The 144,179-nt window shown below is 38.5% G+C and overlaps 1 protein-coding gene across 5 annotated transcripts; it reads right to left on the bottom strand.

The window, feature by feature from the left end:
* Positions 1–24,124: 24,124 nt before the first annotated feature.
* RBPJ (recombination signal binding protein for immunoglobulin kappa J region) lies at positions 24,125–125,045 on the bottom strand. 5 transcript variants are annotated; one of them, XM_074274491.1, is made up of 12 exons: positions 124,911–124,999; positions 90,927–91,107; positions 65,874–65,912; positions 53,846–53,941; positions 40,398–40,563; positions 34,830–35,004; positions 34,218–34,355; positions 33,964–34,076; positions 30,035–30,175; positions 28,947–29,102; positions 28,647–28,750; positions 24,125–28,497 (listed from the first exon to the last, which is right to left on the bottom strand). In XM_074274491.1, the coding sequence occupies exons 2-12, from the start codon at positions 90,941–90,943 to the stop codon at positions 28,182–28,184; spliced, it is 1,461 nt and encodes a 486-aa protein (XP_074130592.1). In that variant the 5' UTR covers positions 90,944–91,107; positions 124,911–124,999; the 3' UTR covers positions 24,125–28,181. The 5 variants fall into 5 exon arrangements, with proteins under 5 accessions (XP_074130592.1, XP_074130593.1, XP_074130591.1 ...); XM_074274492.1 differs by lacking the exon at positions 124,911–124,999 and adding an exon at positions 103,376–103,534; XM_074274490.1 differs by lacking the exon at positions 90,927–91,107 and having other exon boundaries at positions 124,911–125,045.
* Between the last annotated feature and the right edge of the window lie 19,134 nt (positions 125,046–144,179).

Genomic DNA, 144,179 nt, shown 5'->3' with positions numbered 1-144,179 from the left:
ATCTGAATTCAAATGTAGCCCCAGACACTTACTAGCTGTGTGACCCTGGACAAGTAACTTACAACTGTTTGCCTCAGTTCCCTTATCTATAAAATAAGCTGAAGAAGGAAATAATCCACTCAAGTATCTTTGCCAAAAACCCCCCCAAAAAAAATGCAAATGGGATCATAGAAAGTAAGATGTGACTGAAACAACTCAACAACAGCCACATCTGGCCCCGGATGTAGAATCGGGTAGAGTATGATAAAGGACAGAGAGCTATTTGAAAATGTCTTGGACTGTCCTCAGAAGTGGTTGGTTTCCCCTTCTCTGCAGGTTTTCAAGCAGAGGTAGATGGTCCCTTGACGGCTGGGTTTTAGTAAGAATCCTTCTCAAGATAGTCCATGGGAGCCACAAATGTCTCAGATTTAGAATGTGCAGGAAGCACAAGGTACCCTGGGTTTATTTCTCTTTGTGGCTTTAGCATGATATGGCCCCTAAGGCAACTTTTTATTTGCTCATTGTTAACTATAGCCTCAAAATATTTATACACACATATATCCCACTACAGGATACAGTTAGGTCTCCCCCATTTTTTACTTTTGAAATTAAAAAAAAACCTCATAAAAGTAGAACGTTTCCTTTCTCTCCGATAGGTTTTTATTTGGTGAAATTGGCCAAGCCTTTGAGACTGTCAGGAAACTTTGGATTATTGATTGTGTCATGTTCGGCATGAGCTCTACTCCTCAGCCTGGTATCATCTGCAAATTTTATAAACAGGTTTCATCTGTCTTCATTTATATCAATGAGGGAAGAGAGGACCCAGGGTAGAAAGCCAGGCAAAGCTACCGGGAGGGCTCGGAGATCCCTCCCCCGCCACGGAGCCCTAGGACGCCATTAATCAGCCTTATTTGGCCATATTGGATCACTGGCTTCCAGAGCCTTCTAATCATGCTATTATCCAGCCCACATTTCACCAACTTATCTATATAAGTATCTTGAAAGAGTATATCAGATGCTTGGCTGTAATTAAGATATATTTATAAGGTCTAGATCATTTCCTCCGTCTGCCACACCGGCAAACCTAGCTAAAGGACAAAAGGAAAAGGAGAATAGAGGGAGTCAGGGCCTTTTTTTCTACCTTTTCTGGCTTATTCCATTTCAGGTCTCATCTCCAGGTCAGTTCACAGAATTTCCCTCTTCTCTCCCATCTCCCTCTGGAACGCCTCCTTCCCTTTCATCTACAAATGTACTCAGGTCTCACCTGCCCTTTAAATCACCAACCAACCAGCCCTCCATTAATCTCTCCGCACCCTGGAGGTTTTGTTCTTTTACTGCCTTCCCTCCCTTCTACAATTCTGGGAAGAGTTATTTGTCCTTCCTTCTCCAAGAGGATCAGGGAGGTGACGCCATGACATAAAAGAGAATTGGATTTAAAGAAGGAGGATTGTGCAAGGTCACCTGTGTTACTTTCCCCTCCAGAGCCAAAGGGTCCAGGGGCCAGACATAGATCAGGAGGATGGAGATTGTCCCGGGGGCACCGGGAGACAGGCCTTCCTAAGCTTATGTTCACTGACGGCAGTTGTCCCTTGGCATTGTGACTTTCCCCATCGCCATTTCTTTACATCATGGATAAGCATAAGAAATTAAATGGGAATTTGGGGGGAGTGTTACAGAAGCTGCAGATAATACGTGAAGCCATCAGCTGACACCGAAGAAGTTTAGAAACTCAGAAATGTATAATAAAATATATTATATATATATATGTGTGTGTGTGTGTATGTGTATGTGTGTGTATATATATATATATAGAGAGAGAGAGAGACATGTATGTATGTAGAATATTGCATAATAGCAACATGAATTTTCCAATTTGAGACTGTAAATATCCCATAAAAGAAAAAGGAAAAAAAAAAAAACAGATTTCTTTTCTGTTACAAAGGGATGACCCACAAAGCATATACAGATTTTCCAGATCTCGGGGGGCGTAGCCCCCCTAACCCCCACAAAGGGATAACTGTACTCCCTCCCCATACAATCATTCCTCAACTCTTTGCAATCTGGATTCCATCCAGAGACACAACTCCCATGAGGAAACTCTCCCCAAAGGCAGATTCCCTTTTGCTCTGAAAGTTTTCATCTTCTCCAGTGGATGTAGGACTGAGAGGGACCTAACTTCAGAACGGGCTGAGATGCAGCTCTTTATACACTAGAGTTGCCTTAAAATGGGAAGCCAGAGGATGACCAGCTTCCTGTACTCAGGTGCCATCCCTCCACCCCCAGGATGACTTTCTCCTCAGTCTGGTTTAACTCTGGTCCCTTCCTCCCACTGGAGGCACCCCAGACACTCTTGGGGAGACGGCCGCCAGTAGGGGAAGGAGACAAAGCTGGAATAGACTAAGGACCAATATTCTGGGATCTTAGCCTCTCCAGCCCCCTAAAGGCAGCATTCTATGTCCATTATATCTTTTGTCCTCCTCTTGCAAGTTGAATTTCTCTTAAAAATTTGATTTGAGAGCACGTCTTATACTGCTTGCCTCCAAAGCTGAAACTGCCATTTGTGGCTCTGGCTGGAAGTTAGCCACTGTTTGTTTGTTGTCAGAGAAACGATAAGAAGAAGAGTTTGTCTATAACAGTGAAATGCTGTTATTAAGGGAAAATTAAGCTATTTTGCTTCTTACACATCATTTCTATCTTGTCTACAACTCAAGTTGTTGAAGTTTTAAAAGTTTAAAGTTTTAAAATAAAATAAAATAAAGGGCTTTATGAAAACCTTATCTCCTGGGGAGTTTAAAGATTCTATTTCCCCTTTTGTTAAGTAGTGGATTAAAAAAAAAAAAAAATCAAGTCTTAGAATCACAAAGAACGGGATTCAGATTCTGAATTTGAGATATACTTCCTCCCAGGAAGGAAACAAACATTTGTTAAATGCTGGCCAAGCACTTAAAAATATTAAATGATGTTTTCCTTACCTCAACTTACTACTTCAACCTATAATATTATTATCCCCATTTTGTTATTGAGAAATCGGAGGCAGAGAGATTACATGAATTTCTGGGGAATTCACTGAGTCAGTAATTGTCTAATGCCACACTTGAATTAAGACCTTCCCGACTCTGAGTTTAGCCATCTAACCCCCGGACCACGTAGAGTGGCCCAGGTAACTTTCTGAGACAAGAAAGTTGTGGAACAGGTCTCAATCCACATTATCAACCAATTTCCTCCTGAGAGACTTCTCTAGTCCAAGGAAATAACAAGTCAGGAAAAAAGATTGCCATTTCCCCCTGGATTTCTTGGGGGCCCCAAGTGTGGGGGGCAGGCAGGGAGCATTTGCCCTCTGCTGGGTGATATTGCCATGAGCACGACTGAAGATGCTTCTTGCAGAGTAACTTCAGACTTGCTTCCACCTAATGGTCAACATTTAACAGTGCAAGACTTCAGGCTGGAGCTCAAATTACAGTCACACAAGGAACTTAAAACATTAAAGCCCCAGAAAATCTAAAGGGACGTTTAAGCAGGTTTTAATAACTTCCCTTCATTGGGAAATATATGTGTATATAGAGATATAGATATATACATGTAGCTATAGAAACAGAGATATCTATCTGGACGGCCGGACATCTATCTAGACGGACGGCCGGACATCTATCTAGACGGACGGCCGGACATCTATCTAGACGGACGGCCGGACATCTATCTAGACGGACGGACGGACATCTATCTAGACGGACGGACGGACATCTATCTAGACGGACGGACGGACATCTATCTAGACGGACGGACATCTATCTAGACGGACGGACATCTATCTAGACAGACGGACATCTATCTAGACGGACGGACATCTAGACGGACGGACATCTATCTAGACGGACGGATGGATAGATAGTACTATAATTATGTGATTAACAGGTCTTCTGAAAGTCTTTTCATACACACACACACATACAAATACACACACATTGTAGCTTGATGAAATTTCACATTTAAATCCCTCTATGTCTACAAATTATTCAACCAATCTTTTGTTTGATGGATACTAAAATGGCTCTTCCTCACAATACTTAAAATAAAGCAAATATTTAATAAGCACCTACAGAGTAACAAGAAGAGAGGACTGTTAGGCTAGAGAGAGAGTAAATTTGGAAAAGATACAGCTCCTGCCCTCAAAAAGCTTGCAGTCACTTGGATGAAAAGACATGGGCAAGGAAGGGGGGAGGAGGAAAGAGAGGCAGACAAACAGACAGACAGAGAGACACACAGGAAGAGACAGAGATAGTGAGAGAGACACAGAGACAAAGATAGTGAGACAGAAAAGAGATACAGACACACAGAAAGACAGAGGCAGAGAGACAGAGAGAGATAAAAACAGAGAAAGAAAAAGTAGGAGAAAGAAGAGAGGGGGAGAGAGGGGAAAATGGAAAGGATCGACATATAATATGCACTTAAATATCATAAGACCAGTAGAAATTTAAAAACCAATCTCCCAAACCACCCAATCAGATTTGGCTGATGAGCTGATTCATTTTGCTGGGCTGATTTATTTCTCATTCTTTTTTTTTTTTCCCCCTTTGTTCTAAGTGATGGTTCTGCAAGTAGAAGAAGAAGGAATAAACTGGGAAAAGGGAACATAAAAACAAAAGGAACCAGTGAAAAATTGGGGGGTTTTCTCAGAGGTGTTCAGACAGTCCCTAAAGAGGCAAGTCATCCTTGGGGAGTATGGGGAAGTGTGCTAGATCCGGCTGGGTTCAAATCCCAACTTCCACTTACTAGCTGAGTGACTGAGCAAGACACCCAACTTTAGATTCGAACTCGGGTCCTCCTGACTTCAGGGCTGGTGCTCTATCCACTGTGCCACCTAGCGGCCCCCAATTGAATATATTTTAAAGTACTATATAAGCACCCATTTTTGTAGTTTTACCTACTTGATTGGGATCTTTAGAAGTCTTTGAAGCTAACTCAGTTCTTCAGCCAAATAAGCTCATCCAAGCAATCTTGGAGCGTGTTAAGAGGTACACTGTGCGGGGTGGGGGTGGGGGGGCAATAAGCTTTGCCCTGATCTGCCCACATTGAGTTTTGGATTCGAAAGAACGTTGATAAGTGAAAGGCATCCAGGGAAGAACATTCCCAAACCATATCGGTTGAAGGAACTGGGGAATTTTTTAGCCAAAAGAAGACAGAGTTGGGGGGGAGTCACAATTGCTCCCTTTTAAGAGCTGTCATAACCAAGGGAAGGCCTTAAGGTTTGATGTCTTGGTCACAGAGGACAGAGCTGTGAGCAGTGAGTAGCTCCATCTCTCTACCTCCCAAGGACAAAACACAAGGTATCTCTTTAAAACCTAATTTCTGCTTTGTAGTCCTGCCCAGAAGTTCTTCCTGCAGTACTGGAGCGATCTTCCAATGTCTCATTGTTCCGTGGAGGCGGACCTGGCTCCTCGACGCCCTGGCAGGTCCCCCACAAGCTGGAAAGGCAAGCCTCGACTTTCAGGTTCCTCCTGCCCAGAAGCTGGCTCATCACCATGAGCTTGGTAGCCAGCCCATTTCTCAGTCCAACAACTCATGAAGACTGATTTCCTAAGTCTAGAAGTACCTTGGTGGAGCAAAAAAGTTCAAACCCCACCTTAGATATTTAATGGCTATGTAAAGTCCCTTAACCTGCCTCAGTTTCCTCATCTGTAAAATGAGTCAGAGAATGGACTCATGAATCTCTAAGGTCCCTTCCACTTCTAAATCTCTGATCTGTGAAGGGTTAAAGTTAAATATCAAGCTAGACTAAATAGCCAAGGGGAAAAGGTGTCATATAGTGAATGGCTCGCTTCTGAAGAGGCAAGAAGAGGAGCCAGATTATACGCAGTGGGTGAGAGCATTTCCCTCATTGACATATGCAGTGGATGAAGCCTCCGGTCCACAGCCTTGCCTTTCCTTAATAGGAGCAGCAGAAATGGGCGACTCGAGGGAACTCGGATCTATTGCAAGATGGTTAGAGAACAGAAAACTCCACCTTTGAGGAGACAGTTGAAGGTGGCTGCTCGCCAGTTGGGAAAGAGCTGAACTAGTCATGGTACATGAATACAGTGGAATATTATCGCTCTTTAAGAAATGATCGGCAGGATGGTCTCGGAGAAGCCTGGAGAGATTTACATGAGAACCAGAAAAACAGCCAGATTATGCGATGATCAGCTGTGATAGACTTAGCAATGATCCAAGACAATTCCAACAGGTTTGGGATGGAAAAGGTCATCCACGAACGGGGAGAGAACTATGGAGAGTGAAGAGGGATTAAAACAACACTATTTTCATTTTTTTGCTGTTTACTTTTTCTTTCTTATGATTCTTTCCTTTTTCTGATCTTTTTTTCACAACATATATGGAATACGGAAATGGGATTTTTCACAACAGATATGGAAATATGTATCAATGTATAATCCATGGCAGAGCGCTTGCTGTCTTGGACAAGGGGGAAGAGAGGGAGGGAGAAAACATTTGGAACTTAAAAACTTACAAAAATGAATGTTGAAAACTATGTTTACATGAAACTGGAAAAAAATTTTGAATACAATCGAAAAAACCAGTGTCCATTCTGTTCCTTGGGTTTAAGATCATGGATTTTCATGTTCCTTTGGTTTAAGGCGGTTTTGTTAGCTCCATTAGAGAACTGAGCCAGCCCCTAGCACCAGGATCTTTGATCCTTTCTGGGTTGAGGCCCCTTTGGCAGTCTGTTAAGCCCATGGAGACCCTTCTCAGAGGAATGTTTTCAAGTGATATGTGTATGTATATATATATATATATATATATATATATATATATATCTATATATATATGTATATGTTTACATATATATATACACACACACACACATACAGAGGAGTCATTATTTGTCTGCATATATGTGTTTTTGCATGTGTACACACATAAAAATACATACATATATATGTGCATAGTGTGTATATGTATAATGTGTGTATATTGCACATATATGTATATGTGAAGTCACAAAGGAGATTAATTATATCCAAATGAAGTTAGCAAAATATATATATATATATACATATATATATATATATATTTTTTTTTTTTTTTCTCTTGAGGCTGGGGTTAAGTGACTTGCCCAGGGTCACACAGCTAGGAAGTGTTAAGTGTCTGAGACCAGATTTGAACTCCGGTCCTCCTGAATTCAAGGCTGGTGCTCTATCCACTGCGCCACCTAGCTGCCCCCAAAAAATATACTTTCAAAGAGTTAAAAACTCTCGGTCGAGTTTTCCAGATTCATTCTGGTTCATATTGTACATATTCTATTGAACACAGCAAAGATAATAGAGCTGGTCACATGGTGAAGATCCAACCAATACCAGTGATTGGCTAGCAAGAAATCCCAATGACCTTCCATTACAAAATGGAAAAGAGTTCCTCCATGGCCTGGGACTTGTCTAGCTTTTGTGACCAGAGAACCAATTTTGGTTTTCCACTGGATGGAGTATGGAAATGGTAGATAAAAGCACAGGTAGCAAGGAGCAGCATCTCCTGGGAGCCACAGAGGTGGATCCTTGAGGAAATCCAAGGAGAAGAGGGGAAAAAAAATAATTTTCTATGACTTGTCTTCAAAGGCCCCCCCTCCACTGTTCCACCAAAGGCTTCCTCGGACCGTTGTGGCCCTTCTTGGTGTCCCCTGCTTGCATTCCCGATCCCTACGTTGCAGGGTTCATACAATGATGGCAGGGAGAGAGACTGTATTTGTCCCAGTCAGTCTAGCTCCAGGATGAGCAGTTTCTTTGGTTTGGGAACTCCCTCCACCAGCACTGAATGCAGCCCTTTTCTAATTGAGGGATAAGTCTCAGGGAGTTGTCTGATGCTCAGAGAGCCCAGGGTCATAGGCCAGTAGGTAGCAAAACCTGTCTTGCCATCTTCCTGCCTCAAGTCCAGCACTAACCAGTGGACCTCTGCTTCTTCCTGTCTGGGATTTAGTTCTCCTCTAAACTGGCCCATAGAGCCAGAGCTAAGGGGACCCTGGAAATCCTGTTACTCAATTCTTTGATTTTACCAATGGGAAAAGTAGTGCAGACAAGTATAATGACTCCTCAGAGGTAACAGACCCAATAAGTCCAGGGCTGGGACTAGAACTGGCCCCTCGATTTTGCAAATGTCAGCTTCCTTTCCTCTGCTGAATGATAAGCTTTGGGGGCTGAAGTGGGGAAGAAACATGTACAAAGAGAGGAGAAGCATTTATTAAGCACTTACTATATACCCAGCACTGTGATAAGTGCTTTACAAATATCTTGTTCAGTAATCACAACTCTAGGATCAGGAGATATTGGTATTATCTTCACTTTAAAGTTGAAGAAACAAAAAGCTATGTGTGTTTTGAAAGTAAAGAGCTTTATAAAAAACAATGGGGAAACTGAGGCACACTTGTCCAGGGCCACATAGCTCCTAAGTATCTGAGGCCAAATTTGTACTCAGGTTGACCTCAGATCACTACGCTCCCTTCTCTGACAACAGCTGACAGTGATAGCACACAGTCGATCAATGCTTCTTCAGATATTTATCCCTTTATCTATTCAGAAAGCACACTTGATCAGACTTAGATTTGCAAGGGATCTTGGGGATCTGAGTGTCTTTGGCGGTGGGGGAACAGTCCAAGCCCCATGGCTTACTTATTTCTCTTCCCCACTGGAAAGAGAGCTCCTCCTGTTCTTTGGTTTCAAGGAGGGAGTCTCCCTGTAGCCTCCCAGCCTTCTAAACCAGAGAAATAGTTCACCTGCTGCCCCCACGTTCAGTTGAATTAGCAAGATTAACAAATCTCTTTAGACAAGGAGGTTTAAGATAGGAGGGGTAAAAATAGTAAACGTAAAACAAACCTGAAATCTTCCCCATCTCGGTTTCCAGTGGAAGGATGTCCTTAGGCAATAATTCTCAGAATGGTTCTCCAGAACATCTCCTTTTTACCCTTTTGGATACAGCAATAGTACAGCCAAGCATGGAATCCATGTTTAGATTCAAGTTGGCCTTTGCCCCCAAACTTCTGGTGGCTGGACATCATGTAATTGAAGGCATTGGGTGGTATCTCTGGCGAGGAAAAAAACCAGACCTAGATACAGCACTATGTGGATCATTTTTCTTTCTTTCCTTTCCCTCTGTCTCTGTCTCTCTACTTCTGTCTTCTTATCTGTCTCTGTTTCTCTATTTCTTCTCCTCTCTGTCTCTCTATTTCTTCTCCTCTCTGTCTCTCAATTTCTTCTCCTCTCTGTCTCTCAATTTCTTCTCCTCTCTGTCTCTCAATTTCTTCTCCTCTCTGTCTCTCAATTTCTTCTCCTCTCTGTCTCTCAATTTCTTCTCCTCTCTGTCTCTCAATTTCTTCTCCTCTCTGTCTCTCTATTTCTTCTCCTCTCTGTCTCTCTATTTCTTCTCCTCTCTGTCTCTCTATTTCTTCTCCTCTCTGCCGCCCTGTTTTTCGCTTTCTTTTTTATACTAACCCGGCATTTTCTGGGGAAATCAGTCAGAGCTGGATGGCAGCTGTGTATTCTACAAATTTAGGATTAATAGATGTGGCTGCAGGTGTTTCTTCTCCCTTAATTAGACTTTGAGTCCGGGGGCTGGAAGGAAAGGAAAGCTCCAAGCAAAGTTACCCCCTCCCCGAGCAGGAATGTGAGCTGGGGCAATGGGGGAAGAAGGGGTGAAGAGGGAGTCTGAATCTAAAAAAAAGTCAAACACTGGCCAGTTCAGTGACCTCTGCCTGGATGAGGGTCCCTACTTTCCCTGTTCCTCACACAGAGTCCCAAGATTTGCAAAAGATAGCTAATTGGGCTTCAGGTTACTTTGAATGCAATTAATTTTAAATGCTTATTTACAACATCCATTAACCCTTTTGTTGGCTGGCTTACTCACCGGAGCCCTCCCAGTTCCCACAGCCCATTCTGGTGTATTTATGGATTGGATGCTGTGGTAGAGACAATAGACTCTCTTGCATATAAATGCAATTATCTCACTCATCAGTTTCCAGAACCTTTCGAAGCAACAATGGCATGGGGCATAGGGATGGAACGATTGTCTTTAAAGATTAGTTTCACCCTCTCCTCTCATACACTAATCGATTGTATTGATCCACTGAAAAAAGTCAAAATATTACTACATCCTCAACTCCTGAGTTTCATTTCAGCAAGTACTGATTCAGCCACTGCTAAAATCGAAGCCCTGGGGCCAGCCAGAGGGGGCACAGAGACAGAATAAAACCTTACTGTCCACCAGTGGGATCCATGTTGCTAATATTTGCATATATTGGCAATGGGGGCTATAGCAAGCCAACACTGAGCTAAGGGAAGCTAATTAATCTACTAATCTTTCAGATTAATTTAATGTGTTATTAATCTACCAGAATATTTTTTCCTATTGGGAACTTAAACATGTGAGTGTTGGCAAACAGCACTAGAATTAGAGGCTTTTCTGAAAATGAGAGAATCAACTCCACTGTTGAAAGGAAGTACTTGGCAACAAATCAGGCCCAAGAACTGAGTCAAACTGGTGGAGAGTGATAAAAAGTGAACTATGTTCCCAAAAGCTTGTCCTGCTGGGGTCAGGAGGGGGAGAGAGAGGGCACTACTCATAGTCGGGAGCATCCAGCTGTGTCCGATTGGCGCTGCTCGAGCCAAGCTTGCAAGCACAAACAGTGTATGCTCAGTTGTCTTGATTAGTGGCCAGAGATGCAAGCTGCCCAGGGGAGGGAGAATTAGGAAGGAGAGTCCCAGAATGCATTGGTGCAGAAAGCAAATAGAGAATGCAATCTCTGACAAAACCCCAAGCTCTTATTCAACTCTTGGGAAAGCAAGCGGGGTGGGAATCCCCATCCCCGCAGAAGCAGGATACCACTGCCACCTCTTAGGCTCCCTTCCTAATGTGACTGCCAGATGTCAGTCTCCCCAGAGGCAGCAAGGTTTCTCCTGGGGGGTACTTACAGCCCAAAGGCAGAACTAACTCCATGGCAGGATGGGTTGGGAGGGGGCTGGGTGGGAGGAAGGGAACTCTGAATTTTCTAACTGTATCCAGCCTCCAACCACCAGCAATTCCCAGAATGCTTCTTGATAATGATTTTGAAAAGATTTCTCCTCTTTTTCTCCCATATAGAAAAAGCAATAGGCCAATCCAACACGTCCCCAAACCTTGGGGAGGATGGATATTATATCAGTGAGAGTCCTGTGGTAACCCGAGAGTAGAAATAAACCAGACCCAGTGGCAGCCCAGCATATATTATTTTATTTTTTACAGCTGGCATTTCCTGGGGAAATCAGTCAGTTTGCTTGGCAGCTGTGTATTAGCCAAGCCTGGGATAAACAAATGTAGCTGCCAGTGTTTCTCCCTTAATTAGGTATTGAGTTTGGGAGCTGGAACATAGTAAGGGCTTTGGAAATGCTTGTTGAGTGACTGATTAATTTCTTTTGTAGCTCTCTTAGAAATATTTTTAGAGATCCTGGCATAAATAAGCACTATGCAAGTATTAGTTCTTCTTTCTTCTTGTTCTTTTCTCATTTTTTCTTTCATTCTTCTTTCCTCTCTCCTTCTCCTTCCCCTCCTTCTTCTTCAATGTCATTCAGATGGCAAGGATTTGAGGCAGGATCTGGACTCTAGTGCTTTAACCATTGTTCTACCTAGCTGGCAAGGTTTTTAGTCTCTCTGAGCTCAAATTTCCTCACCTACAAAATGAGATTTACAAAAAGAGACACTCAAAGTATGAACAGACAATTTTCAGATGAAGAAATTAGAACCATTTTTAGTCCTATGAAAGAAATGCTCTAAATCACTATTGATCAGAGAAATGCAAATTAAGACAGCTCTGAGATACCACTACACCCCTGTCAGATTGGCCAAGATGACAGGAACAAATAATGATGAATGTGGGAGGGGATGTGGGAAAATTGGGACACCGATGCATTGTTGGTGGAGTTGTGAAAGAATCCAGCCATTCTGGAGAGTGATTTGGAACTATGCTCAAAAAGTTATCCAACTGTGCCTACCCTTTGACCCAGCAGTGTTACTACTGGGCTTATATCCCAAAGAGATCTTAAAAGAGGGAAAGAGACAAAAATGTTTGTGGCAGCCCTTTTTGTAGTGTCCAGAAACTGGAAACTGAGTGGAAGCCCATTCATTGGAGAATAAATTATAGTACATGAATATTATGGAACATTATTGTTCTGTAAGAAATGATCCGCAGGATGATTTCAGAGAGGCCTGGAGGGACTGACAGGAACTGATGCTGAGGGAAGTGAGCAGAACCAGGAGATCCTTGTACATGGCAATGACAAGACTATATGATGCTCAATTCTGGTGGACCTGGCTCTTCTCAAAAATGAGGTGATTCAAACCAGTCCCATGTGTTTAGTGATGAAAGAGCCATCTGCACCCAGAGAGAAACTGTGGGGACCGAGGGTGGATCACAGCATAATGTTTTCACTCTTTTTGTTGTTGTTTGCTGGCATTTTGTTTTCTTTCTCACTTTTTTCCCCTTCTTGATCTAATTTTTCTTGTGCAGCAAGATAATTGTATAACTATGTAAGCATACATTGGATTTAACATATACTTTAACATATTTAACATGTATTGGACTACCTGCCATCTGGCGGAGGGAGTGGGGGAGGGGGAGAGGAGGGACTGATTTGGAAGACAAGGCTATATAAGGGCCAATGTTGAAAAATTATCCTTGCATATGTTTTGAAAATAAAAAAATTAATTAAAAAAAAAAAGAGAAGTATGCTACTGTAGAAGAGCGGTCAATCTATTGTACTGTTTGGTGGTCAATGAGGCGAGGTTAAAATTACCTCTTAGGGTTAATATTATCTCAAAATCAGAGCATTTCGGAGAAAGGAGAAACCACAAACCATACTAACTTACCTGTACCCAGAAAACAAACAAACAAACAAACAAACAAACACCTTGTCTTCAACATACAACACAAGAAGTCATTCAGGATTTGACCTAAGAACTATTCTAACACCTTATGAACGACCTATTTCAAGGCCGCCATTCTTATCGTCCATCTTTTTTTTTAATTTTTAATTGACAGGAAATTTTTATTCACGGGATCTCTTTTCATCTTTCCTCTGGCCTGGCAGGCTTTGTCGCATTCTGTAATAAATCTCGGGCAACCGTGTGGGCAAGATGCACTGGCTCTTCCAGCCTGGTGATTGCCGGTCAATCTGACAGGAACTTCATAAAGACGCATTGACCTGTCCTGGAAAAAATAAAAGGCGACAGCGGGCCTCCTCCAGGGCTAAATCCCCGACTGGTCAGTGTGAGGCCGTGGAAGAGTCTTGGCTCTTTGCTCTCCTGAAAGTTGGCGCCCTGGGCAGGGCTTTCCTCTCTGCCAAGAGCTCTTCGCCTTGTAGGGGAGACCCCAAACAGGGCCTCCCTCAAGGGGCTAGGAGATTTCTCTCGGGACTGGGCCCGAGGACGGCGGGACCACCGGACGGGAGCCACTGCTAGTGATCCAGAATAAACAAATGGAGTGGACACTCGATAGTGTCCGAGAGCATTACTGGGGCAGCTAGGGGGCGCAGTGGATGGAGCACCAGCCGGAAGTCAGGAGGACCCGAGTTCAAATGCGGCCTCAGACACTTAACCCTTCCTGGCTGTGTGACCCTGGGCAACCCCAGCCTCAGGGGGAAAAGAGCATTAGGAGGCCGGAGGCGGAGTCTGGAGGCCGGAGGGGCCACTAAGAAGGACGTTCTGGTTGGTGTCCGCCCGCATTCGCGGACAGTACAATCCGTGAGTCACTGGCGAGGGGGACACGAAATAACTTCAGTAATAATAAAACCCAGCACTTATATAAAACTTGGAGTTCATGACGAACTTGCCAGATATTATTTCACTCGCTCCTCACCAGGGAACGTGGAAGGCGGATTTATTACGCAGGTTTTTACAGATGAAGACACTGAGTCCGGTTAAGTGACCCGCCCAGAGCCCCACTGCCAGAGGGATCTGAGGCAGACTTCGCACTCGGGGCCTCCGGTCCCCTTCCTGGGACAGGCAGGAAGGGTCTTGTTGCTCCCCAGACGGAGGACGGACGGCTGGGGATTTCGCCGGATCGGACCCCCGCAAGGGCCTCTGGGAAATCCTGCCTCAGTTGGGCTTCCTGCAGCGCAGCGGCCCCGAGTCCTTGCCCAGGCCCGCCCGCCTGCCCCGCCACCTGTCTCTGGACCGCTAAAAGCTGATAAATGCGCTTTTCGGGAGGAAGGAATTGGAGGAGAATCACATTTCCCGCCCCCCCCCCCAGGCCGGCTCCAGCCCCAGACGCGCCACTTTCTCTTTCTGTCAGATCGTCGGCTGCAGGGGGGGGAAGGGGGCGCCTCAGGAGACTGCGGGGGAGGGGGAAGAGGGGGCGCTTAGACTCGGCCTGTCTGCTCCGGCCCGCCCGGCTCGCGACCTCCGGCTAACCGGCCCAGACAGGCCAGGCCCCGGCTGAAAAATGAGCGAAAACCAGCCTGGAGGCAATTGGATAATCAACTCGTGACTCAATTATCTCGGAAGTAATGGGCGATCGATGAAGAGAAGCTCCTCTTCCCTCCCCCCGGACTAGTGAAGCGGCTCGCGCCGGGCAGTCAGTCCTAAGGAGTCCCGTCCGCGCGGCTCGGAACTCCCGGCGTCGGGCTCCGCGGCTTCGGCTCCGTGTGGGGGAAGTGCGGGGATGGGGGCGGGGGGCTGTGAGACTGCGCACCCGGGGGACCAGCCTCGAGCTCCGGGAGAGGAGGCGGGGAGAAGCGACCAGCTGAGTCCAGGGCCCGGCCGGGGGCCCCCAGCGCTAGGGCACCCCAGTCACCTCTGGCGCCCCTTCCACACCCCCCCGCAGTTCGGATCCCAGTGACAGACTCCTCCCGCTATTAAACCTCAGGGGCCGCCGCCCCCAAAGGGCCGGCCCAAGCTGTCTGCGAAGCGAACCAGAGCCCCGTACCCCGGCACTCGCTCTCCGGGTGCCGCGAGTCGCCCCCTAGAGGTTCTCAGTGAATCCCTGGAAATGCGTTCAGTCTGGCTGGAATTTCAGCTTTCGCTCCAGTAGCTTCATCTGAGCTGGGGAATCTTTAGGAGGAAGAGGAGGAGGGGTGGAAGGAGAGGGTGAGAAGGGAGACCAGAGAAGGGAGAGAAGGAGGAAGAGGAGGAAAGAGGGAATGAGAAGGGAGACAAGAGAAGGGAGAGAAGGAGGAAGAAGAGGAAAGAGGGAATGAGAAGGGAGACAAGAGAAGGGAGAGAAGGAGGAAGAAGAGGAAAGAGGGAATGAGAAGGGAGACAAGAGAAGGGAGAGAAGGAGGAAGAAGAGGAAAGAGGGAATGAGAAGGGAGACAAGAGAAGGGAGAGAAGGAGGAAGAAGAGGAAAGAGGGAATGAGAAGGGAGACAAGAGAAGGAAGAGAAGGAGGAAGAAGAGGAAAGAGGGAATGAGAAGGGAGACAAGAGAAGAGGAGGATGGATGGAAAGAGGGAGGAGGAGGAGGGGTGGAAGGAGAGGATAATAAAGGAGAGGAGAAGGGAGAGAAGGAAGAGGATGAGAAGGGAGAAGAGGATGGGGGGAGGAGGAGGAAGAAGAAGAAGAAGGGGAGAAGATAAGGAAGGAGGAGGAAGAGAAAAGGAGAAGGAAGAATGATGAAAGAATGGGGCCGCTCTATGTGCCAGGTACTGCCCCAAGTTCCTTATCATATCATTTGATCCTCCTGAGAATCGTAAGAGGAAGGATTATTATCCTATTTTACATCTGAGGAAACCGAGGCAGACAAGTGAATGACCTGATCAGAATGTCCGAGGTCACATTGGAGTCCTGACCCAGCGCTCTATCCCCTGGGCCACCTAACAGCCTCCTCTAAGGCTTCAACTTGCAGAACAGCTGCCAGTCTACGCGGGTAGAGAGAGCTTTCCCGCAGGGAATTAATTCCCTGAACCAGAGAAATCTCCGAGTAGTCCTCCGCCTCCCCGGGGGCTGGCCTCTCCCGCCCCCGGAGAAGGCTGGCCTCTCCCGCCCCCGGAGAAGGCTGGCCTCTCCCGCCCCCGGAGAAGGCTGGCCTCTCCCGCCCCCGGAGAAGGCTGGTCTCTCCCGCCCCGTGGGCTTCTGGGATGGTGATCGCAGGTGGGGCTCTCCATCCTCATCTCTCAGGTGCCCGGTGCCGTGGGAATAATGAAGCCATGCGGGTCACACGCCCGTTTGGGCCGGGCTGGGCCCTCACCAACTTGGAGTCTGGGCAAGTCCCCGAACCAACGTGGGCCGGCTCTGGCTCAGCCGTGGCTGGCCTAGCACTCGGAGGTCTATCTCATGTCTGTGGGCCGGCTCCGGCTGGGCCCCCGGGGGTCTATCCCGGAGCGAGCAGGTGGAAAGAGACATTTTTTAAATTGGAAAATCGAGGGAAATGGCTTGTGGTTATTAAGAGAAACCACAAATGACCCCCCAAGGTTTGAAAGCATTGAGGGATCCGCTCTGCCTCCTGTGACCACCCACTGCTTAATAAGTGATACTAAACGGGAAGTCACTGTCCTAGGCACGGGGGAGAAGCTAAATCGATCTCTTACAGAACTTACAGCCCAAAAGGAAAACGGTGTCCCGGGACTTCTCTGATGCCGTAGTGAACGGCGTGCTGGCTCATGGGAAGGAAGCCCTGATTTCAAATCCTGCGACCTGTTTCTTCACCTCCAAAATGGGATAATAAAAGCACCACCTCCCAGAAATGGAAGGATGGGAGGAAATAACATCTGCATCAAGCGCTCAGTAAGTGCTTAATTAATGCGTATTTCCTTCCTTGATTTCTCCTGTCTAGAGTGCAATAGAAAGGAAAGCATTATGGACTCTGTCCATGTAACCCAAGACTCTAGAGCTCAGTTTGGAGTTAATGCTGAGTCTTTACAACAGAAGAGTCATCACCTCCACCAGGAGGATGAAAAACTTTCTGAAAAGTAGCCAGGAGGATGGCGTCCAGGATCTCCGAGGCTGAACATTTCCATAAGCAAGGACATGGCGCTGCAGAAGAACATGGCAAGTGGTCCCGAAAGTGGAGTGGCCAGCTCAAGAGGATGGGCTAGAACGCCAAGCACCCGGTGTGTAACTTGGAAGCATGTTTTCTCTCTGAAGAAAACAGTGAATTAGAACGAGGAAGAGAAAACCCATTTCACCAGAGCAGTTTTCAGCTGTCAAATTACTCGTTTTCAATAAGCTGGAGATTTCCGATTCCTGTTTCATTTTCAGTGCAGGATGACCTTTGATCTTGTATATAAGTATCACACACACGCACACACACATTTGTGTTGGCCAACGGCTTAAACCATTAAGTACAGTAGACTCTTACAAAAACCATTTCTGCATCATGGTTACAAAATTGATCTAAACCAGGTGAAATTATGTGGTCATCTTTTTATGGTCCGCTTGCTGGTTCATTTGGACCACCCACACCAACTCTATTTTCCATCTCCTCATTTTGGAAGTGATCAAATAAATCACCATTGCTTCTGGTAAGGGCCTATCAATTGACGGCTGTGGTACTACTGTGACTTCCCAGACGAAAACATGCTGTGATTATCACAGTATCTGGCACATAATCAATACCTTCTCATTCATTCATTCATCTGTCCTTGGAAGATATGAACTGTTACTCAACTCCCTCCTTCTTTGGCAAGGAAACCTTGTTTAGAATGAGTTTCTCAATATTCTCGGAATTGATGACTGGTTATCTAGGAATTGAGGAAGACTAGGGAGGGGAGAAAGAAGCAAAAGAAAATAATGAAGCTGCTGCTAAGAGATAAAGAGAAATTGGAATCTGGAGGGGGAAAGAATGACTGCAAAATGCACCCAAATCCTAAGAGTTATTTCATCTGGGCTCCATCTTGATGGCAAATGTAGAGACAACACAGGGAGGGGCTGGATGAAATAATGTCTTTTATGACTCTGATGGAAGGAGGCTCTAAGTTTGGGAATTTGAAGTGGGACATAAATTATCCCTTAACCTCATGATTACCATGTGGGGCAACAAAACTTCTTAGATTCACTTTAGAAAGCCTCCTTTGTGTGACCCTTCTTATGGAAGATGACAGAAGGAGATTATATGTGAAACTGAGGCAGGGCAGGGGGAGGGGTGCTAACAAGAAAGAAAAGCTGTGTATTTTCAGAATAACAACTAGACCAGCTTCTGGTCAAATGAATCCTAACCAAAGATGTCTACAAGCCTGAAACAATTTTTTGGTTGTCATTTTTAAAATAACCAAATAAGGAAAGAAATTGAAAAAGTTCATTTCATTCTGAGCCCAAAGGCAATCTTTAGTACCATCTCCCTGGACCCTTGGTCATATAGCCTTGCAGTGCTCAATAAGTACAGATGGATCATCATCCAGATAACTGAAGTTTGTGGATCAACATCTATTGAAGATGTCAGAAAAGTACATTGATAAATACCTTGACAAAATTCTTCAAACCAAATCCAACGTATGCCTTATTAATCAAAGACTTCAGTATGAAGATTGGTGCAGAAAACAATGGTAGGAAATATATGGGAAATATGGTCTAAAATAATATGAAAGATGTAAAGGCTTTTAGCCTACTTAAGTCTCATACATTTTCTTCAAGAACAAAGAAAAAATAAAAAGAAACTGACCCTATCTTTAAAAAGAAATAGATTATATCCTGAAAGAAATTCATTATATCTTAAAAGACAAGAAATGAAGGTTAGCAATAGTCATTCCAGAATCAGCTGTTTGGTGCTGTCATACAAGTGATTAGCTAAAGCAATCAATAGGTATTCATTAAGCCTTTTTCTATGTGTCAGTTTCTAGGGCTGAATGCTAGTCTCTCTCTGCCTCTCCGTCTCTCTCTCTCTCTGTCTCTCTCTCTCTCTGTCTCTCCCTCTCTCTCTCTCTCTCTCTCTCTCTCTCTCTCTGTCTCTCTATCTCTCTCTCTCTCACACACACACACACACAGTCTCTGAATTTTATTAATTGGAGAGGGGAAGTGACATGATCAGGACTGCACTTCAAGAAAATCTCTTTCATTGTACATGAATAAAGAGTAAATTTAATTGCTTGTAAATTTATCTAGACCTACAGTAGGGTTTTGGGTTGTTTAATTATTATTATATTCCATTTTCTGTACTGGTAAGCATGATTTTATATTTTTCTAAATGATATTTTCTTTAAACTTTATTTTGCTAACATGCAGTTGAATACAGTAAATTTAATAATTAAAAAAAATTCCTCTTCATTCATTGTGAATTTCCCTATTTTTCTTTTGATTTTGTCTCAAAAAATTAAATTAGGTATTGATTTATCAATATTATTACTCCCTCTCCCTCACCAGATCTAATTGATTATTTTTATCAGTTCAATAAGATTGTTTATTTGGCTATATTTTCAATTCCAGCCATCTCTTCTTTGATTTAGGATTTCTAAATTTTTGCTTCATTGGGTATTGTTAATTTGTTGATTTTCTAAGTTATTTTTAGCTTCCTGTTCAATTCACTGGTTTTCTCCCTCTCTTTCCCTCTAACTTCTTGTTTGTTTTTCAATAAGAGAAGCAGTGTAGCACTGTGTAATGGAGTGAGCTAAATTCAGAAGCAAGAAGGTCTGGATCCAAAAATCATCTATAAGAGAACTTACCTGCTTTTTTTTTTTTTTTTTCAGATCAATGTATAAATCAGTTTGCAAACCTATAAATGCTGGTGGATACGTCTATTACACAATCTTCAATACAACTATCTGCCAATCAGATTATAATAATATTAATTTAGAATTTTATGGTTAGCAAAGCATTTTCCTTACAAACCTCTGTATTATTAGGAAGAGCTGGAACAGAACTCTTCATTTAATATAGTAAGAAAGGAAGGAACATGGGGGGAGGGGGAAGTTTCTCCAAGGAAAGCCAGAATCAAACGTAGTCCAAGACTATACATATTCTTTACCTCTCTCAGTCAAGTGTATGACAAAAGACAGGGAAATTAGATTTGAAATACTGCCTGCTACTTCCTCCCATTTCTCTCAAAGGACTGAGTTCAATTCAACAAGCATATATTAGTATATGGTCAAATAGAGTCTCATCTCTGGCACATCTTGTCTGTGTGACTCTAGACCAGTCATTTAACCTTGAAGAGCTCCAGATTATTGTCTAAAACCCCAACTTGTAGAGAAACTGCTGAGACAGAATGCAGGAATCAGAAATTTTCTATAAGTAGCTCCCACTGCAAGGAAATAAATTCCAGCCTGGCCTCTACTCTTATATATACAAGGCTGGTTTGCCACATAGACATTGCATAGGCCATTCAATTTAACCTGTACTCACAAATGAATGACCGTTAAAAGAAAATGATGGCCATTCACTCTTTATCTGAAAACCTCTAGTCGGAGGAAACTTACAGCCTTCCATAGCAGCCAGTTTGCTTTTTAGATGGCTCAGATTGCTTGGAAATTTTTCCTCTCCTATAACTTAAATCTCTCTCTGCAATTGCCACCAATTGTGTCCTTCCGAGCCGAGCAGCACAAGTCAAATCTTTCCTTGTACTCCAATCACTTGATGGAATTCATTCTACTTCCACTAAGTCCTTCTTAAACCTTCCTCGTTCTTTGACCGTTATTCACATAGCAGCGTTTGAAACCCTTCATCTTGGCTGCTTTTCTCTAGATGCTCACCAGGTTATCATCGTCCTTCCCAAAAAGCTGAATGGATACTAAGCATGGTCTGTTTGGGGGAAGAATGTAACAGGACCATTACCACTCTAGTTCTGGCAATATACCTCTCAATTAAGTTTATATTATACACCAATCAAATGTGAATATATAGTTGAATACAAAATAAATTGAAAAGAAAAACAGAAATGGGGGCCAGGAAAGACCATAGGAATTGACATTTGAGTTAAACCTTAAAAAGAGGGAAGGATTCTAAGAAAAGGAGCAGAGTATTTATTCACAGCCTTTACAAAGGGATGGAAACAGGAGAAAGGAAAACCTCAATTTGTACACAGATTGTTCTTCAAGATTTTATGAAGAAAACAGGCTGGGGGCTTTTTGGTCATTCAGAAAAATACTACTCGTGATCTTTTGTTTACACATGACATTTGTGTTCTTATACTAAGTCCTATGATGCTACATACATGTCTCTTGATGATCATAGGAACACAGATTTGAAATGGAAATCAAAGAATCCAAAGCCCTCATTTCACAGATAAGGAAACTGAACCTGAGAGGTTAAATGATCTACCTAGAGTCACAGAGCTAAGTATCTAAGGCAGGATTTAAGCTTAAGTTTTTAACTTCAAGTTGAATCCTATTCACTAGAGTTCTAATCATTGGGGCAGCCCCTGGAAAACCTGAGAACCCAGACTATTAATTAGCCTAGCAATCCCTATAAGCAAAACCATGTAAATGAATAAAGTCTGCTACCCAGAAGATGACCTGTGGGCAGTCTACTTATTTCATCAGTACGTTTTATCTTAGCCATAAGGTGAGTCTAGAATTGATTAAAATGCTAGATTGCATTTGAGAAACTATAAAGAACCTTCAACAATCCCAAGCTGCCACAAGAATACACCTCCATAGCATCAGCTTTTTCCTTTTCGAGCTATTTTGCTTTGAAATGTATATCATGACCTCAGAAAAATGCAGGAGATTCTGAGATAAGAAGGCATATGGGCAGTTTAAACAGGCTGCAGTATAACTATCTGTAACTCCCATCCAAGAGAGATCTGAAAGACATCCTCAAGGATGAAATGAGGTAGCTAACTCATGTATTCAGAGTAAGGGATAAAAGACAAAGTGAATGTTGCATTATTTTTAAAATGTTAAAAGAACCAGGGGGTGGGGGGAAGAGTCCCTCCAGCACATTAAATGCGTCCTCTAGGATTGGAGGGGATTCTTATTGGAAGTTGATATGCAATAATCAATTTGTGCCAGATTGTCTCTAGTTATTATTGTATAATCTCCAGCTTCATCTGGACCAGATTATAAAGGAATTAATTCTAAAATCAGAATACAGCAGAGTGCTTCATGGTGAACAAACTGCAGACTATTTCAGCTTTTTCTTATGATGTATTCCTGAAAATACCATCAAAGACTAGATTGCATCTTCCCTTATGAACAATATTATAATTAGTTATGTTATGGACCAAAGAATATCATCCATGTAGCAGATGTGTAACAAATGCTTATTGAATTGAATTGTCATTTTGAAGAGATTAGATGTAATTAGATTGGCTGCAGAAGAGCCTCAAGATGTTTTTATCTTAGAGGTAAAATTTGGTTTCACACGAGAACTTCTCAATTCAAGGAATTTGTGAGTCAGGTTGGGAATGACTAGATGAACTTTCAACCCTGAGCTTTTAGGATTCTATCCTATTTAGAATTCATGCTGTAATGTCCCGGATAGCAGGACATGTAAAACGTTTCATCTTCATAAAATGACTATTACGTGTGTAAGAGTTTCCAGGCAACAGAAGTCTACTCCTTAGTGATTTCAATGTTTTAAAACTTGAATCAAGAGATTCTTTTAGTTCATACCAAGTACAATATGTAGGAGACGGTTTTTATTCTGAGAAAGGAGAAAAACTGGTGATCTAGCTTTATTTGTATACCAAAATATCTGGAAATGATATTTCCTATGATTATGAATGGCTAACAGTCTGACAGTTATCATTCTTCCTGAAACAGTTCCTACTTACTTAGAACCAAACAATTTAAGAAATGGAAGGGGCCTCTGGAATCTCTTAGTTTGACCTTTTGCTCTTCTGCTTCAAGAGCACTGAAAGATGAAGTGGATTTCCTATGGTTCCATAAGCCATTAGTGAAAGTGCCAGGACCAGAATCCAGGTCTTCTCATTCCCAGACCACCATTCTTCAAGTACATCCCTTGGTAATTTATTCCCTATCCTCACAGGCATGATCACCTTCAGCTCTGTCTCTTTCTTCATTCACTTGGCAATACCCTTTCTCCAAGAGGAATTATTTACCCACCACACCAACTTTCTTCTCTCAGTTGTTATTAGCTTGACTTCTCAGATTGACAATGTGCTATCATTTTATTTTTTTAGTTCATTCTCACTAGACACCACCTGCCACTAGGGATCCAGTTTTGCCATTTAAGATTGTTACCCCCCAACAACAAATTAATACGTTGTTCAGCAATTTTAAGTTTTTTCAAAATTTTTGAGTTTTTTTCCCCCTAAACTAATAAGAGGTATTCCTTTAGAAAAAAAAAAAATCTTCTAATGCCTTTGTGATTTCCTTTCTAATCTATAAGTTAAACTACTCACAAATAAATCAAGGCATTTCGTCCACTTATTTTTTTCTTACCTTCACTGTATTTTTATGTCCCAAGTTGGAGCCTTCATGTTTCTCAGGTATTTTAGTAGTTAAACACAAAGGTCAGACAGCAATTTTCCATCACCATAATGGTTTATATTCATCTACCAATCAGTATTTTTAAATTCTGAATTTCTTCGAATCTTTTCTCTTGGATTTGAACTTTGAAAAGAAAATAAATTGTCTTTCTATATTAATTTGAAACCGACCCAACTAAAAGATAATCGCAGGGCTATTTCTTAATCTTTCCCCTATGCAAGCATGGAAAGCTTAACCATTACTTTAAACTTGTCAAATGCGAATATCTCTATTTGCCTAAATAAGAAAAACACACTCAAACACTAATATACTAATAATGTCTTATTAATGAAATTTTCAATCCATGCTGATCCTACTTTAAACAAACATTGCTAATTTCATGTGCATCCTTTCATATTAAATCAGAGAATCCCATTCTACTCCAAAGAATAAAATAGGCCGATCAATAAATCGGAAATGATAAACCTTTACAATATCTTTCTGCCCAATATAAACTTACTTACTCTTTGATCCATCTGAAAACAAACTACATTTCCACCCTCCGCCCACAGAGTTATTTTGAGTTGGGAAACAAAGGGACACTACATAACTCACATCTGGCTTCGTGGAATTCACTTAAATGGAGGAGTCTATTTATTTCTCTGTTCTCAAGGACAAGAAAATTAGGAGGTTACTCATATTGGGACCACTGTGATATGCTTCCAACACAAAGGTAAGTTTGCAAACCGACATGAGTAATAACGTGGTATTTAAATCTGACCTTTAAAAAGGATGTGAAAACAAGAATATAAACGTAGCAAGCAACATCTGACAAAAGACATTTACATGTTTTACATTTCACTTTTATTTATTCTTTGAAACTGCCCATATTGCAGGGATTTTTTTTTGGGGGGGGTGGGGGAGGAGAAAAATGGAACTGAGCAGATTCATTTTTTTCTACAAAATTATGGTAAAAACTTGCTCAATTTTCTACCTTATTGCTAATAAACCTTACAGGTGCACAGTTTGTAGATTATAACCCCTTAAGGACTGAATGCAGATAGCATGCTGCAAGGTACAAGAAATAAGCTAAAAATGAGCACGTAACTTACATCTGGACCACGACAGTACTAAATGCTGGCGAATGTTTATTACAACATTGAAATGAATGAAGAGAGAAATAGTTCAGTCCTGCAAGGGTTAAATATAAACCCTAATATATTACTGTTTTCTAACAAAGCTGCCACTCAATCCCACATTACAGTGCTTGAAAACAAAGTAGAGAGTCTGGTACAGAAAATTACACACATTTTGTTCAGTACTCATCAGAAACAGCTGCTTTTGAAAGAAAAAGTAAATACCTCAGTTAATAATTGGATATTTTGTTTCATGAAAGACCACCTCTCCCCAGGGGCCCCCGCTCTTCCTGCCATTATTTGGTTTTAAATGGTTAGCTGGTTTCCTCCGTCAAGACTTAAGATGAGAAATCCTCTATGTTGAGAACAGATGATACCAGGTTCATTTAAAAAACAAACAAACCAACCAACTGTCGGTTCTCAAATGATCCTGTGCAGTCAAAGTGAAATAACTAATCACTTATTTAACGAGACTTCAGATGCCAAGGATTAAGACGTTAGCAGCGGTGCGTTAACACAACATCATCCTAGTGTTCAATTTTGAGACTATTTAGAATAATAGCTCTTTTATGAGCATTGTTCTAGTTTTCTTAGTTTTTGTGCCAAGTTCGATGTTTACTACCGACCTATTAGCGACTTTTTTGGAACATGGGCTCAAATTTCTATGTCTATTTTGGGAAACTGCACAAAAGTATATACAATAGTGCTGAAAAATACATATTTGAATATACCATTTATGCCTGTCAAAGGCATTTACCATTCTAGTGACAGAGGCCTTATCCTAAAAAGGACCAACTCTCCAGAGCAACAACAGGAAGAAGCAAAAATTAACATTTAAGTCCTATTAGTAACTGAAAGTTATGTTTAAAAGGGGTACTGAATATATGTTGGAATATATATTTCATAAGAATAGAAAACCGAGGGCCACAAGTTCATGGAATAATTCGTTTTTGTTTTTTTAAATAAAGAAAATATTAATGGAATATATGTTTCATAAGACTAGAAAACCAAGGGCCACAAGTTCATGGAATAGTTTTTTGTTTTTTTAAATAAAGAAAATATTAAAAAGAAAAAAAAGTCTTGACAAAAGAGAAGCTATGACAAACTCCCATATCTCCCTATCTTTCTTTTCCCTCATTCCCCCCAGCACATAATTTAAAGGCTGAGAAAGACAAGTGGGGGAAAAAAAAGCACATTTTTGTTACAACACGTTTTTTAGAATTTTTTAAAAGTCCAGGAATATTGTATATAATATGCTAATGAACAAAGCTGCTGAGGGAAAAAAAAAAGGCATTTAAAACAAATTCAAAAAGTGTAATTTAACACAAGGCAAAAGATGAAAAGTTTTGTATTGTCTAAGGGGGAAAAAATCCCCCAAAATTTCAAAAGTATTATTTTCAAGGAAAAAGCTGTGGTTTCATATACAACATTTATCTGTTGTTATTGGCATCAGAGTAAATCCAACATAATTACATAATTGAATACCAAACCTATTAAGTGAAGGAAATTCGTGGACAATTATAAGTAAAATAGTCCTGAAAATACTTACATGCTTCAAACAAAAACACTGTGTAATGACTGTAGCCACAAGAGAAAAAAAATTAAGGAGGGCAAAGACAAGTAAACAGTTTGCAAGTGAATGCCAGTAAACAGTTTAAAACAAAGAAAGATAAGGCCACAAAGAGTTCCGCCCTTGGTCACAGAAACAGAGAGCCGGTGAGTGAGGCAGTATTCGCTAGTACGAGGAGCTCGCATTTATAATATTGTAGCAAAGAAGGATAGATGTAGTATAAAAAAAGCCTATGAATAATGAGGCAGGCCTATAGGAGAAAAAAAAAACAACACAGTGGTACTGAATTAACAATCAAATTAATTTTTTCCCTTGAAAATGGAAGACAAAATCATTAACCTAGGTAAAAACAACATTTACAGAGGGACAGCCCAAGCAAAACAGGGAAGAAGGAAGACTGAGAAAGAGAAAATGTCCTTAAGATCAGCTTCCTCTGGTCCTTTTGGCAAATGGCCGAGGGAGCCCGTGGCCAACACTGAGGGGATTGTGAGCTTGCACTCCGAAGGGGATGTGGTTCTTGTGTAATGGGACAGTCACAATGCAGAGGTAGTTTTTGATCTAAGAGAGGATGACTGCATTGATAAACAATCTCCTGCCACCCTGTACGGGCACTTCTGGTACTCACACACTCCGATGGTCCTGCCGGCACCTCTGAGAAAGAACACGCGGGCAGTCGGAGCGCAGGAACGGGGACAATGTGAAAATGGCAAGCTCAGAGTGCAAAGCTACAAAACCCACTGAATGCAACCAAATTCTAACAGAAGGGAAAGGAAAGAAAAGGCTTTGGGGGATGGATGCCATCAGGAGGGAGACGATGGGTATCTCAGAGAGGGGTAAAGCAGAAGGGGGTGAGAAAATAGAAGAAGGGATGGGTTACACTTGTATCTTACAACTATCCATTTCTAAGTAATGTATTCCAGCTATTTCAGTGGATCATCTAACAAAAGCATCTTATTATTTTAGGATTACACCAATGTTTAGCCTATGCTACTTAAAAAAAAAAAATAAAAGATGTAAAGGGAATAAAAACATGCTTTTGTAGAGATTTTTCTCATTATACAATAAGGGTCACCACCTACCAGTCCTACTGGTAGCAAATACTTTGCATGATACTTTTGTCACCAGCCAAGAAGGCAAAAACACGCTGCCAAATGAAGCCATTGGGAACATTCCACATTCAAAATAAAATGTTTAACTTACACATAATACAAGTTATGTACAAGATTAGGCGTGAATAAAAATCTGAAAAGATCCTGGAACAGATGGTTGCATTTGTGATTTGAAAGAAAAAATATAAAACCCTTCAAAAACCAATATTTTCTGTCACATGAACAAGTCATTAACATGACTAGATGGTCACATAGAAGTTCTTGTAAATGTTAGAACTTCTTGAGTTACCACTATAAATACATTTTTTTAAAAAAAAGGAAAACACAAAAAAACTACTGACAATGACAGGAAAACAGCACTAAGTTAACATACATTGCATGTATTGCAGGCAAGGAGAGGCATTTTTTTTTTAAAGCTTTTGCACAGACTTCATATAATCTTAAAAAAAATATGCTGGCCTTTACAAGGTTCAACTTGCTGAAATCAAAACAATTTCAGTTCATTAAAAGTCACAAGACTTCAGTTTAAAAAAGGAACAGTTCCAGCCACAGACCAAAAATATATATATTTTTTTAAACTGGAAGAGTATGGTAATTAGATTATAAAAGTACGGTCAGGTATGAAACCTGATTATACTTCAGAGCAAAAGCTCAGAGAAAAAAAAATAAACTATTTGGTAACAAAAGTGTACTATATGTTGTGATACAAAAAAGGTATGGTGAAAATGTACCTTTTACTAAAGCTTATACAAGTTCCTTGGTCCATAAAAACTATGTGATGTTCATCGTTTTCTAAACTTTGTCCCAGCCACATTTCTATTTCTTGCCCTTAAAAAAAAAAACAAAACCAAAACAAAACAAAAAACCAAAAAACCCAGCTGAAAAATAGATTCCCAATAAAGTTTTCATATTTTGACTTTTTTTTTTTTTATTGTGGCTTCTGCTTTTCCAAATCAGTACTTGTAGGTAACAGGGCTCAAAGAGGATTGGTCAGAATGGACACTTTTCCCAGCAGCCACAGAAGCTTGTTCAGTTTTCTCGTATGCGAGCACTGCAGAGTCAGGTCCTAGGTCCCAGCGGTAGTTAGGATACCACCGTGGCTGCGGATGACGTGACGTTGGATGGGTTTGTGCTGACGCTTGTGTAACCTCCCTCGCTGTTTGTGTTTGGTTCGTTAGCGGCCATCAGGCTCGAATTGGCTCGAAGGATCGCTCCGGCCGCGCTGCAGTGTGGCCGTGGCCCTGGTTCCGGCGTATATGTAAAGGTCAGGCTGGTGGAATAGATTATCCCATCATTACGAACCAAAGTTACTGGGACCTGCACTGGCTGACGAACCCACCTCCAGCCTTCTCGGAATGCAGAAATGTCTGGGACGACACACAGCATGCTCTCTGCACATCTGCCGGAGGAAAAACCAGTAAACGTTTTTAGAAACTCCTCGAAATTAATAAAAAGCAACTGGACCCAATGGATGACAATCTCACTTTTCATGATCAAACATGGGCCCAATGAAGTAAAGGAATAAAGAATGATAAAGAGCTATTGTACCTGTACATAGTTTCAGCTTCAACATCCCCAAACCAGACACGTAAATTTGGAGTGAAATTCTGTCCTGTGAGTTCTAGCATTGCTACATCTCCACCACCATTTAACTGTAACACAATCAGAAAACCATTACGAAAGGGCATTTTTTGTAAGTACCAGAAGGAATATTAGACAAAAATCCTTAATATTTCAGTACTCCCACCAACACTATAACAAATTAATAACAAACACCCAAATTGATTTGGTAAATAAAACAAGTTGTGCATGAAAGCAAAGAGCTGAAGTAATTAAATACTTGCTCACCTGAAGACTTTCTACAACAGGCACAGGTGTTACTGGAGCATGGACAGGTCCCATACCCTCATAGAATGTATATTCCGCCTTATCTGTACTAATGATTGTCCAGGAAGCTCCATCATTTATCATCTCTTTATTTGGTTCTTTGGGGCATGGAGTGGCCTGATTTAAAAAAAAAAAAAAAGAATGAGCTGATTTTCTTATTGAAAGATGAATGCCACGTTGATAAAATATACAGAATTCAGAGGGGAAAACCAACACAACTCTCTCTTTCTCCTCCGTCCCTCCTACTCCCCAAATGTGGCTCTCTTGAGGCAGACAACAGCTGGCACCCTTGCTGCAGTGGAGCTGCTGGCCTCCCTGGTAGCTCATGGCCACTCGGCTGACACATTTCAAAGAATACCAACGACTGACAGCCTATCTATTTAATGAATAAAACGACAACACTGTAGCATGGCTAGATGAATGTTTCTAGCAGCCAGATGAGCGTCCATGTTTGGCTGATTGTATTTCACAACAAAGTGGAAGAGAATAAGATTATTCTGGAATACCAAAATGAGGAACTAGTATCACAATGAATATTAGGGTCCTTAGGAACAAGGGCCTGCCACATCTCCACAATGATCAGCATGTACCTCACGTGATGCTCAGAATGAGAATGTAAGATAGCAGTGTCAACATCATCCCCATTTTACAGATGACTTCAGTGACTTGCCCAGGCTACACTGTGGAAGAGGAGCTTCGGAGGGCAGACCTCCTGAAGTCTGGCTCGCTGCTCTTTTCTGTACCCTCATTGTCCCTGAGCTAGCTAGTGTTGAAGGATGGACTAATAGACAACAACACAGAGAGATCTATAAGAACCTCTCAACTGAGGAACCACAAATTTCCCACATTAAAAAGGTTCAATTTCCTCACGACAGCTTCATTGTTATATTTAATTATACTAGAACTATAACATTACAAAAGCTTTGGAAATGGTATTTGTAAAAAATCAAGTGTGACCACAGGGGAAAATCACCTGAATTTGACTTTATCCAAATGCACAGACTTAAAAGAAATGATCATGTTCTACATTTTTCCCATAAATAACTCACTTGAAATTGGATTATTCTCTCTTGGGAAAGGCACAAATACATTCTTTCTGTATCCTTAAGATAAAATGCACATTTATGTAGCTGGGACACTGGATCATCTGCATCTAGTAATGCGGTCTGTTTATCAACTTTTCGAATTATCTATTTCAACAAAAACAAAAGAAAACTCATACATACACAGAAAAATTTACATTTTTAAACTTCTATTAGCTAATAGCAAAAAAAAAAAAACATATACTGTATACACTGTAAGTTCAGTTTATACCTACAGCTCTGAAAATATTTTCAAATATTGGTTAAGGGCAGAAAAATGGAAACAATTCTTGTTCTTAGAGGTATCAAACAGTAGTATCTATTACTTCCTCCCCAGAGATTTTATATAGCAGGATTAGTCAACTATCTCTTCCTCTAGATGACCACTTGAGAATGACTCAACTGTTCTTCTAAAACATAATGATGACAGATACAGAATCTAATAATATTAAGTGCAATAATATAAAATCTAAAGCCATACTACTTCTAAAAAATAAAAAAAAAAAAAACCTGGTAATGACAACTCTAGCCCCCTCCCCCAATAATTCATTAACTGGCAAAGAATAGTTAGTTTATACTTTAGCTTATCATAAAAACAAATTATTAGAATACTATTTCTTAGGTCTGAATGCCATCTGCTTGAGAAAAGATGGACTAAAATATGTAGCAGATACTAAAAAAAAAGTGAATTTGTAATTTAAAAATAAAAGAAACTTCATTCTAGGACCCTATATATATTAAATGTTCTCTACACAGGTGGAGGAGTGTAGAGACTTGCCCTCAATTACGACTTTAATCAGTGGATATTCCCCCAGTGGAAATTCCTTATTTGCATCTCCAAATTCTTAATTTAGCCACTTAGAGGTAAAATACTTGCTATTATAGACAGCTATATACAGGTACATAGACAGGTGATACTTTAGGATATAGAGTGGTAATTAAACTTTGACCAACTATAGCTCCCAGGATATTCTACAAAGCTAACTTATCTCAGACTGTTTAAGTTTAGTTTTCAAGTCTTAATGATATAGATAATGATCTAAGAGGAGGAAGTGACATCTTCGAATCACGGATGATTATAGCTGGCAGTTATTATAAATATTTCCTTTGGCCAAATCTCCATACTGTATCATCGGTCAAATCTTAGCCATATCCTAAATTCAGTGAGATGAGGCAATTTCTAAATATTAAGGTCAACGATAAAGATGATATAGATGATAGTATTTTAAAATACTGCATTTATTTTTAAGCCATTCCACATGAGTATTCTACCTCATAAAAACTTCAACCATGTGCTTGGCTAATCCTATTTCAAAAAGACATCAAGATTACCTTGGAACTTTGGGAGACACCGGGATATCAGGGATTGTGAGTTCCAAAAAAATTGCTGTGAAACCTTAACAAGTAGGTTTACTGGAAAATCTGGTTGTAAGAGCGCTGTAAAAGTACTCTATGAAATCAATAAATTCCAATTTGGTCACATATTCCAAAAATATACTAAACCTTACTGCTGGGGGAACTAATCTTTAAATCCTTCAAGACACAAAGTTCTACAAAATTAAAAAGCCACATGTCCCTATATCCTGATATGCCAGATGACAGAGTGAAGAAATTATCCCAGGATTCAGCAAATGTTTCCTGGAATCTTTAACTGATTACAGCAAGGAGTCACATATGGATTAATTCACCTTTTTGAGGTGAGGTCATCAAGGCATACACAATTACTGTATACTGACAGCCCTTATAAAGGACAATCTTATAAAGACCTCAGTCCCCCTTTCCCCTCAACATTTAAATACCCTCCTCAGAATAGATTCAGCTGTCAACAATAATAACAACAATACACTTGAAGTGAGTCAGAAACAAATGTTTCTTTAAATACATCAGCAATTAATATTTCAAAAACTGTACCAACTAATATCCAAATTCGTCTTGTTTCCTCCTCTCATTTTAGGTCCGGCAGAATCTAATGTGTAACATAACTTTTGGAAATTCCAGATCTCATATTTACCAGTTATGTCACTGCAGGCAAGTCCTGTGACTTCTCTGGACCTCAATTTCTTTATTTGTAAAACAGTAAGGTTGGAGTCGTTTGCCTCGAAAGTATTTTCTAAATCTATCATCTCACAATTTATGGTGTCTCAGCAGCCACTTAATGTAAAAATAATGACAGAACCTAGAACAATGATTCGGATCAAGGAGAAAAAAAATGGGAAACTGTCCAGGTAATTGCTGTATTTGGTTTCTTTGTTGGTTTTTTCATTTTACTATTAGCTCCAGTTTTGCAAAGTTTCATAAAATTATTTAGGCTTTATCTTCATGAGGACATAGTAATGAAATAGCAAATAAAAGCACTTTGCAAAATCATGAGACACAGTAAAAGAAACAGCCAAATAAAAAACCAAACAGAGTTTACCCGACCTGTTTCACGCCAGCTGCTTTTCCCAGCAGAGCTCTGGGGTAGCGACAAACTAGCGCACTGTCTGCTGGGATGCTTGAGAGTGGGAATCAATGGACTATTTCAGGGAATTATGGAACTGTAGTTCAAAAAGAAAGCAATTGTTTAAATGCATAATTATTTTATGCCCTTTTCATTTCTTTAAACAAATGGTCACTTTTAAATCACTTAAATAGTATACTGTGCTGTAGAAAAAGGAAATTATATATTTATATATGTATAGATGTGCCTATGTATATGTGTGTCTGTGTGTATTTGGCCCCAGATGTGAAAACATCTGGAAAGCAATTTTTTTTTTTTGCCTAAGAAATGTAATTTCTCTAATTTAAAGTTTTCCTTCCTAATGAAGCCTTTTACTAATGAAACAAATTACTACTTGACTTCTCAATTGGAATTATGACTTAGCTAGGGCTAGTAATAGTAATAATGCCTATTTCAATATTTCAAGGACCTATGACTTCCTTCCTCCACAATCCCCACTGCAATCACCCAGGCCTTGGAGAATAGTACCAATGAGTTGGACACTGGCCCTATTGAACCCCTTGGCATCCAATTTGCTGCTAGCCAGCCTATCCAACTCCATCTTTCTATAGCTGATGATCATGTGCAGACAGGCCTCCAAGCCAAGCTTGTTCAGCCTAGCCTGCTAAGACTCGCCAGAACTTAGGTTTCCACATGCTGGGCTTCAAGGACTCCATACTATAATGAGGTACTGGGAGAGATAAGGGACAAAGAAGTAGGGGCAAAATGCTTTAATCTCACTAATCAGTACATCATAAGATTTGAAAATGAAGTTAACCTCATGTCCACTGCTTCAACAAGCATTGATTAAAAACACATAAGGAGCTAAGTGCTGGGCACAGAGGCTACAATAAGGGGCTCTTGAGAGGTGTCAGAGTATCAGGTTTGCCATCATTTCCTCTAGAACCATCAGTATGTTTTTAAAAGCACAGGCAAATGTTTCCTGATTTGAATTGGTTGAATTGAATATTGTTAGCAGAAAAGTAAATTTTATTTTAAAACAATCTATTTCCTGAGGGTGGCCTGGTAAAATATGTTTTCAGACCTAACTGGAATTCCTATATTTTTGCATATCTGGAATACCAATCCTCAAAGAAAATATTTAGGCTCAAAATACAGGGTAGAATGAAGCATTTACAGTTAAGCTGGGGCTTTCTAAATGCAATTTATAGTGCCCTCTGCTGAACGATTTAGCCATTCACTCACAATAAAACAGAAAAAAGTTATCTATGAAAAAATACCATATGTATCCATTACAAAGTCCATAAAAATCACTTCTATGATTATTTTACAACTGTATTCTTATCAAAGCATGTAACTAATATATTCCATGTGGCAACACAATTGTAATTTGGTCATTTGTTTGCTGCAAAAATGACTTAGTTTATATATTACTAAAGTAAAAGTGGAACTCTACCAATCTTGGGAGTGCCATGCCTGTAACTGAACACACAAGTTTGACAGTCTGTCCATAATGGATATAGCCGTCTCTCACTGTGAATTCTTCTCCTTCTGATTCATCATCATCCACTGTAGAAAACAAATCAAATTCTGCCATGTTAGAATGCATCAAATGCTTATGAAGATTATACTCAGTGTTTGATTTTAATATTTTTTAAAAGGAATTACAATGTTCAAAATGAAAAATACTGAAAAGATGTTTATACTTACAGAGATGAATATAAAATGCTCCCCACTGTTGTGAACTGGCATGGAAATTCCCTCCTTCTACATGTAAATATCTGGTGCTGACTGTCTGTGATCGAAGCCGATTAAATAATGCCACTTTTGTTCCTGAAGCTATGCACACTGAGAGAAAACATTTTCTATTATTATGTCTTGTTGGCATTTATATTCTATATATTTATCCTATACATTTAAGATATACCCTATATATTTAAGTCTTTTGTTATTTATGAGTATTTATTTATGAGTAAATGGTTTCTGTACAAATGTTCAGAAAGTGAAATGATTTTCTAGTTTTTATGATTCTTGAAAATAGGTTTTATGGAAATCTATCAATCCAAAATGAAAAACTCATCAGTCATTTACAGAACAAGAACATCTGATGTTGACATTAAAAAAGGAGCTAGATGTAGCTCCTAAATTTCACTTAAAAATTGAAAGCAATTCAATAATTGCTTATTATATACAAGGTATTTCTTCCTCATTTAATGGAAAATAAGATCATAAACATGAGAATAAGCTTCCTTCTTTCATCTTCAATGTGAATATTATGCCTAATTACCAGTAAAGTAAATTGTCAAATTCAATAGTACTTACAGTCAGCATTTTTCAACGATTGCTTCTTTTTAGAAGGTTTGGAGATGACTTTGATCCGTTTACTGAGGAACACACCAATGTCGTCACTGTTGCCATAGAACATTTTTACAGATAACATGAAATGTTTTCGCTTGTCTGAGTCAGATATATACAGTGTTTTGGCTGTGCAATAATTCTGTGGAAAGAAATATTTAATTGCACCAAAACTATAACAATGTGCTATCAACAATTTAGAATGGCCATTGCTAGGCTGAGTAATGTTTTAAGATTTGTGATAGTTCACTGAGTATCATCTTATAAACATTAGTGTCCAAATAAAAAAAGTTAAGTTTCAAACTGAAATTGCCTCCTAGAAAATTGGCAAAAACTCTTCACTACTAAGTCTTAAGTTTTGTATTGATTTCCCTTTTTAGCTTTAATATTCAAAAAAGTTAGCCTTGCCTTGCTGATAATACCACTAAATCTTTTAAAATGGCTTTAAAAATGGCTATAGTAGTTCAGTCAGAAGACATTTAAACTTAAAAGTCCATGATGGTCTTTTTACAAAAGAAAAAGGGAAAACTACTTTTATAATAAGATTTTAGTAGTGGTCTTTTTAAAAAGTAGTATATAAAATGTACTTTGATGTGTATTTGCTTTATTTTTCTTTATAAGTAAATATCAAATAAGTTTATGGAAAGGACACTTCACTAATTGTGTCATTAAATTATATAGTTTTTAAAAGGTTTTAAGTATATATATAGAGAGAGACTATATCCACTGAAAATAATGGAGAACCACGACTAATAGGAAACTAACCTTGTTTCACTGAGAATAATAAATGTCAAATGCTTCGAAAACCTTGAAGTTCTATATAAAGGTTGCCTAGTCTATCACCAGAGAAAGGGGCATTTAATGAACCTGAACTGCAACGTGGCACTTATTTTGATATGCTGGGTTGAAAAATCATTCAACCTACTACAATACTATTGTATATAATTGTCTACCAAATTACCAAAAAGCTAACAACTAAAAAGGAACTCCGAACTGGCATAATATCTAGCATTTTATAAAAAATTTTATTTGTTGCTATTTTAAGACCTCACTGAATTTTCATTTTTACAATTTTAGATGTGCAACTTCTTTAGGAACTAAGGAGAAAGACAAATCATTCATTACCTCTTAACTTTTAAATGGGGAAACATAAACATAAAGGGGTTATATGAAAGAAAGAAACTGTTATATCTTCTTGATTTTTTTCTTGGTAAAATCCTCAAATGTGAAAAAAAGTTTTATGTAACAATGTCGCATTTCTTAAATAGGTATATTTTAATTTGGCTTACTTTGATTTCATCACATTTATTTTATTTTATTCTAAGATTAAATCTAAGGTCGAGTTGATGTGATTTTATCCAATTTGTTTGTTTTGGTAACAGAATAATTTAGGAAGTGGATGGTAAACCTCAAATTTTTTTTGTCTGTTTTAATTCACTTTGCTAACTAGATGTACTGCCTTAGTAGCAGAACAAAAATATTGCAGGTTTATCTCAAGATTTTTCAGTAGCAGAAATATTTAAAAATAGAGGTTTGGTTGCCATCTTGAATTTCTTTTTTATATATGATGAGGTTTTTTAGGATTCAAAAGAGCCTTAAAAGCTTGGTGAAGATTTGCTCTGCAGACAGCAAATTTAAGATGAAGCTAATAGTAATAAAAATAAACAAACAAACAAAAAAAAAATAGTACTTTGCACTCACATAGCGCCTTTCATCCAAGGATCTCCAAGCGCTCAAAGATGGCATCTGTAAGCTGTTGTGGCAGGAGCCATGGGTCCGCCATACTTTTAAAGTGACAGCATAGTAGGTCAAATTAGCCTAAACTATGGAATTGTTCTGCAACATAAGACGAGGTCTATGAAAATGAAAATTAATGTACTAAAAGTGTACATATACTAATGCAGGGAGCAAACACTAAGTGTAGCTAAATTAAGGCAGTTACATTCTAATAGGAATAGCTTAATTTGGGATGGAGAGGATAGTTGTATACAATCTAAACAGGAAAGGAGGAAGTAGGGAAGTTTAGCATCATATATTAAGGACAAGTTAAGATGTCATGATAAAACATTGGTTAGCAAACACAAAAGGAAAAAAGTATATGGGATATCTGATCATAAGAACTAGAGGCAAACAAGAGATTTTGTCTTATAAATATAATCAAAGCATCCAAAGGTCATTCTCATGGAAAATTTGAAATTTAATTGTTTCAATCCATCAAGACAGACTTTTAGAAATTTTACTAGAACTACAATACTTACTGCTAGCAAAGGGTTGGTTAAAAGCTATAAGTAATTGGGATATAATGAATGCAAACTTCTCAAATTCCCATAAGAGAAAAACCCCAAAAAGTTACTTTAACCATAAAAATGTTGTCTTTGTAAAAGCTGGAAACTAAGAAGCATATTTATTTCAGCGTAAGATGTTGCTTAATTTAGCTGAAGTAGCTCTAAAACAAAAATACTGCAGGTGACAATTTCCCTAAAAGAGAAGTGTAAAAATATTTAGTTCATTTCCAAAAAGGATATTAAAAGACAATGAAGGAAAGAAAAAGTTGCCAAGGCAAAAAAGGAGGAGAAACAACTCATCTGAATAAAACTATAAATATAAAAATTGATTTTTTTCTGGGTAAAGGACCTAAGATAATACTAGCAAAGGAAATATAGAAAATAAAGTACAAAACAGATGAAAATAAGAATACTAATAATTTAGATATGAAATTCATGAATTAGCTTATTCTAAATTCATTTATATAAGAAACAATTGGGGAAAAGTATTTTGACAATACGTAAATGGTATTGCCCTTAATGTGGGAAGAAACAAAATGCCATTACAAAGAACTAATTCTTTCACTGTTGAACATTCTACTATTCGTACCTTGCTTGTCTCATTTTGTTTGATAAAGTTCAGATGCAAACAATCTTTAGATAAGTCACTATGCTTCTGTTAATCTTTTTATATTAAAAACTTCAAAAGAAGTGGCTTTGTAAAATAGTCTCCACATAAACAAAGAAATAAGAAAAGTGGTGGTGATTCTAAAGATGGTAGGGTTGAAGAGTTTATTATACAAAGATCAATTCATGCTGACCAACCATTTCTTTACATCACGAAGCACAAGAAAATGCATAATATCTCTTTCTTTGAAAAACTGCCTTCTCTTCGGGTGGCATATAAAAAGTTCTACTTGACTTTCCTATGAAGTATAGGTTTCTGTAAACCTTGTATCCAGAAAACCATTAACTATAACATATAACACTTTGTCAGTATTAACATATAATGAATTCTTTAGAACAGCCTGCTGTTTTAAATATTAAGTATTACTATCCATATTTACAGAACATGGAAGTCAGGTTTAGCAGTCACACAGCTAAATCAAAATTTGAAACTAGATCTAAGCAGTGTTCTTTCCACCTTCCCACAGTATCTTACATCGTACCTTTCAAAGTCAATTAAAAACACAAAACTATGATCTAAAAGTTAGTTCTTTATAAATTTGTGATTAATTACACCTTTTGGTACACAAAATATAAGTATATATTCAAAGTATGACTATGGATGGAGCAATGGTAAATATTATTTTCTCTGAATCTTTTTTTACTGTCAGAATCAAATGTTTGCTTTATTTTAATTTCTTTTCCTAAATAAATGTTAGTCACGTTTTTTCCTTGCTCTTCATTAACCTCCTGTCACTTCATTTATCACTTATAATGAACAACAGGGAATGTAGCTATCTCAGGAACTGCTAAGCAACAAACCGTTTCATCATACTTTCCAATGCCATGTTATCAGTTATTAAATATTCTCCTAGGATGATTTTTATTCAAATAATGGTTGTAAAGAAGTAATCTGGATAATCGTTTCACAAATAACATTTCGTGTGGGTCAGAGTATGCTGAGCACCTAGACCAGGACACACAGAGCTTCTACCTCTTGTTTCTGTTCTACTGTGAAAGACTGAGAGCTTTGGGAGGACGTGCTGTGGGAAACTGCACAAGGACCAGGGATTCACTCATATCGAAGTCTCAGGGAAGAAAGCATAAGAACCTCCCTGTCTCCTTCTGGGGCAAAGCAAGTGCCAGAGAGCAGCTCTGGAAGGTGAGGGTCCCCAAGATGGATAATGGTGTTAATTGGTCAGCCAGCCCGGGAATGACCGAGGAGCTGGAGTTCTTGGCTCCCAGCCATTTGTGTCACTTAGCTGTTTCACTATCTCTAAGGGTGGTTTCTAATTGCACCACTCAAACACATCTTGAGCAGCTATAGGTAAATCAAACAAAAAAATTAATCCACTCTAAGACACATACTTTTAAAAGTATTTACTTTGCTAAATTAGTAAAAACTTTTCACAGTAAATTAAAATTACATTTCTCTACATAAAAAAAAAATCAAATCTTAGAAATACATTGGAGACATTGAATTGGTTGGGAATACAAAGGAAAGTGTGTACAGTGCCAAGAGAACTCACTGATGTGGGATTTAACTTGGACTTGATTTAAAACTATATAGTCAAAGTCAGGTAGATACACATTCTAAGGCTCATTGAGGAGAGAAAAAAAAAAAAAAGGATGGTTAACTTGCAATGTGTTCAATTTTCATTGTGAGATTTAGTAGATTTTTTTTTCTTTAACATCTGTTTGATGTCGTTAAGTTGCATTTGGTTATATACTATCTAATTTAAAATGAACTATTTTAAAAGGAGTTCAGAGTAGTTAAAAAAATGAAAAGCAAAAGCTTAAGCAGCAATACAAGTAAAACTTCTATTACATTTAAAGCTAAATGGGAGAAATTAACATTTGAATAGCTAATAAAAAAATGAACCAAAAAAAACTATTAAGATTGTTAGAAGTAAAGAGTTAGTTATTTCCTGAATATAAAAGAAGAAAGAATTAAGTTAGACATTAACACAATGTGTTTGAAAGTAAGGTCAACTAGCTAATGGAATAATTTGCTAAAGAAAGAAATTTAACTATTATCACAAAAAAGTTTTGAAATAAAGCTTTTCAAAAACAGTTTTTGAACAAAGTTTTTCTCCTATGCCTAGCATTATTTTGTTCTATATATAAGACAAACACTTTTTTTCTAATATGTTTAGCTTAGAAATGTGAATCGTTCAGAATTTATTGGAGAGTTTTTCCTGCAAAGAGATTAGTATTTGTTTCTATAAATTATGATTATGCTCCAAAAAAGCTGATGGAAAATTAACAATTAAACTAAACATTCTACAATTGCTAACTCATAATACATTGTTAATGGCTTTAATCAGAAATCACAAATTCCCTGACCCAGTGAGTTCTGTCACCTTCCTGATAACCTCAGCGTATGTCCAACATATATGTCCAGTATAAGCCAACAGAGACCTCAAGACTTAGCCCCTTATATATACACTAGTAGCTTAACACAGACCATTCAAATTCTGACAAGTATTTGGTTAATTTTTCTAGTACAGAAAGAATTCTGATACCTATAATTGTCATCCTCCAAGTTAAATGAATTGATGCCATAATGCCCCTCATACAAATATATGTACATGTCTTACTATACCTTTCCTTCCAAGTTCAACTGCTGCATTTCTTGGTCGCTATTTCCTATTCCAATAAATGCACATGGCTGAGATTCTTGTTCAGAAGAACCATCACGTTCCATTTGCTCTTTTTTTTTCTTCCATCCACTGCCCATAAGATATACACAAGGAGGAGGACAGAAAAACCTGAAGACAAAAACCAAAAGTGAGCTATATGAAAACATTTAAATTTAAAATTGTCAATAAATGAGACATAACTGAACCTCATGAAAAGGAATCTTCACATACTCAAACTGACGTGCTTTCATCTATCTCTTGGGTTTGTAAAAAGTGAAGTAAACATGTATGTTTGAGTTAGGTATCATTCAAACAATCTATAGATTCTTTAGGACAAGACAATTTGATTATACATACTTGCACACAGAGTACACTGGTAAAGCTAATCAAATATAATTTGGCTTTATTTATTGGGACCTAACACATCAGTTGATGTATTTTAGTCTTCATCTAAACAGTCTTTGCTGCAAGAAGATTTTATTATAAGAAATTAGCTACATAACACATTCATGGAGTGTACCCACAATATAATATTATAATCAATCTTCTGGTATACATCTATTTTTGAGGTTTATTGATAAGATTTCACTACATGACACTACAATACTCCCTTCAGAGTGTAGAAGTGATCCTGGGCCTTAAACACATAATGGGAGCCCGAGCGCTGGGCAGAGCCAATTCCACAAAGCACAAGATTTGTATTCCAAAGTGTATACAAAGCACAGTAGAAAGAGGAGGCTGACATAAGATTGATCAGGTTGGAGACTTTTCTCAATAGACACCAAACAGGTACGCTGGCAGGGATGTTCTCATGAAATACTTAAGAATATGGTCCTAAGACAGAAACCGTCTTTGCTAACATCAAGAAGGAATAAAAGGGTAAATTTGACAGAAGCTCAAAAAAAGCTTCCAATGAGTGATAGCTGCCTTCTTTTATCTGCTACAGAAAGGAGTGACTTAAAAAAAAAGTCAATCAGCAATTATTTATAATGTGCTTACTATATGCCAGACTGAAAAATAATGTACTATAAAAAGTGCTATAACTCTGACTACTTAATTTGGTGTCATCAAGAACTGATCATGTGAATGGCAGGGCTGTTTGACAATTTTTAGGGTCTTAATAAAGAAATTATGTATATTATATATATGAATATGATAGTGTTTTGTCATAATTACATTAACATCTACTATAGTTTTCTTTTTATTTTAAAACATTTCATTAAGCTTGGTACTTGATTAAGTTGGTCAACTTAATACCTTTCTAACTAAAGGTAACTATCTCTACTTCAATGGTGTGGAATATTTCTTTTCATATTTATGTTATGATTACTAACTTATTAAATAAATAATAGAAAATAGCTATTTAATAATCTCATGATTTTAACCTCTGTTGTATTTTTTTGGGGGGGGTTGGAGGGGGGAATCCTTTTCATGCAATATCCTATTTATAAAATGATGTGACTCAGCCTATCCAAAGGTGAGGATTAAAGCAGATTTAATACATTAAAACAAACACAGGTGATTCCAACTTGAATTTTCTAATAGCAAATAGCCTAATTATAATTTCAATTAAAATATTGTTTTTAAATTACTGGAAGGCATTTGAGCATGACTATCATAGTTGATAATTCTACAAATATCACACTGCATGTACTCCATATATGAGGTTTTTTGTTCAATATAATACAAATTGATATACCATTAGGAGAAATGAAATATAAAAAATGATATTCTTCAGATAAAAAGAACAAGACAACAACGTTTGGTTATCCCTTTTTGCAGAGTTCATGAGGACCATGCGTGAAAAGATCACTGTAGAACTGTTTTAGAAAAGGAGGAGAAGGTAAAAAGTTATAAGAATTTTCCCTAGATTTTCCAAACCAAGTCAATATATATTTTGATTCTCAGCAACTTCAAAGCAAACAAACATAGGAGAGAGATGAAAAATAACAGTACATATGGCTCAGAACTGGAATGCATTAAAGGGTAAATACTAACAGACTATTTAAAAGCCTCATGCCCACGGATTAAGAAGCACAGAGTCTGAGAGCCATAAGGGAATTTGGGAGTCATTGAGTTCCACTCATACATGAGTTCTACTCATATATATCCCAAGAAGTGATTGTTTAGAACCTGTCTGAAAACCTCCAAAGATTTCTTGGGAAAGGACATTCTACTTTTGGACAGCTCTACAGTAAATAAGTACTTCTAAGCCCAAGGTGAAATTTGTTTCTTTTCAATCCCTATAATTTGTTCTGGATTCTGCTCTCCAGAATGAGATATATAGAAACAATTAGAAAACTGAATAGTAAAAATGCAATAATATTTGTTAAAAAAAAAAAAAAAAGAAAAAGAAAAGAAAAGAAAACCACATACTGCCTCTCACACAGTAGAGAATTACTAAATACTTGTTCCCTCCCTACTTGTCCAAAGTGAAAATCAGTATCAAATTTGAAAAAAAATATTATCTTTAGATGAGAATCAACCTCTGTAAGCATTTGTAACACTAGTTTGACTCACTGATAATGAAAAAGGGAAAGGAAAAAAACAAAAAACACCTCTGATTATCAGTATTTCCTAATAAAGTTCAACTGACTGCAACAAAGTGGGCCCAAAAAAGAAGGAAATTGTCTTAGTCAGCTAATACTCAATCCCTTTGCCAGGTGCAGAGACAGAGCAGCCAAGATTAATAACAGCTTAAAATACAAATTCGTATGTAAAACACTGTAGGTGAAGAAGGCAGAAAGTTAGAGACAGTATAATCAATTTAAGATAGCAAAAAGCAATGAAATGAAAAAAGGTCTAGAGTTCATCAATTGATAAATCGTTAAAGGATATGAAAAGACAATTTTCAGCTGAAGACATTAAAGCTATTTCTAGTCATATGAAAAAAAAAAATGCTCTAACTCACTACTGATTAGAGAATTGCAAATTAAGACAACTTTTACCGAAAAAACCAACCCCAATACATTTGATAGAATAAAATATATCCAGATACAAAAATGTAGATACCCTTAGTCTCTAAAATTTACCAAACAACAATTTTATTATTGATTCATTTAACAACTATTACCAATTATCAAATACTTAGTCAATCCCCAGGGCCAGCTTGAAAGCCAATCAGGATATAAACATAAATATTAATCACCTAATAATCATTAAAATTTTGAAAATAAAATTTTTTCCAATGTACATTGACTATAAAAAGTAATTTAACAAATGGGGGAGGAGGGTTCCCTAACCTACTTTTCATTCAGGATAAAAGTCGAGGCTAGGATAGAAACAATCTCAGGTCATTTCAGATTTGGACAAATGCCTCATAGGTTTGAGTTGGGTTGGGAATGATTCCAAATATTTCAATCATTAAGTCAGTTTTAGTTTACAGCTCTAAGAGGTATCCTGAGCCTGCTATAGAAGAAATTCAACAGCAAGATGGGCTTTTTCAGTTCTAGTATCAAGGGGTTTAAAGATTAAGGGCAAAGTCATCAATCATCTAGAGATAGTGTTGTTGTTTTTTTTAATCAATCAGTAATGTTACAGATCTGCAAATTATAAGTGTAAAATAAGAGTAACACTTCAATATGTCAACAGATCCAACACTAAAAGAAATCATTCAAATACAACTAATCATTTTAATAAGCAAATTTACTTAATTGTATGAATATCTGGAAAAAAGGTGCAATGATAACTCTAAAAGACTAAGATAAAGAGTATGAAAATAGAAAGTTTGATAGATCCCAATAAGTTGAATGGAAATCCTGCTGCTTTTAATACCATAATTACTTATAACTTTGTACCAGATTTTATGTGAAATTGTTCTATAAACCTTAAAATAAATGAAAGCAGAATAAACATACCAATTAAAAAAAAATGCTTTCCCCCCACAACAATCCTATGGGGTAAGTAATGCAAGTATTACTAGTCCACTAAGGAAACTGTGGCTTAAAAAAGCCTTGCTGTACAGCTTGAAAAGGATTTCAGCTGGGATCTGAATTCAAGTCTATTCACACTAAATTTGCTAGACTTTTGACCACTATATCATAACGTCCCTCAAAAAATCTGTGTAATAAAGTGCCATATATATTTCAGCTAAAACTACTGATAATCTAATATGTCTTTAATAAAGACATGAAGTTATGAAGTTGCAAAATACAAATCGAGAGATTTGAAGACACAAATAATTTTGCTTTTATTTAGCTGTCAAACTATTAAAAACCAGTGCTACTTTTCCACTAGGTGGCGATAAACACACAATTTAGATTTAATTTATAGCAGACAATTTTAGCAATTCCTTTATTTCTAAAGAATTAATTTTTTAAAAACCTAAAATATTGAAATGGATTACAATTTAGGTTCAGAAAGACACATGGTGTCAAGAAATGCTCTTTGACTAAACAGTATCACAAAGGGTAGGCACAGGGTAGTAATTATATTTGCACAATTCTGTGTTTTCCATAAAAGTCATACTTAATCACAAGTGCACTAACCAAAAAATAGTGTTACTATCTTCCCATAATTCCTGGACAACTGTCACTTTTGCCAATTTGCTGGATGTGAAGCAAAAGTTTTGATTTGCATTTCTATTTATGAGTATTGGTCTGGCACATTCTTTTATATGGTTATTAATATGTAACTCATTTTAAACAACTTTATAACATTTTATTATCATCTGTTGAGTTAAGGTATCTGTATGTCTCCCTTATTTCTAAAAGTAATAATTTGTCGTAAAATTTATAAAAGCATTTTGTATGCTTTTCTAGATTATATATTAATGGTACCACTATAGTTTTTATTTGCTTTATCCTTCTTTGGTTGAGGTATAAAAATTATATTCATGTTATCTTGGAAATTTAACAGAGATCTCTGCTTCACTCAATTTGACTCGGTTTAGTTTGTCTTGCAATTCTTATTCAGAGACGTCTGGATTCCATTAGATATCTTGGAGATCGTCTTCCCTTCTATCAAGAATATGTTCCCTGCTGATCTATTTGCCTGGACTCAAGGATTCCAATTCAATTTTCTCCTCCTGAGATCTCTGGTAATTTCCTCATAAAATCCTATTAGTTATTTTTACTTTCCCCTTTGATGGCCAATTAACCAAAGATAGACTTCCCACATAGTCTATTAGCTTTTATTAGTTAATAACTTTCAGTTACTGTTAACTTTTTGCCAGATTCGACTCCTGGTCCAACCTGGGGGGAAACTAAAATAGATACCAGTCCCCTCTCCTTTGGACCCCCATGGTGACCCCAGCCCTGTCTCTTTATCGAGTGTTCCTGCATCGGGCAAACTCTGCTAAGGGAGCCTTCATTCTCACCTTTCTTTCATTCCACCTAATAGTGGTATTGTTTGCTGGCACAAAATAGGGAGGAAGGCATATGGTCACAGGGGGAGCATTAAGACACTGAAGAAGATAAGTCCAGAGGACGAGCTAAAGAGCTGATCTGCAAAGCTATAGCAGGGCATGGGCAGTGATGGAGCAGGAGGTGCCGTGCAAGCTTGTACAGGGCTCACACTAACAGACAACTGCCCTGCTTTACATGTTGCACAAGATTCTAACGTCACAGAGCACTGAGGAGTCCTGGGAAGGAGAACAAGTACCTAAGACTATAACTTGACCCAGAGGTCTTTCAACAAAGTCAACATGCCCAGGAGTGAGAAGCCATTTTCAGTTATGTTTTCAAGTTTCAGGAGCCGCAGGCGGCCGGTTAGAACCATTTTGAAACTGAATCAGCTGGGAAGAAGGATATTTTGGAGAAAATTCAGGATCTTTTCTCCTCCTCTTGGGTATTCTAAAGATAGTCTACACAGAGGTCACTGAATTTTCTTCCAGAAACTAGTGAAACAGGCATTTTCTCATATCCTGGGGGTGAATATAGTAATTACTCTCACTAATTCTTCCATAGACTATATCTTCAATGAAATCCCCTTGAGTACCTTCTACAAGTGCTCCTAATTCCGGGTAGAGAAGTACTGTGTGTGAGCAGTAGCAAGAACTGCTGGGATTTACTGTAACAGAGGAGGGGGCAGTCTTAGCATCAGACAATCTGGCAGGTGAGTGTAGGAAGGACAGGACTGGAGAGATCAGAGACAAGGAAACAGTGACTGTGATAGTCGAGGCCTTTGCCAGAGTGGAGGAGCATCAGAAGAGACAGAAATCCACAGGCCTGCACTGGACGGGGGAGAGCAGAGAGCCAGCTTGTCAGCCTGGGTGACCGAGAGCACAATGGTGCTCTCATCACTAACATGGAACTTCAGAAGGGAAGACAACTTTGGGGGGGAGGGGAGCAAGGTGAGGGTAGTTAATGAATTCAGTTTTAAACTTAGTGAGTTTGTTACCTATGGGATATGTAACTTGAGGTGTGTAAAAGGCAGTTGGAGATGTGAGGAAAGAGATATGGACTGGACAAAAATGTCTGACAATTATCTGCAGAGATGATCCTGTAAGCTTTTAGATCTTGAACCACAAGTTCATGAAGCAAAACAGAACGGGGCCCATGAAAGGGCCTTGGAGGAATACCCAGAGATACCAGGAAAAATCAATGTAACAAAAAGCTAGAAAGAGAAGAAACAATGTGGAAATGCGTGACAGTGTCGGAATCTGCAGAAGGGTCAAGAAGGGCCAAAAAGAGTCACCAGACTCGCTAATAAGAATGACTAACTTTGGGAAAGCAGTTTCAGTGGAACAAGGTTAGAAGCCAGATGATCGAGTTAGGAGGAGAGAGAGTTAAGGATGTAAAAGTTCCAAATATACATGATCTTCTTAAGGATGATAACCACAAAACGGGGGGTAAATAGCCCTTTTAGCTAGTAAGGCCAGCCACATGGCTCAAGTGAGGAGTGTCTCTGGTGGTTGTTTTATTTTTAAATAATGGGGGAGACATGAATGTGACTGTTATCAACAAGGAAGAAACCAACAGAAAGAGACTGAGGATTAAGTGAGAAAGTAGGGATGACAGAAGGAACATTTTGCCAAAGACAATAGTATATAGAAAGATTTGCCTTGATACAGAGAAGGGATACTTTGTAAGTACGACAAGGATGAAGGAAATGATTGTAGAACGCTTATGAGATGAGAAGGAAAGGAAAAGAGAGAACTTTGCAAGAGCTGCTTCAATCAAAAAAATAAATAAATAAATAGAATGACAACCTTCTCAGTGGAGAGAGTGGGGGGAAAGGAAGCTGTGGGAGGGATGAGGAGGGATGAAAAGGCATGGAAAATGGCTTTGCTAGTGGGAGAGTGAATAATTGAGGATTAAAGGGATCCCCTTGTCCCAATGGAGGCCCATTTGGAAGGAACCTAAGGAACCATATTTCATTCCATATTTTATACATACAGAAATTAGAACCCAACAATTCTCCTTTTCAATCCTGAAATACTTTCTCTTTCTCTTCTTTTCCATAGTTCATGTAGTTCCGTACTTGCATGTTTCAGTTCTTTTCATATCATGGGATGTAATTCAAATAGGTTGGATAATTTGAATTCAAGGACAACAAAGTGTTTTCTTCCTATTAACTTAATTTACCTGGATATAAAAATTCCCTATTACTCATTTTCATTTTACCTTTTCTAGTCCAAACATCATTTTCCTTGGAAAACACAAAATAATGAGTTGAACTATTAATGAATCCCATGGGATCCAGCACAAACTAACCAGAGGAAAAATAATATCTTTAAATGCTTACATCAATAAAATGAAGAAAGAACAAATCAATGAATTGGGTAAGCAATTAAAAAAACAAAACAAAACAAAAACCTAGAAAAAAGAGCAAATTAAAAATCCCCAATTAAACAGCAAATTGGAAATTAAAGGTGAGATAAATAAAACTGAATAAGAAAATCATTGAGTTAATAAAATTAAAAGTTAATTTTTATGAGATAAATTGTTGGTTAACATAAAGAGAAGAAAACCAAATTACAAATATCAAAAGTGAAGAGTGAATATATCACTAATGAAGATGAAATCAAAACATTAATAGGCATTATAATGACCAGTTATATGCCAATAAATTTAACAAATTACGTGAAATGGGTCTACAAAAATATAATCTGCTTGAATGAACATAAGATAAATTAAGGAAAAAAGGAAATAAAATATCTTAAAAATTATATATTTTAGAAAAGAAATCAACCAGACCATAAATGAGCTTCCTAAGAAAAAAACTTAGGAGCAGATGGATTTACAAACGAAACCTACCAAATATTTAAAGATCAATTAATTCCAACTGTTAACTAAGTAATTTAGATTAATAAACAAAGAAGTTCTATCAAATTCACTTTGTGAAACAAATATGGTACCAATACTTAAACTAGGAAACAAAAACAGAAAAAGAAAATTAAAGAATAACTTAATTGATGAATGGGGATACAAAATGAAAATACTAGCCAGGAGACTGCAACAATGTACAACAAAGATATACATGGTGACAAAGTGGGATTTATACCAGGAATGCAGGGATGATTTAAAATACAAAAAAACTATTAACATAAATGATTATATCAATACTAAAAATCTACTAAAAACCATATGATTATTTCAATAGATGCAGAAAAGGCTTTTTTTTTGACAAAAACACATTTGTTTTTGTGAAAAACACTTGAAAGCATAGGGTTAAATGGATTTTTTTCCTTAAAATGAAAAGAAGCATTTACCTAAAACCATTAGCAAGCATTATCTGTAATGGGGATAAACTAGAAGACAACTTCCCAATAAGATCAAGAGTAAAACAAGAATAAGCATTGCTATCAGTATTGTTTAATGTTGTATTACAAGTTGTATTACAAGCAATAGCAATAAAAGAAGAAAAATAAATTGAAGCAATCAGAATAGGCAAGGAGGCAACAAAACTATATTGCAGATAACATTATGATATACTTAGAAAATTCTAGAGTTCAAGTACAAAATTAGTTGAAACAACTAATGATTTTAACAGAGTAATAGGACATAAAATAAAGCCACCTAAATCATTAGCATTTCTATATATCATCAACTAAACCTTGCAAGAAGAGATAGTAAAAGATACCCCACTTAAAATGCTGTAGATTGTACAAAATATTACTTGCTAAGACAAATTCAGGGACTGTATGAATATAATTATAAGACATTTTTTATACAAATAGATCTAAATAATTGGAGAAACATTGTTTATGGTTGGGAAACATAGCCAATATTTTTTAAAAATGATAATTCTATTTAGACTAATCTATTCAAGGCCATTCAAATTAAATTACTTAAAAATTACTTTATTGAACTAGAATAAAATTTATTTGGAAGAGCAAAAGGTCAAGAACAGTGGTCCTCAAACTTTTTAAATAGGGGGCCAGTTCACTGTCCCTCAGACTGTGGGAGGGCCGGACCATAGTAAAAACAAAAACTCACACAAAAACTTTCAGCCCATTTACCATAACCTAGTGGGCTGCATTTGGCCCGCGGGCCATAGTGTGAGAAACCCTAGTCAAGAATATCAAAGGAATTAATGAAAAAAAAATGTAAAAGAAGGAAATTTAATAATGCCAGATTTTAAACTGTATTATAAAGCAATAATTACCCAAACTATCTGATATTGGCCAAGAAACAGAAAGTGGATCAATGGAACTGAGTAGATACACAACTTGCTGTACTGAAAGATTATAATAACTCTATATTTGATAAATGCAAAAAACTTAAGCTTTTATAGTAAGAGTACGCAATTTGGTTAAAATTGTTGGTAAAACTGGAAAGCAATCTGGCAGAAACAGGGTATATTCTGGTATCTTATACCATTCACCAAGATAAAGTCAAAATCAATAAATGACCTAGCTATAAAGATCTCATAAGAAAATCAGAAGAACATAAAATACATTATCTATCAAACTAATGGACAGGAAAAGAATTTATAAATAAACAAGAGAGATATTATTATGAGATGTAAAACGGATGATTTTGATTACATTAAATATAAAAGTTTTTGTATGAATAAAACCAATGTAGCCAAAATTAGAAGGAAAACAAAAAATTGGGGGAAATTCTTTATAGATCAGTTAAAGGTCTTATCTCAAATGCATAGAGAAATTTTGTCAAATTTATAAGAATATGAGTCATTGCCCAATTGATAAATAATCATTTTTTTTTTGATGAACAGGCAATTTCTTGATGAAGAAATCAAAACTATATATAATCATATAGAATAATGATCTAAATCATTATTGATTAGAGAAATGCAAATTAAATCAACTTTGATATAATTTCTCATACCTATCAGACTGGCCAAAATGACAGAAGGAGAAAATGACAAATGTTGATGGGGATATGGAAAAACTAGGACATTAATACACCTGCTGAAACTGTGAACTGATCCAACCATTTTAGAGCAATCTGGAATTATGCCCAGAGTTGTAAAATTGTGTATGCCCTCTAACCCAGCAATACTTAGTGTTAAGTTTGTTTCCCAAAGAGATCATAAAAATGGAAAAAGGAAAATGTTTATAACACCTTTTTGTGATGGCAAAGAACTAGAAAGTGGGGAGAGTCCTTCAACTGGGGAACAGCTTTACAAGTTGTGATGTGTTTGTGATGAATACTACATGCTATAAGAATGATGAGCTAGTAAAGCATACAAAGATCTGAAATGAAACCAAAACAAGCAGAAGCAAGAGAATGTTGTATATAGAAATACCAATACTGTTAAAAAATAATTGATAACAACCAAGTTACTCTATCATAAGCACCCAAATTAACTACAAAGAATCCATGAAGCAAGAAAAGAACTGAAAAAGTATGCATAGTTTGGTTTTGCATGTATTCATAAGTCTATGCCAAATGGTGGCCTTCTCTAGTGTGGGGTAGGGAGGGAGACAATTTGGAACTTAAAATGTAATGAAAAATTTAATTGTATTAAAAAAGGTAGTACAGCTTACTTATTCTGTTTTGTTGTTTATTTAACCCTAATCTTTTCCCCCTAAGCAGTATGTCTTCCCTGATTCTCCTTTTCCCCTCAAATAATTGCTTGAAAAGGAATCTTTTCCTATCTTTAGCTTTTCTTGTCAGATTCAACTCATTCTGAGCTTTAGAGTGTGGTATAGTGGAAAATGAGTGCTAGTTTCTGAATTTTAGATTTGAATCCTTAGTCGTTTACATTATGAGACAGGGCCAATTACTTAATTGTCTCTGGGTCCCACTTTCCTCATCTATAAAAAGATTAGAAGGTAGACTCCAAAATATTTGATACTGTTTACAGTACTTTTAATGGAATTTCTCTATCTCTTGCTGATGGGCTTTGTTAGGTATATACAGAAATGCTGGTGGTTTTATGTTATGTCCTGCAACTTTGTTAATTATTTCAAGTAGTTTTTTTAGTTGATTCTCAAAGCATACCATTATATCATCTGCAAAGAATGAAATTTTTGTTTTCTCACTGTTGTTTTAATTCTTTCAATTTTTTTTTTCTTCTCTTATTAAAGCCAAAATTTCTAGTGCAATATTGAATGATAATAAAGATGACACTGGGCACCCTTGTTTCACCCTGGATCTTACTGGGAATGTTTCTAGCTTATCTCCACTACATAAAATAGTTGCTGATGGTTTTAAATAGATGCTGCTTATCAGTTTAAGGAAAACTCCATTTATTCCTATGTTTTCTAGTGTTTTTAACAAAAATGGGTGCTGTATTTTGTCAAAATATTTCTGTGCATCTACTAAGATAATCTTATGATTTGTTAGTTTTGTTGTTGATGTAGTCAACTATGCTGATATTTCATAAAGGAGAGAAAGGGACGACCCACCACATATGCAAAAGTATCTGTGGCAGCCCTTTTTTTAGGGGCAAGAAACTGGAAATTGAGTGGCTGCTCATCAATTGGAGAATGGCTGAATAAGTTATGGTATATGAATATTATGGAATATTAATATTCCATATGTTAAGAAACGATCAGTAGGATGACTTCAGAGAGGCCTGGAGAGACTCAAATGAACTGATGCTGAGTGAAACGAGCAGAACCAGGAGATCATTGTACACAACAACAAAAACATACAATGATCAATTCTGATGGTCAACAATAAGATGATTCTGGCAAGATCCAATAATCTTATGATGAAGAGAGTCACTTGCACCCAGAGAGAGGACTGTGGGAACCCTGTTGACCACAACATTGTATTTTCACTTTTGTTGTTGTTGTTGTTTGCTTGCATTTTGTTTTCTTTCTCATTTTTTTTCCCTTTTTGATCTGATATTTATTGTGCAGCATGAAAATTGTGGAACTATGTATAGAAGAATTATATATGTTTAACATACATTGAATAACTCGCCATCTAGGGGAGGGGATGGGGAGAAGGAAGGGAAAAAATTTGGAACACAAAGTTTTGCAAGGGTGAATGTTGAAAATTATTCATGCACGTGTTTTGAAAATAAAAAGCTTTAACCCCCCCCCCAAAAAAAAGTTTACAAAAAACAAACAAACAAAACCATGCTGATAGTTTTCCTATTACTGAACCATCCTGGCATTCTTGGCATAAATCCCCCCCCCCCCCCCCCAGGCATAGCGTATTATCCTGGTGATAAATTGCTGTAATTTCTTTGCTAAAATTGTATTTAAAATGTTTGCATCAATATTTATTAGGGAAACTGGTGTATAATTTTCTTTCTTTAGTTTGGCTATTACTCGTTTAAAGTATCATTACCATATATGGGTCATAAAAAGAATTGGATAGGACTTCTCCTTTGCCTATTTTTCCAAATACTTTATATAGCATTGGAATTAACTGCTCTTTAAATGTTTAATTAAAGTACTTAATTATACTAGTAAATCCATCTGGCCCTAGAGATTTCTTCTTAGGGAGTTCATTGATGGCTTGTTCAATTTCTTTTTCTAAAATGGGGTTAGGCTTGTCCAATTTCTTTTTCTAAAACGGGATTATTTAAGTATTTTATTTTCTGATCATATGGAAAGACAATTTATAGTTTTTAAATGTTCAAACCATTTCACTTAAGATTATCAGACTTAATGGCATACAGGTAAGCGAAGAAGCTCCAAGTTACTGTTTTAATTTCCTCTTCATCAGTGATGAATTTATTCCTTTCATTTTTGATACTGATACAGATCAAAATGCAAATGAGAAAATATTTAACAAAATACAATTAAAATGCAATGAAAGAGTGTTAGGTTAAAAATGTGGCTTTCTAAGTCAGTATATGGCTCACAAGGATCCTTATGTGGTCCTTATTTCTAGTTGAGCTTAATTTCACTGCTATAGAGAATCCTCTCAGTGGTTCCTGAATGAGGTGAAGAATGCAATCATTTAAATAAGTCAAATAATTATCAGTAGGTCTGGCTTTAGCAGAAAAGCAAGATATATATACATCACTGAAATAAATGGCATAGAGGGGAAAAAATATTTTCCACTTAACAGAAATTTTAAAAAAATTATTATCCTACCTTTTTTCATTTCCATAAGACTTCTGTGCAACTTTTGCATGGAGGATTAGTACGGTTTGATCACCTCGCTCCTTTAGATAGTTTCTCATTGCTTCCCTAGAAAATCATATTTGAAAATAATTAGAAGAAAAAATTTCAAAAGGATCTTTTGCTTTCATATAACAGTAAAATGAATAATACCAAGAATTGCAAACACTCACTTTCTAAAAAAGATTAAAATTCAGGAAAATTTCAATTTTTGTATACTTTAACAAATTTTTTAAATTAAAAAATAGCATGTTGGCTTAAGTCTAATTTTTATCTAGACATACTTAAATATTAGAAAGGTTTGCAAAGAAACTAAAAGGTAGGTTATAATTTCTAAATATTATAAATAGTTCTGTTTATGAATTCGTATTTTTATTAAGTTCATATAAAATTATTTTTAAATGCTTTTCAACTTGATAACCTTGTTTTTTCCAAGAACTTATTTATTTTCTAACCTCAAGAACTCACTGTGATTTAACTGATTTTATTCCAACTAATATTCCAACTTCCAGTTCGAGAATATCTATTGTCATTATATACAATGTTAAAATTATTACAACTTTTATAAACCAAATAAAAATGCTGTTGAAACTTCATGCTTTTAGTTATGCCTTTTCCCAGATTCCCTGAATTGTCTTCCCTAAATATATTTTGTTTTCCCTAAATATAAACTTCTTGTATAATGAAAATGAAATAGAAATTTTATCAATTAAAAAAAAAGGACCATTCTATGGAGTATTATGTAATACAAAGATCCATGTTTTATCAATCAGTATTCTATCTTCTGACATACATCTAATCACATTTTCCCATAAATGCACCAGAATGATATTGCAGAAACATCTCAGAAGTCCAAAACTTAACTTGTTTCATTCCCTGCTCAATCTCTCTCTCTTCCCTAACTTTCCTGTTACATTCAGGCAAACAGGCAAACAACTCAGAGGCAATCTCTACTTTTCAAACTTTGCCCATCCCATACACATACAATCTGTTGATTTTCCCTTTTTATCATCTCTCCTACTGGCCCCTTTCCTCCTCTGACACTGCCCTGGTCCTCATTACCTTGTGCCTGGACAACTACAATCCCCTTCGGCTCGGCCCGCATTCTGGGCCTGCCTCTCTTACCTGTCAGACTACATTTCTTCACGTCTGACCACATCATCTCCATATTCAATAAATTCCAGCGACTCCTTATCACTGTCAGGACCAAATACCAAATCCCTTGTGACTTTTAAAGCCTTTTCTGAACTAGCCCCGCACAACTCAGCCTGTCCTCCCCTTCTTCCTCCCTCCCTCTCCCCTTCTTCTTCTTCTCCTTCCTCTCCTTTCTTTCCTTCCTTCCATCCTTTTCTCCCCACCTCTCTCTACCTCTCCCCTTCCCTCCCTGCCTCCTTTTCTTTCCCTCTTCTCCCTCCCCTTCTCTCTCTCCCTCTCCCCACTCCCCTATCAACACTCTGTAGCACCCTGACAACAGCTATTCCTTGCACAATAGTTACGTGCCATCTCCTGCTCTACGGCTGGGGCCTCAGCTTGGATCTCTCCTTTCCTCATCTCCAGCTGTGATCTTCCCTTCTTTGAGAAACCGCCGTCCCTCCTTCTTCATTCCAGTCCTTTCAGCCTACTGATGACCATGACTCTGCATGTTTTATGATGGCCCCCTCAGCAGACAGTAAGCTCCTTGAAGGCAGACCCTCTTTTGCCTCTTTTCTGTATCCCCAACATTTCTCACCTAGGGGCTTCCCAAGGGCCTGTTTATGGCCCCAGGGGCCTCTCTCCTTTTAGGAGGTGCAATGTGTGACTTGGACTGGGGCTGGCTCCCATAGCTCAGCCTCCCTCTACCCCCTCCCCTCTGTGTGTCTCCCTGCAGTGCGCACACAGTGAATGCAAATCCATCACTTGGAGACATATTGTGGGTGCTTATTTCTACTATGTGTCTTACTATTGCCCTTTGGGTCATTTCCATTTTTCCAAAACTGGGTAGTTTAATGATTTATGATCACACAACATTAAAAAGAGTACTGCTTCAGGGCCTGTGTTCCCAACTTTGTGCAATTTCAAGTAAGTGGAAGCAAAGCACAATTTTCCATGTGCAATCTAGCCAGATTTCTAAATTCTAAGCTCAGTCCAACTCAAAAATTTGCAGTCCCCATCTGCGAGATCTCACACACACACACACACACACACACACACACACACACACACACACACACACACACACGCCTCACCCCAATGAGTAGGAAAAGACCTTATGCATCTAGTCCAACTTGTTTTTAATACAGAATTCCTTCAACAACATTCCCAAAACACAGGATAATCAAGTCACTGATCTTAAAATAAGGATTTAATGTATTTTATGAAGGGGAACTCACTACTTCACAGATGGCAAATGCCACTTTTTTGTTAGCTCTCATCACCGTCATAAAACTTTTCCTCCTCGGAACTGCTCTTAGCTGAGTTTCAGCTTCTGGACCAAACAGAATTTGAATTTGTTTTAAGGACAAGTGAAAAGGTTACACATAAAGTTCTTCATGGGAGAGTTCCACGTGATGTGGAACCATGACTATGTTGGCAAAGAAGTGTCAAACAAGTGGTTGAACTGTGTGGGTTTGTTTATAGAAACAGAGACAAAACATAACAATTCGAGACCCAGACAATGCTACACGAAATTACAGAAAAGTTATCTGTTATAAAGGACTCTGAACCCACTGATCAATACAGATTGTGCAAGAAATGGCCAGAACCATGCCCTAGAAACTTATCTTTCGTCAACTGACAACTCTTCATAATATAAATACAGAGCTCAAAATTTTCTTAAGTCTTCAATCAACTATCTAAAACTATAGCATTATCTCAGACAAAACTATTGTCCATAATTTCTCAGAAAGAAAAATCATTTGTAAAAATTGAAGAATGTTTTGCATAGATATTGCTATACTGAAGTTCAATACTCAAGTTATAAGTAATATAAAGCTGTCAAAATACAGAAATCTAATAGGAAAAAAAAATAAGCTCCTGTTGGAAGATGATACAATGCTTATCGCGCCAATCATACTGTATTTTAATGGAATTGTCTCAAAGATGCTAGCAGTAGTAAGCTTATAAGGCAGCTTATATCCTAATACCTGTATTCAATTATTTTTAAAAAAAACACAGTAATTTAATCCACCTCTTTAACAGTTCACAGAATGTTAAATATAAAATAACAGCAAGAGAGCACCTTGTTTCTGTTTGAACTTTATCAAATATAAAATGAGAGGAGAAAGCTCCATAAAAATGCTCACATTTATATGATGTTTTAATATCTGCAAAGCTTCACATGTATTAAGTTCATATGATCCTTGTTTCAGTTCTCGGAGTTAGGTGATGTTTTCCTCATTTAATATATGTAGAAATGAAGCTGAGGAATGTGAAGTGACTTGTACAGGGTCATAAAGATAGACTAATACTTATGATTACATCTTTACCATTATCCATTATGATCTATCACTATGATCTAAAATAATTTGATCAAAGTTGTGCATTAGGAAGATTAATCTGGTATAGGTGTCTTAAAATGGATGGGAGAGAAGAGAGATTAGTAAAATGTGTTAGGAATATATGACAACAACGCAGATGATGGACATCAGTCACAAACTCTGTTATGTTCTTTATATAAAACTTTATTCTGCTAAGGATTCTGTTAATGCAATTATTAGGAATTCTCTTCCTTTCTCTGCACCCATGGGTAAATACAAAAGGAGAATAAAACAGCATTTCTGTCTTTAAGATCATAATCTGATTGGAGAGCCAAAATATGAAACTATGATGGTATTTGGGTTTTGTTTTGCTTTTTTTGTAAGTTTGCTGAATGCTAAATTACCTAAAAAGTTTAGCAAAAATTTTAATAAAATGCAGGCTGACAAGATTACAATTTTCTTTTTCTCTTTCCTTCATACGAAGTATTAAATTTCCCAGGAAAAGAACAAATGAAGTCTCTAGACTCTAGACAAGTATTTCACTGGTAGTAGCAGGGTAATTTTAAGTGTTTACATCAGCTAAAAAAAAACAAAAAACACCATGGAAAACGGGGCTTTGAAATCCAGACTGTACTGTACACAAACAAAAAAGCTTGATTTAAAAAAAAAAAAATCTATTTCTCGCCATCTATTACAATTACAATTTATCTGTATATCCTCCTAAAGAATGGCTTACTATTCTTCAATGGATCTAAAAACAATGATTTCTATTCTCTGACTACTAAAACTTAGTACAACCTTCTGCTCCCTTAAAAAGCTGTGAGTGAAGATGGCAGGGTAAAAGCAGGGACCTACTGTGCTCTCCCCCAAACTGCCCCAAATCCCTTTAAATGATGACTCTAAACAAATGTCAGAGCATCAGAATGCCCAGTCGGAGTCGAACCTGCTGCAGCTGAAGGCAGCTCTGGCTCACCTTTGCTCTTGGAGAGGACTAAGTCACTGGGAGTGGTGTAGGCAGAAAAGGTCAGTGAACCTGATTTTGGGGGGGTCCCCAGCAGGTAGGCCTGGAGCAGGGAACATGAGGGCAGCCCCAGACCCACAGGGCCTCTGAAGCTGTCCCGTGCTGGTGACTCCCAGAGTTCTAAGTCCAGAGACACCAATCAGGACCTGGAAGGTCAGCAGGAAAGGCTGGCAGCCACAGACTGAGAGTCCAAGGTGATCCCAGGCCAGTTCTTACAGTCCCAGTGGGGTGGGGGCACCCTCAGAGCTTTAGGGCAGAGCAGGGGGCTCCCTAGAAAGAGAACAACCTGGGACAGCAGACCCTCCACCCAAGACACAAATTGCTGAAAGCTGGCTAGAAAAATGAGCAGACACCAGAAAAAGTTTCTGACCACTGACAGTTACTATGGTGACCAGGATGATCAAAATACCCACTCAGAAGAAGATAAAATCAGAGCTCCTACATCCAGAGCCTCCAAGAAAAACAAGAACTGGGCTCAAGCTATGGTAGAGCTCAAAAGGGACTTTAGAGGAAAAATTAAGAAAAGAATTGGGAGCAGTGCAGAAGAAAATACAAAAAGCTAATGAAGAGAAGAATGCCTTAAAAGCAAAATTAGTCAATTGGGAAGGAGATACAAAAGCTCACTGAGGAAAATCCTTAAAAATTAGAACTGAGCAAATGGAAGCTGATAACTTTATGAAAAATCAAGATATAATAACGCAACCCCCCCCCAAAAAAATAGCAAAAAAAAAAAAAAACCATAAAAAATATAAAAATCTCATTGGAAACCAAACAACTGACCTGGAAAATAGATCCAGGAGAAATATTCTGATAATTATTGGTCTACCTGAAAGTCATGATCAAAAAAGAGCCTGGACATTATCTTTTAAGAAATTTTCAAGGAAAATTCTCCTGATATTATAGAATCAGAGGGTTACATAGAAATTAAAAGAATCCACTTGATCATCTCCTGAAAGAGATCCCAAAATAAAAACTCCCAGGATTATAGGTAAATTCCGGGAACATCCAGATCAAGGAAAAAATATTGCAAGCATCCAGAAAGAAATAATCCAAGAATATTAGAATCACTAAAGGACTGGAAAGATTGGAATAGGATATTCTGGAGAGCAATGGAGTGAGATTTACAATCAAGAATCACCTGCCCAGCAAAACTGAGTATAAGACTTCAGAAAAAAGGTGGTCATTCAGTGAAATAGAGGGTTTTAAGAGTTCATAATGGAAAGAGCTGAATGGAAAATGTGATTTTCAAATGCAGGACTCTGGAGAAATATAAGGTTTATCTTTATATTCTTATATGGGAAGATGATACTTGTAACTCATTAGAACTTTCTCATTATTATGGAAGTTAGAAGGAGTACGTATAGATAGAGGGCACAAACATAAATTGAATATGAATATCTTTTAAAAATGATGAAATTAAGGGGTGAGAGAGGAACATGCTGGAAGAAAGGGAAACGGAGAAGTGGAATAGTGTAAATTATCTGCCCCCGCAAAAAAAAAAAAAAAAAAAGAGGTGAGAAAGTTTTTATAGTGGAGGGGAAGAGGGGGAGAAGGTGAGAGAGTGAACCTTACTCTCATCAGAATTGGCTCAAAGAGGAAATAACATATACACTCAATATGGGTAATACAAAGCAGGAAAATAGGAGGGGAATGGGATATGGGAAAGGGGAAGGGTGATAAAAGAGAGGGCATATTTGGGGAGGCAATGGTCAGTAGGAAAACACCTTTGAGGGAGAAAAGGGTAAATGGAGAGAGAAAATAAATGGGGGTAAATATATTAAGCAATAATTATTGTAAAAAGAATTTTGAAGCAAGTTTCTCTGATAAGGCCTCATTTCTCAAACACAGAGGGAATGGAATTTAAAAAAAAGAGCTATGCCACAACTGAAAAATGATAAACTCATGCATATCCTTTGACCTCACAACCCTACTAGACATGAATACCAAAAGATGCTTTTTAAAATGAAAATATCCTCTATGTACAAAAAATATTTATAGCAGCTTTCTTCTCAGAGCAAAAACTTGAAAATGGAGGGGTGCCCATCAACTGGGGAATGAATAAAACTGTGGTATGTGTTTGGGATGGAATTTTATTGTTCTATGGGAAATGATGAGCAGGACGTTCTCAGAAAACAACCTGAAAAGTCCTCCATGAACTCAAGCAAAGTGAAATAGACCGTATAATGAGTAACAGCAATGTTCTGGGATGATCAGCTCTAAATGACTTGGCTATTCTCGGCCTTACAAGGAATCATTACCACTCTGAAGGGCTTATGATGAAAGATCCTATCCATACCCAGAAAAGGAACTGGTTGTATCTGAATAGGAAGTGAAGCACACACACACACACACACACACACACACACACACACACACACACACACACACACTCTCTCTCTCTCTCTCTCTCTCTCTCTCTCTCTCTCTCTCTCTCTCTCTCTTTGAGGGTTTTTTTTTCATTAGGATGAGACATCTATGTTTTCTTTCACAAGATGACTTTCATGAAAATGTTTTATATAACTTCACATGTGGTTTCTTAATAAAGGAGAGAAGCTGGAATTTGAGTTTTAAAAACAAATATAAAAATATTGTTTTAAATCTAACTGGAGAAAATATTAAATAAATTTAATAAAAATATAAAAAACTGTAAGAAAGGAAAGCTTCTACCAAGGTCATCCCTGACTTGGCTCATAGAACTTCTCCACTGGTTTCCAAAACACCAAAGGTAAAGGTTCCCCCTTCTGGCAAAGCAAGGAAGAAAGCTTCCCCAGTCGCTTTCCCTCTTCTGGGCTAATTCTAAAAACACCTGCTTTGACAACTGTTAGACAAAACCAAGATTTAGTATTCAGTAAACATCTGTTACAAAGCTCCTATATAAAAGGTATTCTACTGGTTCTGGAAAAACAAGAATAAAAGACTCCTTGCCTTTAGGAGCTTATATTTTGATAGAGGAGTTATGGGATGGAAATGACACAAATACAATGGAAGGAAAAGTGTGATAAGAGTAAAAGGGAAAATAAAGATAAAATAACATCAGAAAAGTTGAGGACAGAGAGATGATGTTTGGGTGGGAGTTGAGGGAGAGAGGAAATAATGAAGGCTTCATGACACAGCACCAAGGATTTCAAAGTATAAAGATGAGGATATATTTGAGGTCCCAGTTTACACCAAGGGTTTCCAGAAGGAGTGATAAATATCAATCAGGGTGGGAAGGTGGGATGTGAACTTCCCTCCCCTGAGACAATCAACTTCAATCATGGGACCTTTTCTCCTGAATTCCACCTTTTCTCTCCCTTGTGAAAGCTCCTCCTCTCTCCCTTTCTAATTCAGGGATCGACACTCAGGAGAGTCACTCTCATCACTGGTTCTAAACAGAAACCCATAGCAGCTGCTGCCTGACTGCCACTGGGAAACCCTCCTTCCTCTGGTACCCAGCCCAAGTGCCCCTTGGAGGGCAGAGCCTTTGTTCCCCAGCAATGACATCCGAGTGTCCCCTACACAGGCAGGGATCTTTGTGGAAGAACTGAAGCCTCCTTTCTCTGACTCCCCTTACCAGTCGGCTGCCCAATCTTGTGTTTTCCTAGTCTGCCTCCCTCTCTCTCCTAAGCTAGGCTCCCACTTAAGCACTCTTTCTTCTCATGGGCGGCCCTGCTCTGGGCCTCTCCTAGTGCTGTGTCCTCCACATGGACGCCAAAGCCGCTTCCCCAGTGACCAGGTCACTCCTACTCAGGCTTTGGGACCTTAGTGGTTAACATGATTCCGAGATCTTCCTATCTATCTCATCATTTAAAAATTTCTGTTGTTGTATACCACGTGTGATGTACATAATTATTAGTACAACTTATAAATCCTTACATATATACATATGGGGGAAGAGTGCAGTCTTTTTTTTTTTTTTTTTTTTATACTGATGGGGTGTGCCACCAAAAGACCATGATTCTACACAAATGCATGCAGGATAAGATCAGAGAATAACAAATAGCAATACAGTCTAGCTAATATTTAGCTAAACTGGAGAAGAGAGGCAGTGTGAAACAGATTACAGTGGTCGGCTATTTGCTAGGTTAGAGGTAGCCTTACCTGACAAACGCAGGAGTTGGTCATTTTTCCTAAAAGGAACAGGGAACTACTGAAGACTTTTTAATAAGGCAGTGCTACAGTGTGACCTGGAAGCTACACATAGCAGGCTTTTTGAGTTTCAGTTTCTTGAATCTCACTTTGTAGTTCCATCCTCAATATCTAGCACAAAGCTTGGCATATTAGTGGGTGATTATTGGGTAAATTAGTCGGTGGTTATTGATTGAAGGATACTATTATAACTCAAAGCAAAAAAAGTAAAGAGTCTAAAATGGGGGCCACGGAAATATAAGTGAGAGAAAAGGGTGGGATGGAATGAGAGATACAGGGGAGAAATCAACATGACTTAGTAATTAACTGAGTGTGGAAAGGAGAGAAGGGAGGATGATTTTGAAGTTCTGAGCCTAAGGGACTCAGAGGGTTGCTCTGTTTCTGCTGCTTTTAGCAGAAATAAGGAAGTTGGAAGGAGAGGTAGGCTTTTCTGGGGAAAGCTGATGAATTTGGGATATGTTAACTTAGGAGTATCAATGGGACAAGAAGGTAGAGACATCCAACAGCAACCAGAAATGCAGAAATGGAACCAAGAGAAACTATTGGATATGTTAACTCAGGGCTATCAATGGGACGAGAAGGTGGAGACATCCAACAGCAACCAGAAATGCAGAAATGGAACCAAGAGAAACTATTGGATATGTTAACTCAGGGCTATCAATGGGACGAGAAGGTGGAGACATCCAGCAGCAACCAGAAATGGAGACATGGAAATAAGAAACAACTCTGGCTATCCTCATAGAAGTAACACCTGAAGCCACAGGAACAGCAAAGGGGATGGAGGGAGAAGGAAGGAAGGAAAAAGCGCAGAGGGAAAGGTCACGGTCTTAGGAGGGACTCACATTGAGAGGTTGGTAGAAAAAAGATGGGAAGAGAAAAGAAAGCTAAAGAACTTATGGAAGAATGTGGAGGGCACTACTGGGGAAGCCAAAGGAAAGAGCATTACGGGGGGCTGGGAGTGAGGTGCTACTGTTTAGTCATTTCAGTTATAACTGGTTTTTTGTGACATCCTTTGAGGTTTTCTTGGCAAAGATTCCAGAGTGCTTTGCCACTTCCTTCTCCCGCTCATTTTACAGATGGAGAAACTGAGGCAAATAGGATGACATGATTTGCTCAAAGTCACCCATACAACTGAACTCATGAAACCCTGAGCCCTATCCATGACACCATCTGGCTGTCCCCCTGGGGCAGAGGGGAACAACATCCCATGCTGTCTGGAGAACAAGGAAGAGGACTAAGGAAAGGCCAATTGGTTTAGCAATCTGGCAATTAGGAGCCTTTGGTTGACCCTGGAGAAGGCAAGTCAACGAGCATGGCATTACATGGGATGTAAGCTCTCTCTCTCCAGATTGCTTCTCAGCTACTGATATCATTTCATACCGGTGTTACTGATCAAGATGGGAAATTTTAAAAAAAATTCTGGTTGATCTTTAGGCTCATATTCCGTAACAATTAAAAACTGCTGGCAAACCTGAACAACGACAGAAAATAAGTAGTCTATGAAGAAAGGAGGTGAAACAACAGGGAGTAGAGCATTTAATTAGGATATACTATGAATACCACTAAGAACTGCTGATTAAACAGAAGGCCCAGAATTAGAATTTTGGGGAAATTATGCCTGATAAGGGGACACAGCCACTCCAGCCTGTGAGCCCCACTCCTCTTATCACTGCCCTGGTTTACATTTCGCCGGCCCCTACAACTTCTAAGGCAGTTCTGAGTCCAGCGAGTCCAGTGACAACACCAATGAATGACCACCTGATGGTCTTCCTGCTTCCCCTGGCCAGCAGCAGGTTGAAGGCTTCTGTCTGCTACTGATAGCCTCCACTTCCCTGGGTAAGCTTTATCAGCCCCTCTGTCCTCATCTGTAAAGTGAGGCAGCTGTAATTCATTAGCTTATCTCTAAGGTCCCTTCCAGCTCCAAACCCTAGCATTCAAAGCAGGGGTTCTTAACCTGAGACTTGTGAACTGGGAAAAAAAAAAAAAAAAGTTAACAACTATTTCAATATGATTGGTTTTCTTTCTAATTTTGTGCACATTTATGTATATTAAAATGAGGCCTGTAGATTTTCCCAGACTGCTCAAGGAGTCTGTGACAAAAAAAAATAAAATTAACTAATAAAAATTTTACTATATAATACAATGATTGTATAAGAACAACTCAACTGGGCACTGCTGCTTTTATTCATAATCACACACCCCCAAAAAGAAGGAAAAAGTATTTCATTAAATAAAGTCAGCATGTCATCAGGTCAAAGTTTCCACTCAGTTTAAAACTCTGTAAAAACACATCGTTTTATAACAACAAAATCTATATAGCAAATACTTCCAAGTCTCTACTACTGTCCTTACTTCATATAATATTACATACTACAAAACTCCCAGTAGAACAAAAATTAACAGTCCTTCTTTCAGATTGCTAAAAGAGAATCTGACTTATGTCTTGATGCCTAACCTTCTCTATCCAACAATAATCAGTGGAATCACATTATGGACAAATCCTATCACAATAACAATTTTAGAACTGAGGCTGCAGTGATCAAAGAATTTAAGCACAGTTAAATTCCTTAAGCACTCTTCCTTTTACTGTCAGTAAAGAAGCGACTGCCAAAACCCAAAAAACGAAGCGTCCAGAAGCAGAAAAATTAATGAGTGAAAGAGAAACTATTTGGAAAAGGATTAAATTCATCCTGGGTGAATGCTAATCATAAGATTTTTTCCTAGTTTAACTTTGGGGAAATAAAACACTGCATTTACACAACTTGTGCCAGTACAAAGTTAAGATTTTTCAGTACATAATTGGTAAGAATATTTTCCCACTTAATGTCATATTGTAATGCCAATACTACTGAAATACAATATAGTCAACAAAAAATGAGCTCCAAACAAAATTGCAAAACACTAAGTGATTTCACTGAGGACCCTGGCAACTGAGTAGCAAACTGAAAAGGGTTTCCAAAGTGGTGGGATACATGATTACTCTAAGCAGAGGGATCAAAAGTTCTATTTTCATCTAGCTAAAAACACTTACCCACAATACAGCATCATATCACAGCCTAAAAGGACATTTGATATCTGATTTAACTAAAAGAATAAAAAAATTTTATTCAATAGACCAAATAGCACTGCTGCTCAAGCCAGAGAATAACGGCTTTGTTTTTAAATAAAATACTCTGAGTGTGTCATTAATATGGGAGCACTTCATGCAGAACAACATTTGCAGAGACATACATTGGAAAAGACACTGGATGACGGAGTCCCAGGACTCTGTTCCAAGTTGAGCACTGGACATTTACTGGCCCTGCCACTTTGTACAGGCCATATCATCTTGGTACATATCGGTTTTCTTGTGTTACGCATATATTTTTATTTAATGAGAGAATCATGGAATTCTTACCTAGTGAGGCGTTTAGGTTGAGGCCGTTCACCGAATTTCCTATGGAAAAAAAAGCAAATGATTTTAAACAATTTGTAGAATACATTTTACAGTAAAATTGTTATTTCCCTCCTCCTTTTACTAACTTTTCATATTTAGTGAAAGTCTTTCTACAATATAAACTATTATTAAAGGCTACTAAAATAGGCTGCAACACAATGAAAAAATGCAGAATAATAAATAAATGCCTGAATTTGAGTCAAAATGACATAGAATTCTAAATACCTTTTAACAAAATATCCTTAAGTATATTCTTTTCCTAGGCTCATTGAACTATAATTTTAGAGTTGACAAGGTACCTCAGAGGTCATTTAACCTCTGAGGTGCCTTGTCAACTCTAAAATTATAGTCAAAAACACTAATTTAACCATAAGGAAATGGAAGGGGTATGGCATAACTGAACCCAGGTCTTCTGACTCTGAATTTAGACCATTATATCAATGAACCATATTATTTTGTGTTGAAGTTAAGGGAAGTATTCAACACAGACCTAAATACAATAAAAACTCCTTATAAAATTCCTGCAGGCCAATTTAATTTGGCTATATACCAAAGGATTCTACTAATGTAGACAAGGATTTTCAACAATCTAAGAGTTCAAATAAGTTGGAAGTTATGGAGCAATTTCCTCAATCATTCCCTGACCCCATGTAATCAAAGATCATTTAGCCAACGGCATCTGCCCCAATGTCATATTTCAGATGACTCTAATATAACTCCAGTTTCTAGTTTCTCACTAAGGTATAATCAGAGATGAAAACAGAGTCTAAAGTCTATGGGAAATATTATCAGTCTAAAAGAAATCAACTTACAGAACAAAAGAATTTTTATATAAAGTGATATAAATATTACAAATACTAGAATAGGATTGGGATTACAGACAGAGGGTATCACATCAGCAAAGCCACCCAAACAGGAAAATATAGTGTTCTTTTTTATAAGCTACTCCAAAGACTTGGAATCTTCCCCTACTTGATTTGAGCCTCAAAGAATCCTGCTCTTTCAAAGTTCAGATGAGGTGCGACCTCCTTCTTGAAGTTTTGAGCTTGTGTGATTGGGATAATTATGTATTTGAGAAATTTCATTCATCTGACTAAGAAGATTATCAGGAAAGTTTCAGAACAAAGCTAACATTTGAAAAAGTCTGGAAGATAAAGATGCCAAAAGGCAGAAACTGGAAGGGTGGGTCCAAGGGAATCCCAGGTATAGAGGGAATCATCAAAACATACTTTCAAGAGGATGTAAATGGTCCTATAAAGGAGGCTACTACACAAAGAGCAGGGAGAAGGAAAGGCCTTGGATACAAAGCACTTTGCTCACAACACACCTCTGCTCTGGGCCAGGTATGACTTGGGTCAGCTAGAATGAAATGGAAAACCTCATCTGTCATTCAGCAGCTAAGGAAAGGATAGTGACCTAAGTTTCACTACACCAAATGCACAGATGAGGAAACAGAGGCTCAGAGAGGCCCCACAGTCTCCTCTTAGACATATGGTTAGAAGGGGCTGGGCCCGACCTAGCCACTTTTTCACGAGATCCACGCCACTTCCTGTAACAGTAAGTTCAGAGATGAAAGGATTCTTATGGGCTTCAAAGCCAAGATTTAAGGACACCAGATTCAAAAATGACTTCCAAGTGACAGAGCTGAAGTGACTGGGGAGATGGTGGTTCCATGGCTGTGACAGGCAAGAAGGAAGAAGAGAGCAAGTCTGACAGAGAAAAGGCAAGCTAACAGCAACCCTCTGGGAGATATCTGTGTCAAGGGGGTGGGAAAGGCCAACAGAGGACGAAGGTTCATGGGGTGCTGTTCCACCTGTTCACCAGACCCCAAGGGGAGGGCTGGATGGGGAGCCACACCAAATGCTCCGGCTGGGTGAGCTTCTTCTTTGCCTTGAAGCCTTCCTTACCCCCCCCAGGCTCTGGGGCTGCAGTCAGCTTTGACCTCCGTTTCTTCCCAGGTAAAATGGTAGGCTCGGTTGTAACGTTTTCTTCATGGAGCTCTTGTGAGGTACAAGGGAGAGAGTGCAGGCCAATGTTTCACAAACCTCTACGTGCTAAATACACGCCAATGACTGGCCCACGTCCACTCTACCACTTCTAGCCATCTCTATCAATCTAGCCTTTCATCGCTTAGGATTGCCCAAGGTCTTGGCCCTTATCTTTTTGCTGTTTTCCACCTACAGATATACATCTTTGGAAACTTCTCTGATGGATCTTGTTCCTGGCTGCTGAAAATAGGTGAAATTATAACTTTATTCCATTACATATCAATGGCCCATAATCCCAGCTTGCTTCCATTAATCTTTTTCCTATTCTACCTTTATCATTTTCAAACTACTTCTATTCTTTCAGTGGCCTGACCTCTTAATAGACCCAAAAGTCTGAGATCTAGCACTGCTTTCTAACAACTAATACTGCTTTCTCAGCTCTTTCATTATACAAAATCTCTCCTATCTTTTGAATTCTATTCCCTTCTACCTAATCTAGCACGTTCCTTCAGCAGTCATCTCTTCACTAATGAAATGAATGACCTTCATTTTCTCCCAGTTCCAAACCATTTGCTTATAACTATTTTCAGCCTTCTCTTCACCCAATTCAGCTACAATCTGGTTCTTTTCTCTGCCAAACTTTTTGAAAAAGTCACTTCTTATTCTTTCTTCCATCTCTTCCTAAACACTGCTTCACAAAAGTCCAGTCACCTGATAATGTTCAGCCCTCACCCTTCCTCACTTTTCTCTGACTGTGGACATTGCAGAACTCCTTTTACAAGATATCCTCTTCTCCCTTGACTAGAGGGACAAATGTAATTCTAGTTCATCTATTTCTATTATAGCATCTTTACTGGCTTTTCTTTTTATTCCTAGCCCCTAGTCTAATGGGTTGTTCTGAGACTTGCCTTTTTTCTCTACACTTTCCCTCTGGAAATGTCTATAGTTGCCACAAAACTCTTATATTTCCATCTCCAGAGATGTAATCTCTTCTAAACTATATAATTCCACCCAGATATGCTAATACCTCCAACTTAATCGGAACAGCTTATCTTTCTTCCAAAATCTATCCTAATTTTATTATTTCTTTTTAATAGGATTACCATTTATCTTGTCTCCAGTGTTTGAAACTTTTGATACTATTCTCTTCTTTATATGATACCTAAATAGTTACTAATTTCCTAATGATACTACCTCCCAAGTGTCTCACAAATGCAATCCTTGCTCCCTATTTTGATAGCAACAATTCTAGAGGAATCTCTTCTTTTCAGTATCCAAGACTATAATAACTTGACAAGTGCTTTCCTTCATCAGTCAACAAGAATTTATTAAGCTTTTACAATCTGTCAGGCACTATGCTAAGTCCTGATGTACAAAGAAAGACAAAAACACAGTTCCATGCCTCTAAGAATTTACACTCTAACGAGGGCAACAACATGCAAAAAATGATGTATGTACAAGATATGCAAAGGGTAAATGGTGAAAATCTCAGATGGAAAGAGAGTAGAAGAGAAAGATGATCAAGAAAGTCCTGCAGAACTGTCTTAAATGGAAGGGAGAACACATGGAGAGAATATATTTCAAATATTTTAAAACTTAAAATTGTTTTCTTATTTTAAGAAAAGATAAAATTTTGTATTTTTAACATAATTAAAAGTTAATTTATGACTGGCAATATTCAATAGCTGACAGATATTTCCTTCTCATCCCATAGAGACCAACTCAAATGTTGCCTTGCTCCAATAAAATCTTTTCTCATCCACTTCTGCCCATTCTGCACCTTACTTTTAATGACTTTCCATAGGAAGTCAAAATACTACTCTGTTTTGCAGTTTTCTGTAGCACTTGTTATTCCTTTACTAGCTTTGTGAAGGCAGAAACTACGTATAAGTTAATACCCCCCATAAAACACTGCATAGCAAGTACTTCATAACCATTTGTTGGCTGAATAAATTAATGTATTAAATGAAGGCTGAAAAAAGGTCACTGGATTTGACAATGTTTAAATTCCACCTCAGTCATTAATTATTAATTGTCAAATTGTTTGCTTTTCTCTATCAATAAAATGAAGGGAGGGGTTTGTTGAAATCAGTATTAAAAAAAAAAACTAATTTGGCTATGCTTCAGTCACATTAAATGTTTCCTTTAAATAGTGTATTGCTACTAACAGAACAAAAACAGAGAAGAAAGTTTCTACAGAAAGACATTTTTGTATATACTTAGCCCAGCAAGGTGGTAATCATTTCATAAGAAACCACATAATTTTCATTTCTTTGAAAACGTAAGGTCTTTTTAAATTTTTTTTCTTTTTATAGTAAATTGAACAAAGGAACAGGAAGATTTTTAGGACTCTGGTTACTTATATATGTACCTAATAAGATATATTTTAAAATCTGTACCTCACTTAAATTGATTTATCTGAAGCTGGTCAGAAATATTTTTCACAAAAAGTATATTTATAATTGGGGAACTGAAATTATACAATCTGACAGAATAATATAGATGATAAATGGTCTTCTCTACAATGTAGAAATCTTCTCAGAAATATATTCAGTCCTAATACATTTCAAATATCTTAAAACAAAACTGTTTTCTTATCTTAATAAAAGATAAAATTTTGTGTTTTTAACATCATTAAAAGTAATTTATGACTGGTAATATTCCAATATATTTTCCATTTTAAACTATATTATGCTATGGAGATTTCAAATGATTTATAAATCCATTAATTCATTTAATGAACATTTGTTAGATATCTAAAAATTGTTTTCCTTTTTTCTATTATCAAGGAGAGAAAAATAAGACATAAAAGAAACACTATAACCCAGAAATAACAATGTAAATTTAAGATTCTACAAAAAGCTACATACTCAGAATACAAATAGCATCTCATAATTTTAAACTAGTCTATATGTTTCATTGTAATTTAGTTCATGTCCCTAAGAAACAAAGATCTCAATTTCATCCTACAGTTAAGATGTACATTAAATCAATCTCACTGTAATTAGGGAAAGCTGCAATTATTGTAGCCTACATTATAAAATCATAAAGATATTCAAAAACATGACAGCACTCTGGCTATATTTGCTCTTCTTACCTGAAAATAGCATTGAGACAGCAATATATCCTGCAATCCATTAGTATCTGGAGTAATTTACAAAATAGTTTTTACATGTAATGGAAAGAGCACAACGGATTTATGTATGATCCTATGCTCAAACTGTAAGCCCATAGATCAACCAACTACTTCCTCCTAACTTCTGAAGAAGTTGCAATATTGTTTCCCCCACATTTACTCCTATATTCACCAACCTGTTAAGGAAATATAACCACAAATGTATCAAGGTCAAATAAGAATGAAGTTATCAAAAATGTACCATCTAAACACCTTTTTTGGCTAAAAATACTCTGGGTGAAAAAAAAAAAAATCAAATAAGGAAAAGAAAACACCATCACTAGAAAACTGTTAAAATGACTTAAACATTTAAGCAGAGTAATTGTGATTTAATTGATAATAAACTTCATCTATCTACATTGTTTGCTAATACCAAAAGAAGTTTGGGGATAGATAGGCTGAATTCTTCAGCCATGTTCTTTAGAAATTAACATAAAATATTGCTCACCACTTGGAGAGAAAAAATATATTAAAAAATTACCCGAATGCAAACTGTTTTTTAACTTAATGAAACATATCAAATTGGAAACTAGCTATTCATTGGTAGTTTATAAGTTTATAAAGTTCAAAGATCAGAAAGGATTGGTTGTTTTTTTAAAAATTTGTGAAACTTTGTTTTTGTTTCCTTTTTAAAACTGGGTAATTTTCTTTTCCCCCCTTAATTTAGTATTTTATTTTCCCCCAGTTACATGTAAAAACAATTTTAAACACGTTTTTAAAATTGAATTCCAGATACTCTCCCTTCCTCTCTCCCTATTCCACCATTTAAGAATGCAAGCAACTTTAAAAATATATACTAGTAGCCACGCAAAACATTTCCATAATAGTCATGTTGTGAAAGCAAACAAAGATCCCTCCTCCTATCCCCCCCAACCCTCAAGAAAGAACTTTGCTTCAGTCTGCATCCGACCCCATCAGTTCTTCCTCTGGGTAAGGAAAGCAGGGCCTTCAGCAAGGTCTGAGATCATCATATTACTGAGAACAGTTGGGTCATCTCCAGTCCATCATCCCTCAACCTCAGCTACCTGGACTTGGCTTCCCTCTCACCCCATTGCCCAGATCTTTTACATCAGGGCCTAAGAGGTCTGGAAACTCCCCCTGATCTCACGGTCCAGAGCCCCAAGTCTTGTTCCTGACTGGCTGATCTCATCCTGACAAGATGGACCTTTCCTCCTGACCTTCCAAATAGTCCTAAGATGGAAAAGTATTTCCCTCCATCTTTCTATGGGTTCTGCTGCTGTAGAATTTGTTTAGTACCTGCTTGTACTCCATTCTGTTCCTCCCAAAAAGAACTGATTTTCTTTTAAATTTAAATAACAGACCCATTGATTGATAAAATAGCCTTGGCCAAAAATTAAACTTTTGTAAAACTAAAGAAGTGCTTTTGCTATACAGCATAACTGTTCTTAAAATAAATTCTAACTCCCTAAACACTTTTTTCCAAATACTACCAGAGGGAAAAAAAAATTCAATAAATCAGGAAAAAGTGATTTTGCTTTTTAAGTCACTAGTAACTGTTTTCTGCACAATTTGCTCCATGACATCTCCCTATCATAACAGACTTAAAACCTGGATACGAATTCAGCAACAGTGATGTTTTGTGCAACAGATACGTTTCTGAAAAACCATGTGCAAATCATTTTTTTTAATGCAAATAATTTAAAATTAAAATACCACATAAATGCTCTATAAATATAAAGAATGTTACAGTCATCTGACTCAGATAATTCTGTGAGGTCACCAAATCCAGAACTATTATTTTCTTTATGCAGATATAAGAAGTCATGGTGGTCATAGTTATATAATACGCTGAAGGTCACACAACTGTGGAATGGTAGAGCCCAGGTCTCTTGATTCTAAGTCATAATGCCTATCACCTTAAATGCATCAAAGTATTAAAGTTACCCCATGGAGAATTTTTATTAGTAAAGTGAATCCATAATCATTTTAAATGGAAGCTTTTCAAAGGCTTTTAACTGTACACATGAATTTCCCGGACATATGGAAATCTGCAATTTAATTCTTCATATACTGCCTACATATTTTCCACATGGATGTTTGAAAAAGGTCTGGATACTTCTATGTCCGTTGTTCGGCAATATCCTGGTCAGAACCCATTTTTGACTGCATGGTGTCCTTGAGCCCCACATTGGCTTGCCCACTCAATTTTATTACTGCCCTCTTACTGTCAAGTCTGCTGTTCTTTCTAAATCCTTCCTGTTAAAACTCATCTAAAACCTGGTCGGTTCTCAGTCCATTCATCTCCCGCCTTCTCAATACAAGAACACAGCCAAACAGGCAAGAAGGGCCTTCTTCAAATCCATCCCACAGTTTTCTATCTCACTTCATACTAATCCCAGCCTTTGACATTCCCACCCTCTCACCACGTACACACAAAGGCAACTGAAGCTAATGAAGAATTTTATAATTGTCAACTAACTTAGAGGAGAGAGGAAAAAATGTTGGCCAAGCATCAGTCATTTTTTAAGGAGTAAGTAAAACCAGTTTTGATAGATGATGCTCCTTAATTGTAAGGGCTAAAAACATGAAAAGAACTATAAAACCACAAACTACCACTAAAACCACCCCAACTCACTATGGGAACTAGCGCTTAGCATGACATTCAGCACCTTGGGCACTTTTATTAGTCACTTTCAATACAAAAATCTAGTGACAAAAGCTTACACAAGAAGAGGCCCAGTGAGACAGTGGGAGAAACTTTGGGTTGGCAATCAGCTCAGCCTCTCACTTCAGAGGGACCACTGATCCACTCTGTGGGGGTGGGGAGGCGGAATCCTAGCACCAAGGACCTCCGTTTTCTCACTTGGGAGTGGGAGGTCCAATTACCACTGAAAAAACCCTGGAAAAACCCAAGCCTGGAAGCTAAGTACTTTGGGCCAGGTCAATCAAAAGCAAGATGTAAAACTAAGTCTTCTGACTTCAAATGCAAAGTTCCTGCCACTTTGCTCCACTATCTCAAGATTCCCTTCAGTTCTAAAATTATTTGGCATTGTTAGTCCTGAAATATTCCAATCCCATTCACACTAAGGTGATGCTCATGACTACTCAGTTTTGCTGGGTGGGACCCGAGGGGCCAACAGTAACAGCAGTCATGAATGAGTTTCTAAATACTAAATGCACACTGAACAGATAATGATAATCTCAAATTTGTAGCACAACTGGAAAACTTCTGCAAAAACCTGCAACAGCCAAACTAAATTAAATTTCAGGGAATTGAAACAGGTGGCACTTCATAACCAAGACAGTAATAGGCCAGAACATTTAAGTGATAAAATAAACAAAAAGACTTGGAACTGGGTGCTTATCATAAACTAAATAGCACTATTTTCCTCGCCTTGTACACAGAAGGGGTTGTTTGATGATTTTTTTGCTATCCAAGATATGAGAATGAAGAATTAGTTCCAGATAATCATCTATCTATGGTAAAAGAAGCAAAAATTAATGCCTATATGACTTTGGAATATCATGTGCTTTGTAAAATATTAAAATATCCATTGTCCACTATGCACTGGATGGATAATCCCTATTTTTTCCATTCGTTTTTATGTTTGGAACATACAGATAGTACAGATGGATAAATTGGGCCCAGCATGGAACAGACAGACGGGGCTGAACCTCCAGGAAATTGTTGTTGTTCAGTTGTTTTGTTCATGTCTCACTCTTTGTGACCCCAAAGTGGTTAACCATTTCCTTCCCCAGCTCCTTTTACATGTAAGGAAACTGAGGCAAACAGGATGAAGTGATCAGCCCAAGGTCAGTGTCTGAGTCTGGATTTGAACTCAGAAAGAGGAGACCTGACTCTAGGGCCAGCACTCTGTGCCCCGTGATATCTGGATGCCTCAGGAAGCCTGGCCAGGCTTCCCCTAGAAATCAGGCTCTACCCAGTTAATGCCAATATGCGACTAGTTTTGCTGCAGGGCAGTAAGAATTAGAATAGAACATTCTCTAAAGAATTAAAAATGAGCATCACACAGAAGTCAATCACAAGGGACTTGGGAGGTGTAGGCCAGGAGACCCCAAACCAAAGAGGAAACTCAAAGAGGAAAAGGAAAGGTCCAAGAAGATGTGGCAAGTGGGCAGCAGAGGCATTGTGCTCTGGTTATCAGGAGAAAACAAGAAAGGTCTCCAGAGATGGATGTCATCTGTACCACTTGGGAGGGAGGCTCAGAGCACACAGTTTAAAAAGCATGTACCTTTTGAGAAAGGGAAGAGTTATGAATAATATATGGCCACATGAGGTGGATGCCACTGGCACCAGTGCTCCTGGGAACACCAAATCATCTATCTAAGCCCAAGTGATGAATGTCTGGCCTGCAGGCCATATAACATACATGTAATCATCTGCAAAGGCACCTGCAAGTGATGATGAGCTGAATACTAGACATAACCTCTTACTGCTTGAGTTCTATAAGCTGATTATTTTGAGTGGCCCTCAACTGATGTTATAAATATCCAAATGGGCCTTGGCCATTTAGAAAAAAAAGTTCCTCACCCCAGATCTAGACCTTCAAAGAGAATATCAGAATTACAAGATCTGGGAGTTGAGTCACCAGTGGCCATTCATCCCAATCCACAGCCCAAAGAAATCCCCACTATAACATATACAACAAGTGCTCCATTTTGTCTCCTCGACCCTCTCTACAAACAGTTCATTTCACTTGTGGAAAACTTTAATTGTTCCAAAGTTTTTCCTGACATCAAGTCTGAATTTGTCTCTGCAGTTTCTGTTCAGTACTTCTAGTTCTACCTTCTGGGGTTCTGGTGAATCCTTCTACTCTAGGACAATCCTTGAAATACTTGAACTAGAACAACTATTCTCAAAGTCTTCTTTGTTCTAGCCTAAACACACCCAGGTCCTTCAAAAAATCCCGCCATGTCATAAAACCAAGATCATCCAAGTTAACAACTCCCAGAAACTTTCTAACCAATCAAAGCTGTTCTTAAATCTTGGTGCCCAGAACTAAATACAATAATTTAAACGAGTCTAAAGAGCAGAGAATACAATGCAATTATCACAGCTGCGTCCCAGCAAACCATGTACTTCTTGATGCAACATGACTGCATTAGCATTTTTGGCTATCGCATCATACTACTAACATATTGAGCTTGCAGTTCATTAACACCTCTCTTCCCCTTACTGCTGGCTATCCATGTCTTCTCTGTGTTACATCTGTGAAAATGATTTTTCTGAACCTGACTGAAAGACTTTATTCCTATCAAATTTTATCTTATTAGATTCAGTCCCAAACTGCAGTCTGTGAAGATCCTTTTTAGAGCCCGATTTTGGCGAGCACTATTGTCAGCTATCCCTCCCAGTTTGATGTCAACCGAAAATCTAACAAGCTGGTCATCTCTGCTTTTACCCAAGTTATTGATAAAATCAGTAAACAATGTCGGGCCAAGTCAAGCCTTTGTGGTGCTCTACTAGGGACCTCTATCCTGAAGGACTTTGAACCCATTAGCAATGCCTCTTTAAGTTTTACCTGGTGAGTTCTGAACCCATCTGCCTGCATTATCAAGCAATTCATATTTCATCTTCCCCACAATGGTATGAAGTACGCAAAAGCTTTGCTAAAATCTAGACAAATGGCCCAGCACAGAGATACACATACAATCCCAGTGACTGGGGAAGCTGGAGTTAGTAAGGATTGCATAAGCAATGAGCTCTGAGATGCAGTAGGGCTAAAGTTGATTTGGTGTCTGTACTAAGATTAGCACCAGTACAATAAGCCCCTGGGAGTGGGGATGTCCAGGGAGAACAAACTGGGTCTGGTCAGAAAAAAAGAAGCGGGTCAAGCTTCATACAGTTCAGTGCTGGGATCAAGCCTGAGAGTGGCCACTGTACATCCAGACTGGTTGAGATAGGGAGAACCAGTCTTAAAAAACCCCCAAACAAAACAAAAAACAAAAAATATAGGCAAAATATATCTCAAGCAATTTACTCATCATTTAGTAATTCTGACCAAATAGAAAATTATGAATCTGGAAGGACCTACTCTGGATGAAGGAATGCTGGCTCTCTGAAATCACCATTTTCCTTTCTAGATGTTCACCAACACCTCCGTAGTGATTAGAATTTTCTGGGATCATGAAACTCAGCTCACTGACTTACAGATTGCCGACTGTTCTCATCCACTTAATGAAAATGGCAACATTTGCCCCTCTTCAATCCTATGGTATTGCCCCCATTTTCAAGGACGTTTCAAATATCATTGAAAGTTAAGAGGGAACTCAGCCAGCACATCTGCTGTTTGAGTCAGGATTTAAGGATATACTTCATTTGGGTCAAGTGATGTTTTCATAGAGCTCAAATAAAGAACACTTATTTATCTTGAAGATCAACTTTCTGGGGTTTCCCCCTTGTCATTCCTAATGTAAAATTCATTCTTTTATAGAGAGAAGTTAATCAGTGGAAGCATACATTAAGCTCTTACTGTGTATCAGGCACTGTGCTAAGTGCTAGGGATACAAAGAAAGGCAGAAACAGTCCCAACTTTTTTTTTTTTTTTTTTTTAAACTGAGGTAATTAGGATCAAATGACTTGCCTAGGGTCCCACAGCTAGGAACTGTGAAGGGTCTGAGGCCACCTTGGGTTCCAGGGCTGTGCTCTCTCCATTGTGCCACCCAGCAGCCCCCCAGTCCGTACTTTCAAGGAGCTTATGTTCTAACAGGGGAAACAAGTAAATGTGTTGTGAGCAGAGTCTGAACTAGGGCCCTGGTGTAGGAGGGGAGCAATGGGTAGAGGCGCTCTGAAGACAGAAATGCCAAGATCTGGCCACAATATTCCACTCACCACCTCACCTCCGCTATGGTATACATAAAAATATACACTTTCTTTCCTTACAACGTCAATAAATTTAAGCATACTTTTTAAGGAAAATAATTTTTTTTTAAATTCCTCTCTTGCTAATAAGTTATTCTTGAAACATATTGTTTTACATAGTATTTTACAGGACAGATGAAAAAATGCAGATGCATAGTATAAAGGCTAAACAGACCTTCAACCATAATGGAAGAAACATTTCTCCCCCAAATTTCAGCAGACTATACTGCAGTGTTTTCATGAACTTTTTAATAAAATTAATACTCCTGCCTGTAGGTAAAACATTCTAAGTACCAAGAGGGGACAGACGGGCAAGCCAGCACCACTAGTCACAATGACCATCAGGAACAAGCTAGTCCAGACACATGTTTGGTCAAAGGACCATCCACAGATTAGTCCAATACATGGATCTGATAGCTTTGGCATTGCTAGGCAACTGACCAATGCACAATGTGCAATTCCTTCACATAACATGCAAAAGAGGCTAAGAAACCTGTGATCTCCGCCCTCATCTCTTCCTTCGGGTTCTGTCTCAAATCCTCCTAAAAATTCCCTGACTAGGAAATTGGTATGATATATTAAGACCCCAAAACATCTAAAAACTGTAAATTACAGCTAACTTTTCTTCAAAGGTATCAATGAATAGATTCCCTAAACAGGAACTATGTGCTATTATAACAAAATTTTTATTTGTGGTAATACCCAGAACAAACTTCTTAAAAAAAAGTTTTTAACAATAAAACTGTACAACAATGGAACAGATTCCCTTTTGAAACAATGAGTATAACTGGAGTATAATATTCAAGCAAAGGCTTTGAGTTGTATTACTTGTATTTGAGTAGCATTACTTTAAATATTGGGTAACAATTTGAATTTGATAATCTTTACATTATCTTGAAATGACAGGACTCTCAAATTCTATTTTAAATATTTAAATATAACTAAATATTAAATATGCAAAAATATAATATTTTAAAATTTAAATATTATAAATAAATAAAATATTTACATATTTTAAAATGACATTTACAAACTATATAATGTTAAAAAGTTATTTATTTGGGTCTAATAGGATATAACCAACCATTATATCAATACATCTTTCAGAGATTATGTACAAGAGCTCTCTCTTCTTTTTCATTTCTTTCCTATGTAGACCTTTTTCCATCCTTCCTATTTTCTGGTGTCTCACTTTCACTTTCTTTTAAATGATGCTTTACTGGTCATTTTTTAAAAGTTAAATTGATGTAGTTTGTTTTTAGAAATGTTTACATACTTGTAAATATTTCCTCCTCCACTTTGTGAGGTTTCTTGTAATAAAATAAAACAATCAAGTCTAACAAAAATAACATCACCTTAAAGGGTATACAACATTCTACATTTAGCATACCAACCTCTTTATTCAGTTTTTTAAGATTAATAAATCTATTTTGTGTTGCTCCCATCCTCCACTTTACTGGAAAAAAAAAAAGGGGGGGGAGGAAAGTGTTGTAAAAAAAGTATTGCTTTAACTAAGCAAATTCCCTCATTTGCTGCGTACAATGTGTATCTGTCTCTTTTGACACACATACACATATTTCTTCATGGGGCCTTTAGAATCATGAAGGGTGGATGTATTTATTGATGAGCCTCCCTTTCAGGAATATCAGTTGAGTGAAGGAAGCAATTTAAAACAGAAGCAGTTTTATACAGTGAAAATTATTCTGGATACTGAGTTATGAGGCCTGGTTCTGCCCTTTTTCTTACCACGATTATTCCTGACTCCCAACATCCTGATTATGTTATCTCTGGTTCTATACTTCCCACACACTTGGTGCTTAGCTAACCTTGGCAACTGCACATATCCCTTTCCTAAGGTGGAAGCAGCCCTGAAAGGTTGAACCCTTTCCTGGATTAATTAGCTTCCCAATGTGTGAGTTCTTTATGATGAAATTCATTATTAAAGTTCCATCTCTAACAATAGACATATCTCTATTCATCATGGGAAGTGTTATTTATGTCACATTTTGCTTGTCCTTATTAAGAAAAGCCTATCTTTTTAATTCTCCCATCTCAGTGTCTCTCCTTATTTTATTTTTATCCTATTCTACAGTTAACAATATTTTTAAAAAACAATTTTATGTTTTAACATTACCTTCCTTTCAGTATATGCCCTTCCCCCTTTACCAAACAAAAAAAAAAGGAGTGAAAAAAAAAAGAATCCAACAAAACTAATTGACTTCTCAATCAAGTCCCAAAGTATAGATAGTATTCCACGTGCATAGTACACCAAAGTCCCCCACAAGGGAGTAGAATGTACTTTACACAGCTTCTTTAGAATCAGGCTTGGTCAAAGTTATCAAACTGTGCATACTCTTTGACCCAGCAATGGGCTTAGATCCCACAGAAATACTAAAGAAGGGAAAGGGACCTGTATGTGCCAAAATGTTTGTGGCAGCTCTTTTCGTAGTGGCTAGAAGCTGGAAGATGAATGGATGTCCATCAATTGGAAAATGGTTGGGTAAATTATGGTATATGAAGGTTATGGAATATTATTGCTCTGTAAGAAATGACCAGCAGGAGGAATACAGAGAGGCTTGGAGAGACTTACATCAACTGATGCTGAGTGAAACGAGCAGAACTAGGGGATCATTATACACTTCAACAACAATACTGTATGAGGATGTATTCTGATGGAAGTGGAAATCTTCAACATAGAGAAGAGCTAATTCAGTTCTCATTGATCAATGATGGACAGAATCAGCTACACCCAGAGAAGGAACACTGGGAAATGAGTGTAAACTGTTTGCATTTTTGTTTTTCTTCCCAGGTTATTTTTACCTTTTGAATCCAATTCTTCTGTGCAACAAGAGAACCATTTGGTTCTGTACACATATATTGTATCTAGGATATACTATAACACATTTAACATGTATAAGACTGCCTGCCATCTAGGGGAGAGATTGGAGAGAAGGGAAAAGTCAGAACAGAAGTGAGTGCAAGGGATAATGTTGTAAAAAATTACCCAGGCATATGTTCTATCAATAAAAAAAAAAGAAAGAAAGAAAGAAAAGAAAAAAGATACCAATGAATTCCTATCCAATTAGATTTCACTCAATGGGGATTAAACCTTCAACAGAAAAAAAAAAAATCAGGCTTGGTCAATAAAACTATTTAGCTCTCAATTTCAATTTCTGTTTCTGTTGCTGCTATAAATTTTTGGTTAACTTTGACCTCCTTAGAAGTTATGGATATTTTAGATCACTTTCTTAGTCTAGTTCCAAATTGATTTATAGAATGTTTGAAATAATTCTTAGTCCTCAAAAGAACATTATTGTGTCAATCTTTTTTCAGTCTGAATTGTACATATATTTATTTATCTTTTATCATTTTTCTAGGGGTAAAGTAGGACAGTCCCGAGTCCTTTGGATTTATTTTTCCTCCTAATAGTGATTTGGAGCAACTTTTCAATCTTTTGCTATGCTTTCAAGAACCTTTTATTTAAATCCTCTGACCAACAAGAAATGACTTTTGTTGTACATGTGTATGTATACACGTGTGTATGTACACATGCATAATGCAATCAGACCTTATTAGATATTTTTGTTTTCCCCAGCTGCTTTGCTTATGTTTACTGCACTGTTTTCAGTTGTACAAAAGCTTTTCAATTTCCTGTAACCTAATTTATATTTTGTGATTGCCTCCATGTTTACTTATAAATTCCTTTCCCTGGGAAAGATCTCTTTATTTTTTCTTTTTTTTTTTAAATGGTTGGTTTATCCTTTAAAAATCAGGCCACTTAAGAAATCTGACATAAGGTGTATCCTTTGGCATGTAGTATAAAATGTTGGTCTAAATGTAATTTTCATCAACATGCTTTCCAATTTTCCCAGCAATTCTTATCAAACAGGGCATTCTTCAAAGCAAGCAATTTTTATTCTTGGGTTAATACAAGGTGGTTAAATGTTTCATTCCGAATCATTCTTCCTAATCTTCTGTTCCATTTACCTAAACTTTCTATTTTTTAAACCAGTATAAACCAATCTTTTGTGTTTTATAACAGAACTTGAAACCTGGGAAGTGCTATTCCAACATCATTCCTACTTTTTAATTATGATTTTCCTTTCATCTAATAGGTCTTATTACTCTTTATTTCTTTAAAGAATGCTTCATAATTATAGCTAGAGGTTTGGAGGGTGTCCTAATAGAGTGACTCCCAGATATCATATGCCTTCTGCAGTTATCCTGAATGAGACCTCCCTCTCCCTTGGATTGTATCCCGAGTTGTATTACTCAATAGCAATGCAGATGTTTTTACAAGTTTACCCAGGAAATGAATATATCTTTACTGTTGACCTCTGAACCTGCTCAGAGTACATCTCAATATCCTATCTTTTCCCTTTCCTTCCATTTCCATACCATACAATTTTATACCCTACCACTGACAATCCTGCCCCCTTTCCCCAGATTGATCATTTCTGGAGGTTGGAGGATTTAATACGAGGGCTATGAATTCAGCTTTTCTAACTTTTCTTCTCCAAATGTAACTGCCCCAAAAATCTTCAGCCCTTTAAGTCTTTCGTGGTCATTCTTTTTAAATGTCTATCAACATGGAAGGATTATCTTTACAGAATAGGTTATTATGAGTTCCTTTGTTTTATGGAGTATACTAGCCCTCCAATTTCCCAAAACTTGTGTGTATTCCAGGTTTATCTTTCATATTTGAATGCCTTGTTCCTTGCAGCTTATAAACTTATATTTCTGAAATTGCAAAGTGTAAGCTCTACATCCCTTAAGGATTTCAGAAAGAGGTTATTCTTTTTTTGCATGATGCCAATATGTGAATGTGATTGATCAAGTAGCTGTTGACTTCACTCAAAAGTGGGGTAGACTGTCTATATCATTTTCTGGTATTATTTGCTTCAGTTTGAAAATTCAAGACATTCTTCTAGAAAATCTATTGGGCTTAAATTATGCTGTCTGAAAGGTTATTTTGTTAGCTTTTACAGAATTCATGTGCTCTCACCATTTTTGCTGTTTACATCTGCCAAATTTTCCTCTACTTTAGTATTATTATGTATCTTTCATGATCTCTTTCTGAATTTTTAACTCTTTGGAAAAATTCTCTATTGTCTTTTCAGTTCTATGTCCCTGTTTAAAAGTAAGTAGTAATGGCTCAAATTTCCAATTAAATTCAATCCCTAATATCTTCTTTTAGTTGCTTTCTCTCTAAATCATTCTAGAGTTTCTTGCAATCATTCTGTGACCTTGGGGGCAGGTGGTGGGGAGATTGCTGCAAATTCTCATTTTCATCGATGAATGTTTGTTCATACTCATTCAATGTATTTTGGCTTCTCTTAGCGCTCCCCCCCCCCATTTCTGAATCTGTTATTTGAACCTGGACTTTTGCTCATTTGGGGGCTCACCATTGGCAAACCCAATTCTCCTGAGGTTTTCCCATGTTGGAAGGCTCTGATGCCTCTGATGCCCAATGAAAGGCAGCAGGGGGTATCAGTGAAGGGCAGCCCTGGATCCAGCTGGCTCCCAGCCCTCTTGCCCTGAGGTATAAAAAGCTCTCCCTCGTATTGGATTGGGCAGTCACTGGGTGATTTGGGTGGTGGTGGGGGATGATTGAAGCCAAGTCCCAAGAGAAGAGAAAGAGGAAGGAGACAGGAGTGTGCTGAGAGCCATGGTGGGCAGAGCTGTGCTGAATGAAGTGGCTGCCCTAGGTTTTCACCTTGTGCAGTGTTTCTCTTTTGATACTGTGAACTCAAGCTTTAGTTATTCAATATCTGGCACGTAGTTCCTTTTCTTGAGAAGATCTTAAAAACAACTATTGTACTACTTTGCCTATCATATGAGCTTTAATTGGCTCAGTTAAAACACAAATGCTCTTTTTAAAAGAAACACAATTTCAAATTCTAAAAATAATTCTAAAATAAATAAAATAAATTCTAAAAATAATACAATAAAGTATTTTTCTAACTCTGCAATCACAAGCTTCTATATCAAAAGAAATTTAAAATTAATTCCTTCAATGAGTCACACCAGATGTGGATGTATTTTCTGTGACTTATTTTTGTTTGCATGTGTTTTATTATTTATTCATTTACTGTTATCAGTAAATTAATACACTCAATCTTCTCTCCTCCTATAGGAAAGTGCCAGAATACATTTGTTTCAAAGCTTACCATGTCAAGTAAAATCAAGAGTTAAGAAAAAGAGCTACCATTATTTCCAATATATAGTGTCGGTTTTGTCTCCCATTTAGTTCCAGCACAAACAGAGCAGTCAGGAAGCCCTGAATTCAAATCCTGCCTCAGTGATCCTACACAAGTCACTTTACTCCTCAGCTATCTCTTCTTCTCTATGAGGGTTTTTTTTAATGCACAGAAGAGAACAAAAGTTCAAATGGAAGCAAACCTAACCTTCTGAAGGGACTGCATAGAATTCATCACATCCTTTTTTGGGGGATAGGGAGAGGAGAGGAAGCGTCTCAATTGTTGATTGATGGCTCATACTCAATGTTAGAAACCCTGGGGAAGCAGTATCAGCAGAGCTGATCTCCAAACGAGACTGCAGGGTCAGATACGCATCCTCCAAACAAGAGGTCCAAGAAGCTGAGGCTCCAGAAGTGCTTTGGGGCTGATCTGGGCCCCTCTGAGGCAATGTCTGAGAACCTGAAACTTAATCAGTGTTGGTTCCAGGGGCCACAGCAAAGGTGACCCATGGCGGCTGCCATTTGTTTCACTTCCGTCTTCTCTGCTGATTGCTCAGGACTCATGGACTTCCTGGCCCTTCAAAGCGGGTACATGACACAAAGGGGCCCGAGGTGACAGTCACTGAGCTTCCCTCCCCGTCCAGTCCTCCTCACAGTTTCACAGACAAGAAAGCATCTTCCTGGTTGTCCCTATTGGCCAAATGTTGAAATAAACTGATCTCAGAATAATTTCTCACGGGGGCTGACTACTTGAGTGAAGTGAAAGAGTGCCAGACTTGGAGAACCTTGGTGCCTGACCTTAGGAAATAAGCACTAGCCTTCCCGTTGGCACACAGATGGAGACTGTGTCTAGCAACAAGGGCATCGGCTTGTTTTCCGTAGCATTGTTTGGATCATACCCCAGAACTTCTACATCCAAACAAAAAAAATCGCTCTAGATGTAAAACATCAGAAGACATTTAGTACCACATGAGAGTTGTGAAAAGTGAGCTATTCCAATAACAGACAAGAATCTAGCAAATGAAATAAAACAATCTGACTCTAAAGATCAATTAAAGGACTGATTTATAGGGTGGTTTCAGTCTCAGGAGGCTGACAGCCAGTTCCCAGATTTAGGCAAGGGGCCTAGCAATCAGAACCCAGGTGTAAACAAATTTCATGAGTTGAGAAAGTTCTTCCCATTACAGGATTAAGAACACAACGATGCCTAATGTTCCTTTTCTTGGCTAGTAGGGATCCTGAGATGGTCAAAGTCACCATTTTGTTAAATTATACACGTTCCAATGATGCTGCCATTGCTCAAAACTTTCAACTGCTCTTTCAAAGTTTCTTTAAGAAGCTGCAGTGTTGGGGTAGCTAGCCCTGAAGTCAGGGGGCCTGAGTTCAAATCCAGCCTCAGATAGTTAAACAATTCATAGCTGTGTGACCCTGGGCAAGTCATTTAACCCCAATTGCCTCAGGGGGAAAAAAAAGCTGCAGTGTTTTTTCTTGAATGCTAGCAGAAATGGCAAATGCTAATTTATCTTTTATATATATGTGTGTGTGTGTGTGTGTGTATATATATACACACATATATATATAAATATATATGTATATGCACATATACACATTAAATACATACACACCTGGATATTTAATGGAAAAACTTATTATCTGGAAAGAAATATCACTCCTCTAGTCTTTGCTCTTGAGCTATAAGAATAACTAGAAAGTGAATAACCATGAACCTACCCAAAGAAAATCAGAACTTACTAAAAAACAATTCTAAATATTTGTATTGTGCAGGACAATACTTCATGGTGATAGATATAGCTTGAAAAAAACACAAATACTTTAAAAATGACAACAAGATATTTCAATATCTATCAGTTAAATTGATGGAGTAGAAGAGAAATATAAAATAAAGCTCAATAAAGAGGAAAAAAGTATTATTATAAGATGGTCAAAAGCAATCAAGATAGATTCAAGAGTTTGAATAGTTGGGTAATATCTAGGGCAAAGACAAAGGGATAGGGGAAAAAGTCACAGCGCTGAAAAATGAAAACTTGACCAACTTCTTCAATCTAAAAATTACATGTCCTTTTCCTCTCGAAGCCTCCCCACCACATCATCACCTATCTGTGCCCTTCAAAAGCTTATCATAAGCCACCTTCAGTATGACAGTTAACTCAGAACTCCATTTCCGGTGCTGCTTTACTCGCCATGGTTCTGTAGTCGTGGTGCCGGCAGCACATCTATTCAAGGATTTCTAAAAAGCACCCGATTTCAGGAAGAGTTTTGAGGATGCTTTTCTTGGGGAAAGGAAGGTGAGTTTCTACTGACCAAAAGAAGATGCTCTATGATCCGCCCATGTGCACCTCAAATTGGGGCTCCACTTTCCAAGTCTTTGCATGGACTGTCCCCCATGGCAGAAAGCCTCTCTCTACTTTTGAGTTTTTCCTTGCTTCCTTCAAAATTCAGTTCAAATCTCACCTCCTTCAAGACACTGTTCCAGATCTTGTCCCACCTGCTACTACTTTCTCCTCTCCGATTACTTTCTGAATGTCTCTTCTTGTATCTCCCTCCACTACAAATTAAGCTTCTAGAGGCAGAGGTTATTCCCCCCCCCCCATCACAATACCTAGTATATAATAAGCACTTTTTAAATGCATGGTGGCTGTCTGACTTACTAGAAACATCTTACTATCATGCCACTGCAGACTAAATATACAAGTGCCATTCAGTTTTGACACAATTTACCAATTCTTCCTCTAATTTAGCATACTCCTACTGTTTTACTGAGACAAGGGAAGGGGAGGTACGAGTGTGGACATAGATATCTCAAGCATAAGTGAACGTTAGCCAACTTCTGAAACCAGAGGACTCTGATGAACTTTCTACAAAACATTCAGCATAAAATATATTTCATCATCATTACCACATCATCTCTTTTCTAGATGTTTTGGACCTTTTTGAAAATATTCGAAGGGGAAAAAAATACTAAAAATAGAACACTATCCCCATTAATATTTATGATATGACAACCCAACTTTATCCTTCCCTTTTGAAGTAATCATAATTTAATTCATTTGTCATTAATTAATTGATCAATTAATCAAATTTAATGAGTTCCTCATGAATGCATCAATATCATTTTTATACCGGATCAATCAATGAAAAGATTAAGATAAATAAGGTGACTTCAGAATGGGGTTTCTCTTTTTACATTGTTTCTGTTAAAAACAGTAAGCATTCACATTTCCGTTGCAAGGGCATGCTATATAAATGTGAATGCTTACTGTTCTTCACAATAACCCTGTGAGGAGGGAAGTGCAAGGATTATTTCCAATTGACAGATGAGGAAACTAACGCTCCAAAAACTCAAGTACTCCAAGTACAGCGAGTATTTGGTGGCATTTGAACTCTCATCTTCTGAACAGATGGTTTCCTATGATCAAGCAGTAGCTTCCTGGGGGGCTACAATTACTAATCTGGTCACACTGAGACCCCATCACCATGACAACCCCACCACATCTGGACCATGCGCTGGAACGTGGCCATCCTGCCTGGCCCCCAGTCTCCTGCCCTATTAGGGCACTCGCCCTCAGAAAGGGCTCCTGAAGCCAGAGCTCCCGGAGTGCTTCTTCTGAACCTGCTTATCTAACGGGCAACCAGGATGCCTTAGGGGAGGCGCAAAGGCCAGGAGCATCAGTAGGGGGCCGCGACGTCCCAACAGGAGAGCTGTTTGGCCAGCGCTGTGGCTCCCGGGTCGCTCAGAGGGGAGACCAGGTGGAGTTCCTGAGGAGCTGGCTGTTTCCAAATGCGAGGAGGATCAGAGCTCAGGCTTTAGTTGCTTTGTCCTTCTGCAGAGCAAGGCTAAGTGCAAGCCTCAGGGCTGGGAGTTTATCAAGGCCAGCATCCAGGAAGTCTCCCCACTGCTGACCCCTGCTGAGAGGAGCCAGTGGGGAAGCCCCAGCATGAGGTAGCTGCATGGCACACCGGGTCTGGGTCAGGATCACTGCATGGTGCTGCAGTTGGACACTTCCTGGGTGACTCTGGGCAAGTCACTTAAGCTGCCTGCCTCAGTTTACTCAGATGTGTTTTTCATGGGGATAAAATGAGAGACGTGCAAAGCACTCTGCTTTATATAATTATGCCTATTATGATTATGATCCCAGAGGCCCAAGAAAATAAAGCAATTTAATAAAGCGTAGCGTTTTCATTTTCCCCTTGCAAGAGCAATGGCTTCCAACCCAAAGCAGGAGAATGGATTAGACACAGACATCAGTTTTTCTCTTCTTTTTCTTTCTTCTATAAAGCTTTTCCTTTACTATAGTTTTTAGAAGAAAACGGTGATTTAAAAAAAAAAAAAAAAGTAACAGTTATATTAATGCTAAAAAATTCCATACCAAAAGCCTTACCCAATGTATGGCTGAATTATTAATTGACTTTTCATTTTCTCCCTAAATCAATCCTCTTACCAAATGTAATAAAGTGATAAGAGGACTGGAGAGGGGGCATAGGGGAGTTGAAGTTGTTTTAAAGAAGGCCTGGGTTCAAGTTCCACTAAGAACACAGGGGAAGCATGACCCCAGCCACGTCACAAACTCTCCTGGACAACTCTACAAGACTCTAAGTTGCAGAGCAGGTGATCTCTTACTTTAGTTGAAGGAATTCCTGAGAGGTTCTTAAACCAATGAAATCACAGGCCCTCCCCCAAAACACTATGCAGTCTACTTTAGTGGTCCCTGGATTGAGGAAAACCTATTAAATATAGATATTTAAGCAATCATACTTAGCTACCCGCTTTACCTGCCTACTGGCAATGTGGCACAATGAAAAACAGGCTGGATTTAAAATGAGATCTTCATTGAAATCCCACTTGTATCACTGTGAAAAGCTGGGTATGTCACTTAACTTCTACTGATTTAATAAAATGAGGGAACTGGACTAAACTAAAGACCTTTCTAGTTCTAAATTTTGGTTCCTATGATCACACATGGACATGCAGGATCTCTTAGCTTCTGTGTAAAAACAAGAAATGGAAATGCTTGTTACAGAACTAGGAAAATCCAAGATCCATTTTTAATATAAGTTAATGGCAAACATGAAAATGTTTCAGTCTTTGTAGGAGAGACTCAATCTTACCTAACTCTTACAAAATTGTAATTTCTTTGAGCTCACAAAAAACAAACTGTGAAATATCTTTAGAGTAGTTTTTGCTACATATGACTTCCCAAATAGACTTTAATTGCTCCTAACATTTTTTTTAAAATTGTGACATAACCAAGAAATTTTTGGCTTAGTTTTTATTTTGTTTTGTATTTTTTTTTTGCCCAAGCAAATTTTAAAATCTATCCAAGAAGAATGTATTCTAAGTCTTTCGAGTAAAGAATGGCTAAAGCATTCACAAGAACAGAATCAAAATTGATTTTTGCTACTTGTATAAGTATAGGGATAAAGGAAGGAACAAGAGCACAGAAATATTGGAAATCATTCACTAGGAATTAAAAGCCAAAGTATGAAATTTAAAAGTCAAAGGGGGGGAAAAAAGGAGGCTTTAGGTTATTAAGTTTTAATTATTTGAATAAGATTATTATGCTGGACTCCTAAAGTATCCAAATACTGCACAGTCTTTGAAAAACTTTATATATTAAGCAGGAAGAAAAGTAGATGTTTAAGAGATACCTTTTAGAAAAAAGAAAAATATATATGATACTTAAATATTTTTTCATCAAATATTTGGGAAGCATGTTCATCAAAAAGGATATAGCAAGTTCACAGGTCAATGACCAACAATTATCAAGTGGATGAATTTTTTTTAAAAGGTGGCATTTTAGAACACTAGATACTTGAGATGGGCTTAGTAACAGTTCCAAAACATGTTAAATTACTGAAATATCAAAACAATTTTGTAATAAGGTGGTCTTACCAATAAATTTGTGATATAAGATGATACTGGGATATCTTCTAAGATCAAACTGAACTGCATTACTTTCCTATCTGTCCCCAACATACAATACACTGTTCTTTATTACTAAAGAAATTTTGTACTTTGCATATCCTTATAAATACAGGATTTTTCTAGAGCTGCTTCATGTCTTACTACCTTTCACAAAGCTTTTAGCAACAAATATGAACTACCAAATTAGGGGTTTTCCATGGTTTCAAAAAGTCAAAATGGTTCTGATTGCATCACTCATGTAACATTATAAGAACATAAAAGCCTGAACATATTTGGTGGTTATGGATATCGTGAACCTCGAATTATGATTATTGTTAACCACAAACAGTAAGAGTAAGACTAAGTACCACAAATACACAGATTATGATTAATAAGACATACATTTCTGAATAAAAAATAAACATACTATTAAAAAATATGAATCATTCACTTTCCTGAGTGAAAACTTTATATATAGAACAAAACAAGTACAAACTATGGCCTCCAGGAGTAGTCACACTGAAGCAAAGAGAAAAATCTGCACTATAAACTCAAACATTAGTTACAGTGTAAAATGGGTATTACTCTGAATTTTGATTTAAAAAAAAAAAAAAGTATTGTCCATTACCTATATAAAAAATTAGATAAAACTTAATAGTTGAGAAACTCCTATAATTCGTTTTAATTTAGTCCTTGAATTTCAACAGTATGACATACAAGTAAAACATTTAACCCAAAATGCTAAATGCTATAGACTCAAAACTATATCTCTAACCCACATAATAAAGTACCTTGGACTACTCAGTAATTATTGCTAACAAAACTAGGTTTTACTCTGTCAATGCCCTCAGTACAATGGGTCACTGGGATGTTTCCAAGCCATACCTTTTAATCCACGCCATGGTACTTCAAGAACATGTTAAGGTGAGCCACGGCTCGGCACACTTCGATGCACCTCAAAACACCTCAGCCAGTGTATCATTCTCCTTTCCCCTGGAGATCATAATGGCTCCGAAGAACTATAATGCTTCCATTTCAATGTCAGTCTCATACAAAATTTCAATAACTTTAAAAAAACAAAAACAAAAAAAAAATGACTTTAAGTGTTAGTATGTTAAAACACTAGAGAACTGTGTTAAACAAACTGCCGTGACCAAGAAAAATAAATAAGCTGCTGCTAATGTGAGATACTGTCATTTTAAACAAATACTATTATGTACACAGGAGTCAACTTTTGCGATAGTGATCTGAGGGATGTAATTATGAGAAATTCCAGGCTGTGATTTAGGGTGGTCTCCAGCCCGGGCAGGCTGCTGAATCTCCTCAGTTTTCCCAACAACAGCAGAAGACAGATCACTCTGGTCTAAGTGGACGGACTCTGCATGGCACTCTTGCAGGCTGGCATTCTCTCTCAGACATGAAAATCATGTTGAATTATTTAAATTTGTACACTTTCTAACAAATTGAAAAAGTTTCCATTAGGAAGGTCTCCTTACACCTCTCTATACAAATGGTAACAAAATCTATATATGGGTTTCCTCAAATTTGCAATCTCTTGATTTTTCATTATGTGTACTGATAGAATGTTCTTTCTCATTAAAAACCATACTTCAACTTGAGGAGGGAGGAACATTAACAAAAAAATTTCAATTATAATTCCTATAGAGATAACTTGGAATTTGGCCTACAGGGAGGGAGACAAAAATGAGCTAATAGCTACTCGAATGTATACATACATTATTTATCATAAAGGAAATAATGATATTTTAGGATCAGCTCTCATTAACCAAGATAAGTTTGATAAAACTGAACTTTAAATAAGAATTTAATGATCAGAAGAAAAGGAGAAAAAAAAAAAAAAGACTAGGTAAATCATAAGAGATAAATAGGTAAATCATAAGAGATAGAGTACTAAGTTATTTCTGTTTATAAATGATAAGGAATATGACAAAATCACAATGAAAAATTTACTTTATAGATGTGAGATAACATTGAGACTGATACTAAACCACTAAAAGATCAATCCAAAACAAAATGTTATTAACAAAATTAAATATTACACAAGGCTGCCATCATCAGGTACTATAACCTAACTGGTATGCTGAAATTAAAAAAAAAAAAAATGAATTTTTACAAAATAAATTTTAGTTTAAAAAGAGGCACTGCTTTATAAACTGTTGCTGAAACCACTTTTTATACCCAAATTACAAAAAACTATTAACTTGTTTATTTTTTAAAATGGAGACATGTTCCTATATTTTAGAATTAAATATTTAAAGAAGATCTAAAATATTCTATATTCATTTAGCAGTTATTTATTAAATACTTATTGCAAAATACCGACAGGATACTGAGGAAGATATAAAGATAATTAAACTTCCTCCCATCCCTCAGCATACACACTCCAAAGTATGCATTAATTTAAAATAAATATATAAAACAATACTACTAAATAAAATATAACCTTGAGCATAAAATGTCATGTAAAGGCCAAGGAACAAAAAAGTTCATTTTCAGTTTTTGGAAAGGGCCAGGGAGGTGGGTGGAGTAATACTTAAAAAAGAGACTGTAGAGCTTGAGCTACCTTACAGGATTAATAGGATTTCATAAAGCAGTTTTACTTTTTTTTTTGTAATAAGCAATAGAGGAATATTTCTCAAAGACACCTTCATGAGCTGTAACTAGATTCATTCATGTTTATTTCAGCCTAAGTAATAATGTCACAAGCAGACATGGCCACAGAGAATAGAATAGGTACACTGAATTTTTTAAATGTATGAAAAATGCAAAGAGAAAATGGTTGAGAAATTTCATATTTCCTGTACACTTACAGGGAAATTTAAGATTTTATTGACAGCCATCCATTCATTACATTCCCAATTTTATTAAATATAAACTGCAAAACTGAGCCATTAAGCAGTTCATTTGCATGTTTATAGATTTATTATCGTTACTGATAATAAAAATCAAAGGATTTTAACTTTTCTTTGTGTCATGGACCTCTTTCTATGATGACAGTATATAGTCTTCCTTAACCTAGGTTGTTTTTTTTTTTTCATTCAAAATGGAAAGAAATGCAATCTCAGTTTGTTATCATTCAGTCGTTTTTTAGTTGTGTCCAACCCTTTATAACTCCATTTGAGATTTTCTTGGAAGATTTACTGGAGGGGTTTGCCATTTCCTAAACTGAGGCAAACAGGGTGAGGTGGTAGCCCAGGGTCACACAGCTAGCATGTGTAGGAGGCTGTATATGAACTAAGGAAAGTGATTTTCCTGACTCCAGGCCTAGCCACTCAATCTACTGGGCCACCTAGCTTCCCTATTGGAGGCTAGTAAAAGTAAAGATGTAATTTTAAGTTCACAATCTCTTGAAATCTATCCACAGATGGTGGTTTGTGGATCCCAGGTTAAGAATCCTTGGCTATAAACCAATTCCACAGTTGGTAAAAAACAAAACAAAACAAATAAAACCCCCACAAACACAAAAACACTTTCAAAGAAAGTCTATTATAAAATACCATATTATATTTAATCATACAATCTAAATATAACACTCTTCTCTAAGCCCCAAGACTGAAAGCAGTAAATGGATAATTGGGTAAGGAAGCTTTTTGAAAGTATAAAAAAATTATAAAATATCACCCTCCTATGGGATGACTTAATTAAAATCTCACAGTCTCAAATGGTAAAAATAATTAATGGCCATTTTTATAGCTCTTCCTCAAATTATTTTTAAAGTTAAGGGAATTAAGGTCTAAATACTATAATTTAGATATTAGTGGCCACAAAAACTCTCAATGCTCAACTAGTGTCCACAGTATAGTAACAAATATAGAATGCCTGGTATAAAAAGATTATTTCTAAGGTAATTTTACACCTCTGAAGCTTATGAACTAAAAAGTCTATCTGATAACTCAAAATTTTGCCTCTTAGGAATCAGTATCTCCCTTTTAAGTGAAGTATAGAAATACTACTTTCTACAGGAATCTTTTCCTGATTCTCCAGGTTCCAGTACCTCCTTCTTCCCTCCCTCGCCTCATCTATGTTTTGCCTTTATTTGTGAATGTTTTCCAATAGAGGGTAAACTCCAGGAGGGCAGGGGATGCTCTCCTCCCATATGTGTATAATATGGATGGAACCTTAGTGAAACCTCAGAAAAAACCCAAACCAGAAACCACTGCAGGAACTAGAAGACAAGCTGAAAGCTAAATAAAAAAAACAAGAAGACCAGACAAGGATAAGGCCAGCAGCCCTCCCCCGCCCCCAGTCCCTCCCCACTCACACCTTTGCCTGCAGAAAATGCCCTAAGTCCCAAAAGGGAAGGAGCAGACCCAGCCAAGCCCAGAGCCAGAAAGGCCCAACGAACCCCATGGGAAATGACAGGGAGCAACTTCCATATCAGAAGGGAAGAGGGAATCCAACAGAGACCTGGGGGCAACAGGGAAGGGGAGCTGCTGTAAGCAGCCCTCAGCTAAGCTCAGAACTGGACAAGGAGAGGCCCTATGGAGAGCCTCTGAATCTCAAAAACAGGGAGAGGGTGTGGGGGTAACCTGGGGGGAGAGGTGGAGATCAGCACAGGAAACCAGGGCACGACCAAAGTACGCAGGAAGTGAAGCTGGGCACAAAGCCCCAATTCATGAACTAAAGCCAGAGATGAGTAAATCAAGGAAAACAAGGCCTAAGGGGAAGAAGGACCGCAAGCTGGAGTCTTCCCAAGCTGGCCAGCAGCGGCACAAGGGGAAAGATGCCTTCCACACGCGATCCGAACCCCCGACTTCATTCAGGGGTTGGGAAAACCAAAATGAAAGCTGGTGAGGGAAGGTCCAGAAGGAGAAGAAAGTTCAGAAAACTCCCTCTCCTGGGAGTGGGAAAGTCCAAAGAGAAACCAATGACTTCACGATGTAGGAAAAGTATTAGAACACACCAAACCATCCTGAAGACAGAAGAAAACAAAATATTTTATTTTTAAAAATTGACTTAGAAAAGAAGTCAAGAAAAGATAATTTCACTATCCCCATAGCCCCTCAAAACTATCATTATAACAATGAAATCTCGACCTAATGCCTCACAAAAGGACAAAGCAGATAAGAATGAGCATTTCCACAGTGCCCACCATGTGCCCGCCACATGCCCACCACGTGCCTGCCCTGGACCAAGCACTTCACCCCTTCATCTTAGCAGATTCCCCCATAATTCATCCAGAATTGTTCGAGGGGAGGCGAATCCCAACCAAGCCACAGCCTAGACCCTCGACTCCGGCATCGGGTCCCAGGCTGCAGACCTCAAGCATCGAGGAACACTTCAGAGTTGCTGAAGAGTAAGCGATTTCTATTAAAAACGATTATTGTATTTTAGAATATTTTAACAGGAATACTCCAATATTCCAAAAGACAAAATGACATGAAATGATAACCAAAGCTCCTTTGCCTTGGCACAAGTATGGGTAATCGACAGGGGGAATGAGCTTTTAATAGGCAGAAAGTGTGAAACACCTAAGAAATAAGTTTAGCGGGAAGAAAGCTGACCTGGGTTCTAGACTTGGGTCTGCCAATGATTAGCCCCATAACCTCGAGCACGCCAGATCTCTTAGCTTCTCTGAAATAATTTCCTGGTCTATAAAATGAGAGGGAGAAATGAGAAGATTTTCCAGCTCTATGATTAAAACCTGACAGTCAGAAAAATTCAGCTGACATTTGAATGAACAGGACTACTCTCATGGTCTGTCAGAAATATTAAAATTTATTAAGAATAGAATTTGGAAACGATCATCTGACAGGCAGAATGGGTGGTGCACTACGTGTGAAAATAACGTGAACTGAGAATGATTTTAAAAAGAGAATGAAAGACATAGATGATGTTAGAGTAGTCCCTTCCAACTTTTTAAGAATCTACAATTCTAAGAAAAGACAGGGTATGAGTGACCAAGCAAAGCCTCTTAAGAGCTTAATAATTTAGAAACTTATTCTGTGAATACTTACCTTAAGGACACACTTGTTCTCAATTACTTGGAAATACTTAGTTATGACTTAGTGACCCTTCCATTATTAAGAATGAAAAAAACTCCACAAGTTCTTAGAATGTCAACTGCTACAGACTATTCTTTAAAAACTATGCTCAACCAGAAAATATATCAAAACTGTGAAAGGAATTATAAAAAGATCTAATTTATACATTAATATTGTAATTCTCAATCCAACCAAATACTAAAATAAATTGCCAAGTGCCGAGTTTATTTAAGAGGCTAAAGACAGAATTAGTACTTCTGAATTAGTACTAAAAACTAGCAATAAAAAAAATATGCTCTTTGTATCACTTTTGGGAGAGGGAAGGCCAAGTTTTCTTTCTTTCTTTTTTTTTTTTTTTTTTTTTAAATAAAGCTCCACTTGGTGGAGCTCTATTCCTATTCTTTTAAATGTTTCCCAATTTTTAGTTTCATTACTATAAAATAAGTTAATATAGCACCAAAACTGACAATGAAGAAGGACTTAAGGCAGTAATGACTCAGGACTCAAAATAAAGAGCCACAAATTTCAGCCTTATTATGAGGAAAATGCAAGTATGAAAAACTTCATCCAAACTCAGTAAGGCAAACTTTAACAGAGCTACCTACATGTATAAGAGTGGAAAGAGCCTAAGCTTTTCTTAGCTATGGATCTTGTGTTAATCCTTCAGAGTCACAATCTCTTCATCTATCTGTAAAACCTATAAATAAAAAAAATAATAATAATGTAACAATATAATATAAATATATTCCCGCATGCCACAATCCCAGAATCTCAGAGATGGGAAGGAACTTAAAAGCCATCCAGTCCAAGCTGTCCCCAAGCAGAAATCCCTTCTCTGACATCCCCCAAAAATGGCAATCTAGTCTACATCTATCTGACAAGGAAATGGATTTTATTTTTGTATTTCTCTGAACATTTTTTCCTAAAATACATCTCAAATCTTAACTTAAATGTTAAATCTAAATTTGTATCCTGATAGATTCCTATATAACTAGGCAAATAAAAGGAAATTAAATATGATTTTTTCTTTTTAATTACCTTTCCAAAAAAAGCCCCTGAGGGAGGGGATATATGCATGTGTGTATATATATATATATATATATATATAGACTTTTTTCATGGCAATAATTGTATTTGTGGGTAAACTCTAAAATTAAATGTTCAATCACAGTTTTAGTGTTATTTCTATACCCTTTTTCAACTCCTCCCTACAGTTAAACTAATAATGGATATGTGGAGAAGATGGAGATATTACTGAAATTTTCTGCAAAGGATGGTGGCAATCCTTTATGCAAAACTGAGTTAAAAACCAACATTTTGACAGAAATATTTGATTAAACTAATCTGGATTTTTAGGTTAGGGCCAACAAAACTTATTCTGATACATTCTTATTAACACTGAATTTTAAGTATAACATTCTAAATGGGGCAAAAATATTTCCAATCCATCTGATTATTCAGGAGCTGAGGATGTATAATCTATAGATCATTCAGTCATCCCATTTGTTATTTCCCATTCTACTCTGGCCAAGTCAATATTTTGCTAGCATCAAAGACAAGCAGAAATGAAACTGAAATCAGTCCAACTTCTGCTCTGGTGAAGGAAAAGAATGAAATTATTAGTAAAAATCAAACACCTTGAATGATCAGATTTAAACCATACATACTAAGATGATCAATTATTTGCTGGTAGAGCTAAATAATAAGTAATTTGGTAGAACATTTATAAAGCATGTACCAGAAGATTTAATTTAAGAGAATTGTTGTGGTTTTTTGTTACCTATATACTGTAATAATATAAAAGTGATGCTACTTGAAAAATGTTAAAAAGAGCTGAAAGGTTAATAAACAAGGAAGACCTGTAACTTTACTTTCCTTTATGAATAAAACTAACATCATTTGGAAGTACACATATAGCTGAAAAGAACAGCTGTATATTTATTCAATATGGCATCTAAAAAAACTCATTCAACTCTTGAGTATTAATTTGTATCTGATTAAAATTTACCTTTACCACTCCACATACCTTCCCTTTATTTTTCCCCTTTACAAATGCCGATTGATTTAAGATATACAATTGATCTATTTTTTTTAGGAAAGACACTTCTGGTAAAATCACATTATGATAAGTTAAAAACTATACAAAATAATTTTGCTAAAATGAGGGCAATGTTATTCTCAGTCTTTTGGACCTTGATTTGAGACTTAAAATCACTGGCTGAGCCACATTACATACAAGCAAGCATAGAATAATGTCCACCTTAGTTAGCTCTTAGATCTTTTAGATTTTGTTTGCCATGTGGCAGATGGTTTAGAGTTTAAGTGGTTGGGATTTTTGAAGTGAGAAGGACAATTGCTACCAGAAAAAAGGGCCAAAGCTTAATTCTTTTTAACTACAATTCAAATGATACTCAATCAGGTACATTCATTATAGAAGGCATTTGTTTACTGGATAGAGACCCAACACAAGCCAGATCACTTGTATAGAATTTTCACTAGTTGTAACAAAACCAAGCATTATTTCTGTAACTCATTCTGAGTGATATGGAAGTAGTTTTCTGCAACAAAAGTCATTGGGGAGAGAGAGAGAGAGAGAGAGAGAGAGAGAGAGAGAGAGAGAGAGAGAGAGAGAGAGAGAGAGAGAGAGAGAGAGAATATATGTGTATGTGAGATTATTCACTTCAACAGTAGAGATACTAAGATAAAATGTTTGAATACTTATACCCATCAGTACTGGGATCAGTAGTGGTTACAGATAAAGATTGACTGACAATATATTTTGAGTTGGCTGATCAAAGTTAAGATAGCCTATGTGATTAGGGAACATTTATTCTATACATATTGCTAAGTGGTTTACACAGGGATTGAATCTCTTGTACTTCAGTCAATTACTTTATAAAGAACCAAAACAGATATTAAATATTAAAGAAAGTTTATGACTTTAAAACTGAGCTTTTATCTAAAGAAAAAACAATGAACAACTCTTAAGCTTAAAAACTAAAAATATTCCAACTCAAAAAATCTTCAAAGGGCCAATTCTATACTAAAAAACAAAGTTATTTTCTCATTTGCAGTAAATTTTCTGAATGGAAATGATTTGTTTTCTATTTCTTAAATTGCTTTTATTTCTAAAAAACGTATACGTTAACTGTGAAAATCAAAAATCTGCAGGGAAATATATAAACAATTGTGACATAAACAGACCGAAATCAACTTTACAAAGTTAAAAATATTTTAAATTTATAAACAATTAAATATAATTAAGGAATTCCTAAACTGTGGCTAAGTTGTTTAAAATATTGCTCAAAAGAATTTCTTCATAGGTGATGTCAACTCCTTTTACTGAAATTATACATAATTTTGCAGGAAAATTATATATATATATATATATATATATATATATATATATATATATATATATATATATATATACAGATATCATCATGAATATGAATTGGTTACTTAAAATGGATGCAGAAAAACTAAGTAAAGCAATTGTTTTGAAGATTTTATCCAAAATACCGTATATATACTGAGGTAAACTAGACCTTCACAAGTGGAGATGATGCGACATAGGAGTGGCTAAAATACTCCAAGGAGCAACTAATGTACAATAATCAAACTAATATGGCTGATGTGCATAAGAACACAGGATTCTTTAGATAAAAATGGACAATATAATCTTAGATACATGCGTAACCAAGAATAAGGTAAGGATGTCTGGCCCCTCTTCCCCTGCATGAGATAGCACACTGACAAGTCTGATGATGCTATTGGTGACAATCAGAATAAGCCCTGAGAGAGAAGGATGAGGCTACTATTCACACCAACTGGCCGGTTAATCTGCTCTAGGCTGCACTCCCCACTATCTGGGCGCTCCCTCGCTGCAGTCTGTCCTTCCTTCTCCAAGAGGACCGGGGCATCTGGGAGGCGACACCCTTGAGGAGCTGGGTCTTGGCGGGGAAGGCCTGGGCGAGGTTTTGTCCTCTTTTCCCCTCTGGAGCTATCTGGGTGCAGGGCCAGGCAAGGATCAGGACAGAGGCAGTGGGGATGTGGGCCTGGTTAAGCTCAGAGGTAAGAAAGGAGGCAGAAAACTGCCTCTCTTAGCACATATGAACGTGTACCAGTGTGTGTGAGGGATGAAATCCTCACTCCTTTCTGGCCCAAACACACCTGACTATATTCACTCAGCCTGGGACAAACCCCTGGAGCTCCCTCCACTCAGAGATTTCTTAACCCCCTTAGTGGCTCCTGGCCCTTCGGCCTCTCCCTCTGCTCACTCCTTCCACCTTTCCCTTCCTCCTCTCAGGCTCCTGCCTCTCGGGCCCTTCTCTACCAGGCCTCCCGGGGGGGGGGGGGGGGGGGGTGAGGGGGTGGGGGGTGCCTCCATTCCTTCCCCTTAACTCCCCCCCCTTCCCTTTTCCTTTGGTGCCTTGTCTTCTCCCCATTAGAATGTAAGCTCCTGGGAGGGCAGGAACTATCCCTGTTATCTGCTCTTAACACAGTGAGTGGGGTTATTATAAGTACTTAATAAACGCTTGCTGACTGGTTTAATTAGAAAGTTTGCAAAGCACTTTATACTGGTGTCATTTGATCCTCACAAAACCCCTTGGATGTTCACATTTTACAGAGAAGGAAACTGAGGATAAAAGTGGTTAAGTGACTTGCTTAGGGTTACAAAGTTAGCAAGGATCTGATGCAGGATTTGAATTCACATTTTCCTAATTCTAAGTCCAGTACTCTTATCCACTGTAGCACTCTGTAGATATGTACATGTAATACCAAATTGAAAACAATATGCCCCAAACCAGCAAAAACTCTTACATAAACTTCATTTATACAGCATAAAGACACAAAGTTCAAGAATGTGCATATGGAAGCATTGAGAGCCACATTCTCTCAGTTTGAAATTTGGAGGAATAATGTATATTCTTACAAAGGAGACTGCAACTTCCAATTCCTAAATTATACCAAAGTTTATTCTATAAAAGTCGCATTTATAGTAATTGGTTTTCCAGGGAAACCAAATTACAGTAAAATTTTCATCTGCATTATCTAGAAAAAACATTCCCTCTTAAGTGAAACTAATTAGTTTTAAGTTTATTTTCACAGAATTGCATTTTAACTCCTTTGGATGAAGACTATTTTTTAAAATGTGTCACAATTTCCTTATTTAACTATCTTCAATTGTAAGAGACTTTATTTTTAGTTTTCTGAAATTACTAATACTACCATTTTGAATATTTTGTTTAAACAAATTGGTCTTTTTTTCTTGTCAACAATATCCATAAAGTATAAAGCTAAAAAAAAAAAAAAAGGGGGGGGGGGATTGCTGGGTCAAAGAGTGTGAGCAGTGTTCTACCTTTTATTGTATCTAAAATAAGTGACCAATTTACAGCTGCCAAAAGTAGGGAACTAATTTTTTCCCCATATTCCCAACATTTTTTTCCCTTTCTCTCACTATCTTTGCCAATTTGCTTTAAGTTATTAGGGCTGATATAAAAACATTCACAATTCTTTCCATTTGCATTTCTGTAACCAATAATGACTGAACAGTAAAGGACTGAAAGGACAACAAACAGATGAAATATGGGAAATGGTAACATTATATCCAAAGGATAGGTGTCTACCACGTTACTATGTGAACAAAAATTATCCAAATTATTATTACCGAGATGAAAATTTGGGCAACTTTGAGATGCTCCTCTACTAAGATTGGCAGAGTTCACATAACAGAAACATGATAGTTGGAGTACCTCAAGAAAATAAGCATACTTATCTGATGGAGCCACGCATTGGTCACTGTGGGAAGCAATTCTGAACTATGTTCCACAAGTTATTAAATTAAATTGGGTGTACCTCGTGAGTCAATGACACCTTATTAACCAGAGAACCCCAAAGAGATCGACAATGCATACAAGCATGAAAAAATATTTATAGTAACTCATTTTGTTTTAACAAAAAGAAAAATGGAAACTAAGGGAGTGATCATTAATTGGGGAATGGTTAAACAAATTATACTATACAAATGTAATGGAATATTACTGTGCCATAAGACATTATGAAAGGGACTCTTTCAGAGAATTCTGGAAAAGCCTTTTATAAAAACTGATGAAAAGAGAAGTGGTAAGAATTTGGAAAATAACTTATACAATAACACTGTAAAGAAAACCAATTTTGAAAGACTGAAGAAATCTGATGAATGAAATGACTATGCACTTTTTATCTTTTATATATAATGAAGGTAGATATCTACTTCTCTACAACAGAGAAGTAACAGACTCAAAAGTGCAGAATGAAACATACATATCTGGACTTGGCAAATATGTGAATCTGTTTTGCTTGATTATGCTTACTTGTTACAGGATATTTTGCTTTGTTTTCCAATGGGGTGAGATTTGGAAATAAGAGGAGAAAGAGGTTAGTAATACTGTTGTCAAAAAATAAAAAAGAAGGTTACAGCACATGTAAAATGTATGGGATTGCCTGTCATCGGGGGGAGGGAATAGAGGGAGGGGGGGATAATTTGGAAAAATGAATACAAGGGATAATATTATAAAAAATATATATATAATAAAAAATTATTAAGTAAAAAAAAAAAGGGGGGGAAGGAAGAATGAAGGGGAAAATGTGTGTTATGGAAAAATAAAATTTCAATAAAAAATCTACTTAAATATAAAAAAAAAAAAAAAAAGAAGGTTACAGGAATATGTACACATATTCACAGAAAAAAAAAATTAATAACAGAAAATAGTTCAGAAGGACCTAAACAAGTAAGGCATCTTTGAAAGTTAAGACAGAATTTATTTTCTACTTTAAAAAAATATATATATATACATAATAAAAACTTTAAATTCACATGAAATGCCTCTTTCCTGTTCTATTTTACACGGAGAAATGTTTTTTTGGAAGTAATTGTCAAGTTTAGAATAATTTTTCTATAAAAAGAAGGGAAAGTAGTCTAGTTGATGAGGGGCTAAGGGAATAAACAGAACAGTGGTTAATAAAGAAAATGGCAGAAATGATACAAAAAAGAGGGGAAGAGAAAAAGTTTAAAAGAGGGATGAGAAAATAAAAAAGTAAAAATGCATTACAAGCATTACAAGGTCTTACAAAAAAGCAGGCCAAAATGTGAGACACTATTTATTAAATAATTTGTTAAAAAATAGTGAACTCCCAGAATGAAGGCAAATCTTTAAAGTCATGATTTAGTACCAATTAAGGTACCTTTTAAAAAGGATCACTTAATCTTATTTCAATTTGCAGTTACCTTAGGTGCTATCATTACATTTATGAAGTAACTTTTATGTGCATGCTATTATTACTCACTGTGCTAGGATAGTCTGCAGAATCAGTAAAAGACACAAGAAATGTCCTCCTGAAGGAAGTATAAGTTGATCTGGCCAATTGTTTTCTTCTGTATTAATTCACGAGAAGATCTTGAATGTCTGTCTGTATGTCAGCATTTTTGAATGGTGCCAAAAGCTTAAATATTTTTCCCCCATGCCCTAATAATGAATAAAAAGCAAACAGTAGTTTGGTCTAGCTTTAAAAATTAGCTTTAAATATTTGAAAAAGAAGCTCACAAAGTTAACCAGGCTACAGCAAACAAAGCACAATACAAAGAACATCTCAACCTCTGTGATAAAGTAGCTGATGCAACTGTATGTAGACATGCATTATAAACTATTAACTAACTCTATAAGCAAAAGGCTCCATTTGTTTTAAATAAAATAGAGGTTTAAAAAGTATACTCATAATTTTTAACAAACTTTTTGGTTTTTATGGAATAGAGTATCACAAAGGTACTCAAGATGTATTCTAACAGAGCACCCTGGAAATATTTAATATCCTGAAATACTTCACTCAAAAGATAATATGATCTAGAGTGGAAGGTCCCTTAAAGATGACTTAATCCAAGGCATGATCTTTGAAGATGAGGAAAATGACTGGCAGAAAAATTAAATTAAATGATTTCTCCAAAGATGTAAGAAATAAACAGCAGTCAGTATTTAAACCCACATATTATAAAACAAATCACTCAATTGCTCAGAGCTCAAAAAAAAAAAAAAAAAAAAAAAAAAAGCAAATGTGTGCTGGACTTGGGAGTAGTCCATCCGATTTAGAGCAGTCGAGCAGTCGTATATGAAGTGATTTACAAACCTTAAAGTATGTTACAATATTACCACTTATTACCACTACATATAAAGTTATTTGCAAACCTTAAAGCATTATATGGCATTATTAAGCTTCTCTGTTCTTCAATGTTCTCATTTACTCTTAAATACTTTTATGCTGTTTTATGTTTTTCCCACCTTAACTTCCCCCAAAAAATTTACCTTAGGAAGTTAAGTAATTAAACTAACCTTCCTAATCACAATTGGCTTAATTAAGTTAATAAATCAACATACATGTAATTTTTCTTCTCTTTATTACAGCAGGTTTACAATCATTTTATCAAGTTCTTACTAGATGCTAGCACTATACTAGGTACTCAGGATACAAAGGAAAGCAAAAATATTGGTTCCAACCCTCCAGAAACTCATGTTTTAAAGGGAATAACATGCAAGAGAAACCCATGTACATATAAGATAAACAAATAGATGGAAGGAAATTTTGGAAAGAAAATACTAAATGGAGCAGGGAAAAGGTGAATTTGAATTAAATTTTTAAGGAAGCCAGGAAACTCAGTAAATGATGGTAAGGAAGGCATGGGAGGCAGACATTGAAAAGGCAAAGGGAGACCTGGGCCGGGGAGAGACAGAGAAAGGCAGACAGACAGAGACAGGAGATTTAAAAGTCAAACAGATGACTTCACATTTAATCCTAGAGCTAAAGGAAATCAGAAGAGCTCAGAAAGAATAGGCGACAAGGACAAAGGCAGGGAGAACCTCCATAAGGCTATTGCCAAAATAAAGGCAGGAGATGATTAAAAAGACACAACCCAGGCCACCCAGTGCCTGAAGATAAGGGGCCATTCAGAAAAGGTGCTGAAGATTAAAAAGCACAATTGGGCAAGAGCTTGGATGTGTCAGCTGAGAGAAAGGAAGGAGCTAAGGAAGATTCAGGTGTAAGCCTGGGTGGGAGTATAGATACCTCATTAGTAATAGGAAAATTTACAAGGGGGGAGGTTAGGGCAGCCAGATGATGCAGTGGGTAGAGCAGCAGCATCCCTGAAGGACCAGAGTTCAAAGTATCCTCAGGCACATAATAAGGGTGATATCACATGATCTCAGAATTCTTGACATATCAGTTAAATTGTTATCTTTGTCAAATTTTCTAGAGCTTGCACTAAGATAAAGTGCATTTCAAATTCTGTTGAGTCATTTCCTCATCAGTTCCCAGGAGTTCCACTGTCTCTATGTAGATGACTACCATATTGATGTGGCCAACTCCAACCTCTCTCCAGAATTCCACTTTTATATCACCTCTCGGACACCTTGAACTAGACGTTTCATAAGCATTTCAAACTCAACCTAAATTTATATTATTTCAAAACGTAGACAAAGTTTTAGATAAGATACCTTAACTACTCCACATATTCCTCCAGATCCCCGGGGTGCCCAGCCTTAAGATAACCTTGAATCTATCCGGTATATCTTGTACATATAGACTTGTTTATCTGACTCCTCCATTAAGATAGCATAACTTGAAGAAAGAGACCAAGTACATTCCCAGCACTTAGCTACCTACCGGGCATATCCTAAATGCTTAATGATAAATGCTACCTGACTGACCAAAAAAACCCTTTTAACTTAATCTAAAAATATAGGACACTTAAATGGGGGAATTTAGAAAATTCCACTTATATGGAAACATGCAGCACCTAACTATCCCAGGTAAAAGTGTTGCTCTTTCTATTCCATATGCACAATAAGATTATGCCTTGGAAAATTAAAAACTGGGGCAAAGCATATTATTATTATTCTTAATAATAGTTGACACTTAATAGCTGACATACAGGGCTTAAAGACCATAAATGTTTTACACATATTACTTTATTTGAGCCTTATAACAATCATATTAAAGTATTAGTGTATCTATTTTAAAGATAGGGAAATGAAAAGGTTACATAAGTAACTTGTCCATACAGGTAGGAGAAGACAAAGACTTCAAATTGAGATATTTTCTTTTATAAATCCCAGAGTGACTCAGGTGCATAGATAAGTAGTGCCTTGTCTTCAAAACCCTGAAGTATTTGCAATTTCCACTACACTCTAAAGTTAGGATAGAACTTAAAAGGCATTTTTTTTTTAACTAAATCACTTTCATGTGTGCTTTTTCTAAGCACACCTGGTAGTTTTTAAATGAAGGCATACTTCATATCTATGTGGGGCTAAGGGTTCTCTTAAGCAAGAATGTATCTCAAGGTTCTCTCCAAAGCTTTCTCTTCTCTCTAGGCGACTTCATCAGCTTCCGTGGATTCTATTATTATCTCTACGCAGAATATTCCCAGATGCACAGAGCCAGCCCTAGTCTCTTTCCTGAGCTTCCAGGTGTATATCACCAAGTGATTACAGGACAAGGTGAAACAGATGTCCCGTAAGCATCTCAAATTATATCCAAAACAAAATGCATCTTTCCCCCAAACCCGACCCCCATCTCAACTTCCCTGTTTTTGTCTACTATTCTCCCAAGTCTCCAAAGGCAATAACTAGGGTGTCCTGTTCATGATCCTTCACCCAAAGCCAATCTGGCCATTTCAACATCCACAAAAACGTTCATCTACGTGGCTTTTTCTCTATTCACGTCACCACCACATTTGTTCAGTATTTCTCACCTGAAATCCTCCAAACATCTCCTAACTAGCTTCTCTCTTTTCCATCTCTCTCTCTACTCCAGTCCAGCTTCTACACAGGTACCAAAGAGCTTCTCCTAGAGCCCAGATCTGAGTGTGAATCCATTACAATACACCCTAGTCCTTCCTGTTATCTTGAGGGTCAAAGATAAATTCTTTTTGACATCTACAGCCGGAGCCCAATCTACCTTTACAATCACATTACACAACACATAAGCACTTCAGTCCAGCCAAACTGGCCTCTTTACTCTTCCTTAACACATAGCAAGCTATTTCTCATCTCTGCTTCTGTAGGGGGCTGAGCATCCTGTGCCTTCCCCCCCCCCCTCAAGAACTTCCACAAGCTGAGAATCTTTCAAGATTTAGCTCAAGCAACATTACTAGTCAGTGCTCCTCCCTGCTCTGCACTAGCTTGGTACACCCTCCTTTTGTGAATCTGGTGGAGTGTAATCTCTTCCAATTCAAGATAAGCTCTTGGAAAGCCAGGACTTTTACTTTTCTCTCTATATTCCCAGCCTACCCCTCACTAGATGTTTTCTAAGTACTTATTAGGACAATGCTTCCTCCTTTTCCCTTGTGTCTCTCCACTCTCTTCCCCTTCCCTTCCAGCCACCCAGCTATGCCCATCAACAGAAAGTGCTTTCATCTAGTAGGCTGACAGAAAGAGTGAAAAAAAAAGAAAAAATTGGGGCTGCTGCCTTAGTCTCTCATTTCCTTTTTCTTTTTCCTTTTTCTAATAAGCCCAAGAATGGCAAAATCATAGCAACAGAAAAATACAGCATTTGCACCAAAAATTTCTGAAAGATTTCAAGTAATCCAGAAAAATGCTACATGGAAGGCAGTGTAAACAGTGCTATGCAATAGGAATTTAACTTAGTGAAAAGGGCATGAGGAAAATTAATGGATTAATTTTCATTGCATTTCCAATTTTTCATATGCAACAAATGTAACCTTTTTTGCAAAATAAACACAAACTACCAAAAAACCCTTCAACAATAAGATCTAATAATACACCTTTTGAAAAGTTTTTCCTAGTAGACCCTGAGTTACTACTAAAATTTTATTAAGTACCACAATATTCAAAAAATATTTTTCCAGTCTGCCATGTCCACAAGTAGCAATATAAATTCAAAGCCAACATAAATCTCACTGGTCTCGAGCAAGGGATGATCCATGAGGCAGCACTAGTTTTAAGTTTCAAAGCTCTTGGCTTACCTCGAAGCTGTGTTGCACCATCCTCATGAATGTACTCACATACAAGCATCTTGGGTTGCTATTGGCTCTATAACTTCAATTCATTCCTAAATTATCCTTAGTAGCCACTGACGCCTATTCCGTCTCCAGCTGTCTAGAAAATTGTGGTTATTTTTTTTTTCTGTAGGTTAAATTCCTTGCAACTTTCACATTCAGCAAACCCAGGCCAGAAACATAAAATAATTCTATAAACTGTTACTGACAGAAATGTTGTATTTTTGAGATGCCATGATGATTCAAGAACAAGTTCATATCTTCTATTAATAAAATAAAATTTTGTGACATGAAATATGATGATCTCTTGCTTGGTGTTTATATGGAAACTGTAGATTAGCTACTTTATAGATTATACATATTAAATTTTAAAGTCATAAGAGATAGGCAAAGTAAATCATACCAGCTCCCCTCAACCTCTCATAGATATATAAGTAAAAGTAATTTTTAGAGCCAAATCTGGATTGGGATAATGCAGGATTATCTATCTTACTGCCTTTGTCCTTCATCATGAAAATGAAAAATCCAGTAGTTATTTAATATGTATGTATATATATATAATGTTCTAAAATCCATATGGTTCTTCTGTGTTTCTTCTTTGGGGAGAGGGGCAGTGAATGGTGAATTAAAGAAATATTCAAAGTATTATTCAAGTAAGGTATAAAATCTTCTTGTTTTTTTTTTCAGTCACATGTTCTGAGCTAAAAGCCAGAAGATGTTTGGGATAATTAAAAGAGCAAGGGCAGCTAGGTGGCCCAGTGAATAGAGTACCCGCCCTGAAGTCTGGAGTATCTTGAGTTCTTAACACTTCCTAGCTGTGGGACCCTGGGCAAGTCACTTAATCCCAATTGCCTCAGGGGAGGGAGAGGGAGAAGGAGGGAGAGGGAGAGAGAGAGGGAGAGGGAGAGGGAGAGGGAGAGGGAGAGGGAGAGGGAGAGGGAGAGGGAAAGGGAGAGGGAGAGGGAGAGGGAGAGGGAGAGGGAGAGGGAGAGGGAGAGAAAGGGAGAGAGGGAGAGGGAGGGAGAAGGAGAGAGGGGAAGAGAGGGAGAGAGAGGGGGAGAGAGGGAGAGAGAGGGAGAAAGGGGAAGAGAGGGGAAGAGAGGGAGAGGGAGAGGGGGAGAGGGGGAGAGGGAGAGAGGAAGAGAGGGAGAGAGGGAGGGAGGGAGGGAGAGGGAGAGAGGGAGAGGGAGAGGGAGAGAGAGACAGAGAGGGAGAGAGAGAGGGAGAGGGAAAGGGAGAGAGAGAGGGAGAGAGGGAGAGAGAGATTCCCAAATAGAGCCCCTGTGCTCCTCTACCATTGACTACTTATGTGATCTGGGATAAGTTAGAGCCTCTCTGAACCTCACCTTCCTCGGTAAAATAAGAGAAGAGGAGGGACAGAATAAGCATTTCTTTAAAAGCCAGGCACAGTGCTAGGTGCTTTGCAAATATTATCTCATTTGACCTTTACAACAATCCTGGGAGGTAGAGGCAATTATCATCCCCATTCTACAACTGGGAAAACAGAATAAGACAGGCTAAGTGACTTCCCTAGGGTAACACAGTACGTGTCTAAGGTTACATTTAAAGTCAGGATATTTGAACTGCAATGCTTTACCAGCCTATGAAGTGACTGGACTACCTTCTACCTATAAATCTAAACTTGTCCTATATGTATAAACAGTTTCCAATGAACAAAGATAGGAAAGCTTGTAGCTTTCACTGTGGTCTACTTCAATTCCAAGGTTATACAATCTTTATTACTAATTAATTTAAAAATCTGTAGCAAAGTCAGAGCACTAACTAACAAAAGCACTTAAAAGTTATACAACCACCTTAAAAGAGAATACTTGCCTTTTAAGATATCAAAATTACCCTCTCTATTCACTGGTAAAAATAATCCCTTTAGTCAGTACAAATCCAGGCGTTCTCCAATGTAACACTGCCCACTCTCAGAACTGCCTGAATTATCATAACATTAAACTGGGAGATAAGGAAAGAGGAAAGGAAAACATTCATCTTTACTTGTACTTTACAAAACACCCCAAATGTCTCTAGAACCAATGTTAACACCTCCAAATATATTTAGAAAGCAGCCAATGATTTCAACAGTCAGTCCTTACATTTTCTGAAAATCAAACTAGATACCAAATTATTTTATCGAAGACAACAATAGACATCTCAGTCGGGCTTTGGAAGTGTGGGAAGTTTTAAAAGAGAGTACTTTTCAGGATAATGTTTGTAAGCAAGCTATGGATTACTGGTCAGCCAAAGGAAATGCATCCCTCCCACCAGTGACATGGAGCATTATAGGATAATTGGCAATAGCTCCATCTCTGTGGTTATTAGCCATGACCTGCCCAATCTTGACAAATGTCAGAAAAGAAGAGCAGGGCTGAAAGAAGCACCTGCCAGCTGTGCCAACTCACATCTTTTCCCATGCCAACAAAAACTTCAGAGCCCCTTCAAAACACTAGATTGTGAGAAGGATCTAGCTCATAACCAGGAATAGGAACAGCAGCTGATAAATGAGCTAAATCATGACAGGCAGTAGAGCAGTAGGTCAATGGCACAACTTGAATGTATTTGAGTTAGAAATAGGCTTCAGTGGTTCTAAGAGACACAAAACACCAACTGCCCAAAGATGGGTACGCTGAGGGGCAAAATCTCTGAGGTACCAACATTAAACATGATGTCTACACGCAAATTTTTGGAAACTGCAAGATACCCCAAATTAAGCCACTTTCAACACTATTTCCTATGTCACAACCAGGTATAGCTTACAAAACATACTAAATTTCACCTAACATAGTCATGAAACTCACTAGGTGCTGCTAGAATCCTATGCTGGCAATGCCATCTGTGTGAAGAAAATAATATTCCTACTTCCCAAGTGGTATAGGTCTATTAGTAACAACTGTGAAACCCAAGGGAGAAGAGGAAATTTTAACTGGCTTCAAACTTTAATTTCCTGGCCAATTCATGTGAACATTAAAGTTAATTTTACATAAACGATCTCTAGTTCTCTTCCTTCCCCAAATATTTTATATGATTATTCCACTGGTAATATATATACACACTGTGATTTTTTAAAAATGGTTATGAATTAAAAGTAATTGTCACAAGGAAAGTCTTTGCAACATATATTTTTTAATTGCCATAGATAGCTATACTGGGCATAAATTATGACAGAGTCAAGGAAACAAAGGTAAAGAGTTAGATGTGGAATCAAGAGATCTGTGTTCAGATCATAGCTCCATAATACTGGATACCACCTATAATTCCAAGATCCCAAATCATAATCTCTTTAAGACTAAATTTCCTCATCCATGAAATGGGCATAAAATTATTTATACGCTTACCTTCAAAGGTATGGTTTATAAACATCAACAGCTTGGTAAAAGACATTTTAATTTCCACTTCGTTTAACCCAAGATAACAAAAAAATTTATAATCAACATATATATTTTGTTCTACTTTCATTCCTCTATCAAATAATGTTTCTTTAAAAAAAATATTGCAAAGGTTATTAAATATTCTTCCTTTGGAAACATTAACATAATCTTTAAACTCCATGCTTTTTGCCAAGTCCTCTGAATCAGGTTCTATTACTATTACCATAGCTTGCTTTTCCAGAAGCTTTCTACAATCTTTTTTATTATATAAAAATATGAGAAGCCCCTCTTCTCAAATCACTACTTGTTTATTATACTTTTTGGATCAGAAAATTTCTCCTTTATTGCTTAGAGTACCTCTCAAAGTACAAGTATCAAAGCTCTTCATAAATTTGCTAGGAAAGCTAATGTTTTGTTCAATTCTCAATGTAACACTATTTGCATACAAATTTGATATATCTTAGACTAAATGCAATAGATTTAGGGCTCTATACTATATTTAGGCTACTTGAAAACCAACATGTAGCCTGGGCTGTGGAATTTTAGCACAGAATCTATCATAGAATTGTGCACAAAGTAAATGTTCAACAATTTATTAAATACAACAGAAAACTCCTGTTCTTGAGCCTTACAGTTCTTTTGAGCACAATTATAGACACACCTCCCCACACAGTAAGAAGATAAAGGAAAAAACTCAACCTTGGAGATAATTTTCAAAAGGGGGAAGGAGAGATAGGACCTATCAGTATGTAAGTGAGCACTTAGAGAAATAACTCCAAAGATTTCCAGAGTAAAGTTGTCTCATCAGTGCCATCTCAACTGCTCATTCAGCCTTCGGAATAATACAGGAAGAGAATATATTCTAAACATTGGCTTCCAAAAACTCTTCAATGCACTTTAGATACTAACAAGTTATTAAGCTACACATTAAGCTAGTATTTGAGTTATATTCTAAAGATAAGGACTAGTCTTGGGACTTCCCAGATATACAGAATTCCTTTTCCAATGTATCTTTTTTATAACTTAAGTGTCTGGGGAATTAGCTACCACTGAAACCTAGAACCTAGGTCTTTCCTAGATAAAACATGAAAAATGGACAGCAGAAATGAATTTTTAAAAAAGGATTTATTATGTGCTGTAAAGTAGGTGGAAAGTTAATGATCCTTATTCTAATGCTATGAAAGGGAGGATGGCAAGGCCCAGTGGTCTGCAGGTATCGTAGCAAGGTAAATCGCAAACTCTGGAGGTCTTTCATCCTACCAAAGGACAACTGATGACGGACTCCCTGGTCATGGATGCAGTGTGTGCAACTCTGTCTGCCCCAAAGTGAAAAGCCCAGAGAGGCTCTGACCAAAACCATTGGGATAGGGAGGTCTCAATGAACTCCAAGTAAAATATAGTTGGGGCATTGGAGGAAAGGGCTCAAACTTAGTCTAACTGGTTCTGTCCATGCTTGAGAGCTATGGCATTACAAAGCAAAATTTTGGGCCTAAAGGGAAATGTGAGGCAGGAAAGTTAAAAGTAAATCATATAGAACAAATACAGCTTTTTTTTTTTTCTTTTTACAAATAAAGCAATCAGGACATAGAGCAGGTAAGTGACTTCTCAAAGGTCATCCTAGGTTTTTACCTTTAACCTTTTACCTTTAAAATACTTAGAGCTAGAAGGATCTTAGAGATATGGTCTAATCTTTGATAGGTGAAGAAAGCACGGTCCAGGCAATTTAGGAAATGTATCTTAGATTATGAACTAAAGTAGTGACAACAAAGCCCAGTTTCAAATTCATGGGTTCTGACTCCAAATCCAGTTTTTTACATTTTCTTCCCAAATGATGTTCTAAAGAAGCCTGGTTTTTCTATACAATATGACCAAGAGTGTCCAGAAGAAAGCTTCAATGCTAGTGATATTTTCACTTCTGAAACATTAAAAGAAAAAAAATTATGTAATAAAAAATTACACATGCCTTTTGTAGGAAGGAAAATTAACTTCTGTTTCTTTGTTCCCAAATTTCCCCGATATCCCCTCTTTCAATTTAATAAGCACGCACTAAACCCCACTCATGTGTAAGGGATATTTTAGGGTTAAAATAGATGACAGAACCTATATATGAAGACTTTGGAAGTATTTAACTTACAAGTATCTTTGAGAACAGTACCCACTCTATTTTCCTTTTCTCATGATTAAAGTAAAGGAATACCAAACTAAATTTTTGTAATGACTTCGTCAACTCCATAGAGAATGGGCATATTTATTTGTTCCCTCAATATATTTCAGACCCCAAAATATTCTATGTTCAAATGAATCTAGCATCAGAGTAGAGAAAGGAGTGAATACTAAAGATGTTATGGAGGTAAATTTAGCAGGCCTTGGCAACAGGTTGGAAATGAAAGAAGATGGGGGAATAACAGTGAATGATAAGTAAAGAAATACAATGAAGTGGCAAGCCTGGGTGGGTGACTGGAAAAAGACTACTATAGTCTGGACATTAAGAAAAAGAAGGATAATGAGTTGAATTTGGAATCCATTGAGTTTCAGATGTACAAGGTACATCTAAGTTCAAGATATTCAATAGCTGCATATCCAATTTTAGTTTGAAATGCAGGGAGCAACTCAGAAAAAGTTATGTTCTAATATGTTAGGAACACAAGGAATTTTGCTCTCCAGGCCATGTCATGGTATTTGTTCCTTATGACCCTCAGTTTGCTCCAGGTGTCATGTTTTTCCAGGGGAACTGCACAGTCAGCCCCGAACAATAACAAATCTTGGAATCAAGAGAGATTTGAATTTCAATCCTAATTCTGTTACCTTGAGCAAGTCACTTCACTTATCAAAGTCTCATCAGTGAAATGGTTATTTCCAATACCTATGGTTCACAAAGTTGTTATCATAAAATGCTACGCAAACAGGAATTTTGTAATAGAAGAAATTTCAATCACAAATAAACTTTTTATAGAAGGATTTCAGATTACAATCTAGCCATTTTTAGAAAGTGAGCTGCTTTAAAACTGAATTTTAAAATACAATATGAAATCAAATTTGATGTTTTCTACTTAGTCACTTCATCTTTAATAGAATTTTGAAGTCCCTGAAAAGTAGCATATAAAACATTAATACAGAATATGATACCAGTTAAAAAATGAACCCTTACTTCTAAGAGAAAGCATTTCTTTTAGGTAATTATGGAAACAAAATAAAATTGGGGCTAATTCCCAATGTTAAAGAACAAAATATAAAATAATTCCTAAAAAACTAGACCACTAAATACATTCAAAAAATCTTAATGTATTTACATTTATCCCATTTACAGTACAACTGTCATCTATGACCTCAATTTAAGATATAACCTACATAAGAACTAAAATGAGTGAACCATCACTTCATTTTGCTTAAAAAATATTTCTTCCTCTGGATAAACAAAATTCAATCACCAATAAATACAAAATATGCTTTTAAAATTATTTCTGAAAAGCCAATTGTTTACCGGTATTATATTAATGCAATAATACCCTTCTGAAGAAGGCTTTGAATTGTACTGCCTGCCAAAGTACATTCATTAATAAGGTACTATAAAACACCATCATTTAAACAATAGGTCTAACATACTTCATATGGCTGAGACTAATACTGCTGGTATTAGAATAGATCTAGTGTCTTTCAATATGGCCTACAAACCTGAAATAAATAGTCTACTATAGTGTGTGTGTGTGTGTGCGCGCGCGTGTGCAAACACACACATGCACAAACTTTGTTTTAGCTATACAATTCTGGGATTTTTCCAGAGGAAGCACTGCACACTGCAAATATCACCAGCTCTGGAGACCTTGAGCTCCAATTCCACCTCTGGCAATAAATACCTTCTGGCTGAGCATGTCATCTCACCTTTCCTGAGGAGGACTGATATTGCTGCTGCTGCTCAAGAGCAGGCTGTATCCCACAGATTGATCTTTACTCTCATTTTGGTGTAAGTAGCTCTAATAGCTAGTTAAAACTGGGCTAAGATTTTGGGGATGTCCTGAATTCAATACTAAAATAATAATAAAATAAAATACTAAAAAAGGGACCAATTTTAAAATTAACATACTCATGTATATGTATGTCCCTATGCATATGTACACATATATACAGGGTGCTGTGTGTACATATGTAACTATACATGTGAATTTATAGCCATACATATATACATAAACTGAAACTTAAAGCAGCCAACTGCTATTCACATTTAGAAAATGGCACTAAGATTTTAGAGGCCTTATACTAGAAGATTCTTCTACCTGCTCCCTTTCTTTTTCCTGGGCAATCCACTAGACAAGCAACCAAAGAACCTAAGGATAGCAGGTTCAAGACAAATAGCTTGGATCCACGGTAGAACCAGAGTGACAGTGACCCTCAAGTACAGGATTCAGCTATGGGCAGATTGGGAGCAGCAGCCCGAGCAGGACAAAGGCAGGTGAGGATGGGGGGACACAGTTGCCTCTGTGCCCCAGCTTATCAGGGAGCTACTTTCTCTACAATAATTGGTTTTATAAAGGAGTCTTTCAGAAGATCAAAGATGGGGAGGTGAAACAGGTTTCTGAGAGACTGGCTGGCCCAATCTCCTCTTTCTAGAGAGGGGGACAACATGGTGCTAGGGGATTAAGTGGCTTACAGAAAGCGAGAGAGCCACTTCCACCCTCTGCAGGCTTCCTCCAGAGAAACCACCTAATCCAGCCTGCTCGTTTTATCTACTAGGTAAGTGAAGCCCCAAAGGGTCAAGTGCTTTACCAGGCAAAGCTGCTGACCAAGAGCACAATGAGCTCAGAAGCCAGGCCAAGCAGCTCTCATGCTGGTTCATTCCTAGAAGGAAGGCCTTCCAGGACCCACGTGGAGCCCGTCAACGAGGCACAAGGTAGCTTCTTGGTTGTTATCATGATCATAAAACAACCAACTACTTTCACATTTATAAGTGTCTAAAGTTTACTCTATCCTGGGGAAAGTTGTTAAGCAACAATGAAATTGTGGCACTGAGAGTGTGGGTGCCCCGAGCCAGCACGGGGAGATTTTTCACATCAGTCACAATAAGGGGAATGTTGTAGCTTTTTATTCCTTAAATATCAGCTCGAAAACCAAGCAGGATAAAGACTTGAAGGAGACCATGGAGAGGATACTGGAACCAGCACCACCAGATGACAGGTTTTAATCCTAGCTGTTATGGGCCAGTCAAATTTGGTACAGACTCTCAAGTTCCTCCCCACTCCACTATTCTTTGAATGTAAAAGACATACCAGAAAATATAGTACATTAAGACAAAATTTGCAAGAGCAAATGGCAATGCTCCTGAAAAAACAAGATGAAATTCTAGGAAATGTCCTGCAATTCTAGTGGGACAATACAAGCAGTTGTAGTCAGACTCCTTTTGTGGACATTGCATTTGTCCTTCGCTAGCCTCGGGTCCCATGGCAGCAGCATCTAACTGGGTCACTCACTTTCTGGGACTCTCTTGCCTCACCTGCAGGTCTAAACCTTAGGTCTGAGACCTGAGAACAAGATGTGATTTGTGTGTGGGGGCAGCTGGGTGGTGCACTGGACAGTGCTAGGCCTTCAAGTCAAGAATGCCCATCTTTTCAATTTTGAATCTGGACAGTGCCTAGCAGGGTGATCCTGAGCAAGTCCCTGCACCCTGTCTGCCTCAGTTTCTTAATCTATAAAATGAGCTGGAGAAGGAAATGGCGAAGCACTCAAGTATCTTTGCCAAGAAACAGGCAAATGGGGTCACAAAGAGACAGACACAACTGAAATAACTGACAAAATACACACATACACACACACACACAGCAGATTACTGCCTTTCTACATAAGTGGTGGTCTCTGTAATACAAAGCATTTTATTTTATGCATCTAAAAAATGTTCTAAGGAAGCCTCAATGGGTTTCACCAGATGGCCAAGAGGCACGGCACACAAAGGTGAAGAAGGCATGGACTCTCAGCTCTGGCTCTCAGCTCTAAATCCGAGATGCTTTGCAGGTAGTTAAACATCACTTATTTCTTTTTAATCTTCTTCCAGAAAAGGAAGGGCCCATATCCCTCCTCTCCCCCACCCCCTTAGTGGCATCTGCTTCCATGGTGATTTCCCCAAGCATCAGAAAATACTCCCTCTCATTTCCCATATTGGTCCATGCTTAGAATGCCCCAAAACATCAGCCACATCATAAAATGAGATCTCTTTGAAAAGGAACACACACACACAGACCCTGACCCACACACAGACCCCCCCACACACACATACTTGACCAGACTAAGGATTTTGCTGGTACAGGAAACTCCCAGTGAGCAATCTCCCATTACCAAAGTATAATATTTATTATCATCTAACTGTGAGACCAGCTCTCTATTCAATATTCCACATTGGCATATGTGTATATGTGTTTGTGTATATGCATGTATAAAATGTGCTTTAAAAAAAAGTGACTAATGACAACATCAAGTTTTATTCACGGAAGAGGAAGAAGAAATGTACCTTACATTTGAGCCAATGCAGCTACCTAAATCCATCTGATTATACATAAGGGATATTAATCATAATTCTGCTCTGAAAAGAGAAGAACTATTAACTATCCCACTAATAAACCTTCATACTCTTGGAAAAACCAACAGTGATTTTTTTTTTTTCCTTCAGATATATTCTCCAGGATAAAAGATCATTCCATTATACTTTTTCCATTTTCTCTCTCACCGGCTTGTCTTTCTACTCTATCAAGTACTCCATATTCCTTTAACAAACTAAATCACCCCCCCCCAAAAATCACAATTCTGTGGTAAAAGTATAACCAGTAAAACTCAAAGCCAAGATATATATGATCTTTTGTCATTGATAAATGTGGTAGATCAGAACTCTAGTTAATAAAATTATTTAAAAACAGCTAATATTTTCCCTAGCTAATAAAATCTTATACAAGTTATTTTTAAAATCTACATCCATTGTTTATCATCAAATTAATATCACCTTTCTCAATTAAGTCTCAATACTTGAATTAACTGAAGCCTGGTTGCCAATAGTGTAGAAGAAAATGTGCATATTCATTCTAATCTCTAGGACTAGAGAGATGAGGGCAATTTTTATCCTCTAATGTCTTTTCCTTATGTCTTCTAACATCTAGTCTGGTACAAACCCTTACAATTCAGGGAATGGCAAGCTCCAGCAGGCTCTCACCACATCAGTGATGAGGGGGAGCGCAATCTGTCGTACCACACCAAAAAAACCTTTTGAGGTACTGAAGAATTTTACCTTACCATGGTTAGGGCAAAGATTCAGCTCCTTAAATATATTAAAAGTTGTCTATCTTTAACACTTTTCGCACCAGCACCATTTCTGCATCACAGACTGTCTGCTAGATATCTCCACTTAGATGGTTCAAGGGCATCTCAAACTCAGCAAGTCCAAATTGAGACTGATCTTTTCCCCCATCAACATCTCTCCCCAGATTTTCCTAATTCTGGTGAGAGTACTACCACCACAAAAATCACCAAAATCTTTTTTGTATAATGTCAGCTCCATTTTTTCACTCTCCCTGTACTTCACCCCTCACATCCAAGTCCTGTCCAGCTTACCTTCACAACTCTCTAACGTGTCCCCTTTCTACTCCCACAGATACCACTCAGCTTCAGGCAATCATTCTCTCTCCCATAGATCATTGGAACAGCTACTTAATTTGCTTGTTTCCAATCTCTTTCTCCTAAGCTCTAACTTCACAGAGATGACAAAATAATCTTTTTAAGGCACAGATCTGACAGCATACTCACAGTTTTCAGTCTAGCATTTAAGCCAATCTATGTTTCCAAACTATCTTTCCAAGCCCATTTTATATTACTCTCCTGACAGCTTTGCTGAATCCAACCCCGCCCCCTGCCCATTTCAGCCAATCCCCAGCTCCATATTCCCTGTTTCACTTCAGAGCCTAGAATGAACTCACTCAATCTTTGTTGTAAAAGAAGCCCTTCTCTTCCTTTAAAATTCACCTCAATCATAGAAATGTGTTTAAAAGAACTGCATATATTTAACGTATATCAGATTGCTGCTGCCTAGGGGAGGGGAAGGAAAGAAGAAAGGGAGAAAAATTTGGACACAAGTTTTTGCAAAGATGAATGCTGAAAACTATCCTTGCGTGTATTTAGAAGAAAAAGTTACTATCAAAGAAAAAAGGTTCAGTTCAATTACCAACTCCTTAATCAACCTTCAGTTTTTTTAGTGCTCTACCTAAAAAGCAAAAAACAAAAAACCTGTAAATCTATGTCCATTCAACATTCCCCAGGGGAAAGTGAGATCCTTAAAACCAAGAGCTTTTCATTTGTCTTTTTATCTCCAGTACCTTGCATAGAGTAGATGCTTATTAAATGTTTAAAGAATATCACTTTGTAATTGGCAATACCATTACACTAAATTTTTGTGTCAAGCAGTCCTAGCAGTATATTAAGCTGAAAAATTGACTCAGCTGTATAGAGTCAATTAAAAATGATTACTATCAGCAATAAAGGGTGCCAATGGGGTACAATGGGAAAAGCACTTAGACCTGAGGTCTGGGTTCTAACCCCAACTTGCTTACCTGTGTGAAAATTATTTCTCTTTCTCCCTTTCACTTCCCCAGCCCCAGAGCCCATCGATGACCCCTTCCCGATAACTCTTGGATCTCTCCACAGGCTCTGCAATCCAGGACTGCTGCCCCGGCTGGCCTGCCGATTCCCCATCCCAAGCCTCTTCTCTGCTCCAAAGCAACCTTCTCAGAGAGCAGATTTAACCACTTCCCACACACAGGACCCTCTGATTCAATCAACTGTAGGGCTCCCAGCCACCTCCAGGATCAAATATCAAACATCTCCTTTGGCTTCAGAGGCCCCCCTTGCCCTGATCCTGCTCTCAGGCCTGATACTCAGAGACACTGGCCTCCCTCGGGTTCCTCCCACAAACACTCCATGGCCACTGGGGCTGCCCCTCACAACTACGACATCTCCACCTCCCCGCTTCCCTGACTCCATCTCGTTTGGAACCTTTGAGGCCCTGTTCTGGGTTCTGGGCAGAGAGGCCAGATTGGATCGCCATGTCCTTCTCCAGGTCATTTGACAGATGAAGAAACTGAGGCAAGCAGGCTTGTGATTTGGCCGGGGACACACTGTCTGGGGCCACATCCGAACTGGGGTCTTTCCCCACCTCCTCAGTACCCCTAAATGCCGGGGGCTTCCTTCTAGCAGAAGCACCAAAGGGCAGGACTGTTGGGAGCTGCCTTTATCATTGAGTTCTTGCCCCAAGCAGAATCTGGCGCAGAACCTGGCAAAGAACAAGTGCTGAATAAATGCTGGTTCAGAGTTTCCCTGGCCCCCGTTTCCTGACTGAAAACATAAAAAGTCAACTCTGCTCAATTAAGGGTTTGGATTAAAGAATCTCCCTTCAAGCTCAAAACCTAAGATCCTATTAACTGAATCAGTTCCCCAGATATCTCTGCTCTCCTGGTAGCACACTGAATATATTAAGAAGGCATATTGGCTCTTTTAAGCCATGAATTACTTTTAAATGGACTACAAATAATGACACAAAAAACAGTGTTTCAACATGGTGAGCCAGACCCGAAGGGCTTTCAGAATTATTGACAGGGTACATACCCAGAATGTACCCTGTATGGTACCAGGTTGGCATTCAGAGCATCTGTAAAATGAAAGTAACAGTACTTGGGTTACCTATGTCCCAGGCTTACTGTGATTAAAGGGTTTTGTAAATTATAAGGGAATAACAGGACAAGTGCTATTTATTATTATTATCATTATTACTATTAAGCAAGTGTGAGACACAACAGATGGCGGGTGACTCTAGGATACTGGGAACAAGAGCCAAGCATCCACTAGAGATTAATATACCAAATCAGACTACTTAACAAGCCAGCATATTTGCGCTAAAAGTACACTGTTGCTGCTCTCTAATACAACCAAATAGAAATGCAAGGAAAACCATCTTGCACTCAGTCCAAGGGAATCGCTTGGTTTTCCCAAGAAACATTTAACAGTGTCAAGTTCTAACACAGACCCTCAGAACAGCATGACAAGACGGCTTCAATGTGCCCTCTCCTCACCTGAAATGAGTGGACATGTAAATACTTATTAGAGGCAGGCACAGATCAAGTCCTGCAAATATAAAAAAGCAAACATACTTCCTGCTTGCAAGGAGTTTATACTCAAATGAGGAAGAAAATACACACATAAATTAGTATATAAAAAGGTAAATGCAGTATAGAAGCCGGATAGTCTTAAAGAAGGCTGAGAAGAACTACTTAGTTCTGAGAGGATAAAGGAGGTGGGGTAAGGGGAGTAGAAGAGTTGAAGAGGGGAGAAGGGAGACATTGAGGAGGGCCTTCAGCACTGACACTCAGCCAAAGAAAATAGAAAATGGACAAGTATTAAAGACTTTAGTTACATAAAAAATAACTTAACAGATTCGTTAATAGTCCAAGAAAGAAAATTAGAACCTTCCCTGAGAAGGCTGTTCTCAGAAGCTATACTTCAGAAACCCTTGGAGCTATGACAATACCTTTAGTACCATCGGTGAGTGGGAACCAATATAGCCTTATAATGAATTCTACTCCCTGGGAATTACAATCTATCCAGGTTTCAGTCTATCAGGCGGCGCTCGGGTCACTTTTTCTTAATCGGAAGTCATTTCCATCCTCACTGTTCAGAATATTCTTTAGAAAGTAACTCAAGAATGACTAAGTATGGGCAATTCATTTACTGAATGATTTCAGACTTGGGAAATACTTCCAAAACAGAAATAAGATCCCCCAAATACGCAACCTTAAGAGTTTATATTCTCTATCTAGATAATCTTATGGAAAGATAATTCCCTAACTCACAAGGTATCTTTGTGTTACTTGACACTCTGTGGTAGTTTTTCTTTCTGTCCCAATCCCAAACAATCCCAGCGCATCCATCCTTTCGTGTGCCCTCAGTTTTGCAGCATCTGCTTTGTATGTAAAACTTTAGAACCCGTTCCCCGTTATTCATTCTCTTACGCCGTTCGGACTTCCATGAAACGGAAGAGCCGACAATCTGACGTTCCTGATGAAATTTAACCGTACCCCCCATTCAGCTCCAGTGATGATTCAAACACGTTTCGGCTGAGAAGACGCCCGTAAACAGCGGTGCACAACACCGCGCCTTCGCAGGGAGGCGGCGAGCGTTATCGGTTCCACTTTTTACCACACAGTTGAGAAACTAACCCAGAGGGGGTAAAGTAACTTGGACACAATCACACAGTCAGATGCCAAGAACAACTGTCGGTCGGTCCATGGAATATGCTGCCCCTAGTTGAGAGAACATGAAATTCAGTAGTAAGAATGGCAAAGCAGAGAAACCCAAGAGCTTGAAAAAGTTATCTGACCCTCAGAAATCAGGAAAGGGAAAAGTCATTCACACGTGTATTAACTAACACTGCTGAGGGCAAGCAGAGATGTTCAAAGAAGCCATTTTCCTTCGATAGCTGCCTGAGGAATAGTGGAACTCAACACAAGTGCTTTCCTGTACTCCTTTCATAATCTTTATTTCATCCGCTCCCGTAAAAACATGGTTTTGTCGTTACATACAGCAAGTTGTTATGGGGAAATAACGTTAAAACCTCACGACTTAAAATTGAGTACACATGGATGGCTAAAACTTTAAGCTGCCCCAGGACCTGCCCTTTAACCCGTACTTGGCGATTCATCTAGTTACCGACACAATGAATTCTGCATACAACGGCACGCTTTATTTGAAGCTTTAATGTTGAACGTCTCCTAAGTCTTCATTCGGTGCCTCCCGAGGAGCACAGCAGCCACGTACTGCCGGAGGACTCTCGCTCTGGGACCGCTGCAGAGGGAACAGGGCTGTGCCCCGCGACCGAGCGCACACGGGAATGCGGCGCCGAGCTTGGGGACACAAGCCCAGCCTGTTACACAACCCAGCCCTCACCCTAAACAGCCTCACACACAGCGGGGATTCTCGATTTGGGTGGGAAAAAGTCTCTCGGACCTCCCGAGGAGGATAACACGAGGGGAGATGGAGGCTCATCTCATTAATGAGCCCAAACTGCTTAAAACTCACAGAACTGCAAGAAAAGGCGCCGCGGCTGCAAAGACAGCCGGGCACCGATTCAGGCACGGGGCCGCTCCGCCGGCTCGCGGCCCGAACGCCGTCCGGCTGCTACGCGGGGCAGCATCCCCCGCGCCAGCCCACTGGCCCCGGTCACCGCGCCGAGCCCGCCGACCCACCCCCGGGCCGCCCGGCAGCCCCGCTCACTAGGGGCCGCACTCCCGGGGCGCCGAGGGCTAGCCCGGACGGATCGCGGCCCCCGCGGCGCACGGAGGGGATCCGCCGAGCGCGCCCCCCCCCCCCCCCCGGGCCGGGCACCTCCGGACGAGGCTCTGGCGGAGCCTGGCAGCGCTCGCGGAAAGTTGAATCGAGCCCGGGGCGCCCACCCCCATCGGGGCCGTGCCCGCCGCCGCGGCCCCCTCGGACACGCGGTCCGCGTGAGATGTCACCGGCGCTGGCACGAAGGACCCCACCGAGTCCACCAGCACAAAGACTGGCCACTCAGCGGCGAAGATCCGAGGCCCCTCGGGCACCGCCGCCGACACGCACGCGTCCTGCCGCGGCGCCCGGCCCCCCTCGATGCCCACCGGCGCCTGGGAGCGGGGGCTGCTCGAGGACCGGGGTCGCCCCGGCCCAGGGCACGGACGGGGGGCTGGCCCCGGCAGGGGCATCTCGCGGGGGATCCCGCCGCACCGAGCCCCCGCAGCCAAGGCGGAAGACACCCCAGGGGGTGGGAGGCCCCCCCGGGGAGGAGGCTACGGGCGGAGGGGGCCGCCCCGGGGCGAGCGGAATGGGGGGGGCGTGGGCAGGGGGCCCGGGGGTCAGACAAAGCGCTCGCGGCGGCGAGACAAAGAGCCCGGGATGGGGAGAGCCGGGGGAAGCCGGGCCAGACAAAGCGCCCGGGCGGGCACGGCGGGCACCGGCGGGCACAGCCGGGCGCCAGACAAAGCTGCCCCCCGCGGCGGAGAGCGCCCCTCCCCACGCGCGCCGACACTCACGCCCCCCACGCCCCGGCCCCGTGTGGGACCAGCTCGGGCCGCGGGGGGCTGTGGGAGCACGCAGCCCCGGTAAGGGGCGCGCGGGGGGCCGGCTGGCGCCCCCGTTCACGCTCGCCCCCACGCACACGCGCGCGCGCGCGCACACACACACAAACACACGGGAGCTGGAGCAACAGTCCCGGGGAAGAGCGCAGCCCCGCACGCACACGCACACACACGGACACGGACACGCCGCGGGGGCACCGCCCCGCGCGGGGAACGCCGTCCCGACCCCGAGCCCCGGCCCCCGCCGCCCCTCGGCGAGCCGGGAGCCGCCGAGAACTTTACCTCTCCCCGACCCCCCAGCTCTGAGTCCCCAGACTTACCCTGTCACAACAGGCGCCATCTTCCACAAACTCTCGCCAAAACTCCAAGCCTCGCGAGATCCCTGCCGCGGCCGCCGCCTCCCTCCCTGGCCTCGGCGCTCTCCCCACCCCCTCCGCCGCTGGCTCTGCCCCCCGCGCCCCCCGCCCCCCAGCCGAGCGCCGCCCTCGTAGTAGGAGATCCCGCGGCTCGCGCCGGAGACCCAGCCCGGCGGCGACGGCGCATGCGCACGCGGGCCGCCGAGCCCCAGCGGCGCCGCGACCCGGCTCCCCGGGGGGCGGCGGCTGAGAGCGTGCTTCAGCTCCGGGCTACTTGAGCTCGGAGCTTGGGGAAATCTCCGGGGACTACCCCTGGAAAAAAGGCTGGGCTTTGGGGTCAGGAGGAAGGGCCTTCAAGAAAGGTAGCCGAAGACCGGGGAAAGTCTGCACGCTGCACGTGGGAGCTTTCGGTGCGGACTCTGCTCCTGTCCCAGAGTCTTTGCCTCTGGGAACCCGGATTCCCGAGGCCGAGCTCTGCGGCCCATGGCCTCGCACTAGCCCTTGGCGTCAGCCGCCTTCCACCCCGAGCACGTTCAGAATGAGTCCCAAGCCGCCTTCTAAAGCCACGGGCACCCGTTTTAACTGGTGCTGAGTAATTGCTTCGCCTTTGCTTCGGCCCCCCAGAGATCCCTCCCTAATTCTTCCCCTAAGGGATCAAACTTTTTTTTTAACCGATAAGTTCTATTCGAGTCCATGCTCCAGGGGAGGAAGCTCCCCATTTTCGCGCCTAGCTGTTTCCTTGGGAAATAGCAGTTTGCAAAGAAAACTGACCCCTACTAGCCAGTATTTCTTTACGATCCCGTTGCAGAAACCCAGTCCGCGTGTGTCGGGCATTATCCAGGAGTGACCACGCAGAAGGAGCTGTTCCCCTCTGCACTTGACCCGGGTCCTCCCGTACTTAACCCGACCCCCAGTGAGTGTTTCTGTCCCAACTCCCCTTTGTAATCATTAATTATTCACACACGGATAGGAGTTGTCACTGACGGGATGGTCCCAGAGTCTTAGCCTAAAACCGCACTAAGATTTGGGGGACACCCTGTAGAGTGACAGCAACAGGGGGTGTAGGGAAATAGTAGCTGAGAAACCCGGTCGCTTAAAACTGATGCAGAACCTGTACTACCGTGTGCCCAAGCACGAATCCATTTGGAACTTTGTCTCCAGGGCTCTAATGCAAAGTCTAGAACAAGGTGCAGGGCTTTCTCCCGATGTTCCTTTCAGAGCCAGAAAACTCCCGACCCTCAAGAAAGCCAACGGAGCATGTGCGGGCGGCCCTTTGCGCATGCTCGTCTGCTAAAGACGACTTACTAGATGCGAGCGGCCCTGTCTCGCACATCACCTTTTCGGCCACCCTTCCTCCCCCCGCCGGGCCCCTTCAGACACAACACGGCCGTGGGAACTTTCCCAAGCCTCGCGAGAGCTGCCCCGGAGCCGTGCGGCCGCTGCGACCAATCTCGCGAGACTGAGTCTGGACGGGCTTCTCGGCCTCCTTCTTTCCCCCCCCAGTCCCCCGCCTCAGCGTCTCGGAGCGCCGTTATAGCCGCTCGCCTTCGGCATGGGACGCTAGCCCACCGGGCTTTGGGGGACCTGGGGAGGTTCGCAGACCCGAGGCGAGCCGAACGGGGAAGAAGGTCAGGGAGGGAAAACTGGGCGTGAAGCCCCTTCCCCCTCCGCCGACCTTGACCCACATCTCCGTGGCCGGAAAGACCCCGGCGGCCGCGGGAGAAGGTCCCCCGCTGGGCCCGGGCGAGGTTTCCGGGGCCTCCCGGGTACTTTCCTCAGGGTGCCAGACGAGGCCCCGCCACCGAGTTACGCCTCTGAGTCATGCTTCCCCGGGCCCCGCGGTTCCCCCACCCACAGACGGGAGCCGTGGGGATGCGCCTGCCCCCCGCCCCTCGCGGGGGCCGAAGCCGGCGCTTGACCTTGGGAGCTCTTTGTCCGGCAAAGTCCATCCGGGAAGCCCCGATCCTCGGGCCCTCCTATTCGTAACCAATTAAGTGGAAACCGCCTTTACCGAGATAGATCTCTACACACTGCGCCCAGCGCGGATGACAAAGGAAACCAATTAAATGGAAATATCTATCCCGGAGAAAGATCAATGGACGCTGCGCCCAGCGCGGATGACAAAGGAAACCAATTATTTCGAACATATCCGGGCAGAAGGATCCTTAGATCCCGCGCTCAGCCAGTGCCCGGCACAGAATAGGCACTCTCTATTTATTAAATTATCCATCCGAAGATTCGCCCCCCTCCCCCCCAGGTTAAGCGCTGCTTCCCTCTCCAGCCTTCCCGGGCTGGACTTTAACCCCACTGTGAGCCCCAGTTTTAATCCCTGCCCCCACCCGGTCCAAACAAGCTGTGGACGGTGTCCTGGAGGTCCGAAGCCGGCCCTCGGTCCCCTAGCCTGACCAGCTCCAATCAAGGGGTTTCTAGGCTGCGCTGCCCCCCAGGTGCCCCCCACGCTCTTTCTGGATCCGGGCTTCCGCAATCTGCTCGGTCGGCCGTGCTCGCTGCAGGGGGTGGGTTACTCCCCGTGACCCCCACCCCTTCCCCAAGGCCCTGACCCGAGCGGCCCTTCAGAGGGGTCCGCTTCCCTCGACTTGTCTTTTCAACCCTTTTTTTCTCCCACTGGGGAAAGTCGCACCACTTAAAATTTTTATTTTCAGTCATTCACAAGTGGCTGTTATTCCTTGCTTTATCTAGTTACCATTAGGCCACTGAAGTTTCTTGTTCGACGCCATCGGAATCCTCTTTTGGTAGTTGTCCTAAATTTGACCACAATGGTGGACGTTTCTGTGGTGCACACGGTGCGTTTCTCAAACCGGCTCTGCAGAGCATAACCTGAGTGTTAGTAACTTCGTGGATGGCAGCTGGATTAAGTCACGCGCTTACGGTCATTCCGCCCAGTGTCACCTCCAGGATTTAGTTATAACCTTTCTAATCCCAAGTTGTACTACAGATAACTACTGCGCTCCTGGGGAAGTTAGGTTAGCGTCGGCCCAACTAATGCTTTCCTTGCGAGCAAGAAGCATTCCAATTAAGTTGCAAATTATATTTTACTGGATAGTCAAGAGACTTTGATTTCCTTTTTTTTAAAATTTTGGTTCTGTTGGATATAATACTGTTAGTTGACTAGCAAAATGTACAGTGGGAAGAAGTAAAAACACATATAGAGATCTGGATAATTTCTAATTAGAATAGAAGAACATTAGCATGTCCTTATTCTTCTCTGTTTCCATCACCTGAGCTCAGGCTCTCATGCTCTTAGCTAACAGGTTTCTCTACTTACACTCTTTCCTCTCATCCCACATGGTCTTTTTGGTGCACAGACATGATTATATCAATCTGTTGTTTAAATCCCCACAGTGGCTTCCTAATAATTACCTGCTGAATAAAGCACCTATTGCTCCTAGTCTTCACTAGCTCACTAGTGCTCCCAAGCACGGGGAGTCTAACATTTCAAAGTGACATTTCCTCTGGGGGTCCCCACACCCCTATCCTCCCTGCCTGCCACTCCTCCATCCTGCCCCCCCCCAATTTCTTCTCTAGTATTCTCTGGGAAAGAGGAGGAGGATAGCAGCTCTCTGGCTATCTTTAAGTGTTTGAAAAGCTGTCACACGGTAGAAGGATTAGACTTGCTGTGTTTGGCCCCAGAGGTCAGAACAATATATTCCACAGGCATCTTAAACTCAATATGTCCAAAACAACTCATTATTGTTCCCCCACCCCCTCACCTCCAAACTTCCCCATTACTGGGGAGAGAACCACAACCCATGTTTCATCCTTGGCTCCCGGCCATATATTCATTCTGTTGCTAAATCCTTTCTACCTTGCAACAATTCTCATGTCTCTATTCACACAACTCTTACCACCCTCACACCCAGGACTATTGCAATAGTCTCTAATTGGCCTCCCTATCACTCGTCTCACCTCATTCCAGGGCATCTCTACTCTGACTGTGTTGGTCTTGAGCTCTAGAGACTCGATTGTCTCTAAGGTGGAACAGAAATCCTCCATTTGTCTTAAAGTGTTTCATAATCTAGTATTCCCTTCCTTCCTTTCTAGTCTTCTTACACTTTCTTCCCTTCAGAATACTCTGCAATCAATCCTTCTTGTTATTCTTTGCACATGACCTTATTTTGCCTGACTCCCTGCTTTTTCATTGGCTGTTCCTCCATCCCCAGAATACCATGCAGCTTCAACTCCTCCTCCAGTTGTCCGGGTTCCTTCGAGACTCAACAACAACTTTCTGTTAGAAGCCTTTCTTGATTGTGTCTTCCCTCAGAAATTACCTCCAGATGTATACTCTGTATATATATTGTATATACATATGTGTGTGTGTGTATATATATATATACACATATATATGTAGTATGTATATAATTGTTTGCATATTGTCTCCTTTATCAGAATATGAGATTCTTGAGGACAGGCCTTTCTTTTGTATAGGATGTCAGCATGAGTACTTAATAAATGCATGTTGACCAAATAACTAAATGCTTGCAAATGAAAAAATCCAGTCGTGTCCCATTGTAGTTGTCAGCAAATCAGAAAAACAAAAATAATATATTCTTCCTCTTCTTTTAAAATTGTTTATTTGATTCCCCTCCCCCAGAATTGTCTGGATCTTTATTAAGATTCAACATACACTTCTTTAGTACCTACTATGTGCCAAGAATTATGTTAGACACATGTTGAATTTGTTTTGCCTTAAGATTTGTGGGACAATAAAGGAAAAGTAGGAGTTGTGGAAAGGTTAAGGTCCTTAAAATAAAATGCAATTACTGCCAATGACCATTTGATGGGGAAAGTATTTACAATTATAGCAATTTTCCATTCCTTTGGCTAATTTAGCAAATTGGAAGAAAATAATACCCTATACTGAATCAATTCGGTTCAACAAACATCCATTAAGTACTTACTCAGTGTAATGTTCTGTGCTAGGAACTGGAGAGATCCAAAATTTAGACACGGTCATTTATAACATAACCAAAATAGCAAAACTTAGGTCTAGTAATAGTATCACTTCAATAAATAGTTTAAAAAAACCCTATCTGAATCATAAAATTGAAGCCATGCAATATATAAAATACATAAAAGTGGTTTCCTTAACTTATATTTTGGTAGTACCTTATATAGCCTAGCATCTAACATTTTGGTTAACATTGATTAACTTGAAGCTTTCTGTACCATCCACTCATCTTTGTACCCTTTGAATCTAATGCCTCGTACACAATAGAAACAACAAATGTTTGTTGAAGTTATTTGAGTAAAATGTAAGAATTAGGTTGACATATTACTATTAATTTTGGGCATTAGTGACTTATCAGTCGTTTTTAAAGACAACTTAGCTGTTAGATTTCACTCTCTATACTGTTTTATATTAATAAGCATCTGTATGTAGATATGACCTCTTTGTACAACTGCTTCTTATATAAAATAAAGATTGAAAGGATTAAATTTAAACCAGTCTCTTACAGTATGCACTTAAAAGAAGTATTTTATTGCATGCACTTTGCTAAAGGCAGTTACAGTCTTTTAAGATGAGTTTAATATCTCAAAGCTTTAAATGCTGGTTATTACATGTTATCTTTTAACATATCCTAGTATTTATTTTTGATAATGGGAAAGATATTTGGAACTTGATGCTAATTTTGTATCTTTCTATCTTTATCTGGATCTATGCTTTCACCAGCTAGGGAACTCCCTGGAGCATAAACTCTCCACAATGAATGCGGATGCAGTGTGGATCTACACTTCATTGCAAATTTATAGTCAAGGGGTAGTTGGTAATTGAGAGGAAAAATGACTTGTCAATGGACACACAGTTATCATGTCTCAGATGCAAGATATAAACTCATGTCGCTCACTCTAAGTTCAAGCACTCATCTGTCCCATGAGATTTTCCTAGCTGGTGTAAGGCATTAGGATTACTATTTTTTACTACCATTATATAGCATATCCATTCTGTTTTAGACAGTGATGTACTCTATTACCAAGATTAGCACTCTATACAAAGCTGACAAAATTATCTTTAGGTATTATGTGTGATTGTCCCACCAAAAATTTTTTTTTCTCAAACTCTTCTTAATCATAACTCAGAATCTAAGTCCTTTGGAAAGATTTGTGCATTTATGCATGCTTCATCATTTTTTACTCAAGCTTTCCAAACACTTTGGGCCAAACACTTCCCTCAGAATTACTCCTGACTTCAGTGAGAGTTATTAACTATCATCAGAGGAAAGAACTTGGCTTCTTTTTTTCTCCATTTCTCAAGTTCTTCAGAACTATTCTGATGAACTGTAAACCTGATTTTCATCATACAGTTTTACCTAAAATACATACTATTTTCCTTTACCAGCAAGTAGTAAACATTTATTTTTAACTAGCATAGTTATATTTATACTTTCATAGTACTTTCCAAGTTTCCAAAATAGGCGTAAAGTATAGACTCTCAGAAAGGGGAAAATACTTTTTGAACAGAAAATAAAACTTCCTGTAAGAAAACTTCTGAAGTACAGCATATGACATGAGTATAGTTACTGATAAATTACACATCAAAGGAATATAAATAAATGATTTTAAGTAATAGCTAATTTCAATATTTTAAAGAATCTCTTGGGTATAATTTCTAAAATGCAAATACCCCACAATATAATCAATTTTATAAATTCAGATTTGAGCATAGAAATAATTCTTAAACTTTTAGAGCAGTTATTAAAAATTCAAAACATAGCTTATTTTCTTAAATTACATTCTTTAAAAAATTGTAAAAAGGAAGAAAAGTATTCACTTCAAAGTATTAAGCCTATTATAAAATTTATCTTAAAAACTTTTATGTAAAATTCAAAGGGATAGGTTACGTCATATAACATTAGTTCTTTGGCTTATTTTCCTCCATTAACTTCACTATAGGTGTCAGATTAGATTTCTGATAAGGGATTATGGTAATTAAAACTAAAACAGTTTTCAAACATGTCACCAGAAGCTTCATAATGATAAGTCATTTTCTCCAAACTATAATTTAAAATTATATTACTTAAAATATCCACTAATATTCAAATAAAAAGTAGTTGGTTGAGGGGAGAAGATAAAATATTCTATTATATTTACACATGGAAAATATTCAGTTAGTAGGACTAATTTAAGGTGTTATGTACCATTAATAACCCTCCTTCCCTGAAAATCACCATGGATTCAAAACATTCATTTCAATTTGGCCTGAGTGGGGGAAGGGGTATTTAAGCTTAATGATTGTGCAGACAGATTCATAGTGATGTTTATCTAGAAAAGAAAATGAGTCTTGGAACATATGTCTGCCACCCAGGTTGTTTGTTAGTAAGGCTTGAGAGAAAAGTAATTGGGGGGGGGGGGGGGAGTGGTACTTTTGGAGAAATGAGGGAAGATCTGTCTATAAGGCAGACAGAAGGAAGCTCTTCCTCCTCCTCCTCCTCACTTGGTCCCCATCCTTCCAGGATGTAGCAAATGGCTCTTTCCGAACGTGACTCTGGTCCAAACTGACTTTGATATTTATTCCTATATCCTTGTATTCTTACCCAGATTGTTAACGCCGCAGCCTCCCAAAGTGGTGAAATTATATTTGGTTGTTTTCGGTTTTTGAGAAGTTGCCATTCCAAATGTCAAACTAACACTTGATAATTGTCTGCAGACAGTGGCTGTTTCTGGTTTTTAAGTGAGAAGTCTTCTTAGTAATTGACCTCATCTCAGAAATACGTTCCTTTTCAGAACTCGAAGTTATGAAATTACAGAACAGAACGGACTCCAAAGCTGCATAATAACCGGGGTGCCTCTCTCTAATTCAGGATCCTGGTCTAGACAACTGTCACTTTCATTCAGTATGAAGCTTCTAATGTAAAGAATTCAGCCCTGCCTTCCTTCTTTCAGTTCCATTTCAAGTTTGTGTATCAGTCACTCTCTTGCTGCTCTGCTCTCAGATCTCACACTGGCGACCAAACAAGCATCTCCAAGTCCTGCTCCCGAGCCGGTGTGCACAAAACTGAACTCATCTAACATCCCACCCTCCAAAATTCCTTGTTTGTGTCAGAGCACCAGGAGCCCTAAGGCGTCAAAGGTCACAGTCTCACTGTTATCCCCCTTCCTTCCTTGCACTCACCCCACTTATCTATCCAGTAGACTAATCTTATTTTTACCAGCCCAACACCTCTGCCATCAATCCCTTTTTTCTCTATTCACACAGCCCTGAGCGATAAGGTTCACAGTAATAAAGGTCTAAAACAGGCCCTTATCACCTTCCGATTAGTCTCCTCCCCTCAAATCATCCTCACTCCATTTACCCTCCACAACGCTACCAGAATGATCTTCCTGAAGCTCAGATCTGAGCATGTCACCTCTCCCTACTCAATATAAACATCAGTGGCTCCCTATTACTTCTACAATTACACAGAAACTCTTTTGTTAGTTATTGGAAGCAGTTCACAACCTGGTCCCTTCCTGTCTTTTTACAAATCATTGCTCTCATATATTCCAACCATGTTGACCACAAACCATCCTCATTCCATCTCTAATCTCCATGCCTTTACACTGACTCTTGCCCATCCCTAGATTTTTCTCTAGAATTCTCTTAAAATTTCTGGTTTCCTTCATAACTCAGTTCAAGCACCATCTTTTTCAAGAAGCCTTTCCCAATTCACCCAGCTGCTTATAGAAGCTCTTGAGCAAGAGCTGCTTTTCATTTTTTCGTTACACCTCTAATTATTACACAGTTTCTGACTCATAGTAGGCACCTAATAATAATCCAGGTTATGGATTGGCTGGTTTCTATTTGTTTTTTCTTATTCATTCTGGAGTCTCTCCATTCTGTTACACTATTCACTCACCTTAAAGTCAACTTATATATAATACGTCAAACAACTTGCTGAAATTCACTTTTCCTAAAATTTGTTAAAATCAAACTTTCAAGTAATAAACCTGAAGCTGACCACCTTGTAACCTAAAATTCATATTTAAATAAATTGCTATGTAAATGGATGAGAAGCAGTGACCTGAAATTGTGACCAGAGCCTCCCTGTGGCAAAGCTTAAGTAGGCCAAGTTAAGTGGTAGTAGGAAGTAGGAGTGGAATTCTATTAGTCATTAATAAAACATTTGAGGGAGGCCTTGTGTTTTACATGTGTGCCCTTTGGAAGGGGATAGTATTTTCCCAACTGCATTCTGCCTAAGTCAGATTCACCACATAATTTCTTAATGTTTCACCTCAATTTTTATGTTAAATCACAGTAATAGTTTAATGTAAATTAGCCTATGACAGTAGAAATACAAAAATGATCATCTATTAGTAATGACAGCAAGGACTAAATTCATTTTAGAGCACTTTGGTTCCTGAAAAGCAACTTAATTGTGGAGATATTACAAATAATGTAAATCCTGCTTGAGAAATATAGAACACAAAATCTCACCTCTCTGTTCCTTATCAATGACATGATTCATTTCCCTCATTTGACATGAGTCAAAATACAAAAAGTCCACAAATGCTAAATTAGTTAATGTTTTTCTAAGAATAAATAAGATATTAAAAAAAAAAGAAAGAAAGAAAATTCATGGAGGTACAGCAATCTCCCTAGTGCCTGTAATTTATATAGAGAAAAAAAAAATACTAGACACCAAGAATGGTTGCATAGATGAAAAATAGTTCTTAATGTTTAAATGGCTGTGAAATTTAGAGCAAATCCTTTTAATGAAGAAAATTTTTAAAACCATTGTTTATGTTTGCCATGTTCACAAATTTAATGGAGATATATAAAATTGACCAGAATTAAAAAAAAAAAAAAAGAGCTATTAAGTAAAAGGATCATTGCACAACTAAAAATTAGCATCATTGTGAAATCCTTTTTATTCATCTATGACAAGTTCTATCTTTGACTTTCAGTCTTCCAATTATTTTTTTGTCTTTGGTAAAATAGAGTATTCTATCTCATTGCTCCTCCAAGAGATTTTTTTCTTTCATTGAAGGAGGATCAAAAGTATGACAGAGTTGGAAGAAGTTGGTTAGAAGACCCAAAGCACCTGAAATTCTCCTCCTACCATGTTGTTGAAATCACAGAAAAGACAGCTAAGAGAGAGAGAGGGTGTGCTAATGTTTCTATACCCTCTGACTCCTTCATGCACTGTGAAATTGTTCTCCCTGATGGAACTAGAGAGTCAGCTTTCCAGGGACTGGCTGAAGATCACCCACACCCCAGTGGCTTATAAAAAAAAAAAACAAGCTTTTCTGCTTAACACAGCTGAGATGGAAAGCAGTGTCAAAGGGTGTGAGGTCTGGCAGCCCAGAAGAGGTCTGTCTATGAAGAAAGAATCCAGCCTTGAAAGACACATCAAACAACTCCCTGAAATTCACTTTTCCCTAGATTTGCTAAAATCAGATTTTCCTTCAGGAAATTAAATGTCCCTCCAGGTAGGAGCCGGAGAGGCAGTGGAGAAGATTAGGAGCAAAATTTCTTTCTCAAGCTTCTCTCCTCAATTGCAGCATATCTTATAGACCAGAAAGCGACATTTTATCCATCAGGGAATAATCAATGGAAACAGCTCCAAACAGTATAACCCTTGGCAAGTAAGAAAAGAGTTAATTCAAGAGAGAACGGGAAGAAGTAGAAGAATGAGATCTAAGTTTGAGAGGATAATATTTTGTAGTTACTATTATTACTCTCAGTAAATGTCTTTGCTTTGCATTAATTATGTCTATTGGCTATTCAAAGTAAATGTAGCAGTGGAAGCTGATGAGCTATAATTTTATTAGTACAGACCCATAGAGCACTGAAGTAGTAGCCACTTGATGGATCAAACCTATGAAGAGGAAAGACTAAGTTATGGTATGAGTAGCTCAAAGGGGCTGCTTTTCTATGGGAGCTTTGGAAGCTCTATGAATGTGCAGGACCTATCAGAAAGACTATCGATCCAAAATCTCCACCTACAACATCTTAATTTTGCAGGGATTTCTAGACAAAAATTAGCATTTTTTTCTTTTTAGTTTCCCTATTATGATTGGAAAGTTTGTTTTTTGGCATGTTTCTTTTATAGCTTTTGATGGTTGAACACTGTGTTACAATTCTCATTTTAAGTGTGCAAACTATTATGAGGCTACAGAAGAGAATAAACATTTGTATAGCACCTGCAGGCACTATTCTAAACATTTTTATAAATATTATCTCTTCTGATCTTCACAACTAGCCTGACAGGTACAATGTGAAATAGGCACAAATATATCCATAGTATCACAGCTGATTTTCTATTGAGAGCAAATCTGTCTGTCCCTCAGGAAGAGTTTATTTTGTACCGCACTTCCATTCTATTTGATGAAATTACAGAAGGGACTAATAAATTATTATTATAGGAGTATCGCCCCACAGAGTTTCTGAATCTAAAATAATGGAGACTCTTTGGGGGATCTGGCACTTGAACAAGAAGGAAGAGCACCCTGAGAGAGTGACAAAATAGTATTTCTTTAATTTACTTCAAGGGACTAAGAATTATTATCTCTTTGAGGTCAACTTGTGGCTAACTTAATTTCCTCCCATTGCATATTAATTCTAATTCTACTCCAAGTTCCCTTTAAAAATGATGTTTTAAATCCTATTCAGAATACTTTGCAAGCATCAGTTCCATTGGTTTATTGGTTTCCCTGCTTACAAGAATTCAAGTTTTCCATTTTCATGGACTTAATTTGGGGTTTTGAGCTTTTTCTTTCCTTTTGCTTCCCCTTACCTAACTTCCACCCCAAACAATCTCTGTGAAGAACAAGTAAGTATACAGAATTAAATTTTGTATTTCATGGAGATTTTCTAAAATTCTATTTATAGTTATTCGCTATCAAGGAGAGATTATTTCCTCTCCCGCCCCTCTCTATTCTAAAAGCCTGATTTGCCTGTTTGTTTTGGAGCCATGTAGCTAATATAAAGCACAGCAATGCAGATGTCTCGTGTAAATCCTGCATATTGTTTTGTAAAACTGAAACCCATCATAATCTTTTGGAAAAACCTCTCCTTTCAACACAGTGATGACTTTCACTTATACAAGCTCCAAACTTGAGTGGTTTTTGGATTTTTGCCATATTCATCTCTGGATGGTCATCTGAGTTGGTGAGGCCTGGAGAAAGGGGAGTAGAGTTGGTCCCAGTTTGTGTATGTATTTAAATGAAATAAAATCCCAAAGTACCAGATAGAAGGCCATAATGTGGGTTCAATTTGATTAAGATTAGAATAATGACAATAAACAGAGTACCAGAGAATATATTATTATTAGTAAATGTTTTCAAAATGGCCCGTAACTTTCAGTCAATGGTTCAGCTAAATTAAGATATTAAGCTGTTCGTTTCTTTTGCTAGTAGTATAATGGACTTTTAAATGAGAAGAAAAGAACGGAAATTTAAGAATTTTTAGGAAGAATTAGAACAGCTTTTTTTTTTTTTTAGAGTAAGTAGTTGAATTTTTGTGCATAAGGCAGAAGACTTAAATGAAAGTTTGTCTTATTGTATTTTTCCATTTAAAAACTAAAGTACAAATATGATTTTTATGCAAATTCAGTCTGCTTACATCAATAACTCATTCAGGATTTTTTTTTTTCATTTTACTTCACAAGTGATAGTTTTAGCAAAGTAGAGTATCTGGCTTTGGTTATCTATGTGAAATCTCTCTATTCTTTTAACCCTCAATATTTATAAAAGATAACAGATGCTGAACTTACTAAACAACAAGTATAAGTAAATGCTAACATCATTTATCTGCATTCTTATTCATTATAAACTGATAAATTTATCCTCAAGATGTTTCAGTTTACGTTTTGGCTATAAATCACACATACTACTAGTGCTTTCTATGATATAACCTTTCTGGAATTCTATAAACACAGGATATGCAATATGGGTTAACCACTTGTCTAGGAAAGAAAATAAGCAGACAGTTGCCCGCGGAACACATCTTACATTTATGTTTATGTGCGTGCCAGGAAAGTGATCACTTTAAGTCTGTGCCTGAATAATAACAGGATCTTAAAAGTACCACTGCTATTTTAAATGGCTCTTACTTGGGAACAATGCATAAAATGAATTATAGCATTTGTAATAAGTCCTTCTATTGTTGGGGACATGGTTGGCCCTAATGATCTCCTCAAAGCATGAGGTAGGCAGCAATTTGAAACTGTGTAAATTCCATGTTTTAAGAACAATATCCTCAAATCTAAGAAAAATGTACTTATGTTTAAATACGATAAAATAAATTCACGAGAATGATAATTAGCTATTTGTTTTAAAATATCATGCATTCACATGCTACTCCCCTCACTCTCCATCACTTTAGTAAGGTCTTCCTAGAACTTTATGGCTGTTATCTTGACGGTCCTTGCCACGAGAGGGGACATGGTGAAGGGTGATGGATAAGCTCTAGGAGAAGAGCTTCAAGTACTTATGCTCTATAACAGTCTCACTATTTAGAGGCTCCTTGATCCAGCCTAATCCCAGCTATATGGACCTGAAAGGGAAAAGAGCTGTCAACAAGTGAGGGGGTGACTAGCAATATCAGGGAGGGTCATGTTCCTGGTGGCTACAAAACTCAAGGGAAATTAGATGCCCCGAACTAGTGAGAAAACAAGACAGGGTAGTGGACTGAGCACTGGTGGTTGTGGCTCGGTGGGTGCAATGACTCCAGTGGGCTTTCCTTGGCAAAGATCCTGGGATGGTTGTCCAGTCATTTTACAGATGGGGAAACTGAGTCAGGCAGAGTTAGGTGACGTGGCCAGGGTCACACAGTTAGGATTTGAAGGTTTAAAGATGAGCTTTCCTGACTCCAAGCTGGGCACTTTGTGCAACATGGCACCACCTGGTTGCCCCTAGAGTCCAGCACTGTATCCACTGTGCTGCCCAGTTGCCCCCTAGCCCTGGACTTGGGAATCAAATAATATTAAAAATCCTGCTTTCAAATACTTGTTACCTGTATGCCTCTGAAAAGACCATTTAACATCTTTGAGTTCCAGCTCCCTTATCTGTAAAATAGCAATATAACAGCACCTACCTCACATGTTTGTTATAAGGATCAAGCTAAATGATGTAAAGTGTTTTATAAACCACCAAGTGTTGTATAAATATTAATCATTATTACTTACTTGTACTACACGAAGAATAGAGGTGACTTTTTTCTTCCATTAGACCCATTATGCCATTTGTTATAATTCTTTAAAAGACATGTTTTTTCACTTAATTCATATTGCCGAAGTTGCAAGGAACTTTTCTGCATTGGGTTTGCTCCTTTTATTAGGAAATATTGTCCTTATTTTGAGACAACTTACATTCTCCAGAACTCTTGATCAAAATAGAATTCTTGTCTCTCTTGTAAATATTTCTATAATCTCCTTTTAAATAGTAGAAGACTGGTGTCATGTCCCCCACCTCCCCATCCCCATCCCCACCCAAAGTCTTCTCTTCTCCAGGCTTAAAATCCCTGCTTCCTTCAACCTCACATGCTACGATCTCAAGGCCCTTCACTACCTTTGTCACTCTTCCCTGGAAGCTTTCCAGTTTATTAGTCCCTTTTAAAATGGGCCATTCTAAATTTAACCCAATAAGCCTTGGCTAGTCCGAACAGGGCAGAGTACAGGGAGATTCCCATCTGAGTGTGGACACTGTCTCTTTACTTGAATCTAAAACAGCTCTGGTTGTTTGGGCTGCTATATCACACAGGTGAATTCACCTTGAATTGCATCCCATAAAAACCTATCCTTGTCCTGTCTTCCTTAATTTGTCTTGATTTTTGAAACCTATTGTAGTAGTTTATATATACTTTTAGATTTGATTTAGCCCAACATTCTCGCCTATTGAGACCTTTTTGGAACCTAACCATCATCCAATTTCTTAGCAATGCTTTACAGCTTCGTTTCTTACAAATGTGGTAAGTCTCTATACCTCCTCCCAGTCATTAATAAAAATGTTAAATAGCATAGGACCAAGGACAGATCCCTGGGACATTCCCCTAGGGAACATCCTCCAAAGGGATATCTGCCTGTTAATAACTAACTTCTCTTTGGTTACAATCATTCAACCAGCCTTGAATCCACTCAACTATACCGTGACTGATCCACATACATTTCTCTATTGTGCCTATAAGAATAGCTTGAAAAACTTTGTCAAATAGTTTACTGAAATAAGAAATGTATATTTGATAGACTTTAGGATGCTGAAATTTAAGTGGCAGAGCTGGGATTTAAGTCCGTATTTCCTGACTTGTTGAGTTTCATGATGTTTTAATATACAGTGCTTTCATATCCTTGGTTATACAGCTAATCAGTATTTAAAAGGATATAGATATTTAACATGTTAAGAATAAAGTATCAAAAGCTGGAAAGCAGACAGACAGAGGAGGTTCCTCCTGCCATAGAGGGAACCCCACTCTGCAGAAAGTACCAATTCCCCATGAACAAAAGGGATCACTTCTATCCCTCTGAAAGGATCAAATCCTCTAATTATTCTGATTTTGGCACTAAAGACATCACTTCAAGAATTTCCCTGTTCCAGTGAGCATTTAAAAGAGGCTTACCCTTGATTGGTGTTTCATTGACCAAATGGAGATCTTTAGACTTCCTGAAGAACTGCTACCTATTTCTAATAATATATATGTTTATGTATATATATATATGCATACATATATTTACATATGTGGGCATATGTGTATGCATATATATTTCTATGTATATATGTATACAGAATACACATATCTATACATTCACCAATGGATTAAACAATAATAGAAGTAGTTCAAAATAGCTCCCTTTCCCCCCCAAAAAATTCCAAATCATTAGTTATTTAGTTTGAAGATGGACATTTTCCTGCTAAATTCACCATCCTAATTATCGTCACATCACAGAATTGCAGAACTGAAAGGAATCTCAAGACCATTTAGTTAAACATGTACTTAAGCAAGAAACCCCTCTGTGACATGTCTGATAAGTGCTTCATCCAGCTTTTGATCAAGGCCATTATTCTAATGTTTAAGCCTCAATCATTGACAGTAAAAGGTAACAGAGAAGCACATAGCATATAGAAAAGTGTTTGGGTTTTAAAATATGCCATAAAGAATCCTAGGAAAGGTAGCATGGTGCGGCAGGCAGAATATTGGGCCTGGATGAGCAAAACTTGAGTTCTGCTTCCAACACTAGGTGTGTTTCTCCGAGCAAGTCACATAACTTCTAATTTCCCAGCCAGAAGCTCTAAACCCGGTCACTGGGCTAGATCTCCATTCCCTACCATTTCCAGCTTCCTTTCCCCATACTAAAATCTAATCTCCCTAAGAACAGAGACTGTCTTGCTTATTTTTGTATCCCCAGTTTTTAGCAAGGGCTTAACAAATGCTCTATCTACAATCTTTGTGCCTCATTCAACTCCCTAAGACATGGCTACTAAGTACCATGAGTACTCCACACTGGCAAGCTTCCCTCCAGCGGTCTCTTCCACAGCCACAGCCACCGCTGCCCACCCCAAAGGTGCCCAAGATGAAGTTCCCTCTTGAGTCTTTACTTTCCTGACCAGTAACTTCTTCCCTTGATCTCTCTCCCCAAAGCCCTCCTTTCTCTCTCTTCTTCCTAACCCAACTCCATCCAGTTCTGAAATCATGACCAAATCTACCTGGCCATTGTTCTTGCCCCTTCCTTCCATGCCCCCACTTTTCTATGACTTTTAAAACCAAAGTGCTTTTTTTTTTTTTGTCTTTCCCCATTCAAATAAGAGCTCCTTGAAGATGGGGGAGTTTTCTTAGCTTTTGTATTGATACCCCAGAAACTTAGTATCTGGTATATAGTGAAATGCTTTCATGGAAGAAAAAAACTGAAAGGAAAAGTGAATGCCCATTAATTGGGGAATGACTGAAAAGGAAGCCTATTTGTATATAAAGGTAATAGAATATTGTTGAATGACCTCAATGACATGATGCAGAGTGAAGTGAGCAGAACCATTAAACAAACAAACAAACAAATAAATAAATAAAGGAATAAATAGATAGATAAGTAAATGAATGAACAAATAAAAAAATAAACAAACAAACAAACAAACAAACAAACAAATAAATAAATAAATGACTGAATAAATAAAAGACACTGAAAGGTCTCTGCATTCTGATCAATGCAAGGATCAGTTATGATTTCAGTAAGATTGATGGGGAAATGTGAATTCTTGATGGAGAGGCATTCAGAATGTGGCATATATTTTCAGTATTTTTTTTTTTTTTGATGCATTGATTTTTCCCCCAAGGGTACTTTGCTACTTTAAGAGTGAATTCTAAGGAATTTGGGGGCTAATTGGAAAATGATAGTAATGTTTCAAAAATAATTCTTTCTTTTATTCCTTCCTCCCTTCCTCTTTTCTTCCCTCCTCCCTTTCTTTTTTCTCTCTTCTCTTTCTCTCTTTTCCTATCTCTTCCCTCCCTTCCTTCCTTCCTTCTTTCTTTTCTTCTTCTTTCCTTTCTTTTTCTCTCCCTCCTTCCCTTCCTTTTTTTCCCTCCCTTTCTCCTTCCCTTTGTCTTTCTCTATCTCATATTCTTTCACTCCACTTCTTCTCTGGAAGTAATTCGTGCAGTATTACTGAAGTTTCATGGTAGAGAAATCTTGAATTAACAATGTAGAAGGAGTTCTGAAATGACAGTTAGGGGTTTTACCAGCTTGGTCTGTATATACAGCTGTTGGTGCAAAGGGGAGGGAAATATTAGGCCTGGCTGACTGTTCAAAACAAAAAGATATGGCACATGGTATTAGTTCCACATCACCAGAGCCCCTGCACCACCATCTGCTGGGGGTCAGAGCGGTTGTCCAGGTCGGCGTCACATACGCCCAAACTCAATGCCTTCCTTGGGCTACACCACACTGGACATATTTGAAGGAACAAAAAATTAGAGATCAAGGGAAGAAGTTACTAATCAGCCCAGTAGTCTGAATTATCTCAAATGAAAGAGTACAATCATGCATTGCAAAAGATGAACTCAACTTGGTAATTTCAAGTACTAACTCAAATAATTCCGGTCACTCAGTTGAAAAACATGGAGGTAGCGATAACAGAGGACCATTGATGAAATGCACTGAAATCTTTTCCCAAAATTATTCAGGTAAGCATGATACCCTAGATAAAATTAACCACAAAACTGTCAAAAAAAAATGTGGTACCTTGTTCTGTTCATTGTGCTTATGAAAGTAATCATTTGTGAACTTGTGCTAAGGATTCTTTCCTACCTCATTTAGGATTTTCATTCTCAGATATTTAAAAGAAACAATTTCTTTTTTTTTTTACCTCTCAGTGTTTATTGTAAATGTCATCCCAGTTTTACCTGCGTCCCTCAAAAATCTATCATAATTATCATAAAAGATATCAACAAATTCAATTAATATCTCATTCACAGATATGTATTGGTACTGCATACTTTCAGAATGGTAAGTATGTGAATCACAATGAATTTGAAGACTTATGGATCAGTGTCCTCACCCTTAAAACAAACCAAGAAGTTGGAAGACAAGTCATTCTATTTAACCCAGGCCTTGGAACTTTTGTTTGTTCTATATAATTCAGCTACATGGATTAAACATTTATACTTTTGTGTGTTTAATCTATTAGTCTAGGAACTAACCATCATTTAAAATGGCTGTTCGGTATGGAATTGTATTCAAAGTTCAAAAAAAAAATCAACAAATTTTGGATTGTCTAGCTTGGCCTAAGTTACCATAGAAATATCTTAAGTCTAATTAAATTCTACTCAACAAATCTATAAGGGATCAGCCTAGGCACTGGAGATCCAAAGATAAAAACTTTCTGACAAAAGCCCTTGTTCAGTATTAAGATGGTTTTCTGAATAAACAATTAATTCAACATACTTTTAAAGTGCTTTCAATATGTTCAGTGCTGAGGAGTCATGCCCTTCTGCGTACGTGAGAGGTCTATCAGAGTGTATAAGGGACAATACAAAATTATAACATGGCAGACTTGGAAGGGACCATCTGGTCCAACCGGAGGCTTCTTGGACGCAAGAACTCTCACTTTCCATAGTATGTAGCAGTGCACCCGGCACACAGTAGGCCTTTAACAAATGCTTATTGAAGCAGCCGGTGGCACATAGATACAGCACGGCATCGGCAGTCACAGAGTCCTAGCCATGTGACTCTGTGAGTGACCTGTTTGCCTCAACTTCCTCACCTACATTTATGAACTTATAGTCAAGGAGGAGCCTGCTTGTTGGGCTTC

Source organism: Sminthopsis crassicaudata, chromosome 6 (assembly GCF_048593235.1).
Source record: "Sminthopsis crassicaudata isolate SCR6 chromosome 6, ASM4859323v1, whole genome shotgun sequence".
In the NCBI taxonomy this organism is placed as follows: Eukaryota; Metazoa; Chordata; class Mammalia; order Dasyuromorphia; family Dasyuridae; genus Sminthopsis; species Sminthopsis crassicaudata.
The sequence above is the reverse complement of the archived record's forward strand: the minus strand, read 5'-3'. Positions and strand labels throughout refer to the sequence as shown.

Coding starts and splice junctions, on each gene's coding strand:
- RBPJ (XM_074274490.1), bottom strand. CDS start 124,930: ATGGCGCCTGTTGTGACAGG. Junction 53,942..65,873: donor CAACCTAAACGCCTCACTAG/GTAAGAATTCCA, acceptor ATGATTTTCTAG/GGAAGCAATGAGAAACTATC. Junction 34,356..34,829: donor ATCGTTGAAAAATGCTGACT/GTAAGTACTATT, acceptor GTTTTCTCTCAG/TGTGCATAGCTTCAGGAACA.